Source organism: Artibeus jamaicensis, unplaced genomic scaffold (genome assembly GCF_021234435.1).
Source record: "Artibeus jamaicensis isolate MK-2021 breed Jamaican fruit bat unplaced genomic scaffold, CSHL_Jam_final contig_233, whole genome shotgun sequence".
NCBI lineage: Eukaryota > Metazoa > Chordata > Mammalia > Chiroptera > Phyllostomidae > Artibeus > Artibeus jamaicensis.
In genome coordinates, this window is record NW_026521486.1 from 38,097,976 (window position 1) to 38,242,154 (window position 144,179).

Consider the following 144,179-nt stretch of genomic DNA (forward strand, 5'->3'; position numbering starts at 1 on the left):
TCCCATAAAAGACTGTTTTGCTAACTGAGGGAATGTTCTAGATCAGCAATTCTCAGTGTGGTCTGTGGCTCCCTGGGTGTCTGTGAGGCTAGGAAGTCCACACAGTCAAAACTGTTTTCATAATCATATTAATAGATTATCTGCCTTTTTCACAGTGTTGAGATTCGTAAGGAAGGTGCAAAAGCAATGGTGGCTAAAACTGCTGAGCCCTTAGCATGAATCAAAGACATGGCAGCAAATCGTTCTAGGAGTCATATTCTTCATCACCAGGCACTCACAACTTTTTAAAATGTCAGTTTCCCCTAAGAACGTCCTTGAGGCAGCCAAAATTGTTAATTTTATGAAATTTCAGCTCTTGAGTACTCATCTTTTTAATACTGTGTGGCAGAACGGAAAGGACACCTGAAGTTCATCCCCTAACCAGAGAGCAATGGCTGACACAGAGAAAGTCCTGTACACCTGTCCGGGCTGCAGCTGAACTGGTCACTTTCTTTTCACAGGACACAATTTTAACACCACAGAACCACTGACAGACTCATGGTTTTTCAGACGTGGGTATTTGGCTGACAGTTTCTCAAAAAGTAAACAGTGAGCCCATCCATGCAAGGAAATCACTAATAGTATCTCTTGCCAATGATAAAATTCCAACTTCCAAGCCAATCAGAATTTTGGAAAAATTGTATTTATAATTGTATTCATTTGTAGTCACCATCAGTTTTCTATTGCTCAAAGACTTTTTTGGACTGGTGGTGGTGATATCAACATATGTGATTTTTTTAATATGGAATAATGAAATGCGCTAACATTGGGAAGATTTGCATAACTCCATGAATCTTATTTTGTAAATGAACAAAGCATGATATTACAAAACCATCCCCACATAAAAGCTTCATTCATGGTGCAAGATAAACCAATGGATTTTAATGTGCCAGAGCATGAAAGGTTTCAGATTCCACACGGCAGCGAACTTTTCAGAAATAGCCCTGTCAAGTGTTGGTCAGTATCAAAGGAAACGAGGAACTAACATTCACTGAGTACTCACTATCTGCCAGATGCTGTGTGAGGAAATTTACATTCTGTGCAATAACGAGTTAGATTCTTGGCAAGCCTTTGACTAGGTTTTACTTCAAAAGCAACTGGAAAAAGAAGAATGGCATTTGTTGGGGGAGGGGAGTTTCATTAGGGATTGGGAAATGCTTTAGATGCAAAGCAAATGGAAGGGTAAATGACCAAAAGATTGTTAAATTAGAAGTTTCAACTAATGCACCAAGATACAGTGAATACCAGATTCTAAGAGAGCATAAGACAGCCTGGCATAATGAATCCATTTCAAAGAGCTGAGGGTATATTGACACAGAGGGTGCTGCCAGTGAATTTCCTTGGAGAAAACAGTTGGTGCAGTGACTGTTTACCCTACTGGGGAGAGCTAGGTGCTCTTCTCTCAGCTCAAGCCTGGGGTTAAAAGCTTCAACCGGACCACTCAGAGAACCTTATATGTCCTCCTTTCAGCTATGGGGGCACCAGGGACTATGCCTGATTCACAAGAGGGACAGGGAAAGTGACCATCACAGAAAAGTAGAGGATGACCTCAGAATTTGTTAGGGCAAGTTAAGCCTGAGTGTTTCCCATGGACCGTGAGGGAGAGGGGTGGCTCTCTTCTGCTGCCTAAGAGGATAATGGGACTCCAACAGTGCAAATCTATGCATCATTGACACCACAAACACACAGACTGAGGGAGAGACTTGTAGAAATGAAAGAGGGTGAACTACCCATGTCAAGAGGGTTGTAACCAAACTAGGAAAATGCCCACAGGAATCAGCTTTGTCATCCACCAAGGCCAGAGAGTTCAAATCACCTTCTGGTAGTGCCATTCAATTCAGAATTTGTTCCCCTACTTCCTCTCCACGTTCTGGAATAAAATTACTGGGGGCCATGTAGGGGAGGGGGTTGAGGGGCGTGGCAACGGTCTTACCCTCCCAGGAGCACAGGCTACATGCTGGGAGGGAAGGAAAGGAGAGAAGTCATCTTTAAAGCAAGATTGAATATTGCTTAATATCATAGACTCAATATTCTAAATTGTGAATATTCAGGATGTACAAATCTTTTCATGATAAAAATTTCAAGGAGAAATGACCTCTTGGAGGTTCCCAAATACATGCATAACTTGCCTCCAACAGGCACAACTCGGCGAAGTTATGAAAAACTGGACTGAAAATGGGCATTGACCATGGAAGAAATCTGTAGAAAAGCAGTAAGCTCTGCCCAAGGTGGAAGAAAGGCTCGCTGGTCTGTGATTCCCTCTGGGGTTTTTCTTGTGAACCCAGGGTTTCCTGGTGGGCCCGCACATGGCCTCATTTTCAGGAATGTTGCCGTTCAGAGGTGGTTCGATCGCGTAGCCCTGATGATGCAGACACAACTCACAAACCCACTCTTTGACCACAGGTGCCATCCGAGGTGGGGCCATCCAGAAGCCTGTCCGCAGCGCATTCTAAACCAGAGCGAAACTCATCACACAACTGCCTCCTCTCTCGGGGCGCTTAAAAAGCAGAAATACAGGGAGGGCAGCCCGTGAGCAGAGTGGAAAAGATGAGGAAGAAAAAAGCACAGAGTAAAGAGATAGATAGAAGCCATGATAGTTCCTCAAAATGTTAGCCAGAATTATCATATGATCCAGCAATTCCACTTCCGGGCATATACCCAAAATAATTGAAAACAGGGCCCCATCACGTGCTTTTAGGCCACTGTTCGCAGCAGCACTATTCACAACATCCAACAGGTAGGACCAACCCGAATGTCTACTGACAGAGGATTGGAATGTGCCAAGTACATACAATGGAATATCATTAAGCCTTAAGATAGAATGGATTCTGACACAGGCCACAACGTGGAAGAACCTAGAGACAGACAGTAGTGCTGGTAGCACAACACTGTGAATGTACTGAATGCCATTGAACTGAGCACTTTAAAGAGGCCAAATAGTAAGTTTCATATCATCGATATTTCACCACAATAAAACCTGTTTTAAAAAAATTGTTGCAAGTTTTTCTCTAGTAACCTCTCCCTCAATACTGTCTCTCATTTAACAGGCCAGGCAATGTAAGTAATTTGTTTTAAGTAAAAGAAGAGGTGAAACCAGCACTTACTGATTCCTACCATGGACACGCTGGCTCTCACCTTCAGATCCTGCCTTTTGTGATGTTTTAAGACAGATGTCCAAAAACATGCACCAATAACAGCGAGGACTCTGTAAAAGGACCCCGGGCTTGCAGATGAAACAAAGCTGGCTCCAGGACAAGCCACTTCTGATGGAGGCTCTGTCGAGTCTTCCCACAGTGGCCCGCTTGGGAGCAGCAGGCTAGTGATGTGCAGCAGGCAGTGGGTCCAGGCCCCGCAGGGAGTCACCTGTGACAGGAAAACAATGCAGGTGCAAATGTGGGGCACAGGGACTCAGAAGGAGGAGGGGGCCACGGGGGCCAGGGAGTTGTCCGGATCCAGGTGCTGACTGGGTCTTACAGCATTAGTGGTGAGCGGCAGGAGCCACTAAAGACGGCCAGAAAGGGGACAGCACCACAAAGCCACAGATGCCTGCAGGGTGGGAAGATGAGGCTTCGGCTTGAGGAAGCAGGCGGCGGAAGGCTGGAGATGCTGTCTACGGGGAGCTCTAGTCTGAAGTGACATTGTGTTGGGACAAAGCATTGCTTGCTAACTGCTCAGCCACCACAAGTCTGGTCTGTGTTCCCCAGCTTCTGCCTGGGGAGGGATACCAAGTGGGAATATTTAAATTAAGACTGTGACTGTGAAAAAATTCCTCAGGGCAGATAATTATGTCAACATATTTTTCTAGTTTACATATATTGTGCAAATGTTCCCAGAGGCCTGGTGACAGATAGAGCTTTTATAAATACTGTATGTTCCAACATCCAAATCATAGAGGAGAAAAGGAAGAGCAAGAAATTGAAAACTTATTTGGAAACATAATGAAGGAGAACTTTCCTGATCTGGCAAAGGAAATAGACTTCCAGGAAGTCCAGGAAGCTCCAAAAAAAATTGGACCTAAGGAAGAACACACCAAGGGACATCATCATTATATTAGCCAAGATTAAAGATAATGAGAGAATCTTAAAAGCAACAAGAGAAAAGGACACAGTGACCTACAAAGGAGTTCCCATCGGACTGTCAGCTGATTTCTCAAGAGACCTTACAGGCAAGAAGGGACTGGAAAGAAGTATTCCAAGTCATGAAAACCAAAGACCTACAACCAAGATTACTCTATCCAGCAAAGCTTTCATTTAGAATGGAAGGGCAGATAAAGTGCTTCTCAGATAACGTCAAGTTAAAGGAGTTCATCATCACCAAGCCCTTATAAGAAGTTTTAAAGGGACTGTCTAAGAAAAAGATCAAAAGTACAAACAGTAAAATGACAAAACTCAATCAAATGTAGAAAATTGTCAGTCATTATTACTTTAAGTCTTTTCTCTGCCCCTTTTCTTTTTTCTTTCTTTTAACAACAACAACCAAACAACAAAAATGAAAACCAATTAAGCAAACAACTAGAACAGGAACAGATTCTCAGAAATAGAGATCACATGGAGGCTTATCAGCAGGGATAAGAAGTGAGGAGAATGGGGAAAAACATACAGGGAATAAGAAGCATAAATGGTAGGTACAAAATGGACAGGGGGGAGTTAAGAACAGTATGGGAATTGAAGAAGCCAAAGAACTTATATGGATGACCCATGGATATGAACTAAAGTAGGAGAATGCTGGTAGAAGGTGCAGGGTGGAAGGGAATAAAGGGGAGAAATAAATGGGACAACTGTATTAGCATAATTAATAAAATATTTTTAAAAGGAAGAGGAATTATTCAAAAAAGATACCCTTGTATTTGAATGGTGGCCGGGAGAGATGGCGATACTACTCAAAGCAAAATAGAGAAGAAGGAGCAAGTTTGCTGGAGAAAATGGTGATCTCCATTTTGGAAGTGCTGAGTTTGATGATCTTGGGAGATACCAAGTAGTAATGCAGATTCAACTGCTTAGGGAGCAACTCCAGAGCTCGGGGAAGAAGCTGGGGTGGGGACCATGAAGGTGAAGGTGGAGGGGGTCCATGAAGGTGGAGGTGGCAGCTGAACAGGAGAGGGAGAGCCAGAATCCTGTGCAAAACAATCACCAAAAGACCAAGTTCACAAGTGACAGAACTGAATGCGGCAGAGTCCACTATAAATGATACCAGCTGGGCTTTGCCATTAAAAGTCACGATGGCCTTAGTGGAAGGAGGTTCCGTGGAGTGGGGAGGGAAGGGCAGAAGTCAGATGGCCACATTCCAAAGTGAAGTGAAAATAAAATGCTACCACTTTCGACCCTCTTGGTAAGACAGACATTGCCGCACTTCTAATGAAGCTCAGTGTGGTGACCGGCAGTATTTCACAGTGGCCGAGAACTCGGATTCTGGAATGCTGCTGTCTCAGACCGGGCTCCTTGGAGTTCGATTCTGCAGTGGATGTTTGTACGCAGGTTTGTTTGGGAGCGTTTTTGAAAGCAACACCTGAAAGGAAAGGAGGAAAGCAGGGTTGGGCAGAGGTGATTAGTCAGAGGACTAATCTGACCTTGCAGGAGCACAGGAGTTGGAAAGGGACTTCAAGTTGCCCTGAATGTAGTAGGCAAAGGGGTTTTGACATGGTTTCTGCCCTCAGATTGACCAGATGTTGTATGTGCCACCCCCTGGAACAGATAGAATTATGGGTGAGGCCGCTCCCTTTGGTCAAGGGCAACGCTCAGAGAGGGACTCCGATGAGAGTCGTCAGGAGCAAGTGTCCCAGCTGCAGAGAGCAGAGTGCCTCTGTTGCGAACAGGGCCCCTGGAAGTGATGACAGCACCCAATGGCACTGCCTGTATGGGGACCAGCCTCAGCAGAGCCACTTGCTAGCGCTGAGATCTCCGTTCGTTTTTTAATTTCTCTGTGGCTCCGTTTCCTCGCCTCTAAGGTGAGAATAATAATAAACTCACAGAGTTGTTGTGAGGATTAAATGAGTTAATAAAACTGCTTTTAAAACATGCCTGCCACATAGTCTGCACTTCATAAGGATAAGCTATTATATTACTAAAAGTGGAAGAATCACCACAACCCAGGACTTCTGGTTTCCAGTCCGGGGCCATTTCTTCAGACCCGTCAGCCTCCATTCTCACCCCGTGTCCAGTCTACATAGTACAGAAGCAGTGTGTGGTACTGGTGCTACCCAGAACAACTTTGCTCCTTACAAGAGTATGCATTAATTTATTATGACCAAATCAACGAAGTGACTGCAAACCCGGACATGTCGGTGGCTTGCAGCAATAGGTTGTCCCCTCACACATCTGTGGGCTCAGCGGACATGGGCCAGGTTTAGCAGGGCCCGACTCCTGGCTGCAGGCTGGGTCCAGGTCTGCTCCCCGTCACTCATCCTTCGTGGATGAGCAGTATGGACAGCACAATCTTTCCATGGTGAAGGGCGGGAGCTTGAGAGAGCAAGCCCAAATGGACAAGCACATTTCAAGCCTTTGTTCACATCTGTTCATAAGCATTGGCTAAAGCAGTCCAGGTGGCTGAGTCCAAAGTCAAGTGCAGCAGGGGGAGGCGGGGGCACACAGTACCCATGGAGGTTGAGAGAGAAAGGGAATTAAAAATTCGCTGAACGATCATCTTCTGTATATTCTAACGAACAAATATTCTGTATTAGAAAATAATTGTGACCAGCATAATGAAGAAAAAACCTATCATTGAAAGCCTTGGCTAAATATTGCTGGTGTATCTGAGTATATCCCATCTGGCTTCTCTCTAACTCAGTCTCCTCATTTGCAAAACATAATATCCCCTTCTATTTACACACAGAAATGAGATACCATCATTCTCATCCACGTAGCATGCTCTTTGTGGAATGCTGTGGTACCGCTCTCAATGATAAATCGGCAGGTTCTGCCATCTAGCATGCTTCCGACTGTTTCCTGAGAGTTCCGACCGGCACTGATGCCCAGCACTGGCGAGCAAAGCTGGCGAATGCAGGAGTGCAGTTCTCTGGTGGTCACAGCAGCTGGAAGCCAGCACAAACAGGCTTCTCAAGAGCTGGGTGTCCATCGTATGGACTGCCACCTGTACGGACAGTGCTGGGTTTGTCGTGAGCCCTCCATAATTTCTCATTGAATTTCCTGAATTCCCTATGTTTTCAAAAATATTGAATAAAGGATGGTAAACAAACTGCTGAGACCCGAGACACATGAATAAATCAGACAGTGGCCTCTATAAAAATCCGATGCAAGCCTCCTTGCCTGTCTTTGCCACTAAATATCCAGCTCAGCATTTCCTCCTAATTCCAAAACTTTCTACTTTGACACCACCTATAAATAAGTAGCAGGTTTTTTTTAGAATGGAACAAAAGAATGGTGATTCAGCAAACTGCAGCTTCTGGTTCCCCCAAAAATTATGTTTGTAATCCAACAAATTATAGAGAGGCAGGAGAAAAAGAAAAAAAAAGTATAGTGAGACAGATGCCAAACTGTTATGGCTTCTTAGTTTAATGAAGTCAATTTACACGAAGATGAAATCATCCTTTCTCTGTTTGCCAGAAGCAAGGCAGAGCTTCCCTATCCCAATAAAAACTGTGTTGCTACACACATCGCCAGCCCTTGCGGCTGCCAAATAAATCAGGCTCCGGTTCTGCCCGCTGCTTCGTCCCTCCCTCTTCCTCTGAGCACGGTTACGCAAGATCGGGATTATTAGGAGGCAGAATTCAGAAAACAAGATGAAGATGAAAGGCTATTCTCGCAATAGTAGTGAGAGTAAAAAGGAGCCTTATTCCCTCCAAACCCAGGCGGAGGGCCCAGGGTGGGGCTGGGCGAGGTGGGTTAGGGGTGGGTGAGAGAGCACTGAGGTGGGTCAGGAAGAGTGAGGTAGAGGGTCCTTCTGTGAGGGGACAGTGACAGGCCCCAGAGATGCACGGTGCCAAAGAATAGGAAAGACGGGGTTTTAGTAGGAACTGCCTCAGAGTTCTGAGTTGGATTTGCATGTGATTTGAATTCCTATTTGTACTGTTCTTTGAACGTGGCTCCGCTTCCGAATGAACCACAAGGGTCATGATTTCTAGATGATCACATATGCGACAAGCATTTACTAAACACCCTCTGGGGATCCCACCTCCCACCTGCATCCCCAGGGGGTTAAAATATATAGACAATATTAAAGACGCCGATTAGCGGAGAGATGAAATGTAGTAACATTCGTACAGCCTTTTACAACTTTCAAAAATCTTAGTATGTTTGACAGGCTCTGATTTTATTGAACCCTCATAGGGACTCCATTGGTAAACAGGACAGGCCATATTTGTATTATCTGAGCTAAATGACCTGACAGCGGCTGATATTCGGCTCAGTGGCAAGAATCTGAACCTGGGCCCCCAGAGCTTGTCTTCTTCATTATCCCTGCAACCGCTTGCTCTCTCTGGTCTGGGAAGAAACACGAAATGCTGACAGGGGCCCTGAAGCAGGAGCCCAGCTTCTGGTGTAGTGGCTTTTCAGGATTACTAGAGACACGCCCAGTCCCGGTCAGTGATGAGGGTCTCCCACCAGGATTCAGGAGCAAGGGTCTAACAGGTCAGCTCCTGCCTCTCGGCTACTCAGTCACTCATCATCCGAACACTCAGCTACACAGCAGGCCTCAGGGTCACCAGCACAGAGCTCGGCAAACACTGACAGAAAACGCCCATTCCTGCCTGTCTCCTGGAATCCATATTGCTTATCATGAAAGCATCAAATTGATCAGTGTGTCAGTATCCCCTGTGCAGGTTGTCTCTAGAACATCGTTTTGCCTGAATCCCTGGAAAGGCATCTGGTCTCCCTCATTTTCTTCAGAAGAGGGCTGAGGTGTGGTACACAGTGGCAGGGGGGACAGGCTGTGGCTTCAAGGCCAATGACAGAGTAACCCAGCTATTGCGCTCTACTTCCTGAAATGGTAAATGTCCGGGCCTGAGTTTTTTTGGTTCGGGGCTTGTTGTTATTGTTGTTGCTCTTGTTATCGTTATTGATGTTTTGACTACCTTTCATCATCTCAGGACTTCAAGGCATTTATTTTTAATTCTCCCTACCCACACACTATTTCTCCACTACGGTCTCTCAGCTTTGCCAGGAAGGGGAGAAACACGTCCATGCTATTATTTTTTTAATGGCTCTGAGCCCAGTTCAAAAACAGCATTCATATGTAGGTGTCACTTATCATTAAGGGATGATAGGGGTTCCTGAAATATCATTTTTAAAAACCAATACAAATGATCCGTGGGTTATATTATTTACTGTATTTTAAAGTTTCATGAAAAATTATGCAACAAACTGGTCTGCAACTCAAGGTTTGAGTGTTTTCAAAATAAAAAATAAATAAATTTTAAATATAAATGCGTTTTAATGCATATTTTTAACATAGCACAGACAAATGAAGCCAGGCCTGTTGTCTTCAGAGTAACTGAGCGTCAGTCAGTTCCGTAACGTGACAGGATTCACAGCTTGGCAGCTGCACTGGCAGTACAGCAGTTGCTGTTGTTGGAATTCAAGGATCTGCAAACAACCGCACCGCATTTAACTAAATCAAAGCACACAGAGGGCAGTTGTTGCACTGACATAGGATTAAGGAAGGATTGTTAACATTACATCACTTAAACCATAGATCTTAATCCTTATAATAAAGTCAACCATTGTAATGTTTGCAAAAGAAGAGTGAGGACGTGGCTGACCGAGCTCTTTACCTAAGGGGAAAGAGCCCATCTGCAGAGGTCGCATTACAGCAGCAGGCCTTGCTGTCACTCTTGGCCTCCGGTGACTTTATCATGGTTTGTTAGGATGAGACTTAGGGACAAAGAATTTGCAGGCAGCTGAAGGAATTAGCCAGGGAACACATATGCACAACCCATAGACACAGACAATGGGGGGGGGGGGGCAGCAATGGCCAGAGGGAAGGGACTGCCCCTGGGTGGAAGTGAGCAAATGGCAGAGGTGGGGGGTGGGGAATGGGGACATCTTATAATAGTATCAACAATAAAAATAAACTTAAAAAAAGGAATAAGGAAGAAAAAATTAGTAGGCGCCCATCTACACTGTGACTTGAAGAATTATAGAAAGGATTCACCTTTTACAAATATATTTCCTCTCCCTTCTTTCAGGATATCTGAAATCCAGGTGTGGAAGGCACTTCGGACGTCTGGACACTGCTGCTGCTGAAGAGGCCGGCGGGGTCCTTCTCCAGGGCCCAGGGCCTGCAGAGCCGGCCCTGTGGTCTGGTAGACCAGGATGCGTGCGAGAGTAGTGATGCAAGGAGTTTGGAATGGCTAACTGATGCATGATGAAGTTCACAGCCAGCCAGGTACGGCTTTTTTGTTAAAATAAATACTAGTTAAATACACAGTATAATGTATAGCAAGATTGAAAAGAATTACATGATACCTATTTAACTTTGAGTTTGTCAATTGAAACTTGACTTACTCTTCTTGGGCTATAAACTTAAAATGAAATTTTTCTAAGAATATCACAAGGCTCTGAAACTATTTTATTTTTTAAAAACCCATCTATCCACTTTATGTTCTTGTTTGTCTCACCGGAGAAAGAAAATCCGTTTGTTTTTTTTTTCTCCTGGCCCTACCATTAGCCCAAAGCACCTATCTCCTCCATTTGCATCTTCTGGTCCCCTGCAAAATTCCATTGCCTTCTCTCTTTCTTTGCCTCTCTGACTTCTTTCTCCAAGACAAATAGAAAAAAATCACTGAGAAATTATAACACTCTCATATTTGATGGTGGGCCTGTTAAGGGGTTCTCCCAATCCTGCTCAAAATGCAACTCAGACACGTGACCAGCGTCCTGTAACATCACTCTGATCCCCAACCCCCCCGAAAGGTGCGCACTGAAGCAAACAACAATCGCAACATCCAACTAACACTCTGGGCCAGTTTTGTTTCTGTCTTGTCTTTTTTTTTCTTTTTAGATTTCATTTATTTACTTTTAGAGAGTGGGGAAAGGGGACAAAGAGAGGGAGAGAAACATCAATGTGTGGTTGCCTCTTGCACACCCCATACTTGGGGCCTGGCCCACAACCCGGGCATGTGCCCTGACTTGGAATCGAACTGGCAACCCTTTGGTTCACAGCCCATGCTCAGCCCACTGCGCTACACCAGCCAGAGCTATCTGTCTTGTCTTTCTTCTGAATACTGTAATGGATTTTGAAACTATGCTCAACTTCTCTTTAACATACCTGTAGAACATTTGGTATAAATACAGTGGTAGTTGCATGATGAATCTTCCTAGGACTTCTCTTAGAAACCACAGAGAGTTTTTTAAAGCCACACATTCTATTGTTCTGAAACTAGGAAACCTAAAAACTCTACACAGTCTAAATTGAATAGAAGTGTTTTAAGAAGCTGAGCTCAGCAGAATTCTTCAGGAGTCCGGGCAGAGGGCAGAAATGAGGATAACAGAGCACAGAGGGATGTGGCAGCTACAAGACTCAGAAACCGCCAGCCGAAGTGTCCTGCCGGGGGTGGGGGGAAATCACCCTGAGTGAGACGCTGTGGGCAGGACTGAGGCTGAACAGGTTTTGAGCGCTGGGGAAGAGAGAGAAAGGTGGGAGGTGCCCAGGGGTATCCAGAGTAGGCACTATCAAAAGCAGCAGCTAAAACACACCCTCTAAAAATGAAGGAATCATTTTCCCAGGTAGGTACAGCATTGGGTGAAGTAAGCAGAGGAGTGTAAAACAGACTGTAGATACCATAATGGACAAGGTGAAAGTTCAGAGGAGCATAGTCAAAAAAAAAAAAAAAGAAAAGAACCACCTCACCCCACCCACCCTCCTCCTGACAGTTGTCAGCCTGCTCTCTGGGGCTGTCTCTATTTTGCTTGTTAGTTCCCTTTGTTCATTAGATGCCAGTATGAGCGGAGTCATGTGGAACTTGCCTTTCTCTGACAGGCTTATTTCACTTAGCATAATACTTTCCAGGCCCATCCACGCTGTTGCAAAGGGTAAGATGTCCTTCTTTTTACTATCAAGTAGTATTCCATTGTGTAAATGTATCACAGTGTTTTTATCCCTCTACCTACTGATGGGCACTTGGGCTGCTTTCAAACCTTGGCAATTGTAAATAACACTGCAGTGGACATAGGAGTGCATATGTTCTTTCAAATTAGTATCTTGGGTTTCTTCAAGTAATTCCCACAAGTGGATCATAAGGCAGTTCCATTTTTAATTTTTTGAGAGGAGATCCCCACACTGCTTCCACAGTGGCTGGCCCAGTCTGCATTCCCACCAACAGTGTACAAGGTCCCCTTTCCCCCATGCTCACTGGCACTTGCTGTTTGTCCAGTTATTGATGATGGCCATTCTGACAGGTGTGAGGTGGCATCTCATTGTGGTTTTAATTTTGATTTCTCTGATGATTAGTGACAGTGAGTATCTTTTCATATGTCTCTTGGCTATCAGTGTTTCCTCCTCGGAGAAGTGTCTGTTCAGGTCCTTTGCCCATTTTTTTCATTAGATTGTTTGTCATGTTGGATGGGGAGAGGGGGCTTGAAAGGATTGAGCAAAAAAGAAACAACTCATGAACACAAACAACAGTGTGGCGGTTGCTGGGGAGGTGGAGCGAAAGGAGGCAGAGGACAGTATAGAAAGGGTAAATAGTGATGGATGGAGACTTGACTTGGGGTGGTGAACACACAATACGCTGTACATTTGATATGTTGTAGAATCGTGTGCCTGAAACCTGTATAATTTTGTTAACCAGTGTCACCCCAATAAATTCACATTTAAAATATTAAATAAATAAAAAAAGAAAGAAAAAAGAAAAGGGGCAGAGAAAAGACTTAAAGTAATAATGACTGACAACTCTCTGCATTTGATGGAAAGCATCAATCTACATAGCCAAGAAGCTCAACAAATTCTAGGTGGGATGTAGGTGCAGACAGATCCACATCTACACAGATCACATTCAACCTGCTGAAGGGAACTTTTAACAGAGCGAGAGAAAACCAATTTACCACCAGGGGAAGAGAGGGGAGCTATATTGAAGCAAAATGTATAGATACTATTGGAATGAAGTTAGTGTTCATCTAAACTACATTGCTTAATGTTAAAATGCATATTGTAATCCTCAGAGCAAGCACTAAAAAATAATCCAAAAAATATATAGTCAAAAGAATCAATAAAAGGAATGAAAATGTATCTACTTAATAGATATACCAGAATATATCTACTTAACACAAAAGGGGGTGATAAGGGAGGAACGAAAAAAGACACGAGCTACGTAAAGACAAGTCTTTCACTGCCACACCTGAGGAGGTGACCCTGGCCCTGCTCACTCACGCTTCCCTCACCCCTGCAGGTACCAGGTCAGGAAAGCACGATGCATTCAAATAGGAATTACAAAAATAAATGACAGTGTGTCAATTATTTAAATGCTATACAATAAGAAATATGTGGGGAAGCTCAGCAAATGTGTCCTGTAAATAAAGAAAATTCGCAGGCTGGGCAGAAGGGGACTTAGAGGGGGAAACTGGGGCAGCTGTAATAGCATAAATGATAAAACATTAAATAATGATAATAAATAAATACACTAGTATGAAAAAAAGGAAATCCACCAGAAAGAGTTGTCACGGAGCAGATAAGAATTACATTCAAATAAAATCATCATAATACAGGAAGATAGAAAGCAGAAATAGAAGAGACGATGGATGTAGCTGGCTTGATAGAAAACAGGAAGAAGAGGAAGAAATGGGCAGAACTCAGGAAAGAAAACCAAAAACACGTAAATAATAAATTATTTTAAAACACAAGGAAAAATAGATATTATGGAAAGCACAGTAAGAGGGGAAAATGGGGAAAGCAAGCAAAATGGAACCAAAATAGAGAAAGAGTTCAAAAGAATTAGAAACAAAAATTATAAATATAGAAGGCAGGCAAAGGATACACTACATATGCATCCAGGAAAATCAAAACAGTGGAATAGAACACACGTTTAAAAATGTAATTATAGAAAGTATTCCTGAAATATAAGATATGAGGTCTGTCCAGAAAAAGTCTAGCCATTGTTAATATAAAGAGAACGGTTTGCATGACATCTATATAACCTTACAGCCAAGGACAGTGAACTGGAATGCAAATGTGTGAACAATGACAACTTCACTGCACTAGTCAGTGGAGGTGGTGGATGCCATTAAAGTGAGCTTGTGTACTATGTGGCCATGACACTTAAAATGACTGAGTGAGTAGAGCAATGAATCTGCATCAAATTTTGTATTAAGCTTGAACATTCCTCCGGAGAAACTATTTGGGTGATTCAGAAGGCCCCCACTATGGGCAACTGGTGATTGGCAGCTTCGTCACAACACACCTGCTCATGCATCACGGCTCATGCAGAGTGTTTTGGCAAAACATCAAATCACCCAGGTAACTCAGCCCCCCTACAGCCCAGATTCAGCACCCTGCAACTTCTGGCTTCTCCCAAAACTAAAATTACATTTGAAAGGAAAGATATTTCAGACCATGGCTAAGATTCAAGAAAATACGACAGGGCAACTGATGGCTGCTGAGAACTGTGTGAGGTCCCAAGGTGCCTGTTCTGAAGGAGAGAGAGGCGCCATTGTCTTATGTACAATGTTTCTTGTATCTTGTATCTTGTTCAATAAATGTCCCTATTTTTCATATTACATGGCCGCATACCTTCTGGACAGACCATATACATGAGGGGACCCCCCAAAAATGAGAACTGTCTTCTGGAGGGTGGTCCCCTTGTAGTACAGGCTTCCCCCACTAGGTGAGTGTCCTGGGAGCCCATCTGTATCAGTGTACCAACTGGCATTGTTATGAAAGGCTGCATTTGGCTTCAGTGAGTTGTTATTGTTGTTTTTAAGACTTTATTTATTTATCTTTAGAGGGGAAGGGAAGGAGAGAGGGAGAGAAATATCAATGTATGGTTACCTCTCATGCGTTCCCTGCTGGGAACTGGCCTGCAACCCAGGCATGTGCCCTGACTGGGAATCGAACTGCAATTGTCTGGTTCGCGGGCCTGCGCTGAATCCACTGAGCTACACCAGCCAGAGCTTCAGTGAGTTTTTTCGAAGACTCAACATGTTTTCCCTTTTCATGATGGGTGATTTACAGGTGCCACTGCCCACACCATGCTGAGTTGTCAGCAGTTTTTGACCAAAACCAGCATTAACCCTGTGCCCCACTCTCCTCATGCACCCAATTTCACCCTGAGCAACTTCTTTTGTTTCCCCAAATGTAAAAAGTCCTGAAAGGGAAACATTTTGCAGGTGTGGAAGGAGTGAAACCAAAAAAAGGCAGAAGCACTAAAAGGCATCAGAATCAACAAGTTCAAAAACTATTTTGAGTAATGGAAAGAAAAGTCTCAAAAGGCATATTGCCTCAAATGGAGACTACTTTGGAGGTATCTGAAGTTTTAAAATGTAAGAATAAACACACAATGTTTTATAAGTAAATTCTGGGTTTTCCGGGTCCCCCCTCATATATCCCTATATTTTAGTTATATATTTTTATATGTAATATATAAAACATCTATTTACATATACACATGTATGTATATAATCATATAATCTCCCAATCTGTTCTGTCTCTTTGGAGAACCCAATACGAGATGATTAAGTCAACTCCATTCTCTGCCTTGAGGGCTGTCTGAATGATCTCTTATTGGTTATGTTCTATAGATACTGAGAAAAAGTGGCAGGGGATCAAGTAAGAAAATAATAAGTACTGACTACACGTGGTTGACAATAGTAAGTGCACCCGGCACAGAGCAGGCCACCGAGGCAGGCGTGGGACGGAGAGAGGAGCTTCGCCGTGGCTTTCCCCACATCAGCACCCTCACCCCTCCATCACCCCCACGACCCCATAAACCCACACACGCGCCACGTGGCTTGCTCTGCCGTCAGAGCCTTAGAACTGTGCAGGTCGGTTGAACTTCTCCCTGGAAGGCACTGACTTGGGTCCTAGCTCCCCAAATGATGGCAACATGATTTACCCATCACCCACTTCGCTTTCACATCAATGCTTCTCCCTTCATTTTTCCTTCCTTTTACTAAAAGGTCAAAATATTTAGAGTGAACCCGACTACAATTGTTCCATCTCCAATTCTAGCAGGTATTTAATGAGCTTGGCACATTTCTAACACAAACTAAATTTTCAGATAAGACTAGAGAGAAATAAGGAGAAATCTGAAGAAAAATAAGAAACTGAAGGGGAAAATAAATGAGAAAAATGAAGCATAAAAGCTTGACAAAACTGGTGCCCATGACCGTTAAAAGTCACATTGGCCCACAAATATTCTTTATAAAAGCAGGAAAGGACATTCTGAGAATTAAGAATTTTAGAAATGTATGCCCTGGCTGGTGTAGCTCAGTGGATTGAGCGCGGGACTGCGAACCAGATAATCACGGTTCAATTCCCGGTCGGGGCACATGCCCGGGTTGCAGGCAGGTTCCCTGCAGGCCAGTTCCCAGCAGGGGATGCACAAACGCAACCATACATTGATGTTTCTCTCCCTCTCTCCTTCCCTTCTCCTCTAAAGATAAATAAATAAAATCTTAAAAAAAAAAAAAAAGAATTTTAGAAATGTTTCACAGATCATCAAGAAACTCGTGGACAAAAGAGTTTTTGAAATTCTGGGGACAAGAAAAGTCACCCCCCCTTCTTCTGCCTGCTACTGATAACAAAACAAAGGCAGCTTCAAGGTGAAGGTGAACAGCCTGACAGCTGCCCTTGACTGTCCAGCACGCATGAGTACGGAGAGTAATGCAAAGGTGCATTTACGTGAAGGAGATCAGGATATGTCACCCCAGACTATGCCACTTTGTCATAAGAACTATTTTGAGAAGGCAATTGAGAACCAGCAGGTGTAACAATTGGTCTCAGCCGTCCCTTCGTCCACCTGAAAGCCAGGCATAAACTTCCCTCTGGAGGAAGTGCCCACCCCCACCAAGGGGGGAAGAGGAATTCATCACCGGAGACGAACAGCAATGCCAACATACATTTGCATGAACAGACTTTGCTAAAAGAACTTCTACCTTCCATCACTTTTCCCCATAGATTTCCTAGTCACTCTGCCACGACTTACCACCCCTTGAAGCCCAAACCCACTTTCCTCTGTTAAAATGGTATATAAAACCCCAAATCTAACCCCTTCTTTGAACCTTCACTTCTTCTCTGTGAACTCCCATGCACATGAATGTAAATAAAAATTGTGAATCTTTTCTCCTGTTAATTGTCTTTTCTTAGTTTAATTCTCAGGCACCTAGTTATTGAACCTGAGAGAGTAGAAGAAAAGGTCTCTCTCTTGCTCTGTGTCTCTCTCACACATACGTACACACACAAACACACACATTTATACAAAAGACATACACACATATACATACAGACCGTCAAGTGCTTTTAAACTTCACATTTAAACTCTGCTTTGAGAATGCTGGAAGTTAAAATTTACCCCGAGGACCACATTTACAATCTTATGGAATCATGAAGTGGAAAAATAGATCCACCATAAAGGAATGCACTTTATAGCATTTTAACATTTTTAGCTCTTTAATTAATAAGGTGTACTACTTATCACAGTTCGTACCATTGGAACGTGTTGATTTCATTCCATTACAAAACTGCACAGACGTTCTGTCCAACATGACTGCCAGCGTAATCCACGGCTCTCATTTAGGGATTCTCCTCATGGCAGAACAAAATTAACAGTATCACCAAATAACCATCACCAAGTGGCAGCTCAACAAAAGACCTAGGGAAGCGAATACCCATGTTATTATATTACATGAGCAATCTGTCTGCTGTTCAAATGCCACAGCCAACCCTGAACCCAGATGTCCCTGAAAGTCAGATTTCCAAGTTGAACATAAACATGAGAGGATAAAGTACAGCCCAAGGGCAGAGAGGCACGTCCAGGCTTGTGAATGCATTTCGGAGACAGAAATTGCTTTTGCAGCGATGTGCACTGGTCACGCACGTAAAACTGATCTGCTGAAGAACCACCTCAGTCTCAGGGTTTAGAGGAACCGACCCATGGAGTTGGTGTAACTAGATATAACGTCTGAATATGTGAAAAGTTCATTCAGCCATGGCTGCAAATGGGGTTTGTGCCCATATAAATATAGCCTATAAATTAGGTCATGGCTTTTCACTTGTAAAAAGTTTTGCATATTAAAAATCACTGACTAAAGAAAAAGGATTCATGGACATGGACAACAGTGTGGTGACTGCTGGGGGGGAGGGGGGGGTGTAAGGGGGCTAAATGGTAATGAAAAAATATACAATAAAGATTAAATTTAGCCCTGCCTGGTGTAGCTCAGTGGATTGAGTGCAGGCGGCAAACCAAAGGATCACCGGTTCAATTCCCAACCAGGACACACACCTGGGGTGCAAGCCAGGTCCCCAGCAGGGAACACGTGAGAGGCAACCACACATTGATGATTCTCTCCCTCTTTCTCCCTCCTTCCCCCTCTCTCTAAAAATAAATAAATAAACCCTTTTTAAAAAGATTAAATTTAAAAAGTAACTAAAAATAAATGATAGTCCCTGAGAACAAATGCCTAACATTTGAATATAGATGTAAACTGAATCTAAGCTACAGATTGTATCATATGCTTTTAGATAAAGGTTAGTTTGAAAGTAGACAATAAGACTAACTTAGGAAAATTCCATTATATTCCCTCTTCCACTTCAACCTCGTACGGAATCTCGGGTTGGGGAGGGATCCTGGTGGGGACGTGTTTCTGCTTTGCACCAGGCGCCAGCACGCCCTGCCCGTGAGGGTCAGTTATGAGAAACAACTGACCGCATTCCCAGCAGTTCAGGGTCTATTGTCTTTATTCACATGCCGCAGAGCGTAGGAGAGTTTTTCATGAGCAATGTGTTAGTCATCTATAGTAGCATAACAGGCTGTCCCCAAAATGAGCTAAAAACAACAGTCCTTTATCATCCCACACGGTACCCGAGAGTCAGGAATCCAGGTGGCTTAGTTGGGTGACAGGACCGAGCTCCTCGTGCGGTTTTAGTCACGCTGTCCGCCGGGCCTGCAGTCTCTGCCGACTCAGCAGAGTTGGAGCACCTGAATTCCTCACTCTCTCCTGTGCCAGCTACTCACCGGGTGGGTCTCGCCATCCGGCTCCTCAGGCCATGGCCTCCACCAGAGCAACTAACTCAGTGGAGAGAGTGAGCAAGAGTGCAGCAGAGCTCGAGTGTGCCCCAGGTGTGAGTCTCAGTTTTTTTCATAACCTAACCTTGGAAATGACATGGTAACTCCTTGTATATGCTATTGAGCTTACAGTCCGACCCGGAACTGTGTAGGCAGGAACAACCCAAGGGCAAGCAGGATCACTGGGGGGCCGTCTCGGAGGCCGGCTGCACCACAAGCAAACAGCAATCCACCTGGAGCCGCCCAACTCTCTAGATGAAAAGTGCTGTTCCCTGCGTCCATCAGCCTGCTCAGTCGTAAACAACAGCAACCAGCCCTAGCTAACTTCAGTAGAAAAGGAATTTGATGAAAAAAATCTTGTTTCTTACAGCACTGAAGGGAAAGCTTACTAAGGAGGCTCAGAAATGTCAGGAACCATGAGGTATTTGCTGAATGGATATATTAAATACAAAATACAATGTTTTATACTATTTAGATGCTGTGCTATTATAAGAGGGACATTAGCAATCACAAGCTATGGGATATGATCAAAATGCACATTTATTTTTACCTTCCACTCGCTCTTTAAGTTCTATCCACAACAGAAAGTTTGTCCTGGTTTCAGAGGAAAACGCCCAGCAGGCCCAGTAATTTCCTGATCACATTTTGGTAGCAAGAGGCCTCATTACCACTTTATACTGCAAAACATGGTCTTGATTTAGAAATTAAATATCTCAGTCTTCATAGCTGAGACTCCTGCATCTGCCCCCACTAGGGCTGCGTATTCGTGTTCTGTTGGTGCCGCAAAAAATGACCACAAACTCAAGGCTAAACGCACACAGACTTGTTACCTTACAGTCCCAGAGGTCAGAAGTCCCAGCTGGGTCTTACGTGGGCTAAAAGTCAAGGTATTGGCAGGGCTGCATTCCTCTCTGAAAGCTCCAGAAAGAGTCCATATCCTAGCCTTTGGCCAGTGACTCGAGGCCGCCCTTGGGCTCATGGCCCCATCCCCCCTCTTCAAAGCTAGCCAGGATGGTGGCGTCAGTCCTCACGTATCACTGGGACCTTCTCTTCTGCCTCCCTCTTCCACCTTTAAGAAACCCTGTGATTACACTGGGAACACCTGGTAAGCACACTGCGCTCCCTGTTTTAAGGTCAGCTGCTTATCAAACTGAATTCTATCTGCAACCTCATTCCCCTTTGCCCGGTAAGGTGACACGTTCACAAATTCTGGGGATCAGGATTTCCACATCTTCAGGGTAGGGGGAGGGTGTCATTATTCTGCTTCCTGCAGCCTGTAACCCAGCCAAAGGACAAGCCCAGGTGAGGTCGATGTAAGGTGACAGGATCATGAAAGAACAGGAAGGGAAGCAGCAGCACCTGGCAATGCAACAGGTCTAGGTTCTGCCATAGTCTTTTTTTAACCTCTTTTTTTTTATTGATTATACCATTACAGTTGTCTTATTCCCCCCTTCATTCCCCTCCACCCTACCCCCATCCCCACCATTACCCCCCCTTTAGTTTATGACCATGTGTCTCAAGTTCTTTAGATTCTACATTTCCCCTACTATTCTTGCCCCCCCATCTATTTTCTATCTACTGTCTATGCTACTTATTTTCTGTACCTTCTCCCCCCTTCTCCTCCCACTCCCCTGTTGCTAACCCTCCTTGAGATCTTCATTTCTATGTTTCCACTCCTGATCTAGCTGTCCTTTTAATTTGCTTTTGTTTTAGGTGTGGTTGTTAATAACTGTGAGTTTGCTGTCCTTTCACTGTTCATGTTTTTTTATTTCTTTTTCTTAGATAAGTCCCTTTAACATTTCATATAATAAGTGCCATAGTCTTTAAACCTGGGTTGAAAGAGGCTGAGAGCCTGTCAGCCGCAGGCACACTGGGAGAGTCAACGACCTGCTTGTTTCTGACTTCAGGGAATGTCTGGCCCTGGTGCCCAACCACAGCCCCGGGGAGGGCTGGCCAGCCATGGAGTGGCCTGGGTACCAGCTGCAAGGGGCGCTCGGACCTCACTGGACGCGCTGGAGCTGTGGCCCTGGGGAGCAACTCCTCACTTGGCTAGTGATGTGAAAACTGCTGTGTTCCCACCAAAGTAGGCCACTCCTTCGTGCAGAAATGAACACTACTTGCTGGTATCTACCAGGGTTGGAAGGTCTGTTAGATGCAAAAACGCTCCCACTCCTGAGAGCACCCAGCCGAAGGTTGTCTGACACGAGTGCTTCAGGGACTAAAAAATTATGAACTGAATGTGTAGTTTGGGTTATTGGGGATGATCGAAACTTAGTTATATGTTTGGAAAACTGTGTGATAAATGCATACATTTCTTACTTTGAAAATACAAGTTTTATTAATAAATCAATTTCTCCCTGACTCTGCCAAATAAATGTTGAACAAATGTTTAAACATCACTAGATCAAGGGGAGACGAAATTGTTGGCCTTCTTTACATGTTTGTTTGACTACAACTAGGCAAATAATTCAATTTTGAGTGGGATATTTTTTTTTGAGTGGGATATTTTAAGACCAACCGACTCCTGCAACTTAGCTATAGGAAGTCTTCCTTCGAGAGGGTTTTGGATCACACAGGCCTCCGAAAATAAAACCACCACAAGCCAAGCACTATGCTAGGTACTGGGTTTCTGTAATAAGTAGGACGTTGACTTGGTTCTCAAGAAGATTATATTGCACAATTATTTGGTTATATGTGGAATACATGATTCCAAGTTCATATAGGAATCCTAAGAGCAAAAAAGTGTCTCTAAGAAAATATTAATGTTCAAAGTTGAAAGTGAAGAGAAATGTATTGGGTAAACAGTAAAGGGGGAAAAAAATCACATCAGTGAACTTCCAGAAGAAAAGAACCAGTGAATTGGAAGGAGGCACAAAGGCAGCCGGAAGGCACTAACAAGTAGCAAAGGATGGACAGTTTAAATAGGGCCATATCAGCTCAGGGCCTGTGGGCCAGCTTCATGATTTATTTGTATCCTAAAAACCAGTGAGAGATCTTAATGTCTCAGATTAGTGATACAATCAAAATCTGCATTTTGAAAAATCATTTGGCCTCGTTGGCAAATCAGTGAGGGCAGTGAGGTAGGGCACAAGCACAGGTGTAAGATCACAGACTGGAGGACACTAGAATATTCTAGCAAGAAATGGTGGTGGCCTACAGTAAGATAAGAGAGAATCAGTATGAGGAGTGAAGAAGTGGGAGTCATCAAGGAGGACACCCAGATATCTAACAAGGTCTGGTGACTGGCACTGCCAATCAAGAACTGCTGAGAGAGGGCAGGGTTGGAGACAGAAGGTAAAAAAACACAGTTCCATCTGCACATGTGGAGTCTGAGATGCCTGCCACCCTCAAGAGGTGGCACTTGGTTCCAGAAGTCTGAATGCCGGGGCGGAGGTCAGGAGTGCTAACTAACGCCAAGACACTAGAAGAGAGCCCAGGATCAATCTCGGAAGGACTTTCTGTAAAACAAATATCTGATGAATAAATAAATAGGCTCTTAAAATTGTGTAGAGGATAATGAGCCTATAAAGGAAGGAAAGAAACTGCTGGAGTTAGGAGAAAAGGGTTTTTTGTCATGGGAATTAAAGGAAGAAGGGTCTGAAAAAGAGGGGACTCGACAGCCTGGAATGCTGCTGCACAAAAAACAACCAGTAAAAGACCCGTGCACTGGATTTAGACACGGGAAGGCCAGCAGGGGCCACAGGCGACGTCTCGCCTCCAGAGGCATACACCCACTTCACCATCCAGCTGCTGCTGCTGCAAATTTGTTTTCTCCTAAAACCAGGAACTCCCCGACTCGAACACCTTATCTGAGGCCTCAGAGATGCCTCTAAATTCCAACTTCACTGGCAGAACCTCAAATGCACATTCATTTGTTTACAGGCATTATGCTTGGCCACCAGGTCCAGGGTATGTACAGAAGACAAAACATACACGAAATACTATGTAAAGCATAGTCTCTGCCCTCAAACTTATAATCAATGAGCAAGTCAAGGTGAAACAAAAAACAAAAAGGAGCAGCTCATGCTGAGGTCAGAGTTCACCCACTTTGACAGGATTCTAACCCCTGACATGCTACGGAGGGAGGAGTCAGGCTGTCCGAAATCAGTGGGGGTGCGGGTCAAGCTGCACCAGCTCCTGGGAGAAAATGATGAGAAAGGAAGAATAAGGCGGGCACTGTCCTCACTCACTGGGTAGGAGGAAAGGTAGGTCGCACTAAACCGAGAAGAGCTCTGTGTGGGAGGGACACTGGGCCACGGCTGAAAGCTGCCCGTGAGGCCTTGCTGTGTATTCTCACCCTCCTTGGCTTTTCCCCACCCGAGGTCCTTTGGGAAGAAGGCTCCATAAGGTCACTCCCACCTGAGTTGCCCTTCACCGCCTGCAAATCGCAAACCCTCTCGGCACCCATCCACTTGTGTAATTTTCAAGTTTGGTGATATCCAAGGTGCCCGTTTTCTTGTGTGCCCACCGGAGAGCGTGGGCACTCACTCATCCACTTCTCCCATCAATGGCAGAGCCTCGAACTCCCTTTCCTCCACAACAGCCCAACTCTCCTGGGGCCGGCCACTCACCGCTGTTTCATTCACGCCTCTCTCCCCCTCAGTCGCCCTCAGGTGGTGCTTCTTCCGGAAGCAGAGTCCAACCCTCTGCTCATTGATCTCGTGGCCTTACCCACCAGTGCACTGCCCAAGTGGCCCTGGCACACTGACCTCAATGGCGAGTGTGAAACGGGCAGGAAGTTTATCGTGTAAGGAGTGCGTGTGCGCACACACACAGACTTTGGTGGTCTCTGCTCACGCAGCCAAGTTTCCTGATGAATTTATTACAGTTTTCAGTCTCAATTGCTGAACAGAAAACTGGACTGTAATTCACTATATTACTTAAGTAACATAATTTAACTGTTTTCTACCTTAGGAATTTTCCCTGATCAACAATTTATTATTCCACGTAGTCTTAACAGAAATTGTAAGTGGGGAGAGGAGCTTACTGTCATACTAGGTGAGTATTTCAGAATCCAAGGCCAGCAGTTACCATTCCACTCAGTCTTCACGGCTCCTAATTTGACGTGAAGCCCATGAGAAAATAGACCCAGTCTGAGCACCTCTCCTATTCCCTCCTGGGACTGGTGTGGAAAGGACCTTTGGTTTTTCAGAGCTTCCGTCTCACTCACACAGACGTCCTGGTTGATGAGACGGGTTCTCGTTCCCAACCATGCCCCATTTTTTTTATCCCCACAAGGATATGTTTATTTTGTTTTATTTTTTGAGAGAGAGAAAGGAAGGAAGAGGGAGAGAGAGCGACGTCAAGGCGAGAGGGAAACATCAATTTGTGGTCTCCCATACGCACCCCCAACTGGAGCTCAAACCCACAGCCTCAGTATGTGCCTTGACTGGGAATCGAACCCATAATCTTTTAATGTATGGGACGATGCTCCAACCAACTGTGCCACCCAGCCAGGGCGACGCCCCACCCTTTACCTGTTCCTTCCATCTTGCTCACCCTCCCAGACCAACGGCCACCTTGCTCCAGTTAGTCAGGGAAACACTGACAGGCTTTTAACCACCCGCCACGTTTCAACAAAACTCCACATTCCAGAAATCATTACACACAGGAAAGTTCAGCATCCTGGAATCAGTCCGCATTTTACTTTACAGTACATTCATGGAAGTTCCTGCATTTCCCAAGTAAAGAGATCACATTCAGGTTAGCACTGCTGGTAACAAAATTACACAACTACCCTGGCTTCAAAAACAAGATAGGATGATACACATTAACATTACTTCCCTTTCATACTGCAGAAGACAATACCTCACAAAATAAAAGTCACGTGCCTTTTACAGTCCAGTGTGAAGGCATACTATTTAGGTTAAAATTAAAAGGTGTGGGGCAGGGGTAGAATAAGAAGAGTTTCAAAGCTTAAGACAGCTAAACTGTCCCCCAATGCCACTGTTCTCTTCTGGCCACCAGCTGGCACATTCGCCCTCAGTGCCTTGGGAACAGAGGGACAGAGGAAATCAGAGGATCATTCAACTCTGAAACCCATAACTTCTTAGACTACTCCTGTAAAAACTACTGAAATAACCTGAAATTCTAAAGCAAGTTAGCATTAGTAAGAGATGGTACGACAGGAGCACCTGGAGAAAATTCCTCCAGTCACTGACGGGCACACAAGCTGCAGACATTTCACAAAAACGGAAAACCGTACCACACACAGTAACAGATCAAGTTCTGAAAATACACTTCCACTTTACTGAATGAAAGCACTATGATCACCATGTGCTGGTCCTGAATCAGCTCAGAAAAACAGCTGTTACTTCCATCTGCAATCCTTCGGATGGGCCACATCACATTAGTACCATCTAAGAGTGCGGCCGACTGATGGCGCCAACTCAGAAAAACATAAGGGCTATAACGTGAGCTGTAATGAAGACTAGAATGAATCAGGCAGGAGGAAATTCAGATGTATGAGAATGCACGAAGTTAGATTTGGGTCTTTTTCCTAGATAAAAACCATTGTTACAAAATATTTTGGCCCCAGGTCTAATAGAGCTGGAATGGTAAATTATTAAACATGCAAGCCCCCGCCCAGAAAGACAATGTGCTCATGTAGCACCTTTCTCCTAGAAGTTCAATGTGCTTTCATATAATGGTCAATTCATTGCATAATCAAATACATGATTCAGAAAACACTTGAGCTTATTAATTCCAGTGACTAAACAGAGCCCTGCCAAGAATTTTTGAGTCCTGAACTTACCAGGTTATGAGTGACACTGATACTCATATCTGCTGACTCCAAAAGAAATACCACCCTTTCAGGGCTGAAAAGCACGAAGGAAGAGGAAATAAGACACTACTAGGAAAGCCACAGAACAGCTCAATGAGAACCCAGAGCCAGTGCACATGTTACAGCCCCTGAAGAAAGCCCCAGCAGCCGGGTGAGCAAGGGGAGTGGTGATGTTTTTGAAACCAGAGTGACTTGTAGTTAACTGCCTAACAGTAAGTTCACATAGTAAAATGCAGAATAAGTCAAACATATCACCAAGGTTTACATTATATCTAGAAATATGTTTTATGCTTTAAAAAAAATCGCAACGCACTCCAAAAAAATGTTTTCAGATAACTCATGTACAACAGAAGGCACTGTTATCCGCACAAATCCACTGATTCTGCGTGGCAAAAACCTGAGACGTGCAATTAATCCAATCCGCTAAACCACCTTGGTCGTTCATCCTTTAAAGCATATGATGTGTCCTTTTCAGTCCAATGATTATGTTTTCCTTTAATTTCATACAGTAGCTGCTTAAAATACATATTTCGGGGTGAGGAAGGTCAGAGGTGAGAGTGGATAAAAGTACTGCCCTCTGCCAGGCAGTAACTAGCACAGCAGCGGGGCACCACCTGGCCACTCCAGCCCTCCCTCCCCTTGACGCCCGCATTCCCCTGGCCAAGAGAAATATCCCGCTGACGCTTGATCTTGGTCGGTTGATATTCCATCTTTCAGTTGTTGCTGGGCATAGTCCCAAAGTTAAACGCAGAGAGGACTCCTTTATTCTCAAAGGTGAAGCCTCCCTGTTGTTCAATTTTCTTCTTTGCCTCTAGCATTTGCCAAGAGAAAGGGGAAAAAAAGAGAAGAGTATTTCAGGTGACAAAGCTGGAAATAGCCTCAAAGGAGGCAGATTCTTTATACTTTGCACTGTGAAGGAACATCACTCGTGGTATTAATTATCCTGCCCTACAGACCACTAGCCTTTAACAGACTGTGTCAATGAGAAAGAATGTTTACCATGGTGGAAAAACCATTTGCTAACAATGAGCAAACTGAAAACAAGCCTCAAAGCTGAGTTCCACTAACTCCATGGTCTCTCCTGCTGAAAGGATGCCCAGACCTCTCCTGCCAGGAAGGGCACCTGTGCGGGACCAAGAACCTAAGTCAATGAAAAAAGCACGGGTTCTAAACTCCAGATGCCTGTTCCATGATGTCTCCCACACAAATATTCTTGTAATCACAAAATCTTTTCCACTGATTTTCTAGGAGTGACCATAATAATGTCAAATAATTATGTAGAATAATGGCTCCAGCTCAAAACCCAAAAATCAACAAGAATCACCAATATGTAAAGCCCAACAAAGAGCAATGGAGAGTCATTTCCAGGAATACAAGCTCCTTGCGAGAACTCAAGGTGCCTTTGCTCCTCTGTGCTCAAGGTGTTTGGGAGCGAGATCCAGCTGACTAAGTTCCCCTCGGCAAGACTAATCCCAACCCTTCCGTCTTACCTTTAGCTCCAAAATAAGATGAGGATGTGAACGACGCTATCACTAAAAGACATATATTGATGCACAGTGTTTTGTACAGCTAAGGTACCACAAGTGATTAAAAAGATCACACAATAGTAAGGCCTTATTATCTTGAAAGGTTGGCCTCTAACAACTGAAAAAACAGTATATAAGTGCCACCAGGCTTGTTAAGTCAGGCTGACTTTGGCACGTGGACACATGCACTCTAATCTGACCTGCCACCGTCCTCCGGTGCTCGGCCAGTGTGAACACCTCCTGCAGAGCGCGCCTCTGATCCTCGCTCAGCGGGGCCATCAGCACCTGGTACCAGGCGGCGTCCCGACTCTGCACAGCTGTGGCATTTTGGAGGGGGGAGGGCAGGTGGAGGAGGAAAAGATAAGAGAGCCCAGGGAAAATTATTTCAGAGAATAATAATGACATGATCAAATTACAATGAAATGATCACAGATAGTAAGAGACAAAAATACAGACAAATGCAAGGTGATGGAACTTATTCCAGCAATGGATCATTTCTGAGCATCCCGTCAGTAGCCAACCGTGTGGGGCTAGAAAAGGAAGCTGGATATGAAAAACCTCTGCTTTTCCTAGTTCTCTGCCTCCTTCACCTTCTCCCTAGGGTTTTACTATGAACGCTCCCTAAAATCCAGATCTTGGAAAATACCTATACCCACTTGTTACCATTTTTCTCCAGAATTCTCACTCTGCCTGCAGCTTCAGTATCGCACCTACACCAATAACTCAAAATTCAATTTGAGGCAAGATTTGTGCCTCAATGTCAGCACAACTAAAACTAAAGTTACCACTTCACCTCCCAAGCCTTCTTTATCTCCCTATTTCCATCACAGTTCTATTAGTCTCCTAGTCAACCACTGTACGTACAGCCCTAATATCCTTAACCATGTCCTCTCCACACCCAATTCTATGCTGCCTTCTCAGAATCTCAACTATGTGCTTCTTTCTATCAAATACTGATCCAAAGATGACTGCCCGGCACTCAAGCATTTTAAAATATATTCCAAGACCCCACCCAAGACCTAAAAGCTTCTGCTGATTATGAGGCACATGCATGCCTGGAGGCAAACACCCCCCCTATTCCCATCTCCACATTTACGTTCCGTTTCCCCGAGTTTGGAACGGCCGGCCTTCCCTGTACTCTCTAGTTCCTGCTAACTTTCAATGAAACATAGAGGTGGTTTTACCTTCATTAGGAGTATTTGTAGCAAGACTAAATAATGCCAATACATTATCATTGCCATGTTGGACACAATACTTTTAGACACAAAGATGTTCACTTTAACACTGCTTGTAACAGCAAAAAAACCTGGGAAACATTCATATGTGCATCAGTGGAGATAAATTATGGTACAACCACAGGAATACTATGTAACTATAAAACACAGTATCTGTATTAATAAAATTTTTCCAATTACAATTTTCTAAACATTTTCATTGATTTATTATTTATTTTTAGTTCTATATATTTTCCATTTATAGCTCCCATTTTTATACTGGGTTATTGGTCTTACTGATTTGAAGAAGGTTTCTGTTAACTGTAGATCTTAAGCCTATGATATGTAGTAATAAAGCCTATGATATGATACGATATATGATATGATACAATATATATGATATGAGGTAAATATTTTCTCGCCATCTTCTATGACTCCTTAACTGTATTCATAATGTCCTTTGCTATACAAAATTGGTGAACAGTTCATGTAGTAAAAAGATCCCAAAACTTCTAATGGGAAAAGAAGAAAGGGTTTAGAGAAAAATATGTGAAGATTTAAGGAGTAAAAACATACCTAGCAGAGCTTGGGTAAAAAACTGATATTCATCCACACTATTGTCAAGGTCAAGTGGAGTGCTGAATCCCTCAAGGGCAGTTTCTTCCAATACTTCCTCATCCCAGTCGTCATCATCTTCCTCCTCATCTTCACCTCTTCCATTATTCGACTGCATTGCTTGAGCAGTTACATTCGCCTCCTCTTCATCACTTGAAATCTCCTCTGTGAATCCACGAATCATTGCAAAGGAATCAAAACATATACGAACAAAAAATATAAATATAAAACTCCATAAATAAAACAAAAATTATAAAATGACATTCTGGAAACAGAAAAAACACTACATAATTTTATGTAAAATCATAAAAATAAACTTTATCTTTACTGTAGTTTCCTAAACTGAAAATGACTTTATCATCCTCACTAAAAACAATTTCCAACTATGCCTAAACCTGTGGTCCAGCTGAGCATTACTACTGCTTTGCTATGGCTGCCTCAGGTTTATTAACATAAAATACTATTTAACTGCAGATACCCAAATTAACTTTGTCAAAAAAGATATGAAATGATTGTGCAGTCCAGTGCATGTGTTTTATTTATTTATTTATTTATTTATTTAATGTGAAACTATTATTATATCACCAGTTGCAATGCTGCTAATGGTCTCAGTCACAACAGATTAGCACCAGTATCAAGTGATTCCACCAATAGGTACAATTACCTGACTAAAAAGTACATAAGTGTTTTAAATAGCAATGAGCCCCTACTGAGAATTCAGACTTAACAGTGAGCTAAGCTGATTATGAACTGCTAAGAAATGCTTGAGTGAAGAGATCATTTCTGCTAATAGAAACAGGAAAATACAGAAATGTAAAGAAAAAATAAAATAGTTAGCTATAGACCGGTTAAAAAGTTAAAAGATAAACTGCTTATCACCATGGACTCTGTTTCTATTTTCAGTGCTCATCTGTTCCAGTTAAACCAGTATTGTAAATAACCAACAGACAATAAATAGCTGGATTAAACTGCAAGGCAGTCTTAGAAATAAGGCAAGAAACCATTGTTTTTACCAAATACATAAGCATGCCAACACATATACACATATATACACACATACACATATACCACATGCATAAGCATATACACATACACACATATACACGTGTGTGTATCTGTATATAAATATATATATGGTAAAGGTATAATTACAAACACATCAAAAAGTACTTTTGTTAGTTAATCATTCTATACTTTAGTAAGAAACTCATCGAGAAAGTCTGGAATATTGCAGGAAAATTTCCTTCAAGTCATATTAATTATAAATCAATAAAAAGTGGTCAATACAAAAAATCAGAAAGAGAAAAATCTGCAATTGTTGGCATATACTTAGTAAAAAGCCATAAAACTTCTAGCAAAAAAAAAGAATTACTGCCAAAGACCTACATAGAATTTCATAGAATTTAGCATAAAAAATAGAATTGTATATTTTCCAGAATAATTTGTTTTTAAACCAGAGAGGAAAACCTCTCTGGAGTTTGAACAGTATTTGGAGGTGAACAGTATTACTTCCTGGGCCCTATGAAGCAGCTTCACAGTATCATTCAGTAAAATAAAGATCTGCCCTGGCTGGTGTAGCTCAGTGGATTAAGCATGGGCCTGAGAACCAAAGGATCACAGTTCGATTCCCAGTCAGGGCACATGCCTAGGCTGCAGGCCAGTTCCCAGCAGGGGATACACGAGAGGCAACCATACATTGATATTTCTGTCCCTCTCTTCTTCCCTTCCCCTCTAAAGATAAATGAATAAAATCAAAAAATAAAATAAAGATCTAACATTCTTGATGCTAACAATCTTATTCTCACTCAGTGAAGTAAATCACCTTCATTTATGTACTTTGTTCTAAATGGATAATATGGAAATCACAAATATCTCCCAATCATAATGTTTTTGATGAGCCACCTAAGAATCATTACCAAAAAAATCAGACACTCCACTAATCTGCTGTACTGACACTCCTAAGTCTAATGGTTCATTTAACTCATAACTGCTGCCTTCACTGAGACTGTTAGCACCAAAAAATAAATAACTAAGTACTGGGTTATTAACTTATTGTCAAGACCACTGAATTGTTATAAATGTATTTCCCAGGGTATAACAACATTCACTAGGCTGAATTATAAATTGTTTAAGTGTTAAAAAGTGAACAAATATAAATCTATATCAGATGATATAATAAAGTCAACCAAACCCCAAATATCTGTGAAATGTGCAACAGGCCAAAGAATGTAAATCTGTTTAATGACTTCAAATACAGTAAGATCCAAAGAAAATGCATGCTCAAATCAAAATCAATTATAGCATTCACGGAAATCAGAAGGCTTTACCATTTTCTTCTGTGTCAGTTTTCTCTGCTTTTGAGCGATCTTCCTGGTTTACCAGTTGTCTAGTAGCACAGACCTGCTTCAGTCCAAGGAAGAGGAAAAGAACGGAGGGCACGATCTGTCCCCCCACAGCATCTACCGCAGGAGGTCGGTTGTGCAATTCCAAGAGGATACTCAGTCCTATGATACACATCTTCCGGTCATGATGCCTACAAATGATGAAGGAAAAGTAAATGTGCCTGTGAGCAATGAGGTCAAATTCTGAAGAAATAAAAAAGCAATGTTTAAGGTGTACTCTAAGGTTCGTTCATTGTCATTACAAAGATATATCCCCCATTTTGTACTATATGAAATCCCATGTAAATGAAGTTTGTAAACCAATTACTGCCATCAAAGACCTATGAAAGTCTGCAATTAGTACAGTGAATCTTACTATAATATCGATTTATGGTTAATATAAATGCTGTATCAGGGCCCTGGCATAACAAATTTTATTAGAGCAGGGATACCTGCATTTGACAGCATCAAATGCCTATCCAACGGAGAAAAGGAAGCGTTCCTTAGACTCTGTCTGTATTACACTGGGCTACAAGGTTCTTCAGGACATACACTCTACACTGACCCCAGGCGCCAAAACCGCCACTTCAAAACTCACCATCTAATAAGCTGAACGTAATGTCTGTAAGTAACTCTATTCAATGTCTTCTGCCGCAAGATAAGGAAAATTTAATTATGAAGGAAAAATGACCAATATGTATGACATACATTTTTCTACTGAATGATTCTTCTAAGTTGTTTAAAACTAAAAATATTAAAAATAAAAAGACTACTCTACGGTATAACACTTAAAATTGTGGCATGAACAAAAATTCATTTGCAGTGATTCGATTTGTTTGAAATGAGAGTAATATACAATAAACTTAATAACGAATGTGTTACAAGCTTCTGTCATTCTTCATTATTTGCACTGCTTGATTCATTCAAGTGACTGCTGCCAGAGCAGCATGCCCCAACAGGGACCACGCCTGTCCTGGGGGCGTTCTCATCCACGCAGCCCTGAACTGGCAGTGCATACCAGGTGTCAAAGGCATCACAGCAGGAAAGATGACTGATTAGAAAGTGGGGCTCTGAAGAACCCAAGGAAGCACAATCCAAGTGTGCCCAACCTAGGGAACAGCTGAGACAGCGTTTCTATCTTTGGAAAAACTGCTTATAGATGGTAACAAAGAGATAAGCGAACCAACTGCTAAGTGTGAAATGACCAAATCTCTACTCCCTAAATCTTTGTCAGAAGCAACTTTAGACACTATTTCTTTTTAAAGTATGTTCATCCATTTTCAGATTAAGTATGAAATCTAAAACAGGGCCAGATTCCAGTCTCCTACAAATAGAATAATTCGAAGAAATAGAGCAGCTTATAAAACGCTGCCCTACTCCCGTTCTACCACTCTCTGCCCACCACTCAGCAGTGTTTCTCCTGCTGGAAGTCTTTCCCCACCCCAGCCAATTTTTCTAAATGGTATCTTACAAAGTTTAAAAAGAACATTCACTATTTCTAACACTTTAAACACATCAGTCAACAATCTAGCTCAAATTCTAGCATAACACAGTCACTACAACGTCCTGGCTCACTCCTGTGTGTCAGGTCACGTGAGGTAGGCATGTAACCACTTTGGAATCTCACTTTGCCTACGTCAGAAAACCAGGACAGTGTTTCACCTAAGTCCTAACTCTCCCACCAGGGCAGCACCTGGGCCACACTAACAATCCTGACCTCATGTTTGAGAAAGGGCTCCCTTGAGACCTGCAAGGTCCCTGGGACAGTACATTATACGCTACCAGAGTAGATTATACACTGGTCACTTCCTTACAAACCTGACCCCATGCATGACTCCATGAATGTCTGTACCCCTGGAAGCTCCACAGTCATGGGACCTGGACGGACACTTAGTTTTTGTTATATGCAGACAGAGCAATATGTGCAAGTCAAAAGTAAAGAAGAAGGGCTACACCTAATTTTCAGAGCCAGCGTTCCTTCCTTCTAGTACATTATACTGCTGAAACACATTCTTCATTATCTAAAAATTAAATATTTTAATGTACTAAAAATTATTCTTAAAATATGAAGATTATCTTTCTATATGCTATTACATGCACATATTAAAAATTCAACTTTCCAGAAACAGAAATGCAGTGAAAAATCAAGAAAATACATACCCAAGAAAACAATCTGTATCATTCATCCACTGATTTATGAACTGTACAGTTACAGGCCCAGGGTTGTGAGGCAACTGGATTCTCTCTAAGGTATGCAGCAGCAAATCGGGGTTATAGTACAGGGCGGCAATTGCAACCTGAAGACACATAGTACGGAGCTCGCTGGTTTTGACCCCTCGGGTTAATCTCTCCAAAACAAGCTGAACAAAGGGTGGAATGCACTAGAGGAAATAAGATGAGAGACACAGAGAAAAAAATGAACATTGGTAAAAAAATATAATCAATAAATAAGATACTCAATAGTAAAAAAAATACTTTGCTTATTTAAATCATTATCAGACATATTAAATTTATATTCCAGAAAAAAACAGAGCAACGAAATGGCCAGAGAGAGGTCCTACAGCAAGGCTGAGGGGTCTCCTTTGCTTTTCAGGGTGGATTACAGTTCGGTGGAGATTGTCCTAAAAAGTCCACACCTAAATGGAGGCAATAATCCAAGTACGGTCTCAGTCTTTCCATGTTTAAGGTGTAAACAGGAAAAATAATCAGTAAACAAACATTTTTCTTTTTACGTAGTATTTTCATTTCTGGATAAAAAAATAAAGAACCTGGGAATACTTCAATAGCACACACAGAAACAAAGTGAAAACTCAAATCTCTGGGAATCCGACTGTGCAGAATTCATACATGTATCTTCTTTATGATTTGCCTGAGGGCCCCTTAGATTATTACCTATTTTTCCGTGAATCCCTTTCTCAGCTAAAATGTAAGGTAAAATTTCCAAACTGCATGAGTATCTATCTTTCTTTGTCTCCCATTGGGCCTACTAACCAGGCCCGACCCTGCTTAGTTTTCCAAGATCATACACGACAGGGCATGTTCAGTGTGGTATGGCCATAGACTCTTTCTCTGTCATTTAAATAGGATTTTCCACCAGCAAGCAAGAACTATAGGCTATTTTTTTAAATTTTCCAACATAATATAAACACGTCCATCAGGAATGTAAATTTTAAATATACACATCAGGTAAGAGGCTTTCCGCACGTGTTACCTGATCGATTCCTCTCCCTTTGCACTGAAGAATGATGACTTCAAGAAGTTTGGCAGCATGGCATTCTGCATCTTCCCCTGCATCTCCACACAGCACCTGCCGCAATCACAATTAGCTCAGCAGTGAGTGGCACTGCATAAAATTTGACCAAGTCAAATATCAAAGCAAATACCTCATAAAAATTTAGCCATTAAATCATAGCTTTGCTTGCTTTTTAAGTTACCATGCCAACTCAAAGAGGAAAAGTCAAAACAAAGTCTATCAATCTTCTTTATTCTAATTCCTCACAGAAGGTAAAAATTCACTTAACTTTGGTATAATAAAGTAGACTATATGAGTTAATTATCTGGATACATGAGGCTTCTCTTCTTTTGATTTAATTTTACCGTATTTTTCCCATTACCATTTAGTCCCCTTACGTCCCACCTCCCCGGCAATCACCACGCTGCTGCCCATGTCCATGAGTCCTTTTTCTTTGAAAGGCACCAAAACAACAAAACAATTTTAAAATTTTTAACCCTTCCTGTTGAACAGTAAAACAAACCCTGTGTTTTCCCAGTCTTTTTGAATTGTCTACATGCACCCATTTTTTCATAATAATAATCCTAATTTGGTATTGTACACTTCTTAAGATTGCCAGAAGAAAGCAGAAGTTGCTTATGTTAGAAATGAAGAAAAATTTGAGTTATGAAGAAAATTAGAGTTCAAACACCAGACATAAAAAGAACAAACTTAACCCAAAAAATAAAGGTGAGACAGAAAATATATAGACAAAAAGAGGTAACAGAAACCAAAAACAGATCATCAAAAAAAAACTTCATAGATAACTTTTATATAAAAAAAATATTTTCAAAAAGCAAGGAAAACAAAATAGTAAAGTATCAGAAATGAAAAAGATATATTCCTGAGGCTGCAAATAAAGAAGAGATTAAAAATAAGAGAATGCTATGGGGAACACCCTATTGCTTATATATTTGAAAACGTAGAGAAACTGGATAACTTCCTAGACGAATACAATTTAAGAAAACTGAATTAAAAAGAAATTCCAGATAAAGATGACAGATTGAATGCTCCCATTTAATATTCTTCCTTCCCAAAAAGCCATTAAAAAGATAATACAAAGATTTCAGAGATATACATTCACAAAGATAGAGAAAAGGAAAAAAGAGACAGCTATAAAATTTTTAGAAGCTAGAAAGCAGATGGAACAGTGAGTTGAATAGTAAGCAGATAGCTGCTAAAGCCAAGAATCAACCCTATTTACATAAATCTAAAATTCTACCTCTAGGGCCATGTACCCAGATCTGCGAATGGGCTCTGGAACCAGAATGCCTTCCAGCTCCGCCATTCAGTAGCTGTATTTTCAGAAAAGCCACTTACCCTCTTTTCGTCTCACTGTCCCCTCTATAAGGAGGACAATCACATGCCTCCCTAATGGGGTTGCATGATACAGAAAGAAGAAAATCACTCCATTTTCCCAAAAGTGCATTTACTTGGGTTTTTGTAGGTTGGTTTTGTTTTCCCACCCCCACTCTCTCAAAAGGAAAAAAACAAAATATATTTCAGTAATTTAAAAATCAGATTAAGTCTGGCTCTGGCGCCAGACTGCCTGGGTTCAACTTTGGCTCCAACACACAGTGAGTTAGGACAATTCACTAAACTTCAGGCATACTGCAAGCAACTGGGGTTCAACCTCCTAAAGATTAAATGTTAGTATGTATCGAGTGCTTAGGAACAGTAAGCACTCGATACCTGACGCACAGTAAGGGTTCAATAACTATTAATGATCATTAAAACCAAGAAGATGAAACATTTCAGTACTTGACAAGTCCATCATTGTGAACACTACTTTTATTCTCCTGCCATAGTACAAAGCAGCTCTAAATTATAAGGGACCATGTACAACAGCTTTGGTTTCTGCTTGTTGCTTTCCCTTCCTCTTTTCCTCACCAGCAGCTGTTTCTGTAACTCAGGAAAAACTGAAGAATGCCAAGTGATTATGATTTAACAAGCTGGGCTATTAGCACTAAGGGAATCTTTAAAAACCATGATTCTGCTCCTTCAGTTTATATGTGAAGAAATTCAGTGACTTCTCCAAATCTTCCAGGGTCTTTGGAACTGAACTGGGACCTAACTCAAATATGCTGATTACCGGTTCAGCACTCCGGTCCACGTCCCTGGTGAGGAAAACAGGTTGTACACTAATATTTTGCTCCCAACTCCAAGGCCAAACTTAGCTTTGGCTATTTGAGCTTTCTAAACTCTGCTAGCTGCATGCAATACAGTTTTATATTCATATGTATTTACGTATGTACATGCTGCATACTCACCTACAGTGAAGGGAAAAACATTACTTATGTTTCCCAGTAAGGGAAACATTACTTAGTCATTAATGGTTCCCAGATATAGCTAACAGAAGGCCAAATCTAACCTGTGACAAAGATAGCTCAGTAGACAATCAAGGTTTGTGCATAAATGTTAACAGTTGCCATTATGTAGCTTATAAATTATCCTGGACTGAGTTAAATGATGCTGTTTCTCCAACAATTTCAATCTTCTGTCTTACATTATTTATGGTCAAATTACCTATATCTAGCAACTTCTAATATGTACAGTCAATTCAAAGAAAAATCAATGACTGGCCAACTGTGTGGTTATTTTCCTAGCACTTTAATTAAGTAGCAAGTCTGCACTTTTGAAAAAAGCAAACACAAAGAAAATCAGTTACCTCTGAATATTATAAAGTACACAGCTATAAAAGTGGCAAACATTCTTAAGAACAACACCATATGAAATTTTCAAATTGCAATTCCAAACTCCATTTTAAAAACACAAAATAGCAAATATATGTTGATGAAGACAATACACAAGAACTACCATATTTTGACAGGTATAACGCACACTTTTATGCCCAATTTTTGAGGGAAAAATAAGGATGCGCATTATACATGAGTATAATGATTACATGCCATGGGTATAATAATGGGGTAAAATAATCCCGTGTATAATGCACACAAAAACCATGGGAGTACCTCATTACACAGCAAAATATAGTAAATGTATAGGAAACAAACTAAAAGAGTAAAACACTCAAAACTACAACAGCTGATTAAGGCATGCTTACCTTTCTACACATTGTGAAAAGTATTTCTAAATGCTTTGGATTTGATAGTAAAGTATTTGTATCTATTGTCACATAATTATGCAGGAGAGGCATCATGTCTGAAAAAAAATTTCAAAATCCCAATGAGACTTGAGTAACAGGAGTGGAAATAAATTATTACCACTGAAACCACATTGCTGTTGCACCCAAACATTATTATCTTCCCTTGCAACTACAAAATGCTAGAAACAAAAGCGACAAATCTGCCCTACTTTCAGAGGAAGAAAACATGGATCCGAAAGAATAAAATGCTCATCACTGCCCTACTTCCAGAGGAAGAAAATATGGATCCGAAAGAATAAAAAGAAAAGATGTGGTTTTTCTCTATAGCGATCGCCATCTAACACACTACATGTTGTCTTACGTGTCCGGGCATTTCTATACATTCCCTCCTCTCCCACTAGAATGAAAACGTCGAAAGAGCAAGGGCTATTTTGTTTACTGATGCACTGCTGAGCTTAGAACAGCACTTGGAACAGAGTCAGTATTCAGAAAATATTAACTGAATCGCTCTGATTGCAAACTAACTTAAGATATAAGAGGAAACACAGGCTCCCTCTTACTGCCTGTATTCCTGAGGCTGAAAATCACTGCTAAAACGGCCCCAGCCTTTGCTCATCAGGGAAATAAGAACGATTATTTTCTGATTAGTACTAAAATCATCTATGTCTTTAGTTCAAGTATCAAATGAAATAACGTATACACACACAAAAAAGCAAAAAATGTTACATGGTCAAAACCATACCTGTAAAGTATTCAAAACAATCCTGCTGAAAAACCTCGTATAATATTCCTAGAAGCTGCCACATTTGAGGGGAAATACCGTGGCAGGTTAAACTATAAGCCAGTGAGAGAATTTCTTCATAGAATTCTAGAAAATAAGAAAATCTTTAGTTAGAATGCTAGGAAAGAGCACAAAATGAAACACGGAGACCACGCAGGAGGACCGAGACTGCACCCTCCCACACGTGCCTCTTGCGGCTGACACGAGCCCTTCTCGGCGCTCACGTCTTCAGCGACCTGTGTTCGCCACCTTCCCTTTCTTACCGAGACCCGCCCCCGGCTCAGTAAGGCAACCTTTTGTTTTTACTAAACTTACATAAAGTACTGAATATTCTGTAATATATAAAATATAACTATTTTAGATATAGTTTGCTTATAAAACTGTAATAGAAATAGATACAAGAAGCAACAGATGTTTTGTGTATTGCTCATGCACAGGGTTTTAAATTTACAAGTAATTAATATTCTTTGGAGAGTTTAATAAGCTAGGCTAAAATATCTGCCCGTCTCAAATATTTTTACAAACTCTATACTGGACAGTATTTTCTCAATTTATGTAACTTACAAAATTTATATAGTATTTTTTAATCTATCAAGACAACTATACCCACTATAAAGTTGAAGAGTCCAAAGGGGATGTTCTTGCATTTGCACATATATTTATTATTACCAAAGTCAGAAGGGAATTATGTCTAAACATACAAACAGAAAACACCAAACGCAATGTAAAAATTCCTAATTAAGTCCTTCCTTGTCACTGAGCAAAAAAGTCTAACTTCAATTTTTTTTCCTTTTATTAAAAGGAACTAATATTCACCCTGGACGCTTGAATAAAGTTTTTTTTTCTGTAACATTATTTAAAACAATATATTCAAAAACTAGCAATGCAGATATCTGCCTTAATGAAAGCAAAATACAAGGGTAAATCACAGATACTGGGAAATAATTTATGTAAGACAGTCACCTGAAAAACAACAAATTATCTGAATATAAAATTTCTGAAAGTTCTGTTCATCATTACCCTACCCTGGAAGATAACAAAAAGAGAACAAATGCCTCCTCCTAACATGTAGCTTAAAGACAAAAAAGGGGGCCCAAGGGAAATAAAGGAAAGAATAAATAAATGGGACTCCATCAAATTAAAAACCTCTGCGTGCCTACAGAAAACATCAGCAAATTGAAAAGGGAACCAACCGTATGGGAAAACACATTTGCCAATGATCTAGGGTTTGACCTCCCAAATATATAAACGACTCACATGACTCCACACCAAGACAAACAATCCATTTAAAAATGGGCAAAGGACCTAAACAGACACTTCTCCAAGAAGTACATACAGAGAGCTCAGAGACCTACGAAAAGATGCTCAGCATCCCTAGCCATCACAGAGATGCACATTAAAACCACAATGAGATACCACTTCACACAGATCAGAATGGCCATCATAAACAAATCAACAAACAAGTGCTGGCAAGGTTGTGGAGAAAAGAGAACCCTAGTACACTGTCAGTGGGAATGCAGACAGGTGCAGCCACTGTGGAGAACAGTATGGGATTTCCTCAGAAAACTAAAAATGTAACTGCCTTTTGACTTGGCAATTCCACTGCTGGGATTATACAACTGGGAATCCTGAATCTCCAATTCAAAAGAACCTGTGCAGCCCAATGTTCATAGCAGCGTTATTTACAATAGGCAAGTGCTGGAAATAGCCTAAGTGCCCATCAGTAAATGAGTGAATCAAAAAACTATGGTACATTTACACAATGGAATACTACGCAGTAGAAAGAAAAAAGGAACCCCTACCCTTCATGACTGCATGGATAGAACTGGGGAGCATTATGCTAAGCAAAACAAGCCAGGCAGTGAAAGACAAATACCACATAATCTCACTTATAAGTGGAACCTAATCAACAAAACAAGCAAGCAAAATATAACCAGAGACATGGAAATAAAGAACAAACTGACAGTAACCAGAGGGGAGTGGGAAGGGAGATAATGGGGGAAAGTAGGGGAAGGGTCATCAAGGAACGTGTATAAAGACACGTTCCTTGCCCCCCACCCATGGACAGAGACAACAGGGGTGGGGGCAAGGAACGAATATGGAAAGTGAGGTATGGGTAGGGCAGGGGAGAGTACTAGGGGGGATGGGGACACCTGGAATTGAACAATAATAAAAATAATTTTTTAATAAACTCTGCGGGGGAGAAAAGACGGGGCCCCGTATTTCCTTCCACACTGTTGAAACCACAGCGTGGGCATAGGACCTGGCCACTCAAAACCAGGACTTTGAAACTTGAGGGAGAAACTAGAAGGCACAAAACTATTACAGATGATTTTTTGTGGCTGTGCTAGAGTCCAGACTGCGATGGGCAGCAGCCTAGGACCCAGCGCTGACAAAGGCAGCTCTGGCCTTCTAAGTAGACAATTTCTATGGCAGAATCCTGCTGGCTCTACCCAACTCCAGCCTTCCCATGGATTCAGTAAGCCACCAAATATCCTCCCCCTAGATTCCATTTATGCTTAAATTGACCAGAAGTTATTGTAATCACTCTCAATCCAGAAGACTAAATGTTAGGGTAGGCTGGTTTTATGAAGTTTGACTTTGTGTACATGATAAAGCATTTAAAGCAGTAATAGCTAAGCCTGGCTTCTAGTGAATAAAATTTTATGAGTAAATCAGCAACGAAAACAGGTAGAGAAGGAAGTGCAAGTGGGATAATGGAAAGAAACTGGACCATAGACATAAACATGGTCAGACTGCTGTGGGTGGGGTCCTGGAAGAACAGATTCAACCTGTGACATCTTCCAGAACCGTACATATTTTGTTTTTATCTGAGATCCTGTGTGGTCAAATATTGGTTCAAAAGGGCCATCAGCATTAAATGCATCACAGCTAAAAATATGAGAGATTATCCATCTTCCTGGGACTTGGGAAGGGACGAGTGATTCAAACCATGGTTCTCCTCTCCGCTCTGCTCCCAAGAAATAGGTCCCTTTCCTTAACATCCTGATGCTAAAATCAAATTCTCAAATCAAATGCTGGTATAGGTGGATTATAGAAGGCTGGGATAAACTATTCCTATTTGCCTTACTTCAGAGTTTTCCTCAAGATTACTTTAAATTTAAATGGAGAATTTTCCCTTATAATCTCTTCCATAAGTAAGGATAAAAGTGAACATATTCTTTTTAAGCTTATTACCTTCCCAATTTTAACATCTCCAATGGCAATAATAATAATATCCTGAAAAGTAGAGATAAGTAATCACAAAATAATTCTTGCTGCTATCTAGAAGAAAAGCAAATATTTGTAATTCGAAAATACTTGAGCAATTAAAAGATAAAAAAACTTCTCTACCTCCCTTTGTAGATGCATTTAAAGTATAATTTTTTCTTTCATAACAGATTGTATTGGTGGTTTTGAGGCTAAGTACACAGACATTTCAATTTATACACAATTCCTAACATACATACCACACACCTAAAAAACTCAGGTAGTTGTGGTTGTTTTCTAAAGAGTCACTCCAAGTGAGTTCCCAGCTGAACATATGGAGGCTAATTTTCCTTAATAGAGTTTCAAGTACCAATAGCTTCAAATGTTGACATGCTGTTATATCAAAGTCCCGCTAATTCACAATTTAATATCATATGCTCTACATAATCAGACTTCCGATCTTTCACAGCAGATTAACAAAGTAACCAGGAAAACTGGACCATCATTCCAAAGATGTTACAGAGTGCATACAATTCTAACAGGGAAAACCCAAACCAAGGAGTGACTTTTCTGTAAGCAAACAATTCTACCAAAAACATGAGAATAGAAGCAATTTAAAATGTTCACGACATATTAAATGCACAACTGACTCCAAATTGCCACTTCGTGTGCTCTGCATTACAGGATAAAAAATCGGCTCCATCTATGGACTGTTAGCTGACACCCAAGATACTCAAAGCCTCCCATATTCAATATACCACTATTTTTCGGTTGTATCAAAAAAACAACCAATATACCACTATTTCTTGGTTGTACCAAAAAAAGCTCTCAATGCTTTTGAGAGCACTGTGGTGAATGCTCTCAAAAAAACAAAAGCATTCACACTTAAAAAATGGGATGAGGTAGAATTTCCCCCTCCTTAAAAATGATTCTAGAGATACAGAAACTGGCATTAACAGAATACTTAATAAACATACTCCTCTGGATTGCACAAGGAGGGAGACAGGGACCACGGGTAAGACACGGCACGTGACGCCCAGCAGATACACCTGCTTTCTAGGCGGCTTCAACCGAGGCCAGACTCCTGTTTTTAGTGTCTCCACTTTGTTTCCTAGTGAGCCGCTTCAGCCTGTCTTCCCCCTGCTGCCCTTTCCCCTGCTGTTTGCATTTTTTGTCTGCAGATTTATCCTTTCCTGCCACCTGTTTCTACTTTGTTTCCACCTTGCAAAAGCAGGTTTAGCTGACACCTCACTGACCTCCTCCTTCACCGCCCCCTCCTCAAAGCAGGCCTTCCTCCTGTGCATCGTGACAGCGGGAACCTTCGCACACCTGGGCTGCCTGGCCACTGCCGCTTCTTTCACATTAAGTATTAGGTATTTTTTATATCTCTTAGCTGTGTCTTAGTATAATACTCAAATAATTCCAAAACAGTTGTCCCCCCTTATCCACAGTTACCATGGTTATTCCCATGGTTTCAGTTACCTACAGTCAACTGAAGTCCAAAACTATTAAACGAAAAATTCCAAAAATAAACATGCTTAAGTTTTTAATTGCACACTGTTCTGAGTAGAATGATGAAATCTTAAACCATCCCATTCTGTCCTGCTGGGGATGAGTCATTCTTTTGTCCAGAGAATCCACAGTGCTTATACTACCTGCCCATTGTTGAGAACCGCCCTGCCTGGTTTCAGAAACTGTAACCCCCCCCATGGCTAAGGCTGAGTGAGAGACCTTGGGACCACAAGCCACTAAGGAGACAAAGCTTATCTCCCTCCCCGGCAGGGGCGCTGAATCTGCCCCCTTTTACTTCACCCTGCTTGGCGCCAGGCAGATGACTGGTCAGCCAATAAGGGGTAAGATTCCTCAAGGGAGGGATGACCTAAGACAGGCATGGTCATGAAGGGGCCCTCAGGGAAGGACTTGGGGGTCTGTAGAAAAAGGGGGTGATGGACCCTCAGCCTTCAGCTTTGACACAGCCTGAGTCCTCATTCTGTCTGTGAGAACTCTCCTAATTTCTTGGCTACCTCACCTCCCCTGCCTGACTTAAGCCTGAAACAATGCTGGTGGTGGGTGCTGCCCTGTGCTGGAAAGGGCAGGTTCTCTGTGGCAATCAGTCCTAAGAAAGAATGCACAAAATCATGTGAAACCTGCTTTGCTAAGAATGCCCTCAGTTTTCTGATAAGGGTCCAAGCATGAAATGAGTTTGTTTTCCCAAAGTTTTATAGCCCTTTAGCTATCTGACCCTGACTCAGAATGAGTCCTCAGAGTTCTTTGTATGTTATCTATTATATGATCATTACTGCCTGACAGTGACTGATGAGCTTTACCTGTATTCCTATGCACACCGAACCCAATAAAAGCCCACTGAGGAACAGGCTCCTGGCCCTTGCCCTTTGAGAGACCGACCGCCTTTCCTCCCCAAGCAGATCATGTCTTGGTAGACTTATTCTCATCTGTGGCGACCGGGGGGAACCCTGCAGGCGGAGCCCCCCCACAATCCATGACTTAGTAGCCCCCACTTACCAGATTGACTGTCACAGTCTCACTGTTCCTGCGTTCCATCATAATGATCTTGTTTTACTAAACAATGGCCTCAAAGCCATTCATATAGCTTTTATTACAGTATACTATTATAAGTGTTCTATTTTATCACTGTTGTTAATTTCCTACTGTGCCTAACTTATAAATTGAACTTTATCATAGCTATGCATGTACAGAAAAATACAGTTACGTATGGGGTTTGGGACTGCCCACAGTTTCAGGCACCCGCCGAGGGTCTTAGAACACGTCCCCTGAGGAGAAGTAATAGCCTCCCCCTTACCTGCTTTATACAAATGGATGCTTTGCTGAACAGTGAAAGCTGGCCTTGAGTGCAGTAAGAGTTTAACTGCGACTCTAATCATGTCATGAATCACTGTTTATTAGTGTAACACTTTCATTAAGAATTCCTCCTGTTTCCACAATAGCCAGGCTTACAAAATAGCAACCGAATTTCTTACAATTACTAGCGACAACTCTTTTCTGGCTGCTAGATTATGTTACCTGTTTTGCATTTGCTCTAGTAAGAAAGTAAAGAAAGGCCCTTGTGTCCAGGGATCCTATTAATAGAAAGCACCTCCAAGTTACTGTTTCATCTGCATGAGAATCACCTGGAATATTCAGTAAAAATGCAGATTCCTGGACACTGCCTCAAATTAAGAATCAGAATCTCTGGGACTTCTTCACTTTAGTGAAATCCAGGCATTTTCACTTTAACTAGCTCCTTAGTGATTCTTAGGGGCACCAAAGTTTGAAAACTACTGCTTTATAGCAGTGACTTCAAAAACAAGGAGTATATGCCCTAGGCGGTGTGCAAGATGATCCACTGAGATGGGAGAAGAGTGTACCGGAACACCTTTATTCTCATCCTTTATACTTCTATTTTTGTGTATGTAAATGTTGTAAGTAATATATGTATACTGCCTATAAATATACATTCAAATATTATCCATATATATTAGAAATACATGCTCAAGTTTGGCGACAACGGCTCCAAAGCAGTAACAGGCTTTTCTTGCATCTCTCTGTTTCTCTGTGGACTACACAGGGTGCCTCTCGCTCCAAGTCCAAATGCCTTGGGACTAGCACCTTCAACAGGCTTGAATACATGGAAAAGGAGCCCCCTCTACAAATTTCTGTAAGTTTACAAAACCCAGCACAGTTACGAATTCTACTCAGAAGTCAGGCACTAGAGCAGACAGCATAGCAATGAAGCCACACTTCTGATGAGACACACCCGTCACTGCACAATTTTCCGCCCCAGATTCAAGTGACCTCACCTGAACCCCATACCCCACCCCAGTTATTGGTTTCTAAAATTGTAAAATTTTAACTTCTCTGCCCTTTAAAACTTCTAAGACCAAAGTTTTTTATTGGATGTATCAAAGTTTCTCTCTAAATAAAAACACAGATATTAGAAAGTACATAAAAAAACTGAAGAGAATGCCATCTTCTTGAATTTAAAGGGCTAAAAATGTACTGAGAGTTCATCAGATTTTTTAAAATTCTCAATTCACATTTTTATTCAACCTTTAAACTTACCAATTACATGTTTCTGTAAAACGAGATCAATGATCCGTAGACAGATATTCTCTAACTGCTGAGTAACCTAAAGACAAGTTTTAAACAGTTTAAAATTCATCATAACCCTTAAGTTAATCTATAAAGTTATAACTATCCCAATAAAAGTACCAATAGGGCTTTTTTGAGAGAAGTTGACAAGTTACTTCTAAACTTCATGTGAAAAAAATTAAACATGTACGAATACCAGAAAATTCTAAAATGTAAACCAATTATGGAAATGAGAATTAAATCCATAATAAAATTACAAATTAAATTTCTTACCTATTTTATTCCAAAATAAATTCCTAATAGATTAAAGATTTCAACATTAAAACTTTAGACATAAAAAATTCTAGAAGATATACAAAGAATTGTGTATAATCCTAAAGAAAAAAAATTACTCAAAGCCCAGAAACCAGAAATACATATATGGAGTCACCTGGTATCAAAAATTAAAAATGTCTGCATAGAGCAGGTAGAAATCAGAGGTAAATGAAAAATTGAGGGAAACATTTTCAAATGATAACACAAAGATAAAACTTCCCACACATGAAATCATATCAACAAAAAGGCAGGCAAAAAATTACAAAAAAAATAATAAATGGACCTTAACCTTATAAACATATGTTTAATACATAATAAGAGTACAAATTCTTAGCACAGGATTAACACTTTTCACCTATCAGACTGGCGATGATCTAAAAGTAGACTTTAGTCCTGGAGGAGTGGCTCGGTTGGTTGGAGCATCGTCCCATACAACAAAGGGTTCGGGTTCAATGCCCGGTGGGGCACATGCCTGGAGAGCAGGTTTGATCCCCAGTTGGGGTGCCTGCGGGAGGCAACCAATCGATGTTTCCCTCTCACGTCAATGTTTCTCCCCTTCCCTTCCCTCTAAAATCAACACATATATCCTCGGGTGGGGATTTTCTAAAAAGTAGGGATTTACATAGATTTAGGACAACTGGACGTCCACTTAACAGGAGATGATGAAACCCATTAACAAGGGACTGGTTAAATAAACCTGATACATCATACAAAGGGATATTATGCTGCTATTAAAAATATGTGACTTTACTGACTAATATGGAAGACTCATAAAGAAACATTAAGTAAAAAATGGCAGATGAAAACCGTACGCTATCATTTTCATTACAGAAAAAGGCACATACTCTACTCACTTGTTCCCAGGATATTATAATAGAAAAATCTCTGGCAGGACACAAAAAACCTGGCAAAGGAGCCTCCTCCTCGCGAGGAGGAGCAGATACACGGCTGAGCTGAGTGAGAGGGTGAAATTTCACTGAACACCTTTTCGTACCTTGGAATTTTCAATATGTGTTTGTACGAAACAGTTTTTTAAATTAGAAAAAATGAAAACGCACTCTACGTTACATTTTCATCTAAGTGTCCTATTTCAATTTTCATAAACTATAATATTCAGCTAAAACAACTGTCTTAAAGTTCAAATAATCAAAAATTTCCCAGTTTAAAATCTGTCAATATGTTTAAAACCATTAAGCACAGCTGCATATGCTCAAGATCTGCTTTTAAACTTGTAATTGTGCCCGTCACACATTATTTACATATTAAGCACATACATGTGACATTCCCTTTCCAGAAAATATTATTTTTAAAAAGTCTGCTTTTAACAACCTGAAATTTAAAATCATGGGACAGGCAACCAGGAGACAATATTCCGGTCCTTGTTTTCCCCCTAATTATCAATGACAGCGCTTTTCAAATGATGGACCACAAGAATTTTTAAAACATGCGACACCTAACTATTCAGTCAGGGGCACTGACCCCTTTCCCTTAGACTGTCAAATAAAAAGATGACAACAGCCAACACAACAACAGCCGTGTAGTATGAATGAATCAAAATTATACCTGGTGTTTTTTTTTTGGTCACATTACCAAAAAAATTTTTTTTGGTGTGCCACAGAATTTTAGTAATTAGTTTGTGTGTGGCATGAGAGAAAAAGGTTGAAAATCACTAATCTGTGTCCTTGGAAAAGCCATTTGGCCGAAGGCTTTAAGTCTTTCCATGTGTAAGTGAGGAAGCTGGATTTGATTAGTGCTCTCAGTTTTAGCCCTCACCTCTCTTGATAATTAATCACAGTAAGTTCACATGCTCCTTTAACTTTACTTGAAATTCAAAATAAATTTAATATCAAGTAAATAAAGTAAAACAAAAATATAAAATGCTGTTTAGTTTTCAAAATAATCCTGCCGCTCCTTCTACTACTCTCCACCCTCCGCACAGACTTTGGAAAACTGGACGAGGTGATCTCTCAGGTCTCTTCCGATTTAAAATAGAAGTTCTACCTACAAGGTGAAACAATTACCCTCAAGTATACTGTTAGGATTTAATTTGGAACACCTCACTGTCCCCAAGAGGGCCATACGGTTTCAAAAGGATGCAAAACTAAAATAAAATAATGAATGTGGAAACCGAAACTCACATTAAGCCTTTTAGGTGAAAGAAGGCCTACCCAGGCAAAGAATATCAAACCGTTTCTAAGGATTTGGTAATCCTGGTTTGCTTTGTGATAAACACAGGATAAATCAACAGCCACGGAGTTTAACAATGTTATTTAAAGAACTGGCACCTGCTTCCTAAGTCCTCGCTGTATAAAACAAGAGCTGCCCTCAATGCCAAACAAGTCAACTGAGCTCACAGAAGTCAAGAACACAAATGTAATTTGAATGAAGGAAAGGCTCTGTGATACCTGTGGAGGACAGCAGCGGTTTTAGATGGGGGTAAACAAATGCATTATCAGAACGAATGGACAACAAACCCAAAACTTGGTGACCCTGAACACGTCCCTTGAGACTACCCAAACCTTGTCTTCCTCTTCTGCAGGGGACACTGCTGCTGCCTGCTCCACCTAACTCAGGATGGCAGGGGTAGGAGTCTGCCAGCCAACGGGTGGGAAAGCACTGGATGACTCTCTGCCCATCTCTTTTCCCAAACTGTTCTGGAATTTGGCTTAGGAAAAATTATGTTTTAAGCTCTTCTTCCCTTCCACCCTCACAATAATTGTTACATCAGAATTTGGTTACATTATTTAATATTTGCCACTGTGACTGAATAGCTATCACTCTCTACCAAGAAGACCAGACTATGGATTACACAGGGGAAACTCATGTCTTATTCACTTTGGTATTCCCTAAAATCTAGCCTGGCACAGAGCAGATGCGATGTACTGAACTTAGTTCAGTTCAGGACAAAAGGATACAGTACATACCTATAACCTCACGTAATATTTTCTCCCAATCATTTTAATATGTCTTTAAAATTTGAGGATAATTTTTAACATTTAGCAACATAATTCAATTTAAAGTCAGGACTTTAAAATGTGTGCCCACCAACCACATGAATTTCAGTTAATGTACTATAATGACGAAATAAATCACAAAGACATCCCACCTCTTTATGGTCTTCAACAACTGTCAAGACAGTGTCAATGGTGTGTAAAATTCCCATGGCCATCACTGTTTTGTCTTCCACTTCTTCATAGTCATCACTTTGAAGAACTTTGCCAAATATCTCTGCCTATGAAATTAACATCAACATATTCAATAATCAGTATCGTCATACCCACTCCTCGGTACCATAAGTGAGCAAAGAACAGTGTCACACACACAAATGCCGGCAAAGTTATGCACTTTGCCGAGTGATCAACGACAGAACCTGTCATGTTTTAAACATAGCCGTTTTTTCCTTATCTAGTCGCTGGAGTAGGATATACATTAGCTATCACAATCAGAGAGCTAATATTTAACTTCTGGTTGTCATTAAACAAATACATCCAAAATCTAGGAAAACTGAAATCTAGTAAAACTCAAATGAAAAATTCGACAGAAGCTTTAGAGGACAAAGGCAAGGAATCACCTAGGAAAAGAGACAAAAAGAACAGACACGGCAGACGGCAGAGAGAGGTAAGGAAACCAGAAACTCGGTCCTGGCCCAACATTCTACATCAGAGCTCCAGGACAAAAAAAAAAAGCAGGGAAAAATTCATCAAGGAGATAATATAAGAAATTGCCTAAAACTGAAAAAAAATGAGTTTCATGATTCAAAGCCCAGAAAGTGAGAATTTAGAAGGCTCAAATTAAGGTACGTCACTATGAAATCTCAGAATATTAGAGATGACAGCAGATCATCTTAAATGTTATTAGATTTAAATCAAATATAGAAATTAACTGTCAAGATTAGAACAAACATTTTTATATTAACATTGTAGTTACACATAAAACTGAACTCTAAATTTTGCAGTTTAATTTATTTAGATTATTCAAGGCTCTTATACCAAACTAACATAAAACTTTTCCCAGTCTTACCAATTGTTGGGTCATATCAACAGCAATTGAGGCTACTTCTTGACTGTATTCACATATCATCTTCTGGATAACATTAGTTACATCATCATTTTCTGTCTCTATAACAACATGCAATAGCTCCTGCATAATAGGCCTCACATGTGGCTTCATATACTCCTTAGCTAATGCAATAAAACAAACAAAATCACTAAAAAATTAGCCATTCACAAGTGATAAAAAGAATTAACTTGCTCACAAGGTAAAGTGACACAGTGTAATAGGTTCTAGATAGATTCTTGTTCTGTGGTAAGTTACAATGCTGTACCAAAATATTCTCCATCAACACATTAATATTCCCCGGAGCAACACAGGGATAATCAGTCCTTCACAGGGAAGAACTGTCCTGCCCAAAATGCCAACAGCCCCCACTGAGGAATTTAAATTAGAAATATGTTCCGTGATTAGCATGACGCAGCATAAAAAGTCATGTACGTACAACTGCGCCCAGTACCACGGTGCCCATTCCCTGCCCCACCTCACCTCTACCCAGCCTCCACCGTGCGTGTCCTTATACAATACTCAGACTTCCATTAAAACACTGGTGAACAGAGGTAAGCTGGGTTCATGTTTACTTCCAACGGTTTATTTGAACTTGGAAAGAAATATTCTTCTAAACAAATGAAATATCTATGTCATCACTTAACCAGAAATGCTAGTTGCTACTTTCAGAAGTAGCAAACCCATAGAATCTTAGGGTTGAAAGAATCTTGAAGCCATGTGGCCCAAACCCCTAAATTTAAATATATGGATATCTAAGCCTTAACAAATCATGTGCTTTGCCCAGGTTTATGTAGCAAATTAGTAGCACAATCAAAACTAAACACTGAATCTCTGAATTCCCAGTCTACCATAATGCCCAACAATTATCACCTTGTTCCCTAATCTAAATTTTTTCTGGAAACCACAGTGAAAAAGAATTCCTAAAAAGGTCAAGAATAAACTCCTATTAAATTCTGAGGGGGCAGAAGTTGAGAAGTCCAAACCCAAAATCTTAAGACTTATACAATCATCCTCAGTAGGGAAGCAATTGAAGAAAACTATCTGAGAAGACCATGTCCAAATACAAACAAACAAGCAAGCAGACCTTCTAAAAGGTACTTCTGGCTTTACCTTGAGTCTGGTTGGAAATTAATGACTGGAGAGCAAGGGCGGCCTCGACTTTGACAGGCATCTCCTTATCTTCAATCAGGCTCTTCTTTGCTAGTTCAACTGCATTTCTTAGATTGAGCTCATTATGAAACTTCAAAGAACTGAACGCATGAAGTACCCAACAGGACTATGTTATAAGAAAGTGAATAGGAAACTATTAGGCGTATGGCATTCTGTAACAATGTCACACAAAAAGTTTACTAAGTAAAATATCATTAATTCTACCAAGTCCTATTTGTTTTTTGGAGATCTGCATGTAAGCCTTAGTTGCTAACTTCTGGATTTCCCAACCACTTTATTTTTAAACAGGCAGCTTGATTACTTTTAAATTACCTATATGCAGTAGCCTTTTTCACAGGAAAAAGAAAACAGAGCCAAATTTAAGCGTCTACAAAAAAGGAAGTTCACCCTATTTCAAATATAAATCCTAGCCTAGCCCCTATGTGCAAATAAATTGTCTTCAAGTTTGTGAACCATGTGTTGAAAAACTGAATAATTCAGAGAATATGCCTAAAAAAAAGAAAAAAGCCCTGTTTATGCTTTTAATACATATATGATCCATAACTAGTTTATTATTTATATGTTAAAGCCACTACAAACCAACGTCTGACATTCACAGGCCAGCCTTTACAGCAAACAAACACCGCTATCCTTCCATCACACCCAATCTCCTTTCCGCTCACGCGAAGTATGAAGGATTTTAAACCTTGTATGGATGACCAAATTTTAAACTATTAGACCACAGAACCATATTATTACTTTTTAAAAATTCTTCTATGTGCATTAAACATAATCAACAGTAATTAATTTAAATTACTAAAGACTTCTATCAGTAGAATTACAATTTATACATATTCTCAAAGATAGCAGCTTACCTATAAAAATATGTGAGTGTGCTCGACATCTCTAATCTGCATTCGCCCAAATATTTCTCCAGTGATAATTATCTTGTTTATAAAATGCTTTAGAATGTATAAGGCATTAATAACATATGCTGTGTTTAGCAAGAACTTTTTGTATTGATGTAGTTATAAAGATAAATATGAGGCTCTTGACTTAAAGTTCTATTTCTCCATAAAATGTTGCTTCTAGAATACACACTTAGAACACAAATAAGTTTATCATGAATGGATTATTATTTTCTCCACTTTACTAAGGCATATGTACCTAATATACTAGAAATCATAATCAGGTTTTTAGCCAAACTAGAATCCCAGGCTGTTTTTTGGACATGGAAAATTAATCGGTTTATGGATTTACTCTGTACTGTTGCTGTACCGACATCCCCCTCACTGCATGTTTTGCATATGCAGGAAGTGAGGCGAGGGTGCAAAATGAAAACAACTGGAATTAAAATCCACAAATCCCTTTATTTACTAATTTGTTCTTTATTCAGTTTATGTGACATAAGAAACAATCTAACTTCATTTCACCTTAGTATGTGTCAACTTATCCAAAAACAGTCCAATAATTACCTTACAGATGAACATTTTAAGACACATACTGAAAATACAAAAAACTTACTCTAGCTCGAAGATACCCCAGGTTAGACAACAGTAACGGGAAGACGTGATTCTGCAGCAACAACTCCATTTGGTCCTTGAATAAACTCTTCTGTTAGGAAACAGAAACTAAGTTTCAACTTACCAATGTCATTTTCATATGTAGAAATCACATCCCAATAAAGTACATTTATTATGACTTACACTTAATATATTTCTATTTACAAGTTTGTAAAATTACTTCACCTACATATTGCTTATTTTAAAATAAGATAAAAGTTGTACCTTAAATACTATTTGATACTGACTGATTTTTGTAGAAACAAATAAAGCCATTTCATGTCAGTTTTTTTTTATACAGCAACAGTTTCATATAGAAACGCTGACAAAAAAGTCAAATGTTCCTTTTAACTAAAGAAACCGGTGACAGAAAGAATATTTACAGTCAACTCAGTCATGCAGAAGCAGTCACTAGCTTTAAATTATCCATAACTTTCATATTCTCTCATCCGCCTGTGCTTTACAGTTTTAAGTAAATTAAATTTTAAACAACTTAACCTTCAATAAAATATCAGCTAGGGAACCAATCACATGCAGGGCCCCATCTTTCTTCCTAGGGTCGAAGTTTGGGTCTGTTAGGATTTGGTAACAGAACGCCATCATTTTTGGCAACACCTAAAAAAACAGAAGAATACATTTTAGTGTAGATTAGCTTTTGCTGCATTACTATAATATTATATACAAAACACAAATTTTCAAAATTAAAGCCACTTTATTGTGTTTTATCAAGTAGTTATAAATAAGAAAACCAAATAACACTTTGTACTTACTAGGACAGGAAAGCATTCTTAGAGTGACAGATGATAACGCATCATACCACTGTTCAATTACCAGGGTTATACTAAGTATCGAGTCAACACAGGATTTACAGAGAGTAACTATGTACCTCTTTCCTTTTCTTCGCAGCGGTATACAAGAGCGTCTGGGCAGCTATGGTAGGAGAAGCATAATCTTCAAAAATATCTAAGATGTTAAAAGGTTAAACAGTATTAGTAAAAATATAATTACTTCCTATATATTTTAAACCTGATTAATCACTATTCCGAAACCAAGAAACACAAGAGCCCACACGCGACACCGGCGGACAGCATACAAGAGCTGAGGGGCACCCATGTTTTCATGCACAGAAGTATCAAACTCTACAGGCTGTCTTTTTAGGCAATCATATATTTAAAAGCAACCCATTTGGGGATATCTGTTTCACTGAGGACAGGAAAAGTGCTGTATCTTTAGCAAAAAACAGTAAAAATTTATTTACTGCTCACTATGTGCCAGGCACTGTTGTTCTAGGCTCTGGGGACACAAAGATCAAACAAAAAGGGTTCATAGAGTTTACAAGGTGAGAGTGAGAAATGTTATTATAACACACACGCTAACACACATAACAGGTCAGGCTATGGACAAATGTACAACTGGGCAAAGAGACACAGAGTGACAGAGTATAGGGTGCTAGTTTAAATAGGGGGTCAAAAAATTGGGGGACAGGCAAAGCCTCTGCAATGTTCCTTTAAGGTGACAGGTAAGAAGCAACTGAATGGATAAGGGGAAAGCTCTGCAGGGAAACCTAAAGATACGACTCTCCAAGGAGAGGAACCAGTGAGTGTAACGACAGTCCTGAGGGACTGCTAGGATAGCACTTGGCTCTGTCGACAGGTAGGTTCAACAGGTGTTCAAAGGGTACTTGTGTAAAACACACCACTTAACTACATGAAAACTTCAGAATAGGCAGTTTTGTATAAGAACATGAAAACCTGAGAAGTATCTGATAGATCACAGTTAAATATAAAAATAATCCCAAGTCTAAGTCTTTGCCTCAAAATATAAAACACAAATATAATAAGGCTAATAACTAACGTTTATCGAGTACTTACTCTGTGCCAGGCACCACAGCAAGATTTCTGCCAGCATGTATTCAATAGTATTCCACACTAAGCAGTTAACACAACCAGTTACGTGTATCACCCATCCCATTTAATCCATCCTGCACTGTCAGCTGCCTACTTTATAGCTGAAAACACTGCCACTCAGAGAGGTTCCGTAACCCTCCCACAGTGCCCGGGGCAGGTGACCAAGCTGGCACTCACACCCAGGCTGCCTTAGCATCAACGCCTGGGCTCTTGTACGTGTGACCGAATCTAAAAACTTTATTATTAATATCAGTCAATACATTTACATAGGAGTGTTTCATTCATATAAACAATTGTTAAGTGACAAAAATATAAAAAGAAAACTAATATAATAACTGTTCTTCCCTATGTATATTGTCCAAAAGTAAAATATAAAAGTCAAAACTAGCCACTGCATTCTATGGTTAATAACAAGAAAATGGTTAAGGAAAAGGCACTTCAGCTAGTCTTGAGTTATCCATATTCTCTATTAACCCATACAATGTAAATTCTGTCAATCAACACTCATAGCTCTTATTTTATCTCTAAAACCAGACAGTATCTTATTTCGTAAGAAGAATTGAGTGTGCCCTGGCTGGTGTGGCTCAGTGAATTGAGCACCAACCAGCCTGCAAACCAAAGGGTCACCAGTTCGATTCCCAGTCAGGGCACATGCCTGGGTTGTGGGCCAGGTCCCCAGTAGCAGGCGTGTGAGAGTCAAACACACATTAATGTTTCGCTCCCTCTCTTCCTCCCTCCCTTGCCCTCTCTCTAAAAAATTTTTAAAAATCTGTAAAGCAAAAAAACACCAACTGTTAAAAAAAATAAATGAAATAATGGTAACTTTCTGAACAGCTGAACAATTCCTCTGACATTACAAAAAAAACACAGGTATTACAGAAAAGCTAAACATTAAAAGAATGCAGTGAAAAAGATAGAAAGACATATGAAAAGATTCTCAACGTCACTAAGGATCAGAGACATGCAAATTAAAACCACAATGAGACATCACCTCACACCAGTCAGAATGGCCATCATCTATAAGTGAGGACGTGGAGAAAGGGGACCCTTCTGTACTGTTGATGGGAATGCAGACTGGTGCAGTCACTGTGGAAAGCAGTATAAAGATATCTCAAAAAACTAAAAATGAATCTGCCTTCTGACCCAGCAATCCCACTGCTGGGAACATACCCAAAGGAACCCAAAACACTAATTCAAAAGAACATTAAGCACCCGTATGACCTTTGCAGGGTTATTTACAATCGCCAAGATTTGGAAGCAGCCCAAGTGTCCATCCATGCATGAGTGGATAAAACAACTATGCGACCTTTAGACGATGGAATTCTACTTGGCCATAAAAAAAAGAAGAAGAAGAAGAAAATTTTACCTTTTGTGACAACTTAATGGACCTGGAGAGTATTGTGCTAAGTGAAATAAGCCAGCCAGAGAAAGACAAATGCCGTATAATTTCACTCATATGTGGAATCTAACAAACAAACTGAACTGAAAAGCAAAACAGAGAGACTCACAGGTAGAGAGCAGGATAACAGCTCTGGGTGTGGGGAGGTCAGGGAGTAGAGGGATTCAGAAAAAAGGGAAAAGGACTCGTGGACGTGGACAACAGTGTGGTGACTGCGGGGGGAGAAGGTACAGGGGATAAATGGTGATGGAAAAAAATACAATGAAAAGAAAAAGACAGGAGACTGGCTAACTACTCTGCTCCTAGGAAAACAAAGGCACTAAAAAGGGGAAAAATCGTACTCATGTGTAATGATTTTTCAAAAGAAAATTTAGAATGAAGGGATGAAGCAGATGGTAAATACCATTTCTCATTCATTTGTTTATCCTGTACTTTGTCTCCAAGAGAAGAGGCATTCCTGACTTACTGAATCAAATAACACAAACACCAAGCACTGGAAAAGCAATTTAGCATCTATACCAGTAGACTTAACTCAAGCAGCCAGAGACGCCTGGCCCAATAAGGGAAAGCCCTGTGTTGCCACAGCACCTTCCACATGCCCTAGGCAGTGATAGCTTTACCAATTATTTATTGCAACATTTATCAAAGACATACTAGAGCCAAACACTAGTATGCAGAGATGCAGAAGGAATGGAGAATGCAAAATACAGCAAATAAGCAAGAGAAAGCCCCGCCCTCAGGTCACTCTGAGTCATGGGAGAAACAGAGGTACAAATAACATTTTGCTATGGTAAGTGCCTGAGTAATTCCATGAAGCAAATAATTCAAACTGGGAATAAAAGGAAATGAACTCAGGCAATCTACACCATTTGACAGCTTCCAGAAAAATCGAAACTAAAAAACCCCCCACCCCAGAAACAGGGCCACACAATGGGGCCACTGTAGATAACCTCATTCCCCTGTGGAATACTTAGTCTCTGGGATAAGGAAGCAAAGTAAATATAGATGCTCCTAAAACATGCAGAAATCCGAAGGATCTCCCAGACCATGCACAACCCCATCTATCAATGGGTATCCCAAAGGACACGGGAAGGGATGGTGCCTGCAGATCAGCGTCACGACAGAAAAGGTTACAGACGGCTCCGAGGCTGCTTCAGCACCCGTAAGAGGGATGAAATAAAGTGGCCTTTTGCTTCCCGTACCCAAAGGCCTCGAGTTCACTGGTTCTACAGAACATCCAGCTCTCACAAGTTTCAAAGGTTATCATACAGTGCAGAACTTGAGAATTTAACAAAGTAATAAAATGTGCTTAAAATATAAATTCAGCTACAAAAGTTTAGGTACGCAGGAACTAATGAGGAATAAAATCGTCTCGATTACCAAATTTCATCCTTATGTACTCATACGGGTCCTCCTGCCACAGCTCTTCATCCTCGTCTTTGTAACACATCACAGAGAAAATCACATCTTCAGAGATATTCTACGACGGAAGAACAACAACAAATGGGTATACGCTACTCAGATGGGGGAACACTAATAAGGTATTTACTGACTGCCTTTATGATGTTAGTTTTCCCAACTGTTACTTTTCTGTGAAGCTTGCAGTGGCTCAGGTGAGGCAGGAAAGCCAGAGCCGAGGGTGGGGGCAGGGGGCTGAGGGCGAGGGGCAAACAGAAGACTTTTTAAACAGCAACCGATTAAAGATAGAGAGAAAGAGATGAATGTAAATGTTCTTCGTCGAAGGAATAGAAAGGATAATAGAGTTTTACTAACAAACTAGTATTAAACGTAAGAGAAATAAATATCAAGCAAGGTTATATTTATTATTGTATTTCTTTCTGTGAACTGTTTTTCATTCCCAATTTGGTCCTAAATGTCAACCTAGCAACAATATTAAAATTTTCTTTCCTTCTTCCATTTTCAAAAACCTAATTTCCTACTCTACAAATGCAGGTTTCAGGCGGAAAGAAAAAAACCACATCTGTGTGTACACTGCTTCGATTACATATTTAAAAACAGAATCATCTCTTAAATAAATTAAATATGTCTAAGAGAAAAAAATTCAGCCTAAGGTTAAGAGTTTTCTTAATCCTATATTATAGCCATGTAAAAGTAAGGCCAAAGGCATCATGTAGAAAAAAAACACTATCACAATTCACCCTGGCTTTATAGGAACACAGTAAATAAAATGAAATCAGTATCTATTAACAGCAAAGAAATGATCCCTCTTTGATCAAGGAGATTAGACAAATGTTAAGATACCCACAGAAAGCAATGCAAATGATATTGTATTTCTTAAGACCTGTAATAAGATAATACTAAACAAATTCTATCCTGGACACCAAAGGCAAAGAAAAAAATTATTTTCCTTTTTAGATACCATCTTGGAGATTACAGGAATTTAAGAATTTACAGTTTAAAAGGAAAAACAAATTCAGTTCCTAACATCGTTGAATTACTCAAAATTGTCTGTACGCAAATAAGACTTTATTTATTAATGGCCCATAATTTTTTATTCTCATCTGTTCTTTAAATAACAATGTGGAATTCTATCTTTAAGTAAACAATTAAGCAAGATCCACTGAATCCAAGTCTTCCAACTCATAAAACTTGAAGTTCTCCCTCTTCTCGAACCCTTAAATTTCCAAGTCCTTCAAATAAGTACAAGATCGCACCCATCCGTAATTATCAGTGGAAATAAAAATATATTCAATATAAAATATGAACCAGTAACACGTTCTTTGTTTAGAAAACCTAACTTAACCAGCGAATACTGGGAGAACTGCTCCCGACACTGACCTGTATGTGCGGCTTCATCTGCTTCCACGTCACTGAATGAACCACCCCTTGGTTGAGGTAGTTGAAGGCTTGCTGAAGAACACGAGGCGCTACGTACTCTTTCTGTCTGTACTGGTCTAAAATTTTTAGTAGTACCTATAGGGAAACAGGAAGAGGAAATATAAGAGGATACGTACGATTTTAAATGTAAGGGGAGGAGCACTTCAGTCATGACATAAAACCCAGAATGCATAAAGATAAAGACTAACAGGTTTATAAGGAAGGCAATATTTTGTGAGGAAACTCATGGGCAAATTTAATTATGAGATACATCCATGTTATACTGGAACAGTGTCTTACTGTAATTTCCAGGCATCTGCCCTACTTCTAACCTGTGGATCTACTCAGAATAAACCTGCACTGTACTCCACATACTAGCTCTCCTAATAAATTAAGACTGCTTGCTGTTAAAAAAACAACAGCAACAACAGACCTGACTAAATGAACACAGAAAACAACCAGACAACAAGATTCACCACAGGCATACTTTAATACTTGTCAGAGCTGCACTTCAAACAAAAAGAAATAATAAGTTATCCAAAAAAAAATAGTATTGGGACAACTGATTAGCCCTCTAAAAAAAAAAAAAAGAAGCTAACTAAACTTCATTCCAAAATAAGTTCCAGATAAGACAATATTTCAACAACAAAACAAATGAAAGCTTAAAATTCCTAGAAGAAAATATGGAAAAGTTTTATTTTAGAATCTCAGTCCACAGAAAGTCTTTATAAACACAACACAAAACTGAGAAGTTATTTTTTAGAAGAGAGATTATTTATAAGGAAAGAACGATGCCCAAAGCAGCCATGACTGTTCCAAGGACCCTGCGTCAGAGGTAACACAATGAAATCAGTTTTCTAATTCCTGGTCTCCAGATCTCTTCCATATAGCAAGCTGATAAATGAACTGGTGAATTAAATAAAAAGGGTTCTTTCAAAACATGTACAAAATTTATAAATTCAGAAGATAAACTCAGTTCAAATTATATAAAATTCAGGTTTAAAAAATTTGTCTGAAGTCCTCCCAGGACCTGTGCGGTTTTCAGCAATGCCAGCAATGCAGGCTAAAAATGGGTGCGGTTTGAACAGGGTGTTCCCAACACAGTGTGGCTCATACACAGTGAAGGTGGTGGGATGAGACATAAGAGTAAAGAAGAGAACAGTTTTTGATAAGAAAACTACTTTTAAATACTAGGAACATGCACCATAAACAACTAAGGTACGAACAGTTTAGGGCATGGCTGCAACGGCCTGACATTTAAATGTATGTGTGCCTAGACACACCCTCGTTTATGTGAGACTGAAAAAACTACTGAACACACCTTAAGAGGACATCAAGTTCAGGAAGCCTAATGGGTTTAACAGCAGTGGAGAGAGCAGAAGGCAAAGCTGGCCAGCTTCCCAAGCATGCCAGTATTCACAGTGAATTGGTGAACAGATCATTTTAATCATTATTCACTAATTTCCCCTATAGACTGTCTCAAGGGGCAATAAAATAATTTGTGAGAAAATTGCAGCCATAGCTTTCCTGAACTGTTGCAAGGTACTTTTTAGAAACAAAAGTCCATAAAATGATACCAGACAAAATGATAATCTATGAAAGGAAGTATTCCATCTCACATGAAAGGTTTGAACATTAACTTGGTATCATTTACAAGAAAGAAGCCTATATGCATAAATTTATAAAAATCTAGAAACATCCTCTGTATGATTAAAGCCTTTCACTACATATGAGCAATCATTGCTTCTTCAATATGGTCCTGACCCAGACACTGCTCAATAGTCATTAAATTTTATTTGCTGAAATATAAACAAAAATATCATGATTCAAATGGCAATGCAGAGCAACCAATCTTCATGTCCACTTGTTGTACTTTTTAAATATTATTCTCAAGAACTCCTAATTTTTACTGTATAAAATGGTACCCAAACTTTCATAAAAAATGAGTAACTTCTCAGCTGAAGTCTCTAACTTCTGAGCTCAACTTCTCTTGAAATAGAACAATTTGTATTCCATTAACTCTTATTTTAAAAAAAAAAAAACCCTTGGAACAAAGAGGTGAGCCTCAAAGGAACAGAAGGTCAGAAACTCGTAAGAGATCAGAGAGTTAACAGAAGAATCCAGCCTAATAATGGTGACTGCTATACCAGCACCAACAAACCAGAAAGGTTTGCCTGTAGCATCTGGGAGTCTGGAAGGGCACTTCACGCGGTGGCTGCCCTAGGCCACCTGGTTCTAAAACTAATTGCACTGCATTAAATTCCAGAGCTGCCAGTTCATCCCCTACAAATACACAGTATATTAACATGTTTGTAACCCAATTTTAAATGGACAGAAATAATTTAACTACTATCAGTAGTAACCATCCTTCTGTTTAAAAAGCATAAGTTGATTACCTGCTGAATTCCCACTGCATAGGTTTTCAAAAAGAATTCAGAAAATTCAAAATATTCTTTTGTGACATTTCCTGGGCTTCCATAGCTTAAAATACAAAGAGAAAATGTTTAAACAGCGTAAATTTTAAAAATGAGCATGTTCACTAGCTTAAATACAATCCCTTGTTGAAAGATATTCTATTGAGGCAGAAAACTAACACTTTCCCTACTTCTCACAAGCCCCAAAATGAAATCATGATGAACTGCACTTTGACTCTGGGTCTTACTAAAACTTCAGACAGAAACGTCTACCTACTTAGTTAACAAAGACCTCCTAAAGGGTGAATATTACAAATAAAAATATATCCAACATATATTTTTCAATAAATGCTTCCATCATTAAATAAATCTAAGTTGCCTATGGAGCTGAATGGTGAAGCACCTTCTTGTACAATTCCTGGTATTTCCAGGAATTACCAGGATATTCCAAAAATATCGGATATTTCCAATAAGCTAACCATTGTCATTTCTCCATTCTTTTTATAAAAAATAGAAAGATTCAGAGAAAGCCCAGCACCTCTTTATGATCTCAAAGTCAGTGACCACAATTAAGCGTCCTTTAAAACAGAGGGCAACTTTTTGCCCTCTATGACACTAAAGACAAATAACCATATTCTGTGGATGATCACGAGACCTATCCAATTTTATTACATCCAACACTGAAATACAGGCCACAAGATCATAAATCTGATAAACAGCATTACCGTTCAAAAAGACGGGCTACAATGTGCAGAGCCCACTTCTTACACTTCCACCAGACTAGTTCTGGTCTATCATCCTCATCGATTTGCAGGGTCTCCTATGAGGACAAAACACCCAGATTAAATGTCTGCATAATAAAAGGTTTTATGTGAATAACAGAGGCAGAATAAATCTTGCTACAGATTGAGTAATATTCATTCTGAATTTAGATTGCCATACAAATGCAAATTTCTACTTATAGATTGCTAGCTAGGAATTAAATAAGAAAAGTAAATTTCAACTAACTAGTGCTGTTGTTCACATCTATTTCCTATTTTCAAAATACCCAAAAAAGTAGAAAACAAATACAAAATACCATGTCACTGGAGGAAACTCTGGGATAACAAAAAGGTCCTATATCTTTATTTGGGTGACAGTAACACAAGTGTGTCTTTGCAAAAATGCAAAAATTCTGTGCATTAAAGTATATAAATTAAACTTACACACAGTATGTCCCAAGATATGAATAGGAGAAAAAATACTTCATATATGAAGACAAACTTAAATCTTAAAGTATTTGATATATATTTTAATTGGATTATTTCAGTAAATTTGATAATTATACCATCATTATTATTGCAGACAAAAATTAGACACTACCTTTTACCTGTCAAACTGACAAACTTAGAATTTTATGTAAAAGATATTCTCAGTTACTGTTTATTAAAGTATAAGCCAGTGCAATGATTCTGGAGAGTACTTTGCAAGATCTGTCAAAGCTTTAAACACTTCTAGAAGATCTATCCAAAGAAAATAATCATGTATGTGTATAAAAATTTAACTACATCTTTACAGTTAGAACACTAAAAAACTAAAACAATCTAAACAGCCAGCAAATGAAGCATTCAACAAAACCGACAGCATAAAAACATTTGTAACCATAAAAATACTTATAAAAGATTTGAAGTGAAAAATAAATTTCAAAACAGTAACTACATATACTATTTTTACAAGTAAAATATAGTTACATACAGAAACCAAGAAAAAAGGCTAGAGGAATAAATACCAATTTTCAAAATTTTTTAATCATTTTAGTAAGAATTAGTTATTTTATTAGTTTTGTTTACCTGAATATTCCAAAACTGACTATGTATTAGTAATTATTTTTACTACAGTAGTAACTTTTTTTCCCAAATAGTCTAGAATTATAAATCAGTCTACCACAAGTATCCCAAACCTAAGTTTTCCCCATTTTTCTTAAGAACAGAAGCTGTCTCTTACGGGAGGAACTGTCCTGTCAATAATAGTTCGAAAGATCTCCATCCACACTGTCATGGTTTGGTTAGTCACCAACTGGAGAGGCAACGCGTACTGAAACAGAAAGAGCATCACGTCAGGCGGCAGCTGCTGTGCTCCAGCAAATCAGCAATTTCGGCCATACTGGGAGGTTGACATACATGAAATGGCTAACATTTGACCTTGAAAATAATAATTTCATATGGTTCAACCTAAAATTCAATTTTAAACAGACCTATTAACATATGTATGCAAATTAAAATTTTAAAATCTAAAAATATACATGCCATGAATTACTTCTCGGAGCTACTTTAAATGAAAACAAAATATTTTTAATACAGTAAGGTCTCATTTACTCAGCATGAGATTCCAGATAAGTGATTTTTCACCGTTCACCCCTTTGTCAGACTCTGTTTTGACCACTCCTTCCCCAACTCTACTGACATATAACTGACGTACAACATTGTGAGTCTGTATTTAAGGTACGTAAGATGATGACTTGATATACGGATATACTAAGAAATGATTACCACAATAAGCTCTGGTAACACTTCTATCACCTCACTTAACACCTGTCCTGTGGTGAGAATTCATTTTAACCACTTTAATGAAAATCTTTATCTCAAGACGCATTTTCTTCAGCCACATTCCTCTACATTGAGGCATAAAACCGCAGCCGCTCTCTGACTGTGGGCCCCCCCCGTGCTGCACTGTGAGTGAAGGGAGATGAGCAGCACCGTGTCTGCGTCCACGCATCCCCAAACCTGCTACGTGCTAAGGACATGACGATAAGTAAGACACGCAGTCTCTGTCCTCACACTCTCGCTGGGGAAAACAAGGTGTACACACAAGGAATTACACAGTGGCATGATACCGTGTACGGATAAGAGCAGTGCACAAGAGGACCACTAACCCAGCCTGGTAGTATGAGGAACCACTTTCTGGAAGAAGGAAATGTGAACTGAAACATGGAAAAAGAGCACAAATCAGCCAGCGTGTAAGGGGAAAGAGTACTCCAGGTAGAAATATTTTAAAGGCTCAAAATTAAGAAAGGGCATGACACATTCACAAAGCTGAATTTCAGTATGGCTGGAGTGTAAAGCACAAAGGTAAAAATGGCAAAAGAAAACATGGAGAGATGAAGGGTTTTATAAACCATATTAAGAACTTCAGCCCTGGCGGGTGTGGCTCAGTGGACTGAGTGCCGGCCTGCAAACCAAGGGGTCACCAGTTTGATTCCCAAGCAGGACACATGCCTGGGTTGTGGGCCAGGTCCCCAGTAGGGGACACATGAGAGGCAACCACGGGCTGATGTTTCCTCCCTCTCTTTCTCTCTCCCTTACCCTCTCTAAAAAAATGAATGAATGAATGAAAGAAATTCACACTCTATTCTCAGTGCAATGGGGAGAGAGGGAACAGAGGAGGAGCAGGCTGAGGGTTGGGGAAAGTGACAGAGTTCACCTTTGGACAAACTGAGTTCTGAAGTATGTGTGAAATACCCAAATGCTGTGCACAATATTTAATAAATGCTTGAACAAAGTCTAATGAATTGTATCATACTTTTCGAAACATAAATACATTATCACTGTAATTATCTCTCTTAAAGCCTTCCAAATCCTTGCTGCCAGGATACCCAACAGGAGCATATTTCTTTACTAGCATACAATAGATTACAAAAATGGTTTAAAAAGTCAAGATTTTCATTGGTTTTTTAGGGTTTTAGCATGTGTACGTTGAGAAAATAAACGTTTTGGATTTTGCCCTCATAGCTCAAGTAGAGGCGGAGGCTTGAGGAAAATTATTTCATCAGCCTCTGTCACACTTCCTGATTCCCGGTTATACTTCTCCCAAAGGGAAAGGGAACTCTGACCTCGGAATAAATGGAGTATTACTACATCTAATGGCATCTCACTGAATGAAAAATGTTTGCCTCAGAGTAAAGTGATACTCCTGAGGAAAACTTCTGAACAGCACTTTAAAGAAAAAGCAAAGGCACCATGAATCCTCCTTTCCTATTACTTTAAAAAAGAAAAAATAGAGAATGGAGAATGTATCTTCCTAGTATCCAAGTTTCTTTGCTCTTCACAGATTTGCCTTCCTCCCCCTCCCCTCTCCCAAAAGAAGGCTGAGCTGAAAACAAAATCTGCCTCAAACTCTCTCCATTAAAAGTTTAAAAGGATTAAGAATATAAATCTTTACTGAAGTGAAATACTCTGTAACAGTATAAAAACATTTAAGTCACATACGAAGCCAAGAGCAAGCCAAACTACCTTGGCTCTCTGGCCCAACAAAACTACCGTCTTGCCATCAACTTGCCATCAAATGGAGCAGCTCAACTTCATTATAGATAATTTAATTAAAAAGCATGTAAGGGAGGTTTAATTCATTCATCAGCAAACAGTTTAGACTGATAATAATTATTCTTCCTCTACCCAAATCTAAATAATTTACCCAAGACTTTCAAGGATTGAATTTTAAATACTTTTATATTTAAAACACATCTCATCTCCATCTTCTTCTAATTATTTTTTAGATTCCCATATTGATATATTATACCCTTTAGATAAGAAAAAGGAAGTATTCTAAATGAAGGAAAATGGGGTACAAAATCTTTATTAGCTTAAACTAGGTCAAATACAAAGAAACTACCATCAATAAGATTTTCCAATAAAGAGGAAAGCTCTTCCTTTCCTTCCTCTTCTGTCGTCATAACTACTCTCCAGGCAGAACGCCGTGGACAGATGAGTGAAGGAATCAGGTTCCGGGCAGCCGGCTGCCCTGGTTCTTCAGTGGACCGGACTTCAGACACTGGAGTAAACGGCAGGCAAACCCCGAACCGCAGCTCTGCCACTCAGATGACTTTGGACTGTCAAGCTAATTTCTGTGAGCCTGTTTCCTCATAAGGAGTTTTTAAAAAGAACTATGTGTGAGAATACATCATTTTTACTAATAACTGGCACTAAGTGAGCACTTTTCATGTGTTAGGCAGAACAGCAAGGCACTGTATTCGTCTTACACAATAGAAACTGACCTGAACAAGTGCATAGAAGATTTTCAGAATCTGTTTCTGTAGTAAAACAGAGTAATGTGAGGAATCGGGAAGGAGCTGCATGATTTGCTGTTGAATGCGAGGCAGAAATATTTGCATTGCTGCTATAAGAGGTTCTCTTTCCTCTGCTTTCTTGTATCTACATGAGCAAAGACAAAAAGAAAATAGTTTCCCCCCACAAAAGAACTATAAATAATAAATATATATATTTTTTAAAGCTATCTAAAGCTAAGAAAACAAAAACATCCCAACAACTGGGTTGCATTTTATGTTTGAATTATTAGAATAAACTTGAAAGAACGTTCACTGTTTTAGGCAAAAACTAAAAATCTTTCCAGAAAGAACTGGACTAGTTTAAAAGAATCCAAGACTATTTTGCAACTTTCCTAAATAAACTTTTCTACTACTTAAGTTAATTTTCAGCATACCACAATTCTTCCTATTAAATACAAGTTGATATGTCTGTTTAAATAGACACTCCTATTATTTAACAAGTAATGTGGGTAAAAACATTTCATCTTAAACTATCCTAAACTGAGAAATAAAAATAGTTTACAAACTTATGTGCCCTTAGATACTTCAACTGCTACAAATCTAAAGTATCTTCTAAAAACCCTACAGAGTATGAACCAACTAGTCAGTAAATAGAACCAGAGGGCTGTTCGAGCACAAGCAGCTATCCTCTTAGAAAGAGGAAAGTAACGCTGTTAAATGTGACACCTGTCCCCACCACCCAAGCAACTTTTATAGAAAAGAAAGTCACTAGCAAAGAAACTTTAACATTTTCTATCTTGCATCCAAAAAGTAAATATTAATATTTGGCGTACTTAAGGTACTCATTTAAAGACAAATGCTAAGGTACCTCTATATCAGAGTTTCCAAGGACCACCTGGAATTAACAAAAAATCTTGAAAAGCACTATATCATCACATCACTGCCTCAGAGATTAGCAATGTACATTGGCAGATTAAAAGTTCTTTAAATAACTGTAGTAAATAAGCATGTTTAACTGTGCTTAACCTACCGCTTGCCAAATTAACCTGACTCCACAGAGCGCCCCCAGCAGAACCCTGTATGCCATTTAGTTCTTTCTAAACGACACAAGGCTGGTATCCTTGCCCAGCAGAAATCGACTTACTCATATGTCTTCACCAGCTGATACAGACACAATAAACTGCCAAGCCAGCTTCCGCTGCTCTGAGACTGCAGGTAATAGTCTATCTTGTCCACTACCGCTGGCCAGTGACCAGGGAAATCGTACTTAATGATGGCGCGGAGACACATTGTCAACTGGACTCTGTAAGGTGGGGGAAGAAAGTCCAAAATCTAAGTAGTTAATAAATACCAGGTGTCAAAGACCTCTACTATTTTACATAAAAGCACTCTAACTCCAATTTACCTACATTATATAGTTATATATCTGGGGTAGAAGGACAAAAAACAGTGCTATCGAGAAAAAACTCCTCAGTAGCTCAACTTCACTGTAGATAAAGAGAACAGGTCATCTCCTAAAATAAATAAGTGCCACCTTTCAAACTGTTTTATCCTAAATACAATTTTGGAGGAAAAATTGATTTAAAATTAGTTCATTATCATTTTTCAAAAAAAAAAACCATTTTTCAGAACTAAAAAACTATTTAGTTCAGCCAAATCTCCCAGCTTGTCATATTTTGTATTTTGTTACCATAGCCTAAGAGGAAAACAAACAAATAAAGTGTTGTACATTTCAAGTAGACAAACTTAGCCTAAAAATGTGAAGTGGTAAGTAAAACGGAGGCCTACAGAATGGTGGGGAGCACGTCTACGAGCTGAAACCCTGAAGCACCACGTTCGGTTCACAGCCAACGCAGCGTGCTGTACCTACCCAGGCTTCCCGAGATACCCAGTGTCGTACTTGGAGTGTAAGAAACAAGCTGGCAACCTCTGCAGAGGAAACCTAAGAGCTATTCCCAACGATATAAAGAAAAAAAGCCACAGAAAAAACATAAAAGGGAAAAAAAAGGATCACTTTCATAAAACCACAAAGCCAAACAATAAAAGATGTGCAGTCGTAACACTGAGGTCAGTCATCATTTCCTCAACAAGATCCCAACCATAATTGGTATTAAAAAGAAAATGAGGGAAAATTTTTCTCTTCTCTAAACTACCAATATGTCCTCACATGGTCATTTGCGAATGGTTAGAAAGTGAGCCTGGCTAATTAGGATTCCACAGTGAAAAATAAAAAACAAAAAAGTGTGTGCCTATCAGTTGAACAGCCAATAACTTGAATTCACTAAAATGAAACACACAAAATAATGCCTTTCCCTTATGTTACCAAATCTATTTGAAAATTTTTCTTTGCAATACTCTTAAATAAACTTTAAGAATATTTCTTCAAAAGTGATTACAGCTAAGGCTTCAAGACATGAAAGAAGCCAAGCCACAAAGAACTGTCTCATTATAAAGACAAAGGTCTCCCCTTACGTCAGCAGCAGCTGTTCCTAAACAACCAATACATCAAATCTGTATGCAATAAAATGGAAATTTTCTGGTTTTTAAAATTCCCTCATCAGGTTGACCCTCACAACACTTTTTCACTCCAGCCAAGCAAAGGATGGCTATGAACGGCCCTCCTTTCACACAATACCATGTGGAAGCACTGCAAGACTCGGAGATACCTGAAAATGTACAGATTTCGAGACATGGGTCTGTGCAAGACATGGGTCCGTGCTGACACCACAGGGGACCACTGCCCAGGGTGGCATCTGGGCAACCCGTGAGAACGGTGGTTTTCTTTCATTAATAAATCTATTTCTCCTCTCAACAGACAAAATAACTCTACAAAGAAGAGCTCAATGTTCCTTCTCCCTCCTCACTGTTCCCCTCACGCTTTCTTCCCTTTCTCCTGCTTATGCCACAGTGTGTAGTGGACACCCAAGGGGAAAAGCTGCATCTAATCTCTTGACATTAAACAATTTCATTCCCCTACCTCGGTTTCATCGATTTCCCTCCTCCATTTTCAAAAAGAAATCTAATCTAATTACTAGCTCGTGTTGCAAAGAGTTTGTTTCTCCTCTCTTAAGACTGCAAAATTTGTATGACTCTACAGCTGTGCTGTCCAATAGCTAGGGGCAGCCCCTAGCTCGCTACCTGTGCACTTCAAATTTATCAAAATTAAGTTAAAATTCAGCTCCTCAGTTACACTGGCCACATTTCAAGCACTCAATACCACACATGCCTAAATACCAGACAGTGTGGGTAAAGATTTCCATCACCACACAAAGTTCTCTTGGACATGGCCTAAGGCAAATGCAAAAAACCACAGACTATTCTTCCAGTTTCTACCTACTCTATCCTATCTGCTCTAAAGGAAAAGATACTCGGTTCACAGAAATTAATGAGAAGATAGGCTAAGTGTTAACAAAAGTGGTAGGTTAAAAACTTCCAAAAGTCAACTTCCCAAGTTAGGAAAAAGAAAAGCAGACAGGAAAAAGTCCAGAGAGCATAACTAAGGACGTAAGTTATTTACATAGTGGGACTGACACAACCATTTTAGTCAAGTACAGTTTTTGCCTTACCTCTTTTTCGTGGCAACTTAAAGCAGCTAAATCTTTCCAAAAATATTGCAAAGGATTTCAAACATAAGGACAAATAAGTGAAAGAATATTCTTTGAGTGCCTGTCTTCATTAGCTTACCAACGAAATTTGAGGCTGATGATTACATCCAACCTCCCACATACATATACGCTTCTGTGTTTTCCCCTACTAATCATACAGATATAGTACAAAGTACCTCACTAAATCCGGAGACCGAATTATTCCTTCCACAATGTTATCACGTATTTGCTGGCGATCATTTTCATGAATGTTGAATGGAAATACTGCTTCTCCCAGTGGAGGTTCTCGGTCTGGCCAGTACTGTGTCACCATATTCTTCAAGTAAATGGCAGCTACGTTAGAGAAAAAAACGCTAATGTAGCAGCAACAAAAAGATGACTTTCATTCAGCTTTACAGGGCATGAAAGGCTAATCCCTTCAATGTTAAATAGGACAGCCAGCAAAAATGGAAAATCTTACCACCATAAATCTCACAGTATGCCTTTTATTTTATATAGGCCATCTCAAATGATGCCCTATTAATGCAAATATTTTTTCGATATAAAATTAACAGCATTTAATGGCTGAATTATAAGTAAGCCCATGATTTTACCATGTGTGTATCATTGTTGTCTGAAGGTTATTTTTTATTTTCAAGACAAATTCTATAGGGATTATAATGGTTTTATGATCTTATCAGTAATCTGGCATTTTAATGCACTGTTGATAGAAAATGCAAGCAAAAGTAATTTGGTGATAAAATTCAAAGTTCTGAACGTTAACATCATTAATAGGCATTGACCTAGCATTTCCATCTCTCATAATTTATTCTATAAAAATTTTCCCACTAGTATCCAGAGATATTACGTGCAAGCATGCTGCTCATTTTAGCACTGTCTCTATAACAACAATGAAAAGGGACAATACAGGAAATGTCCATTAATATCAAATTGTTTAAATAAACTATGAGAGTCATGTACAAAGAAATGCTGAACAACTGTTGTAAAGCATATGCATATGCACTAACATAGATCAATCTCCCAAAAGTACAAGGTTGAATCAGAAAAAGGAAATTATAAAATCGGATGTGTAATGTAAACAGATCTCCGTAACTCTCTGAAGCCTGCTGGCATATCTAGAAGAAAGAAAAGAACTGTTAAACCATGCAACACAGTTGATGGCAGCTATCTTTCAGGGCAGGATTAACAGCAATCTAATCTGTAAAGTCTGTGTTTTTGTAATGTTTATATGCCATAAAGAGGAAATATTAGTTTAATAAATTGCTTTAAGATCTTTAAAAATACTACTTCTAAAAAGCTTCCAACGAAACTTCACAATGGCCCTATAAATACTTAGGTTATTAAAACAGATTTCATTTAACAAAATGTGGTTTCCGAACAGCCTATTTTATAAAACAAAGGTTAAACAAAACTGAGAGCAGTGGTTTCAAAAACAAACTTAGAGAAGTATTACAAACCTTATTAAAGTAAAAAATAATTCCAATATGAGTGTCTTTTTATAGGTTTTTCTTAATTACAAAGGGATCTCTCAGGAAATCATACAAGTTGTTATAAATATTTCCTCAAAGTATAATGATTCCTTACTTTTTTATCTGTTATTTCAAGTGAAATTAAATACTTCCATCAGCATGTCGAGTACAACCCCATTTCTGTAAAACTGCTCACCAACCCCTCTGCCCAAACAACACACACACGTCTTAATGATGGTCCTTTGAGAGATGACTGTGGAGTAATTTTTTTTATTTCTCCTTGGTATTCTCCTATATTGCCCAAATTAATCACAATGAGTATATGCCACCTACATAATTTTTAAAGAGCCTTTTTAACTATTTCTTTATTTAGTTATTATTATTTTACCCCCTTTACCTTGAAGTTACTATCTTTTTAGGCTTCACAATACTCCAAGGCTGCTTTCTCCATTTTTTGACCTTTTGGGTTCTAATGACAACCTAATTTTTTAAAAAACCACATACCATGGAACTACCGTAGGTCCCACAGACTTAAAGGTAACTTTCATGTTTAAAGTAAAAGGCTCAGGAGGCTGAGTGCCGGCCTGTGAGCCAAAGGGACGAGGATTCCATTCCCAGTCAGGGCACGTGCCTGGGTTATGGGCCAGGTCCCCAGTGAGAGGCGTGCGAGAAGCAACCACACATTAATATTTCTCTCCCTGTCTTCTCCTTCCCTTCCCCTCTGTCTAAAAATAAGTAAGTAAAACCTTCAGAAAAGCCCTGTTCCCCAGTCGCATGGTCAGGAAGACCTGCACACTGCACTGGCTCCATGATCTGATGCACAAATGGAGCTCAAATGCACAAACACGAATGCACGGCGTTAAACTGCGGGCTGGAAGGGGAGGCCACCAGAAACCATAAAAAAGAAAGGAGGAGGAGATGAAGCTATTATAATTAGGAAAAATAAGGGGGAAATGGCAAAGTTACAGAGGCAAGGAACTGGCAGTGGAGGGTGGGAAGGAAGGAAAAGGCTAGGGGAGATTGAAGAGCTCAGTATCTGCCCCTAAGTTCCCAGAGAAAAGGAAAGTTGTATTTTTTAAATAAATGTTTATTTTTTATTGTTATCCATTTTTAATCCTTGCTAGAGGATATGTTTATTGATTTTCTTTTTTTTTTTAATTACAGGTGTCTTCATTTTTCCCTCACCACTTGCCCCCACCCCAGCCAAACCCACCTCCCTCCCTTGCTTCTACCCTCCCCCTTGGCTTTGTCCATGTGTCCGTTTATTGGTTTTAGAGAGGGGATGGGGAGAGGTAGAGAGAAACATCAGTCTGCAGGAAAAACATCAATCAGCTGCCTCCCATACACACTGACCAGGATCAAACCCATAACCTCTGCGTGCACGGGGACAAAACTCCAACCAAGCCACCTGGCCAAGGCAGGAAGTGATTTTTATAAACCATTAGAAATACAAATACTTGTTGTGCATTTCCTATTTTTCCAAGAAATTACAGATATTTAGAATTAAAATAAAAGTCTATTTTTACTTTCACCATAAATAAATTAAAAAAGGGTAAAAAACCAACCCACCTGCCTGGCGAACTGGGAACTCCACATGGTCAGAGACTATAATCCGAAGCAAACTGGGGGCAAAATTGATGATCTTGTAGGACTGAAATTACAAAGAAATATTTTTTAAAATAGGGCAAGATAAATGAGTAACTATTCGCACTTGTTACTACATATACTACTGCAAATAAAACTTTTAAAGTGAGAGAAACTCTCCAAAATAAAGATTATTAAAATACTTCAAGTCAAAAAAAGTTTTACTTAGAATTGATGAATAAAAGAGTATGAATATTTTGTTTGTTTTTACATATATGGTCAAAATACTCTCCATAAAGGACGTGACAACTTACAGTACAACAGGAGCATAAGAGTGTGTCCATCTATCCAATATAGAGATATCATTCCTTCAAAAATTTTAAAACCTTACTCATATTTTAAATTGCATTTCCTCTATGTTGAATTTTTCCTGTTTGTTGACTATTTGTTTTTCTACAAACTCTTTATTCTCTTTATCCTTCTATAAATGAAATATCTGTTTTAGTCTTAATAAATTCTTAGAGCTATTTATGATTTACAATCTCAACTTTTTATATGACCTATACATTGCAAGCATTTCTTCCCAGCTTATTTGTGCTTCAATTTTGTTTATTTTTGATGAACCATAAACAGAAAAACAGAAGCTACAGAAAACAGAAGCTCCAACACAGAAAAAAGCGGACAAGATAACATTAGACAGCTGTGCGTGCACTGCACAGAGGGACTGGAACCCCGTGCCTAAAAGAGCTGCCAACAGGGGGCCCTCCGGTGCTGGAGCATCTTTCAAACTTAACAATGCCCCACTGAGCCTGTACTGGTGAAGTGCCTGCTGCCTGGGTCATTTCAGGCCACAGGCATGTTCTACTTTGACTTACTCTTGAGTTTGGGCCAGGGTGACTTTGGAAGCACAAAAAAATATAGAGCAACCCCATTCTTTCTGACAGTATTTCCACCGGATGTCTGTTACCCAGACTATATTACAACCCTGCCACATTCCCAGAGCTTGTACTTGGCCTTTCCCTCTGACATTCCCAGAAAAGACTCATAAATTCTCAGTAAGGTTAAAGCTGGACAAATGGAGACTTCCAGCCAAGATGGAGGCATAGGTAGATATACTTGGCCTCCTTGTACAACTTAAAGAAGGAAAACGACAAATTTAAAAACAAAAACAACCAAAACTGCCAAAAAACTGAACCATACAGAAGTCTGACAACCAAGAAATTAAAGAAGAAACATTCATCCAGACTGGTAGGAGGGGCAGAGACGGGCAGCTGGGGTAGAGAGGACCTACAGCAAGGTGGCAGCTGGAAGAGTGGGCAATCCCACATTTACGTGCAAATAAACCAGAAGGAACTGGGGAGCAAGACAAGCCGAACAACCCAGGCTTCCAGCAAGGGAAAAGAAAGCCTCAAAACCTCTGGCTGTAAAAACCTGTGGAGGTTGTGGCAGCAAGAGAAACTCCCAGCCTCACAGGAGAGTTCATTGGAGAAACCCACAAGGTCCTAAAACACACACAAAACCACCCACCCAGGAATCAGCACCAGAAGGGCCCAATTTGCTTGTGGGCTGAAGGGGAAGTGACTGAAAGCCAGCTGAGACCTGAGCAAGTGGCATTGTCGCCTCCCAGACCCCTCCCCCACATACAGTGCCATAATGCCATTCCAGGGCAAATAGCTAAGGTTCCACCCCTTTCAGTGTAACAGGTGTGCCCAAAGAAATATGGCCTAAGTGAAAGAACAGTTCAAAAGTCCAGAAAAACAACTAAGCAACAAGGAGAAAGCCAACCTATCTGATGCATGGTTCAAAACACTGGTAATCAGGATGCTCACAGAAATGGTTGAGTATGGTCGCAAAACAGAAGAAATGAAGGCTATGCAAAGTGAAATAAAGGAAATGTACAAAGAACCAACAGCGAAGGGAAGGAAACTGGGACTCAAATCAATAATTTTGGAACAGAAGAAAGAAATAAACATCCAACCAGACAGAATGAAGAAACAAGAATTCAAAAAAAAAAACAAGTAGATGCTTAGGAACCTCTAGGACAACTTTAAACATTCCAACATCTGAATCATAGGGGTGCCAAAGGGAGAAGAGGAAGAATAAGAAACTGAAAACTTATTTGAAAACATAATGAAGGAGAACTTCCCCAATCTAGCAAAAGAAATAAACTTCCAGGAAATCCAGGAAGGCCAGAGAGTCCCAAAGAAGTTAGACCTAAGGAAGTACATACATCAAAATTACATCACCCAAGATTAAAGATAAGGAGAGAATCTTAAAAGTGGCCAGAGAAAAGGACACAGTGACCTACAAAAAAGTTCCCGTGATAAGACTGTCAGCTGATTTCTCAAAAGAAACCTTGCAGGCAAGAAGGGACTGGAAAGAAGTATTCAAAGTCATGAAGGGCAAGGACCTACATCCAAGATTACTCCATCCAGTAAAGCTATGATTTAGAATGTAGGGCACGTAAAGTGCTTCTGAGATAAGGTCAAATTAAAGGAGTTCATCATCACCAAGCCCTTATATGAAATGTTAAAGGGACTTACTAAGAAAAAGAAGATTAAAAATATGAACAGTAAAATGACAACAAATTCACAACCATCAACAACTGAACCTAAAAAAAAAAACCCTAAGCAAACACCTAGAACAGGAACAGAATCCCACAAATGGAGATCACATTAGCCAGGAGGGGGAGGGGAAAAAGGGGGGAAAGGTACAGTAAATAAGCACAAATGGTAGGCACAAAACAGACAGCAGGAGGTTAAGAACAGTATTGGAAATGGAAAAGCCAAAAAATTTATATGTACAACCATGGACATGAACTAAGGCAGGGGAAAATACTGGTTGGGGGGGGGTGCAGGGTGGAGGAGAATAAAGGGGAGAAAAAAATGGGAAAATTGTAATAGCATGATCAATAAAATATACTTTGAAAAGAAAATAAAGCTGGACAAATGATGCAGAGTCCATTCATATTACTGTCTCCCAAGAACATATCCATTTATTTATAATAGCACTTATTAAGATAAGTATTTGACTAAAAAATTTGGAGAAAACTGGTATCTTCTAAATATTGATCATTTCCATCTAAAAATATTATGCTTTCCAAACCTTTCTGTATTCTTCAGTAAAAATTTAAATCATCTTATAATTGTTCTTTCTTTCATCCTATATAAACTTCAGAATCTTAAATCTGTTGCATAGAAAATAAATTCTGTTTTATCCGTAATTGAAACCACCAGAATTTTAAAGTAGTTTTAAAGAAAACATTTCTTTTAACAGCAATTTACAGGAGTCAAAATTAATACAGATTTAGCCCACTCTTCTATACCCCTACATTTACATTATAAAATAACTTGAGCCTATAACTTTTGAGGTACTCAAAGATCTTATAGTGAGTAAATATCTCTATAGCTTAGTTCTAATCTATATAGTTTAGTATTTATTTAAAAATCTTATTACATATAAGTACAAAATAATCTTTATACTTAGATTAATGCTACTTATTTGAAAATAGTTATTGTGGAGACTACTTTTATTTCAACATTGTTGCCATTTTACACATTTTGAAACTTTTCTTTTGCAACTGTTTGCATTTCAAAGAACTTCTGCAATTTTTGTCATTTCCTTTCAGTCTTGATTCAGTCTATGTTAACTTGGCCAGTTAAAACATTCGGTGGTAAATTAAGATGTACTCTCATACTATTTTCCTCATTTATCCAATTTCCTTTTCTACCTTTAGGCATCAAATGTCTAAGGGTGAAAAAAGACATTTTGAAGTTTTCGGAAAATAAAGAGTTTACTTGCTTAGCTAAATACTATGTTTTATGAGAACCCATTTAAAGCAAAGAACCTAGGTTTTCCCCTTCTCGGCCTCACTGCACCCACTGTGTTAACTTTCCCAGTCCTCCGACAGGCCAAGTTGAGGGCCTCTACTGAGCCTGCCCTTCCCTCTGCTCCCCTCCCAGTTCTTCACTTGCTCATTTTAACATCTAGATCTCTGCTTAATGTCATTCTTCAGAGAACGACCACACTAATTATACAACCCAACACACTCTAGGGCTTTACTCTCAGTGTAACACTTATGACCTAAAGCTATATTATTTACTTGTCAGTATCCCCCACTGGAATGCAAGTTATACAAGAGCAGAGTCTTGTACTAGTATCTTTAATATAACTCAATAAATATGTTATTCATATAAGCAAACTCCTTAAAGGGCAATAAAAATGATACCACAGATGCATGGAAAAGCAGAAATAAAAGCTTGGCAATAAAGGCACGTATTTTATTTCCTTACTTAGGCCATGTGGAGAATTATTTATTAAAAGAAAATACTTTTCTAGGTGAGTTACTGGAGCAAGACATCTACCCATTCCTACTTCTCTGTGCTGCTACTACAGGGTTTTCTGGGTCTAGAGATGGTGAAGAATATATACAGGAAGCATTCTTAATTTTCTGAGATAAAAATGGAAATGCATTTTTCGATACAAACAATATCACAAATAGCAGGCAAGGAACCAGTCACTGGTAACAGAAATACTTTGTTGGCCACAGAAAAATGTATGTCCAAATAAGAATTTATCCTGTGGAATTCAGGCTATTATATTTTGAAGCTGCTTTCCTCTTCTAAATGGCAACTGACAAACCAATCAGTACTTTATACATGATGAGCCCACTTCCTATGCAGAGCGTATTTGCTGAGGGGGCAACCCAGACTGAGCTACAATAACTGAGCTGGTCCCTAATCACTTATGGCAAATTTCCCGTTTATCCAACAGAGCAAAATGGTAAAGGATAAGTACACAAAACCCAACATTATAACCATGTTTTACTGTTTTATGTAAATTATGACATAATTTAGCCTTCTACCTATAGACAATTCAAAAAAAGTACTTAAGGCATATTACAATCCAAAGCATTATACAAAATATAAATGCTAAAACGTGACATTGTAATAAGCTTTTAGAAGTAACAGAGGAAATTGTGGTCTGTGATGACTTGGGTGAATACGGGGAAAGGCAGAGTGAGGATGGAATGAATTTGAACTGAAACATCATGAAAAAAATAGAACTGGGTTCTAAGTTTCACTTCTAGCTCTACAGGATCACCCACCTACCTTCCCAAGTTCTGTAACGTCCACTGCACCTATGTACTGATGAATCAGAAACAAAGCAAAGGTATGCTAACAGAAGCAGGGAAGTACATCATAATATCAAAGATTTGATCCCTATGGACACTATTAAAGTAACATCTGGCCTCACTGTAAGAAGAAGAAGGTCACAAAGAGGCCAAACTCTTCTGTTTACACTAGTAGACTGCAAGTCCAATTCTTGCTTTGCTCCTCCTAACCGATCCCTGGATTACTATTTTTCTAGCCAATCAATATATAGTACTTCTACTCTGCAGAGCCTGGGACAAGTACTGACTTTAACTTTCCACTATTCTCAGTGAGAGTCCTTTTCTTTTTGAGAAGAAATACTTTCCCTTTAGGCTACCTGTTCAACTCAACCTTCTCTACAGAATCAATGTTTTATTTACTCTCCCTTTTATCTGTGGAAAATCCTAGATTCACACTCACTCCAAACTCCACCCAGATTTCCCATTAAAGCAATTCATTTCAAAGATTCGCAGTGCACCTGCACTGTTAAGTCAGCTCCAGCCAGGGAAAACCTTAGCGAGCTCCTACAGAAACATTTACTTAGGACAGTCGTTCTCACGCTTTAGGAAAGCACAGAATCACCTAGCTAGCTAATTAAAACAAAATTAGGTTCCCTCCCGACTCTCTGATTCTTTAAGTCTAGAGTGAAGCCCTAACATTTGCATTTCCAACAAATTCCCAGGTGACGTTGACACTGTTCATCCTAAACAGCATTTTGAAAACCACTAATTTAGGAATATTCCTTTATATTTTAAGGACTACCGCAACCTCAAACAGTTGTCATTCTATCTTGGGAGTAGACCTTAACTCATACTTCTCAGTGAGAGGTCTGATTCATTCTTACAGGTTTAGAGGAAAACATAAGCTAGAGTTTGGGCTCACCAAAATTTCGAAAATTAGGCGGTGACACGGAAACAAGGTGCAGATGAGTTACTTAGAGGATGGAGGATAAAAGAGCCTATACATTTTAGCATTTTTTCAGAAATCCCTCCAACCACGTCTTTTGCACGTGCCTTTTGTAAGGCTACACCACCACGAAAATCGCCTCCTCTTCCTAGAGCTCTCTCCTGGCAGCACTTCCCAGCTCGCACACAAAACTCCGCCAATCAGTGTCAGAACAGTGCTGCGAACCCCACAAGCAGCGGGGCGCTGGGCAAGGTTTCCCACAGCAACACCTAAAAAGGGCTGTGTCTGGAGAAAAGCCCAACTCGGATTTGAAATTTAAGTGAATTTTCCCAGCCGCGTCCCCAAGTCAGCGCGCTTAAATCACACCCTGGAAACACCAGCAAGGGTTGCTAAAGCTTCTTTCTGCGGACCCCGCGGGCTGAACAAACTGCACGGGGAAGGAACCCAAGAAAAGATGCGAAAGTAGCCAACAGGTGCCGGGGCCGCTCGGACGCGGTCCCCAGAGCGCGGCTGCACAGCGCCCTGGGGCGGGGGCGGGCGCCCAGCCGTGGGAGCCCCGGGTGGGGGGCGGACATCGGGCGCCGGGGGGCAGAGCAGCGGAGCCGGCGGCGAGGGGCGCGGCAGGCCCGGGCCTCACCTGGTTGAGCTCGTTCTCAGCTGCGATCCGCAGCTTCGGGTCGATGGTGCCCTTCAGCGCCTGGATGATCCGGTTGAGGTCCATCTCGCCGGCGGGGGCTCCGCGGCCCCCGGACCAGTAGGCCAGACTGCAGCGCTAGTTTCCCTTCGAGCCGCTCAGCCCTTCCCTCCGCGGCCCCGGGACTACCTCACGCCCCACCCCCCGCCACCGTCGCCACCTGCAGCCACTTGCTGCGCCACTCCGACTCCGCGCCCCCTGTCCGCCCTGTCCACCCCCCACAACGCGCTCTCCATTCACCCTTTTACGACAGCCGGTGGGAGGCGGGGGGAGAGGAAGCGGCGCTTCCTTTACGGCGGCCTCTTCCCCGGGCGGAGGCGCGGGCGGGCTCCCCCCGGCGGCCGGCGTGCGGCGGTGCTCCGGGCCCGAACGCGCGGCCCGGCGGGCGGCCGCCGTGCTGCGCGGAAAGCAGCGCCCCGCCTCCCCCTGTTCCAGACCGAGGGCCCGGTGTCTTTCCCCTGCTTCCACGGTGACCGTATATGGACAGCTGGCAGTTTTCGTGAGTCCAGACTGGGCGCGCACCACAGCTGAGTGGGTTCACAGCATTGGTTGGAGCCCTGAGATCCTCTAGGCCACAGCAGGGCAGGGTCCCCACGGGGTCGGTGGGAGAGATCATTCATTCACTGAACGTTGATTCGACATATTTTTTAAAGAGTATCGAAATGTTTAGGCACCCCATTGAAAGGGCAAGACTTTGATGCGGGTTACTAGGAAGGAATTCACAACCTGATAGAAGAGACAAATGTAAAATGGTAAAATATTTACAAAGTAATTCTGGAAATAGATCAGACACACTAACTACATGCCTGAGTTTTCTGAGAAATTTCCAGTCCTCAGAAAAGTAGTGAAAGGCCCACTATGGCCATATCTGGCCCCACAACTTCGGTGGCCTAAAAATATTAAGGAGCTAGTTTTTCCTGAGGTTAACCAAAAAGGAGAGTTCTGGTTACATTTTGTGGGCAAAATATATCTGAGAAGATAGATTCGTTCAATTAACTGGGTTCTATCGAGAGAGAATATATATATATACATGGCAGGAAACCTGCCTGCCTGCCTGAAAGCTCTCCCCTCTGCAGGCTCCAAATGGGGCAGCGCCCCTCACTCGGGTGCAAGCGTGCCTGGCAATACCAGGGTGTGATTGCTTCCTTATGCCCCTCTGTAACCCATTCTCCACACTGCCTTCAGTGTCATGTATCTTCCTTAATGATTCCCATCAATTTCAATATAAAATCCAAACTGCTTAGCACTCCAGAACATAGAAAACAGTGCCTTTCATCTCCACTTCATTAACCCACTCTCTCGCACCTCACGATAATTATCTAAAACTCCCTGACTTCTGAAATTTTAATTCCAAAACACTATGCAAGTTAGGACCTATTCTTCCTCTGCGAGGGAGCGCGCTCTCGCGCTCTCTCACCTGCTTCCCAACTCAATCACTTCTGCAGTTCTCCTTGGCCTATTCATTTGACTACACATCATTCTTGGCTATTAAACTAAATCCATTTCTCAGGTCTAACCTTGAGCCACTGCACAAAATAACACGACTACAAATACGTTTTCTTCCGCTCAACAACCCCGTTCCTTGTCTGTGATCGGCACCACCTTCCACTCCTCACAGAGCCCTGAAAAGATGAGTGAAGCTATCAGGCTCAACTCAAACACAAATGAATTTCCTTGCCTCGGATCTGAACCCAGTCTTCTCCCATGTCCTCTGGGACCTTGCTCCATAAATCTCTCTCCTCACCTACATATTTTTCATTACATTTGGGTATTACTACATGCTCACTGTTGACAATTTGTAAAACTTTTTCATCCACTGATTCAACCTGTGTAAAAACTTTTCCATTAAAAAAAAATCTTTAAGTAATGCTTTGTGATTATTGTTCATTCTTTTTCACTTTTCATTCCAAAGAATTTTTCATTTATTGTCTCTGCCTCCCTATTTCCTATTCATGTTTCAATAAGCTATCCCCAGGTTTCTGCCCACTGAAACTGCCAAGCAAAAATCAACACTGATCCCCTAGATACCAAATGCAGAAACACTTTCAGCTCTCATTTTTATGCTCCCATGAAAACTTCATACGCTTCAGATTCAGTTAAGACCAGTTACTAAAAGGCGATGCATATTAGCAGCGTCTAAGACAACAGGAAAAAAAACCCGTAAGTTTGTATGGTTCTGCTCTCAGATTTCTTTGCAAGTGTTTTAAAGTTGCCTTCCCTAAACTATTTAATTTATATTTGGTCCAGTCCCCTCTTTTCTTATTTCTCTGCATACTATAAAGGGATGGCTCCACTTCTTGACACCTTGTTTAAGGTAGAATGTGAGCCAGCACAGTCTCGTACTACCATGGTTTGCACGCACCTCACATCTCTGTACCTGTTTCCTCATCTACTTCCAAGAGCTGTAGTGATGATTAAATAGCATAAACACATTGTTCATGATACAATATTAACTATTATCCCTGTATTCTATTTAAAAAGTGGTGAGACCTTATTCAACCTTTGATGAATGGGCCATAGTGAGGCATATTCTCACACTATCCCTGGCACATAATAAGCAATCAATAAGAATTGGTTGGATGAATAAATGAAAGCATGTGAGAAAAATAAGGGATCTAAAATGCACTATCCACAGCAAGAATAGACATGAGACATTTCACAAGCTGAATAAACAAATTTGTGACTGATTGGATATACAAAGTAACAAAGGGAAGTCAAGGATGGCACTAAAGTTTCAAGCTTTGATGGCCAATGGAAACAGCCCAAGAAAACAGAAAGAGTATTAGATTTCGGAGGAAAGACGAGTTTGCCTATGGACCTATTGAACTAGAAGTATTGTACTTATGGGTCACGCTGCTAAAAGTTTCCAATAACAACTGGAAATCCACATCTGGTAGTCACACTGGGAGCTATGGCAGGGGAGAAGGAATAGAGGAATAATTTGAAAACTGTTGAGTCATCTGTGTATATAGGTTAGGTGACACCATAGACGCGGCTGTCATTACCCTAGAAATAATAGCACAGAGTGAGAATAACTTGCACGGTTACAGCTCAAATTACAGAAAGTACTTTTTTACTCCAAGCCTTGCCACTGTAGCCTTTTTTGAGATTTAATGTTTTAGTCATCTAAATGGAACATCACAGCTGTCCTCCCCATCTGTTGGCAGCAGCTCATCTGCTGGTCTATGTTAGTAGGCTTTAATCTGGCCCACATGGTAAAGAGAAAATGGGAGCAAAAACCCAATGCAAAAAGTCCCTGCTTGAAAATTTAACAATATGTCCACTAAATCACGTTAAATAATCTGTAAGCAAATACTGCAAAGTTTGTGGATAAATACATCTACTCAAAAAGCATCTATATTGGCAGGGCTGTACATCACAGCACCTAAAATATATAAAAGAGTACATACATATGCCCTGGCCAAGTGGTTCAGTTGGTTGGAGCATCACCCCATACACCAAAATGTTGACGGTTCAATCCCTGGTCAGGGCATATGCCTAGGTTGTAAGTTCAGTCCCCAGTCAGGGAACCTACGGGAGGAAACCAATGTTTCTCTTTCCTCGTTCCTCTCTAAAAATCAATAAACATGTCCCCGGGTGAGGTTTTTTTTTTTTTAAGATTATGTACACATCTTATAAATGTAAGATCTCTAGTATTTTGTTAATAGAAGTCAATAATAATCTCCATTACAACACATGTAACCAAAAGCTCCAAGTAAAATTTACTGCGAGAGTATGACAGCCTGCTCAGTTTAAGAGAAACTTTTTAAAAAACAATCAAAAATGTGTAAGCTGAAGTGAAATAGGAGGTTAGGAAGTTTCCAAACAAAAGCCAGAAACTGCCTTCACCAAGAGAGGAAATGGAAGTGCTTGTGGGCAGGGGAGAAACTAGAAATACTCGCATTAACCAGAACCAAAAAAGAAATCTCAACTCAGTGTTTGTCCCCCCAAGTGTCATTTCTTCATTTCCTCAGACTTTCCACACTTCACATTAGAAAGGGGTCATCCAGCCTTGACTTCAGGGCCTGTGAGAAACTACGACAGATGCAACGGAGTCCCCTTTGTCCAGCTCACCAAGTGTTTAGTGTGCCCTATCTCCAACAGTCTCAATTTTCTTATCCTTTAAAACAGTGTGTACCTCACAAGGGCCATTCTGAGGATCAAATAAGATAACAGAGAAAAGTACTCTATAAATTATGAGGTGAAATGCAAATATTAGTAAAAGATGAAAGGTGTTTGGGGTTTTTATAGTAACACTCTTCCACGTATTTATTATCCCATACTTAATCTGAACAAACCCTCAAGCTCTATCCGAGGAAAGACAAGGCATAGTAAATACCGTAGTAACCTACCATTTTACCTTTTACTTAAATATTTTCTAAAATAAGTAATATGTACATTTCAAGTTCTACAGTAAGTTTCAGAATGAAAGACAGAAGTCTTCCTCCCTTCTACTACAACTCCCTTTCCTTACCGCCTGCACTATTGAATTTCTTATACATACTGCCGGGGAGGGGGGGGAATGAGTCAAATAATCACAGACACATGATTTTAAAAGTTTTTACACAAATGTTGCACATTCTCTTCTGTTTTGACTTACTTAACCAACTTCCTGTTGACAGGCGTCCAAGTTGTCTCCCCAAGTTTACTATAGGATTAATAATGCTATATGAAATATCTGTGTGCGTGTACTTTGCCGTAATTCCAAAACTATTTGTAAACTCCTCGCAGAACAATTTCTGGGTCATGTACTTTATGCCTTGATAGTTACTGCTAATTCACTCTCCAAAAACATACCAAATTTATTCCCATCTTCAGTATACATTCCCGTTTCTCCACATGCTTGCCAAAATATGTACTTTAAAACTTTACATATACTTCTTTTTTTGGACGAATGGTCTCTTCACATCTGTTACCCTTTTTGGGCCATCTTTTTGTTATTGATTTCCTCCCACTGCAAGTATACATTTGTCTTTTGATATTAGTTTCCCTAAACAGAGGCTTTAGGGGAATAAATTATATACGTCAAATTTGTCCATCTTTCATGACTTCTGGGCCCCGTGTCCTACTTTAGAAAGATCTTCCATACTTCACACTGGTGTTCTCCCCACAAAAGTCAACAAGTCCCACCTCCACATTGGAAGCTTTCACTCATCTTTTGGTGCCCTGTTCCTAAATATGAAGTCAGCCAGTTATCACAAGATACTGAACAAATATAACAATACAGATAAGAGACTAAAACAAACAAAAAAGTATAGGAAATAGACTATGGGGGGAGAAATTTTTTTTTAAAAACTTTACCCTTAAAATTAGAAAATACAAGCATAAAACAAGAACAATAGACATATGTAAGGAACGTTCAGATAACAGAAGTGTACTTATAAATATTAAACGTAGCAAAAATTTAAAATTGTAAGGCAGGAATATTAGGTCCAAGAAGTCTCCCAGAAAGTGAAAAATAAGAGACAAAAGAAAAAAGTGAGAGAATTAAAGAACTGGTCCATGGAGGTCTAGTTACTGAACAGTAAGCAATGCAGATACACAACAGCAATGAAAAATAAATAAAAACAAACCAGGGGTGTGATAGAAAGCTAAGAAATAACCCAAGAACAGATTTGCTCTCAGGAGGTCAAACTGATTTCTCTGATGCTTGATGTGCCTGAACATCTAAACGTCATTCATCTTTGTAGCCACAGAACTGGGCACAAATCAATTAACCCATATATTGGAAAGACTAAATTAGTCATTTAATTTATTTCAAGGTATGTGATGGTTCTTGAAATAAAACAAACTAAGGAATAATGCTTGAGAAATAGAACTAGTGAGCCTCAGGCCTCCAAGTATTGATAATGGGTAATAGTATTTTAAAACCTGGCATTCAACATCTTGTACTGGTGGCAAGTGAGCTGTACTTATCAGCTGTCAACACTTGCCCAAAAGCTGAAGCACGAATATGAAGCACGAATATAAAGTTATTGGCCTAATCACTGAAGTAGTTATTAGGAATACCTTGAGACTAACAGCAAGTACAGGACCTTACTGATGATGAACCAGTGGTATTACCTGGGTTTCTTCCTATTGTATCTTGTATTATTATGTACATATTAGGTACCTGAAGATATTAGGTAACCAAAGGATAGTGCAGATCCAACTGCAGGATAGCTTCAAGGAATAGATGTTTGGCCAATGGAAAACATGAATGACATGTACAATTATCGGAGGAAAGTATCTCCAAAAGGAACTGTTATATATAAAAAGCTTCTTATTTTCACCTCATAATGTGAGCCCATAGATAGAAACCCTTATTCAAGAGTTATCAGTGATGAATACTGAAAATTAAATATTCTATCAACTAAATGTTTAAAAAAATAAGAACACTGAAAGTGCATGTAACTTTTTTATTGAGGCACAACAAGGCATTATAACTTGCCTGGACTTGAGGCAGTCGGTTTAGTAAGCTGAACATTAATACAGTTTAGGATTAAGTGCAAACAATATACATTCACAGCTTGACTAGTGAGGCTACATCACAATTTATAAAGTGCCAGATTAGTGCTAATTGTCGTTTGGCTTGAAATTTTTCACCTTGGGGAGGAAAACAAAAATAAGGACCTCCTCCTTCCTCTAGGAATGAAAACATTTCCCTACACCAATTAGTAACAAGGTCAAGGACTACTTTTCCTTTAATCCCACCAACTACAACACCATCTTTTGTTGTCAATTCTGTACTGACTTTCAATCTTGATAAAGAAGGTAGCCTGAAAATGTAGAATATTTCCAACTACTCCCATAAATGGCTCCCCTGTGCAAACGTAACCATATCTGGTCTCCCTGGAAGAGCTGAAGAATCGCGTGATTGCTAGCAGTTTCGTGGTCTGGAGCACCGTCGTTGGCGTAGGCAGATACCAGGACCTCTTCATTCTTCATGAGGTTGACATAGAGTGGCACGTTCACCGCCAGCTTTAGCATGTGAAAAATGAAAACATAAGTGCCATTCACTGGGCAATTAAATCTACCAAGCTGAAGATCAAAAGTTTCTCCCAGGTTGTTCAGAAGAAGATCAAACACAATAGGTTGGTCTAAAGTTCCAGGGGCGAGATTAGAGGTTCTGGCTGCTGAGAAGGCAACTCGCATCTGCTGAGGCAGGGGATAGACATGAACTGGCAGTATGGTGGCTGCTGGATTTGTCACTGGAACATCCACAGGGGTCATGCTACGGGAGTCGCCTTGTCCAGAGTCACCACTGTTAAAGGTTTCGTTGTCTCTTTCTGGGCTGCTCACCTGAGAAGAATCACTCCACCCTGCTGTTTTATTAGCAACAGTGAGTTTCTCATAATGAAGCAGTTAGCTTTGAACACAACATTTAACATTAGTCGGCTACTGAAACACAAAAATACATTTTACAGTACATTCCAAAACAAAAGCAATAAACTATAGCTACAGTGTGCTTTCAAAGATTTTTCTGCCAATAGGTTTTTATGTCCCTGTTCTAAAGCCAGAAGGGACCTTGGTGGTGTTGTCTAGTAGCCACATTTTTTTTTTTAAAGATTAAAAGGTTGGACAACTTACTACCAGTTAAGGTTAGCAAAATCTAAAACCCAGGTTTGAACATTCTTTTTACTTTATCTTTCTCTCATAATTCTCACTGTTCTAATTTCTCACTAATAAACCTACTCAAAGTTTCTGATGTAGAAAAACTCAAGAAAACTGGGATTACATAAAAGAACCAACTTTTAGAACTACTAGCCCTTCAAGGATATTTGGCTATGGTACTAAGCCCCGTGATGAATGCCTATTCTTTATTTCCAAGTTAAAGTGATATCATGAAATGTTTTAGGTATTGAACAAAAGCACTGCTTAGAAGTAAAGCAAAGGCAACAGAATACTGGCTACTGTCTTTAAAAAGAGAGACTTTTCCTATGAGAAACTTAATCCTCAGTAATTCTTGATTTTCTCAGTTGCACTACATCTTTAAGTAGTGCCTTCACATATTAAAAAGTATTACAAGTTTCCTGCTTTTGTTTCACGTCTTAATTGTGCGTCTTGATTGTTGCTTATTCCTACCTATCAATGTAGTGACACGAGAGCACTTGCATGTGTCCATCATTACAAAACCATCGCCCTGAAACTTCCCACAAAAAGATGTGCGGTTGGTATTGTGGATATACAAGGTGGGACAAAGAATACAAGAAGAAATTCTATATGTCACATACTCCCAACTATAAACATACTTTTTGCACCACCCTGTACATCTAAGGTTGAATTATCCTCTGATGTCAAGAAAATTGAAACACATGCACACTTTTAATTAATTGAAAACTGATTTCCACAGCCTAAGTAGTCTAATATCTCCCTCAAGAGTTCAGTACTACAAATTAAGCAAACACAACCTCAACAAGATAAATGCTAAACACAATGTATTTAGGGAGAACTTGACAGAAAATGGTAGTTTGGGGTAAATAAACTCAGTTAATTAACCTTACCTCTTGAATTTGCCCGAGGACCACCAGATGTCCCTCCTCTCTTGTAACACTGCTGGAAATTATCCTAAAAGAAACATACAACATTTACCTTGGCAACAAAAAAGCAAGACAGTACCTAGTTAGTACCCAGAATGATTGGCTGGTAATTCTGTACCATTATAAATCTTCCTAGCCCTCTATCCAACAACCAAAAAAGGCTCAGATGTTGCCAAACACCAAGAAAAACAAATAAGGCCACAGTAGCAATTCTTGCTTAACAACAGTAGCAGCAACTTGACCAATTAGACAGGTTAACACTTGCAAAAACTACAAAGCATCTAGAAAACACTATTTAAAAGGTACAATGCTAGGTAATGGGAGACATGGGAAAATGTGGCAGGGACCTCTGTTCCTCGTCTCACCACAGAAGGAGATAATAAAGCAAGAACACAGACTACTTCAATCTTGCTCTATCTATAAACCAAACTATAAAGACAGTTACAAAGTATGTTAGGGCTCTGTTTTGTCCTGGCAGGGGAACTGATAAGAATTACATTATATTAACTGTATTAGTCCCTGGAAATATAATCTATTACCTTCACCAAAATGTGTTGAAGAAGCAACATTTCAAACTGCCTCCAAAGTCTGTTAAAAGTCTGCCTCCGTACAAACCATGAAAATAATACTTAGTTGTGTTGGTTAGTACGTGTAATAAAAAATTGAAACAATACAAGAAGGTATACAATGAATGTAATAATTAAGTCTCCCACCAAGACTCCTAGTCCTTTTTCCAACAACAAGCACTGTTACTAATACCTTGTTACCTAAGGCAGAAATTTAAAGCAGTGGGCAAAGATATTAGAATAACTGGTGTTAAGAACAGACAGGTTCATTACTGAAGTCTACGTTAATCAATGCACTCCCTTCACACACTACCTGAGAATCATGTAATAACAGCCCATGTGAGCATGTTCGACATACACCCAGCACTGTGGTATGTATTAGCTTATTTAACCTTCAAAACATCTCCTAAAGTAATTCTCACAATGAACTGGGATGAGTACGTCATTGAAACACACAAACTAGATGAACTAGAGCCCAGAAAGTTTCGGTAACATGCCTGTGGTCACATAACAGGGGAAGTGATGAAATCGGGTCGAACTCAAGACATTAGGCCACTTGGTGTGTCCTCCGCCTCCTTTCAATACTGCCTTTGCACAGACATCCATCCTCCTCGCATAACTGCAAGCTCTTCCAGCATATAGGTACTTCATGTACTTTCAACAGAACTCAGTGTGACACCAGACTAAGATTTATAAAACTGAAAATGTTGATGTAGTCTATATTTTCATATATGACCAACCACAGGGAGTTCCCAAGGTTTACTAAAGTGGGGTATCTAACATCCTATCAAAGTTCTATCATTTGTAGTAAAGAAAATCTGCTCTGCTATTCAACTCAGAATAAAATAAATTTATACAAAAAGGATTTTGCTATACTTGATATCTAGAAAAGTTAACTTTAAGGCAATACAGTAATATTAACATCATGGGCTTTGGAGTTAGGAGACTTGCATTCAAATCTCAGTCCAACTGTGTACTTGCTGAATGACCTCAAACAAGTTATTTAACTTGTTTCTGAATCCCATTTTCTCTTACAGGGTGGAGGAGTGAATAAGTTAGTACAAACGATGTGATTAATAAAGTCCTTAAGACCTTCTAAGTTGTCATTTATCCTCCATGGGTTACCAGAAATGCTTCCAGCTCAACTCTTCACAGTTTTTATAAGTAAAACTAAGAGTGCCTCATACAAAACACCAGTTTAACATAAACAACTGTACTACTATTAGACTATGGCAACTATTCTTACCCTTTGGGAATAAGGTGTCCCAGGATACTCTCTCGCCTGGAATTGTAGCTGGCTATAATTTCCATTGGAAACTGAAGGAGGTCCTCTATAAGCATCAAAACCTAATAAATAAACAACTTGCATAAGATTGTGAACAAAGTTATCCTAAACTTTTAAGTAGTCTAATTGTATACAATTTGAAAAATTAAACTGGTCCTCTATGCCAACATTAGATTTATGCCTTCTTTAAGAAAACTCTATTAACACTGCTTACCCAATAAGACACCTATTTATAAAATACTGCCGGCTTCAAATAACCCAGCTGCCAGAATTTACTGCAGCTGGACTGCAGGGAGTGGGGGAAAGGGTGCAGGGTACGTGGGGTGGGATACGGCTCTGTGTGGAGTACTTTGCTAACACCAAGCAATGACTGGAATAGTTGGAACCACATTTAAAACTAAAAAGACTATCACTACTATAATCTCAAAGTTTATGTTTTATCTGTGGCATACTCTGAAAGACAAATAACTAGAAAATAGGCATTCTCTATGACACATTTTGAGCAATCAAGTCAATTAATAAAAAGAACAAATTATTCAAATGTGTAAATAAAAATTCATTCACAGGGGGAGAAAGATGCTCAACTTTCACTTCAGTAGGTAACAGGATGAATCTGCTTTTCATGTAAAGATTTCCTCTGCTACTGAGAGTACATATATTAGAAATACTACTGTATTTTGCAGAAATAGGGACTCCTTTACTACATTATAAATGACAACTATAAAAAGAAACAGGTAAAGTAAACAGTTTTAGCAAGTAAATATACAAAATAATTCGGTAAAGTTAAATTTTATTCAGAGCATACCTTTATAACTGCCAGGGGACCGATATGTACTGGTTAGTAGTCTCCCACCACGAGTACATCCTCTAACAGATCCCCGGGCATTGCCAAATGGTGGAGAGGGTCTGGGAAATAAATTCGTCTGTGCTGGGTAAAAGGCAAGGCTACCATTGCTTACTTGAATAGTTCCATCAGGATAATTTGCTGCTTAAGGAAACAGTTTTAAAGTCCAAGGGTTAAATTGCAATAAAGATTCAATATTCTTTATACTTAAAAGTCACTTTATATCAAAAACGTTAACATCATTTTCTCCCTTAAAAAATAAACAGGTGCTATATACATATGAATAGAGAAAGGCTGCTCTACACATACAGGGTGGGGCAAAAGTACGTTCACAGTTGTTTGTATGGAAAAATAAGACAATAATAATTGATGACACAAGAATAAACTGTTTCACATACTTGCAACTATAAACTCACTTTTACCCCACCCTGTATATTTATTTTTTTAAGATTTAATTTATTTTTAGATAGGGGAAGGGAGGGAGAGAATTAAAGAAACATCAGTGTATGGCTGCCTCTTGCATGCCCCCCCCCACCAGGGACCTGACCTGTAACCCAGGCATGTGCCCTGACTGAGAATCGAACTGGCCACCCTTCGGTTCACAGCCCGCGCTCAATCCACGGAGCTACACCATCCAGGGCCCACCCTGTATATTTAAATAGAACATTATTCAGCCCCTTAAAAAAGAAATTCTGGCATGTGCTACAACATGCAGGAACTTTGCAGATGTTCCGCTCAGTGGAAGAGGCTAGTCACAAAAGGACGAGTGTTGTGCTGGCACCCGCACAGGCAGTCGGGGTCACAGAGACAGGGCGGGGTGGTGGCTGCGGCGCTTACAGGGAAGGGGTCGGGGGTCACCGGAAAATGGGGACAGGGTTTCGGCTGGAGGAGATAAAAACGTCCCAGAGACAAGTGATGGTGACGGCTGCTCAACAATCTGAATGTACTTCATGCCACAGAGCTGGATACTTAAAAAATGGTTACAGTGACAGATTTTATGTTATAGATAGATCCATATATAGAGATATATACACATCCATTCATAATTAAAGAAAAAAGCCTAAATATTCCAGATCAAAGAGTAAAAGAAAATAAATTTTCACTACTCCTGTAAATGAGGGGGTAGATGACGAAAGTATCCTTCAAGTAAATCACCTGCCCTATATTTTCACAGCACAGGTGAGAACAGAATGGGGTCGTTTGTGGCTAAGTCCAGGGGTTTACGTGTACTACCTCTTGTGATTAATCAAGTACCCAGAACGCACTATTCATTTGCTCAAATTTAAGTTTTAGAAGACTCAATGGGAGTCTAAAATACCAGCACTAAAAATCTACAAGTGGTACTTACATTAGGAAATAACTACAAAGTTGCTTTTTTTAGAAATTAACTTTTGTTAAAGATTTTATTTATTTATTTTGAGAGGGAAGGTAGGGAGAAAGAGAGGGAGAGAAACATTAGTAAGTGAGAGAAACCAATCGGTTGCCTCTCGCACGTCCCCAAGTGGGGACATAGCCCACAACCCAGGCATGTGCCCTGGCCAGGAATCAAACTGACAACCCTTTGGTTCACAGGGCAGTGCTCAGTCCACTGAGCCACACCAGCCAGGGCTTATTCATGATTTAGAGTAGCATGAAAGAAAAAAGTAATCTCTCATCTCTAAGCAAACAGTGGAATGAGCATACTAATTTATATTGTCACATTAATCAATGCTTTTACTGTTAAGGGAGAAAAATGGCCAAACAGCCATCTGTGTATGCTATAAGACTTAACAGTATGGTTTCCAAAACTTCCTAAAAGCAGCTGGACAATGTTTTATCTAACTTTATCGCTGTCTATGGCAATCAAAGCATTCGGGTTTAAAAATATGAGTCCATAAGTCAACCATCAAGGTTTCACCTCTACAAAAGTTAAAATGGTAAATTTAAAGAGAGGAAAAGGGATTACTTGTCAACACTTTAATATGTAAGGAGATAGTGCTGACTACTCAGGAAAGAACCCCTGAAGTGTCACTACAGAGTTGCTTTCCTTTCAATTGGCTGTCATCTAAGTCTTCAAAATACCATGTACAAAGATCTTACCGGTCTCTTGAGAAAGAACAGCTTGTTCTACGTGTATAGCAGGCAGCTGGCACTGGAGTGGTGTTTGTGTACTTGCTGAAGTAAAACTCTGGTTGTAGCCAGGTGAATAGGGGGGTTCTTTTCTTTCTTGTTCATTCCTTGGAGGCAGAGGTGCATTAACATTAAATACCTTCAAAGACAAGAGCATGCTGAGTCATTTGTGAAGTTTCATAGAAAATAATTAAAGGTGACATCCAGCAAAAACTCTGCAACATTCAATAACTTGTATTTAATGGGCAAAGGACTTGAATAAATGTTTCTCCAAGGAAAATAAATGGCCAATAAGCACATAAAAAGATACTCAACATCATCAGTTATTAGGGAAATAGAAATCAAAACCACACTGAGATACTACTTCATCATACCCACTGACATGTTTTTAAAAAAATAACAAGTGTTAGCAAGGTTATGGTCAAATTGGAACCCTCATGTGTGGCTGACAGAAACATAAAGTGGTGCATCCACTGCAGAAAACAGTATGGTGGTTCCTCAAAAACCTAAACATAGAATTATCTATCATATTATCCAGAAATTCCAGTTTGGGGCGTATACCCAAAAGAATGAAAAGCTGAGATTCAAGTAGATATTTGGACACCAATGTTCACAGAAGCGCTATTCGTAATAGCCAAAAGGTGGGAATAACCCATCTGTCCATCAATGTTTGAATAAACAAAATGTGGTCTATACATACAATGGAATATTATTTAGCCATAAAAAAGAAATTCTGATCCATGCTATACCATGGACGAACCTTTAATATACTACACTAAGTGAAATAAGCCAGATACAAAAGGACAAATACTGTGATTCCAGTTACATGAGGTGCCTAGAACAGGCAAATTCCTAGAGACAGAAAGTAGAACAGAGGGTTACCAGAGGCTTGGAGGTAGGAGGAAAAAGGTTATTGTTCAAAGGGTACAGAGTTTGTTTGGATGATGAAAATATTCTGGAAATGGTGATGGTTGTACAACACTGTGGATATACTTAGTGCCACTGAATTATATACTTAAAAATGGTTAAAACAGTAAGTAAATTTTATATTACGCGTATTTTACCATTGTAAAAAAAAAAAAAACTTCTATTTGATTTTTGATAGAATAAAATCCAAGCATAAAAGTTAATCTTCCTGCTATGTGCTATCATAACAATGTTTACTGAGAATGAAAGCTATATAGGAGAAAAGTACACTCTTTCAAAACTAAAGATGAATGAAAAAAACCTGCCATTTACAGAGTACCTTTCCTGTGGCAGGCAATGACCTATCCAGCCTCTGGCTGTTTCTGTAAAACAGCACTCCTATCACTCTCCAGCCTCCTGATCCTGCTCCTGATTTCTCCTCAAAACACAGCACTTAATGGTGTTATAAATGTACTTTTCTCTGTAGCCCCCACCTCCATTAAAAAACCATCAAATTTTTCAGCACAAATACTTGTTTCTTTTTCAATGATACAACCCCAGTAACTTAAGAACAGTGCCTGGCTCCATAACTACCCACTCTTTTTAATGAATGAATGAACAAACAAACAAACATACACTGATTCATACTAGATAGACTTCAAACGTGTGTAGAGGATAGACTGGCATGAGCAAAAAAAGGAATGTGACAAGAATGCACAAGGCAAGCACAGGGGACTGGTCTGACAGGTTATACTAGACTTTGGAAGTTATTAACTGTCAGGCAAAGGACTTGCAGTTTCATTCTGTAATGGACCACTATTTGCACTTAATTGTGAATAGGAAAAAGTTAGTAAAACCAATGTGGCAATACTGTGCAGGATGGACTGACAAAGAAAGAGGGAAAAGCAAAGGAACTAAGTTGTTTTACGTGGGCAAGCAGCAAGTAATGAGATTAGTGAACACCGACACCTGACTTCAGATGGAAGCCTGCCCCCTTGCGGCCCAGAGCCACTCCACAGTAACTCAAGAAGTACCAGGAGTGGCGCATGTAAGCAACACCAGGAAAGGTACTTATTGGCTAAGACTTTTTGCTTTTTTCTAAAGAACTTTTTTATACTATTTTGTGTTTAGAGAATAAGCATATGATCCTGGCTGTAATGTTACCATAAAAATTTTAAGCTGCAGTCTGTCATTTATGTAACCCAGAATAGCACACAAATCTGAACAATTCTCTAAGACCTGCATGAGGTCAAGATGGAATCAAATGAAAATTTCAACTATGATAGAACACCCAGGTATGCGTTCTCTAGGTCCGGATATTGATGCTATGGAACATCACTACTGTGACATTAGAAATGGTTAGTATTGTTAAGATGTTCATACAAAATTATGTTTCTCGTCGCACAGTTCATCTGTTTAATAGGAGTCCTCAGCTTTGCCTGCTACTAATTTTTGCAAAGGGGGAAATCCTCTAATAAAATAGCCATTCAATAGCCCTGGCTGGCGTAGCTCTACAAAAAAAAAAAAAAAAAAAAAATAGCCATTCAAAATTCTTGAGCCCTGGCTGGCGTAGCTCAGTGGATTGAGCGCGGGCCTGTGAACCAGAGTATCGCGGTTCGATTCCCAGTCAGGGCACATGCCTGGGTTGCGGGCCAGTTCCCAGCAGGGGACGCATAAGAGGCAACCATACATTGATATTTCTCTCCCACTCTTTCTCCTTCCCTTCCCCTCTCTCGAAAAATAAATAAAATATTTTTAAAAAAGAATCTGTTTTTAAAAAAAAAAATCTTGAAACACTGGCTTTAATACCACAGACAACATTTCCGTTAGACAAATGTAAATCCTACCAGCCCGAATGAGAGCAATGAAATGGAAAATTTATTCACATAACAGATGTGAATAAACAATAACAGACGTGAGAGAAACAATGGCTTTCTAACAATGAACTGCAATCATCGTTCACATTTCATACTCACCGTCTGCATGGCTTGAAAGGGTGCTGTGCTAATAGTTACTGAACTACTACTCGATGGAGGTGACTGGAAGCTCTGTTCAGGGCCCTTTGACAGGGAAGGATTTGGAGAAGCCAGTGAAGAGGGTTGCTTGCATGGAGGAGCTGCTGCCTGGGGAGGAAAAATGCAGCATCAGCCAATCACCTACCATATAGCAAGCAGTCAACATACCCTAAACCCCAGACTAGCATCAGTCAGCAAGTTCTATAGGATGACAATTGGACACAGGAATGCAAAAGAATAGCTTTTGCTTACAATTTCAAATCTCATCTGCTGAGGGTGCACACAACCATTTGCTTTACATAGCTTGCTGACTAAGTGGAAGAGTTTTACTAACAACCAGCCTAACAAACGAGGCGTTGAACTTTTTTATGAGCATCTAGTCCTTTTTCAAACCCTGAAATGGTATTTTCCACTAAGTTAAGAATCTAATAGGATTCCAAATTTATACAGTAGAATTAGGCTTTAGATACACCTTGAGTTAGGTTCCTTAGTCACTGTTAATTTTTCCCTATTTTAAAATCTTATTAATGGATTTGTCTCAGCTGCCGAAGAAAAAGAACCCAAGCTTTATCTAATTTAAATAATTCTTATCTAAAAGAATAAGATCCTGGATTAACAGACTATAAATCCAAAGGCTCAAAAAGGTACCAAAATTCAATCCAAATCAGAATGAGACAACTGTGCTTCACTTGGTAACAAATACTTCACCTTCTTAAAATGAAGAAATGAGTAATTTCCATTTACACCCCCTCAGTACCATGTCCATCTATATTTTTATATCCTATAATACATATTCTTATATAACAATTAATGAAAAGAACAATAAAACCTAGGAATTGCTTTATTAATCACCCCCCCTAAAATCATCCTATCTTCCTATTTCTAGCTCAAGGATTTGCTCAAACTTAGCAAAAACTATCACTTTAGATTTGAAAGCACAAATACTGTAACATACTTTGGACAAAATTAGCCAAAAAGAGAGTGTAAATCATTCCAATTGAGTAAGTGCTAATAGTAACACTACAAATTATTGACTCTCCACAGTTACATGAATAAGATTTTTCTTCTAAGGATTCCTTCAACATAAATATAGTGAAAAACTTTATACCTAATCCTACCTAGAACTGGTCATCTTTTTTGACATTAGCAATTTGGACATATTTATTGTATCCAATAAAGCAATACCCTGACAAGTCTACTTACATAGTAAAGTCACTATAAAGTTACCTATATAAGTTCCAGGACCACAATATGTACAGAAAGCAATACATTATTAGTACACTATAAATGTTAAATCGCTCAGCTGACCATGCCTGTAAATCATAAAATAAGCTGGTTCTGCTATTCTTTAAGGCAGAAGAGAAATTCAGACAATTGGCCTATTTACCTCAGGAGTCTCTGAGGTCAAAAACTCTGTTTCAGGTCCCAAAGAAGGCTGATCAGTAGCCAAGCAAGCATTCGAGCTACAAGTAACTGGAGAAGCAGCAGCCTGGACACAGGAAGATATAAAACATTGTAAAAAGCACATTTTGCCCTGGTGGGTGTGGCTCAGTGGATTGAGTGTCACCCTGTAAACTGAAATGTTGCTGGTTAGATTGAAAGGTCAGGGCACATGCCTGGGTTGCAGGCCAGATCCTGGGTTGGGGGCAAACAAGAGGCAAGTGGTGATTAGCGTATCTCTCCCACATTGATATCTCTCTCCCTATCTTACTCCCTCCTTTTCCCTTTCTCTAAAAATAAAATCTTTTAAAAAAAGAAGCAGCACCACATTTGGTTCACTTTGTGTTTCTTGGGCCTTGAGATTCCTAATGTTACTCTCACTGAGCACTCACTAGAGCACAGGTGGCAAACACAAGGCCCACAGGCTGAATCCAGCCTCCACCTTGTTTTATCCGGCCTGGCGCCTTGTTTCTACCAGGCAACAGAGCCAAACTCTCACTTAACTGTTAAAGAGTAGTTACATTTATACGGTCCTAAAGTTACATTCAGCCCTTTGAAAGCAACCACGAGGCTGATGTGGCCCCAGCGAAAATGAGTTTGACACCCTTGCACTAAAGCAAACACTATGCTAAATACTTTACACATACTAACACATTTAATACAACAATAAGCCTGTGGGGTAGGTACAGGTACTACTATCCCCATTATACTGGCAATCAGGCAGTGGCAAAGAGAAAGAATAAGTAATTAATCACACTAAGTTAAGTGGCAGAGCTGAGATTCAAACCCAAGCAGTCAGCTACACTGCCTTTCCAGGCCTGGTCAACAAAACTACACACCTAATCCCATCTTCACTTATCAAGATTCTTGGCTCTGGAAACCTGGGGCTAGATTTTCAATCTGGCACTCCGTGGCAGTTCACGGGAAGATGAGCTCAGGGCACACTGAACACTCTAGGCACACAGCTCTGCCAGGGATCACAGTAACTGCTTTCACGCTGAGCAGTCTCAGTGTCTTGAAGAGCAGAAAAAAATTAAAGCTAACGCTACTAATCTTTATAAAATAAAAACTGGGAAAAACAGTAAGAACTAAAACTGTGACAACTGTGACCAACACAAAACTAAGAATGGGGCAGGTGGGGGGGCGGGGGTGCCTAAGAGAGAGACTAGGAATTCTATGGTACAACCAGAATTAGATATAAAAGAATGACCCATAAAAATCTAGCAACCATAAAGTCTGAAGTATCAGTGTATCCACTCCTTTTATCTAAATACTTTGATGTGGTTCTCAGAAGCCCAGGTAATGAGTGAACTGGAAACTAATTAATAGTAACCAATACCAAACCAGTCCCGTTTCAGTGAAGGGTCATCCTTCCAGAAGGGTCATCAGAGTAACACTTCTTGGGAAGGAGATGAGGGGCAAGTGTTAAAAAGGTCTTGTGGAGGTAAAATCTTCATATCCTTCAGAACATTTTATGTAACTAAATAAATAGGTACAATTTACCGCAGATCTAACCAAAACATTAGAACTATTATGAGACTGAGTGTTCCTCAAACGTGGCCCTTCTCCTATCCCTCCCACAGACAACTGCCCTAAATAAGTGGGACTGGCTATTGTGAGGACATAACAAATCTCTAGGTGCTGCAGATGCTAAGTTAAGGCAATTCAGGCCACTGGATAGTTAAGTTTTAAAAGACTCGAACTTCTCCCTCGGCTGGCTCCACTTCCTTCTTATTCCCTGCTAATAAACCCTGAAAAAGTAAAATTAAAATAATAAATTTTAAAAATTAAAGACTTGAATTTTAGTTAAAAGGTTCACTTAACAAAAAAGATAAAGATTAGTATTTATTAAATATTTAGAAATTATGGCAGTTCCTGACTCCAAATTATTGCTCTTTGCACCAGCTGAAGGTCAGTTTAAGTACTGATGAATAAACATAATGTTACAGACCAGAACTATTAACCTACACCAGTGGCTTTTCAAAAAAAATTAATTTTTCAATTAAAGGCTTCATGTGGAACCCTAATAGCTAGAACAGATAAAAATGAAGCTCTTTAGTTTCAGCAATGCCCAGGCTGAGAGAATGTGTTCAACAACCACATTTTTGAAAATTGAGCCCCACCTTATCAAACTAAATATAAACCACTGAAAACAAATGGTGTTTCCTCAAAAGTTTTTGGAAGGGAAGACAACTACTGACACACCTGTCAAAATATTTAACCTATTGTCAAAGCAGCTACAATTTAAAAAAAAAAAGCCAATAATGCTTTCAGAGGAATCCAGAAAATTTTTTTAAAAAGATAATGATCAGAAAACTAATGAACCATGCATGAACTTACTACTGATTTCAATGCAATGCGGCACACACAAATCCCAATGATCTGGTCCCTTTATATCTCTAAGTGTGTTCTGTGAAAATTAGTTCCTCAGAATGTTAACCCTGTGTGTGTGTGTGTGTGTGTGTGTGTGTGTGTGTGTGTGTGGTGGGTGAGCAGGGGAATGACTGGCTAACCATGACCTTAAAAAAATTAGTTTCTTTCTTCAGACCCTTTAGCATTAAGGTCAGTTAGGTAGCTCAGTAGCAAAGTTAAGATTCCCAGACAAGGTTCCTCTGAATTCTTCAGGTTTGATCTTTCCTTACTAAATCAACTAGCTTTCTCTATTATAACCAATGTCTTTCCCATGGTCATTAGGGAATCTTCTGAGGACTGACTGTACTTAATCTAAAAAATGAGACACGTATATTAGAATCCCTAAGTCTGATCATTCTTGCCAAAGCAAGAGTTTCTTCCCTGAGTAGCTAAGAAGAGTAAATGAAAGATTAATTTGGAGAAGTTACCTGTAATGGCTCTTGAAGAAAATCACTCTGACTGGATAGATTTTGTTCCATAGATGCTGCAAAGAATGAAATCAATAGTAAACTACTGAGAGACGAGAAAGGTTTATGTTTATCAACTGGGTGGAAACTAAAGTTTATACTTCACTGGGGAAAAAAGCAGTAGCTGAAAAAAACTAGTCTCAAGTCCATCATGAATTTTCTATTAGAGCTCTACAAAGAATCTGAGAGGATTATAGAATAGGACACTAATTACATCTGTAACACATGACATTTGAATGTTAAATGGGCAAAAGCAGCATTTCAAGCCTTCCAAAAGAACAGAAATATGACTTTAAAAATAAAAGGTAACAGTAATCTGAAAATAAAATTTGACCTTTCATGATCATATTAATTGATACATGTAAGTTTCAAAGTAAACCTTAGCTGGGTCATCTGTCTCTGAAGGGTTTTTTTCCTCTTTGATTATGTCTATTAATCTACTTTTCAGTTACACAGTTTCAGTTTGGCTTCGTCTTATTAATACCCATCACTTTTGTTAATTACTCTATTCCCTACCTCACCCAGGAATTACTGTATAATCTAGTTGGTGTATACTTCTTAGTACAGCTGGACCATATCTTTGATTACATCACCCTTTCCGAGGTACACTAGTGTAGAGCAAAAGATATTAAGTTGGAAGCATCAGACCAGATTCAAGTCTAGGCTCCATCATTATTTAGTATGGTACTCAGTACACTAAATATCACAAGGTAGTTTCACTTATAATCAGACTCTAAAAGCCTCAACACTAGATTTATAAAGTCAAATGGACTCAAAGCAAATTCCAAGCAGAATTCACTACAAGAAGATTAAAAAAATTGCAAAAACACCTATTCTGCATTTCCGTTCATCCATCTGGAGGCTTTCTCTAAAATGCAAACAGGTCAGTTAAGTATGGTAATATCCTAATGAGAATTCACCCATACATAACTGATAACATAGGGATGTACTTCGAATAAATGAATACAGACACCATTTAACCCTTATGACGTCTAGAGTAAAATTATTTGTTAAAGAAATGATAGTTACACCTGTAGCTATTTGTTCCAAGTCTTAAGGAGGATTACATACCTGCTGGGCTACCTGAAGTAGCGGAAGGCGGCTGTGTCGATGGAATTGCACTTGAAGGTTTGTCAAAATCCAGAATAGACTCCTAAAGGCAAATTTTTAATAATGAATAGAAGCAAAGTTTATTAATTTTAAAACTACTACCATTAAGTTATTCATGTGGTCCATACCTTACTACCTATAGGAATCTAGCTAATTACTATCACAAAAGGTTAATAACTTAAATCTTTACAGAAGCAGAAATTAAGAGTTAAAATTTAAAACTAATGTAACTGTCAAACTTTGAGATTGTGTCAAGTTTTAAAACCATAATAGTAATTATAAGGCCTAGCTTGGAAAAGAAAACTTTTTTCCTGACCTAAGACAAAGGCATTAATCCTAGTATAAACCAAGCCCTCATTTTGATTATACCCCAAACAATGAGGTTCTAATTATTTTATCTCAACCACAAACTAGCTCATGCTATTAAATACTTTCATGATGAGAAGCTATTGTCTTCTGTCACCTGCCTATCTTGGTTCTCCCAGAAATGTTTCTAACATTTTGAGTTCTTAAGTTACACACTTGTTGTAACCATTTTACTTTTTATTTATCTTCAGAAAATCTGAAGGGATAAGCAATTCCTTCATTTTACAAATAAGGAGAGGGTTAGAAGCTAAATTCTTGCCATAAATTCTACAGCTGGTAAATTGGAAGAAGTGAGACTTAACCATGCATCTAATTCCAAAGCTCAAGATCTTTTTGCCACACAAGAAAATCTTATTTGTCTATTCATCCCTCAGTAATATCACAGTATTCTGGAATTCTGTGAGAGTCTGCATAACACAATCTGACATTTAATTACTGACTTAACACAAGTTCACAATCTTATACAATTGGAATATAAACTCCTTAAAGGTGATAACATGTTATGACTTTATCAGCACAATGGCACCCACCAGCACACCAAGCATAGAGCAGGTTCTCACAATCTCAGTGGAAAATACTGGTGATAACAGCAGTACTAGTATTTGTGCACTTTAAGCTTTTTACATGTTTAATTATTTTTATTACAACAAACAGGAATAGAAACTATTATCCTCATGTTTAAAAGAAACTGAGGCAGAGAGTTAAGTACTTTGCAGACACTCTCGGAGTTGGGAAGTGGCCGAGCCAGGATTCGTACTCATTCTGGACCAGACCTATGTTCTGAACAACTTCCTCATAAAGCACGGATCAGAAATGAGTAGCCCCAGGAATTGCACTGAAGATTTGTTTAATAATGACTCATACCTGAATAAAGTTACAGGTTCCTTGAATCTGGGTCATCAGATCCTGCAGTTTTTCCTTCCTCAATACTGGATCCTTTGGAAGGGTTGAGGAAGAACCTACAGGTAGATGGATAGGCTTAGGCACCTACGAGACAAATCAATAATATATTAAGAGTAAAATTCAAATTCAACAACCTAATTCAGGAAACTTAGTCTATTGTTTCATCTAAGTGAAATCAAAACACATAGCAATGCTCATTTATTAGATTTATCTCAGGTAAAATATTTCCACATAAATGCATTTTCTAAATAATCTAATAAAACTTTAAACATTTTTCCCCCTTCAGAACAAAAATCTTTCTACAATACCCTCTTTTTTAAGACCTAAAATAACAGGCCTTCCCTGATAGGAAGTTCTTTCATTATGAACATCAGTTTCCTTTGTCTTCTAGGATAAGATGAAACTAACTATAAGATGGACCAATGATTTATTTTTCCTAGGGAAATAATTATTACTGCATTAAAAATACATTCTATTTCTAAGATGTAGTATCTGACTGCAGAAACATTAAGATGTAAAACTGTAGACCCTGGCTGGTGTAGCTCAGTGGATTGAGCACAGGCCTGCAAACCAGAGTATCATGGTTCGATTCCCAGTCAGGGCACATGCCTGGGTTGTAGGCCAGTTCCCAGCAGGGGACTCTCTCCCTCTCTCCCTCCCTTCCCCTCTAAAGATGAATGAATAAAATCTTATTTTAAAAAAAAAGAAAGAAAGAAAGAAAAAGATATAAAACTGTAGCCCTGGCTGGTGTGGCTCAGCAGACTGAGTGCCAGCCTGTGAACCAAAGGGTCACCGCTTCAATTCCAAGTCTAGGGCACATGGCTTTTTTTAAAGAAGATATCAGAATGTATACGTATACATCCTGGAATTGAGGAAATACACTGCCATACTCTGTTATAGATAAGCATACTTTGAGGGGCCACTGGTATTTATAAGGTGGTTAGCCCTCACGCTTACCACCTTATAGAGGTTGCTGCACGTTCGGATCGCTGCACTCTGAATTAGGCCTAAGGTCTACTTCTGACAGCCATCAGCACGCTTCTCCCTGTCAGCACCTCTTCTCCAACGTCTAATTGATTCAGAAGTCGCACAGTTAACTTGTCAAAGTACCTCATAAAATAAGAGTTAACAGACCCTAAGTGTACAAATGAAAAGCTCTTGTAGGAGAAAAGTATGAGCGTTAATGTTTAACTTCATGTTATCTAGTCTTTTGTCTTTGAACTCTATGTTACCCTTGACTGTCCTTACTCATGTTCTAGACAGCTGCAACTGCCAGACAGATACGGAGACAAATACTGTATTATACACAGAAGTGTCCTCTCAGTTGCTGGAAGACCTTGCAACTTCAGTACAATGCTGTATGTGCCATAAAAGCATATTACATGAGTTCTGACCTTTCCAGCTAAACATCCCTGATTTCATTCAGCAAATAGCATGGTATCAATATTCTGATATGGTAAAGGCTCAGCATTGTTATGCTCAGTTGGTTTGTAAACAGCTTTATTGAGGTATAAAACTAGGTTTTTAAATATAACTTTCTCAAAATGGTTGACACAATTACTGTATGTGATATGTGGTTAATGAAATAAAGCTATCAATCTCTTGTAGGGTGAGGAAGAAGATAAAATTAATAATAGCACTTGAAGAAAAAAGGAAGAAAAAAAAGCAAAAGGAAACAAGTAACTCTAAAATTCTCTTCCCAGGCAGAATAGAGGTAGGGGTAACTTATTTATAAATTTTGATCCTTCAATTTTCCCAAGCAAAATGTTTTTCACACCATCAAAGAACCAAAGGTTTATCAGATAACTTTTGGCTAAAAGGGCACAGAAGTGCAAGGAACACTACTAGAGATGAAGAACACTGGGAGTATAAAAAGTTCACATTTCCCAGCAAACAAGGTGGTACCAAGTTTGCATTTAAATAGTGGTATATAAAGTATAATTTAATAAAAAGGTAACACTAACTAGCATTATATCCGAGGATTATTCATTATAAGCCTGCTAATCTTCCTGAAATAGGTTATCATTTACAGATGAGGCTTTATATTTGAAATCTTAAAACCTAATTCCAGAATATTTATTTAAGGTTTTTTAAAGATTTTAATTTATTTTTAGAGAGAGAGAGAAAGGAAGGGAGAGAGGGAGAAAAACATCAGTGTGCAAGAGATACACTGACCATCAGTTACCTCTCACATACCTGCAACCGGGGACCTAGCCTGCAACCCAGGCATGTGCCCTGACCAAGAATAGAATCATCAACCCTTTGATTCGCAGGCCAGTGCTCAATCCACTGAGCCACACCAGCCAGGGCTAATTCCAGAATATTTAATGCATACAGTTTCCATCTCCTGAAAATTCTTATTTTGAAACAGAAATGGAAAACTAATTCAGATTGTTCCCCAACTACTGGATTATCTGGAACCACCCTGTACCTTCTTCAAAGAGTACAGGCTAATTGAGTGACTACAAATGAGTGAAAAAGAAGCAGGAGAATACAAAAAAGTGTAACTTGTCTGAAAAAGTCACCCATGTGCCAGGTGGAAAAGAACAAATGAAATATAGTATAACAAGTCTCCCACCCTGTGACACGCATTTACATTTCTCACTTGTTCACACTATGGGCTTGTCTCAGCTACCCATTATTCTGATATTATATTACATCATTAAATTTTTGGCATTAAAACAGCATCTTCTCATTGTGGAAATTTCATCTCAGGCTAGGTTCAACAGATGGACATGGTCTACTTCCAGTTTTTAAGGGAAAAAATAATTTACACATTAAAGAATTAAGTGAAGTACTTACTGTGTACATTAATTTAACATGGGTTTTGTTGATTTTAAAGAAAACTAAAATGTTATCATTACTACAGGTCATTTATGTCTATATTGCCAGACGCAAACTGATACAGATCAACTCACATCTTTAGGTTCTGCGTTAAACTTCCCGGGCAGGAGCTGGCCATTTGGTATGAGGCTTCCCGAAGCGGCCCCCCAGGACTGCGGGGAAATCTGTGGTGGTGGTGGTGGTGGTGTTATAGGGTGTTTTGGATTCTCAGAATCATTTTCCCAGGATTTAGCAGGCACTGGCTGTCTCGAATCCTGCTCTGCACACATGGGAGTGGTCCATGACTTGCTGATGTCATGTTCGCTCTGCACAGAAGGTGTCCAAGACTTTGCAGTTTGCTTCTTTGCATCCTGTTCTTTCTGTAGTTGAACTGGCCAAGGCTTTGGTGTCTCCTGCTTCTTCTGTTCCTCTTGAGCATTTCCTGCTTTGGATTTAGGAGTTTCTTGCTTCCACTGGCTAGGAGTTAGCTTGGGTTTAGAGACATCCTGCTTCTTCGGTTCTTCCTGCAAAGTGGACCTGAGATTTGCAAACTCTTGTTTCCTCTGTTCTAAGGAAACTGAAGGCTTTGCTGGCTCCTGGTGCTTAACGGAAGACTCCCAGGACTTAAAACGTTCCTGTTTCTTCTCCTCACCATCTGGTTCAGTAAGCACATCCCAACATTTGGGGAGATTTGGTTTTCTAGCATAACCTGCTTCCCAAGACTGCTCTTCATCCTGCTTGCTTGAATAATCTACTTCTGTTACGTAGCGTCTGTTAAGAAACTAGGCCAGAGGGGAAAATGTGCTGAGTCACAGAATTTATAGCAGACCTTGAGGGGAACAGTGAACTCCCTCTCAGTATTCCTGTATCCACTGGTCTGTACCACTGTGCTAACAGGAAATGTCTGTCCTTATTCCACCTGAAAAGACTGTCCTACTTTTTTGTCCATTCCTTTTCCCTCAATTAACAGAAATACAAACTTTGATATTTGATAAACAGCAATCTGTATCTGACTGGCAGCGCCAGAATAACCTTGGTAAAAGAGCCTGAATCAAGTAAACGTGGCACCACGATGGGCAGTTCTTAGTGGTTGTGAGTGGGTCGAATACAGATCGCTACTTTCAAAACATCAAAGTTTGTCCTTCTGACTGCCCACCTGCCGCCCTTAAAATTAAGGCTGAGAGCAATCCAACTGCACAAAGTTACACTGCTTAACCGTAAGCCTTACGTTTCCTGAATTACCAGGTTTTCTTTTATTTCCATTATATATCAATCAATACTATGATTCTGCCTCTTTCATTCCTTTCAGCTTCTATGAATTTCAATGTCACTTGGGGACAAATAAATACCCTCTTCTGTTACTCATCTGAGTAAATTTTGGGGAGAGCAAAAGTCTACCTATTTTTAAATGCTAACACAAGGGCCCAAAACAACAATTACAGCTTCTAAGTGATTTAGAAGTCTAGCTGACTCCTTTAATCTTCTCAGTAACCACATGAGGCAGGCATTACTATTACCCCCACCTTATGCATGAGGATAACAAACACAGGCATCTTGCCCAAAGTCACTGAGCTAGTAAGCGGCAGAGCCAGGATTCAAGCTCCTCGGCATTAACCCCCAACCACAACACAACACAAATGCTCAATAACCAAACTCAGCAAATTACCTTTCGGTACCTTACCTCTTGTGGTTGTATCTCTGGATGTGTAAGTTCCACAAGAGACTCTGGGAAGATAAAAGAAACAATGAATAAATACTAGGTAAACTAAGTTCTCAAACTGATTATAACTAATTCATTCTAGCAACATATTTCAGAAAGTTATAGAAAAAGGATAGTAAAATTCATAGAAAGAATAATTCTCACTATTGCTTGTTGGTCAAAAGCTTATGGTCCAAAGGCTAGTTGAAGCTAACAGCTCTCCTCATACAAGATACTCTCCAAAGTCAAGTTATAGTTAAAAACTCAATCCTGATTGAAAATAAGACTGTCTCCTCTTACCCACAAACACAGCTTCTTTCAAGTTGGAATTACAGCTCTGGTTCCATGGGGTAAAAATTAGTTATCTCAGCTTGAAAAATAGCCTTAAAGGCCCCCTACAAGCCAGGTGAAGGTTGGGAGGAGAGTAAGGGAGTGCAGATACTGAAGCACTGGATTTAGTATTAACAACTAAGACAAAGTGTACATGAGAAATTACTTGAATCTTGCTACTGGCTTCGTGATGCACTCAAGGACTACCACCTTAGAAATAATATTTCTTAAATAAATCCAGCTTCAACAAACAAAAGGAAACATGCCACTTATTCAACATATTTTTTCCCCAAGAAAAGTGGAATTTTGAAGACATCCGTTTCCTTTACTGGAAATATTATATTTATTTTGGCAGTTTTTTTCAGAAATCAATGTTAACATTATTTAGACTCTTATACTATACTATTTGATTCCACTATAACTTACATTTTAAACAATTTCAAATGGAATTATCCTACTAACAATCTGACATAGAGATTCGAACTCAATAAATGTCTCATTTTAACAGTGTACAGTACTCTCGTAACAAAGTGTAACCTAATGTGTCTATTAAGGTTCACTCTTAATAGAAGGTAAATCATGGTAATAACGTCTAGAGATGTTTTCCAAACGGAGGCTCGTCCTACAGCAAGTACAGATGGCCACACAAGCAGACATGGACAAATTAAAGCAAAGCAGTCCTTTCCCAATGACCTGACTCAGTCTGAGTGTTAAAAATGCAACCACTAGGCAGAATTTCAGCGATCATAACAAACCCGACTCTCTGACAGATTCAGTCTTCGACAATTGTTCTTCCTTCTCCGACTTCATTAGCTTTTCCTCCTCCAACGACACTCCTTTTTCCTGAGTGTGTTTTGGAACTGGGATACTTTCAAAATAGCCTGAGTTCAGCAATTCAGAGAGCAGATCTTTCATATGTTTGTCTAAGAAAGAGTGATTAAGACATAGTTATCATACAACCTAAAAGGTCAGGGAAATTACTTGCAATCGAAATCTTACTAATAATCTTATCCTAACTATAGTGCCATCATATCATTCTACCTTAGAGGGGATTCGAAGAACTGGTCAGTCCCATGAAAAGTAAACACATGCAGTCCATCTTTATGTCAGGCTAAACCAGTATAAATTTTAAAGATCAGAATCCCAAAGTTTAGCAAGTCACTTAAGTTTCTCTGGGCCTCCATTTCCACTATTTGAAAAATGACTAAAAATCAGAGATCCTTATCGAAGACTCAAAAATGTCACAGAAGTACACATTATTCCCTGAGCTTAAGAAAAAGTCATTTCGCTCATCTGCTCCCATGACATCACAACTAACAATTATTCTATCTTCCCCAAGTAAGTAAGGCTTTAGAGAAGTAAAAGCTCCTCAAACATAACCATCAGAAAACCCTATCGTGGGCAATCTCTAAAGGTTTTTAACAATTCCATGATTAAGGCCTGGCTGGTGTAGCTCAGTGGATTATTGAGTGCAGGCCTGTGAACCAAAGGATCGTGGTTCGATTCCCAGTCAGGGCATATGGCTGGGTTGTAGGCCAGTTCCCAGCAGGGGATGCACAAGAGGCAACCATACACTGATATTTCTCTCTCTTTCTCTTTCCCTTCCCCTCTCAAGATAAATAAATAAAATCTTTTTTTAAAAAATTCCATGATTAAGAGTTTCCCCTTGAGTTATGCTTTATGTCACTCCTAGTACATCACCCTTTGGTGCTCCACAAAAATCTTAAAATGATGTTAAAGTCACTGTAACCATAAATAGATCTAAAGTCTATTTTATTCTTAATATCCACTAAAATTGCAATTTCCAAGTTAAGCAGAATTCCCATACTTGATTTGGGTCTATTTTTCCTTTGATAGGAGCACTATGACATAGATTTTTTCGTTTGTTTTTTTTTTTTAAAGAAAATCAACTTTAAGATATAATTTAAAACAACAAAATTCACCCATTTTAAGTGCACAGGACAGTCGTGTTAACTTCCACCAGAACGACATAGAACACTTTCATCAATTCAAAAAGTTCCTTCATGTCCCTTTTGTAATCGATCCCCTCACTCCCTAGCAATCACTGAACTGCTGTCACTCTGCTTGTGTCTTTTCTAGAATTTCCTATAACTGGAACCATACAATATGCACTCATCTTTTGTCTGGTGTCTTTTCACTCAGCATAATCATTCTGAAGTTACTCCATGTTGTTACATACATGAATACTTCATTCCTTTTTTATTGCTGAGTAGATCCCACTATACGGATATACTACATTTGGTTTACCAAGTATCAGTTGATGTACATCTGGGCTGTGTTCTGTTTGGGACTTTTATGAATAAAGTTGGTACGAACATTCATGTACAAATACTTATATGAACATATGTTTTCTGTTCTCTTGGGTACTATAATTGCTTGGTAAGTGTACCCTTAATTTTATAAAAACTGCCAACCTATTTCCAAAGTATTTGCATCATTTTGTACTCTAACCTAGAAATAAATTTCTGTGGTTGTAATTTGAAAGGACTTAGAAATTTTGTTACAGTCACACATCGAGTATTTTTTAAAAAGAAGCAATCACTATTAACAAAATTGTTCACTATCTTTGAATGAATTTTCATTATGTTAAGCTGGCACATAAAACTCTGTACTTGTCTAGCCATTTGAACTTGGTCATTGGGCCAAAATCTATTTAGGAAGTCAAAAGAACTCTTTCTCTCCAGCTCATTTCCAGATCAACAGACAACAGTGCTTCAATAGACTATGTAGCCAAACCATTCCTGTTTTCTTAGTCAGATCTGGTAGGTAAGTCTTGACATTAACAACGTGTAAATTTAAGATTCTTAAATAGAACAGGTACAACTCTGCAGAATAAAGAACTTAACTCCAAAATGGTTACACTAATGTGAAAGCCAGCACCAGACCTTAGCTCTTTTTCCCAAATCACAGTGACTTTCCACTTCAAAACTCTCCCTAGTTTCCATTTTAATCAGTGCAATTACACAACAGCTGCTTTTAACAGAACTAAACAAAGAGATCTTTTCCTCCAATGAATACAGTATAGCCAGACATGTAGTTATGATGGACTGACATAGTTTCAACCCTCAATATCATTCTAAACTTCTAGACATAAAGGTTAGGCTTTACTTCATATGTCCAAAGTGGAGAAACTCACATGTCGTTCCTGCCACTGCTTTCTCACTTCCTTCCAAAAGGTCCCAAAAGTACAAGGATGACTGCTCCATCTGGTCTTCAACACTGATAAGGAAAAGCAGAAGCAGAACAAAGTGGCTTTAGAAGTATATACATGTTGGGCTGGGATGGGAGTAAAAGACAGAAAACTGTACTCAAACAACAATTAAATAATAAATAAATTTTTTAAAAAAGAAGTACATACATCTGTGGGGGCAGTACTTTTTATATAAATAACCCATAAATAAATAAATAAATAAATATATATATGGCTATGTACAGATAAACATTTTATTAGGTGTCTTCCTGATACAGGGCTGATTTCTAATAACAATTGGAATCTCTGCTTTAGCATGGCTCAACAGACACAACATTGAAATAACATTTATCTAACAAAGCAAGAGCACAGACATCTGTTCCTCAGCTCATTTATTTCATCAAACCAAGAATAGAAAATGGATAACTGGCCCTGACTGGTGTAGCTCAGTGGATTGAGCACGGGCTGTGAACCAAGGGGTCACCAGTTCAATTCCCAGTCAGGGCACATGCCTGGGTTGTGCGCCAAGTCTCCAGTAGGGAGCACACGAGAGGCAACCATACATTGATAGTTCTCTCCCTCTCTTCTTCTCTTCCCCTCTCTCTTAAAAAAAAATAGTTAAAAAATAAAGATAACTGGAAGGGGGAAATGATGGGTAACCTCAATTTGCTGGTTTTATATTTTAAATCATCAGGTTTGTTTCTCCATATTTATTCATAGCACAAGAACACCAAATAATTCTCACTTTAATACTTTAATGATACTGGCCAGGTTACATTTTATTTACCTCCACTTAAGTACAGCAATAAAAAAGGCAAAGACTCTTAGGTAAATACAACAGTCTAAGATAATTACAAAAATAAATTTTAAGAATATACATAATTAGTGTTATGGCTAATACTTGCATAAGTTTAAAATGTGGTGATCAGACATTTAAACCAGTTCACAATAAAGAAGTATTTTAATGCAGTCATTCAAATCCACTTTCTTCCCAGTCTACCAACCCTGTCAGAGTCTAGGAAGATCCATGTTTCCCATGTAAAATCAAATTAATGTTTTCTTAATTACTATACACACACACGCGCACATATATTTATATAGCTGAAGTGTTATGTGTTCTATTTTAGAGATTTTCATTATCTTACCTCAGACTTTCATTTCTTTCAGGGCAGGTCAGTTTTGAAAATTTAATGAGGTAGTCAAGTTCTTTTAAAGGCAAATACACTGCACCATTCAAGCCCTCTTTCAAGTCTTTTTGTACATGTTCCTGCATCAAGTTCTGTAATACATACTGAACTTGAAGTATGGTGCAAAGTTTTTTCTTCTCAGCCTCAAGTTTCAACATGTGCTCCCTTCTCTGGGCCTTCTTCTGAGCTTTAAGTAGCTGTTAAAACAAATGCTAATTAAGGTTAGTACTCTCCACCACCCTGTATTACCAACTGGTAATCCCAGAGTTGGGATTAGATGATAAATCTCATATACTGGGTGGGCAAAGTAGGTTGACAGTTGTGAGTACCCAAAATGCAGAGTTTGTTCTTGTATTATTAATATTCTTGTTTATTCATTATTGTATTATTTATTTGTATTACAAGTTTAAGCCTATTTTTGCTTACTCCTGTATATAACACTAACCATGAAATTGATATTCATTTGAACCTGATTCCTTTTTCTGCTTAAGAAGTCACTGAATGACTTCCTAAATTTGTGCCTCAGGTAATCAGAGCCAAGGGAATCCAAATATCTGACTCCCAACTCCAGGATGTATCTAGTACCTCTAACATCACCATGATGAGAAGCAAAGTAGCTACTACTGATGTCCATATTAATCCAAAGGTTTTACTTCTCCATATTTATGTATATCAAGTCTTTTATACCAAACATTTTATGAAAATGCTTCACTTTGAGTTTTTTAAAAATCTCGTTTTCCACCCTGGCTGGGGGATCCAGTGGATTGAGTGCCAGCCTATGAACCAAAAGGTTGGTGGTTTGATTCCCAGTTAGGGCACATGCCTGGGTTGTAGGCCAGGTCCCCAGGAGGGGGGTGCATGAAAGGCAACCACATACTGAAGTTTCTCTCCCTCTTTTTCCCTCTCTTCCCTTCTCTTAAAAAAAATAAATAAATGAAATCTTTTTTTTTAAAAAAGATATCACTTTAAAAAATCTGATATTCCAAGAAAAGAATATTCAAACTATATTGGTCCGTTTTCAACCAACCAAAGACGAGTGGCTAACACATAAGGAATTGAAAACCAAACAGAAATAAAATGTCTTACAAACATAATGCCAAAAAAAGCCACAGCAAACAGGTTTAAGAGTAAAATTAAAAGATATTTTCATAATTGCCTGTCAGTCTAGATGGAGCTGTATCTTCAAATATTTAGCTGATAGAACACACAGAAAATCAGTGTCTGCTCTAAGGCACAGAACTATAATAGCTTAAGTCTGGCATTACATATACATTGGTCCCAGAAGTGGCTTCCCATTTAAAAAATAAAAAGTACTATTTCCACTAAGAAACCTAAAGGTTATTTTCTTCCAATAGGTTGTTTTTTTGCCTTTAATATTTCCTTCATACTGGGTATTTTCTAAGGTATAAAGAGTAAAAGAACAAAAGAAAAGTCTAAAAGATTTTTCCTATACTTGGATTAAATTACTTAGATATAACGTCAGCATTTAAAACTCTACAAAAGGGGTTTGTATGTTCATGAATTGTAACAGATCAAGATTGGAGGGGGAAAAAGCTCAGGAAAAACTCATTATGGTACTATAAACTCATTCTAGAGGATATGAAAAATTAATACATCTGACTTATGCTACTATCAGGGACAAGAGACAAGGGATGAATATAAAATTTTGAGAATGAAAAACAGGCTGGCTGGAAGTTATGTGGGCAAGAATATTGTCTTCAGGATGGTAAAGGCTCAGAAAAGCTTTTCCAAGACTTCAATATGGACTTACAGCAATAATTATTAACTAAAACTACTACAGGATCCTCAATTTCTGCTTGAGAAGAGGAAAAAGTATAGAGATGACAAGTCCGGCTATCCAAGACAGTGGGATTCTCTTGGATACAGTCTCCTGCTGGTACAGGGAAAGGGAAGGGATGCTGAGAATGTCTTCAGAACTGTATCACATGATTACCTTAGATCTCTCATTAGCCATCTCCTAAGGTTGGATTAGGTGTTCTTTTGGGCTCCTGGCACCCTGAACCTCCCCTATCAAAGTATCCATAACATTAAATGGGTATCCTGTTATTTATCTACACCCTGCCACCTTGGGCTTCAGTTCCATAATGACAAGGACCACATATATCTGCTGTTCACCAGTATAGCACTAGTGCCCAGCACAGGCCTTGCCAAGTGACATGACTTCTTATTACATTTGCTGACTCAAGTATCAACTGAGAAACCATGCTTCCTTACTAGTCTCCTTACAATGTTTCCTACATTATATTCAGATGTTCATGTCACAAAAATCACTGACAATAGCCTATTTCTCCAAATTTACCTAGAAACTAAAAAGTCAGATTATATTTTCTCCTCGTCTTCCAGTTGAGAACATGTTTGGAAAGAAGATAGTAAGTTTAAACTGCTATCAACCAATACTACTAAATAATAAAATTTATTTTCTGAACCATGAAATAGAATGATAAGTCTCCACCCAGGTACAGAGCTCACATCAGGAAAACAAAGAGAGATATAGCTGGGCTGAACAAAAGGCTTTCACCTTTCGTTTGAAGAGAAGGAAGAAAACATTACACAAACTGTGAAACTGGCTATCCCAGAAGAGGTTCGACAAAAGAAACATTTTAGTAAAAGGAGAGACCAAAAAGTAGTAAGCTGGAAGGTACTGACAAGCATTTCTAGGGTCTTGACTCATGACCACACACTCCAAAGTACTTAGACATCTCACCTAAAGTGAAAGTAAATCAATCGTATAAACAAGGAAAAATAATCTCATACATAACAACAAAATTTGGTGGGTTGGAACTTACCCCTAGACTACAGCAGTGGAAAAACACGTAATAGATAGGTACCATATCCATGGTATAAAGTAGAGAACACTATTTCTAAGAATAAAAACTGTTATAGCCCTTCCTTCACTCTACCACTAGTAAGTGGCCATGTGACTTTAAAGAAGTTCCTTTTGTTCTGAGCTGCAGACTCCTTACCTGAGAAATGGGGCTATTTACATCTACTTTCTAGGTTGCTATAAAAATCAAGTGGACTTTCATAGGTGCCTAGCACATGAAAAGTATGTTTTTAAAAGATTTATGCCTTTTTAAAAAACCACCATATATTAAACAATAAACACCTAAATGGAAAACTAAAATTTGAACGGGTACTTTGCATAAAGAGTGTCAATGGGGAATTTTTAAGTATTATAACCAGACACTTCTGACCATCCAATAGAAGGATATGAATAATATTCTTATAGTAAAATGGATCAAAACTTAATAAACTTAACATCTCTGGACGTGGAGAATCAATCAAACAAGAAAAAAATTTTGACTTAAAAGTACTATATCTAGCCCTGGCTCGTGTAGCTCAGTGGATTGAGCATGCGCCTGCGAACCAAAGTGTCACCAGTTCAATTCCCAGTCAGGGCACATGCCTGGGTTGCAGGCCAGATCCCCAGTGGGGGCCACGTGAGAGGCAACCACACATTGATGTTTCTCTCCTTCTCTTTCTCCTTCCCTTCCCCTCGCTCTAAAAAAAATAAAATCTTTTTTAAAAAAAGTACTGTAAAAGACTATAAATATTAAATAACTCTGAAACTAACAGTATTTAAGTTGATTTATGAGTGAACATGAGTTAAAATATGATATGGTTGACAAAGAGCTAATATCTTAAATTTACATTAACACAAGTATCAAGAAAACAGAAGGTAGTGGCTCTATACTAGGTTTTAAATTACATACTACCTTTATGAGTTAATTAAGGCAGACAACCAGAAGAGAGCAATTCAGGACTACATTACAAGGGTTAAGATGGTAGATAACTTCAGCCTAGAAATTATGCTTTGTTGTTTTTTTTTAGTAGGGTGATTTTGGTTGGGGGGGGGGGGACTGACTTTTCTTCAGGATCTGTTGGGAACTGCCCTGCCTGGTTTGAGCTGTAATGCCCCATGGCTTAAGGCTGTCAGTGACCCTCAGACCATAAGCCACTAAGGAGACAAAGCTTATCTCCCTAACAGGGGCACTGCCTCTGCTCCTTTTACTTCACCTTGCCTGGCCCCCAATGCTTGATCAGTTAGCCAGTGACTGGTAAGATTCCTCAAGGGAGGGATGACCTAAGATAGACACGATCACAGGGGCCCCCAGGAAAGCACTTGGGGGGCTACAGAAAAGAGAGGTGATGGACCCTCATCCCTGGGCTTTGACATAGCTTGAGTCCTCATTCTGTCTGAAAGAAGTCTCCTAATCTCTTGACTGCCTTACTTCCCCTGCAGGACTTAAGCCTGAAACAATGCCTTAAGCCTGAAACAATGCTGGAGGTGGGTGTGGCCCTGTGCTGGAAAGGGTGGGTTCCCTAGGGCAACAGGCCTAAAGAAAGAATTCATAAAATCCTATGAAACCTACTTTGCTAATAACCTCAATTTGAATAACCAGGGACCAATCAGAAAGTGAGTTTGTTCCTCCAAGTTTTATGGCCCTTTAGCTATCTGACCCTGACTCAAAATAGGCCCTGGGAGTTCCTTTGAATGTTATCTATTGTTTAATCATTTCTGCCTGACAATGACTGATGAGCTTTATGTATACACCCAGTATTCCTATGCAAATTGAATGCAATAAAAGCCTGTCCAGGCAAGGATGGGGGCTCTCTCCTCTGGAGAGAGAAGCCACACCTGTCCCTTTTCCTCCACAGGACTCCGTGGTGTCTATGAATTTCTTGTGCCTCATCCACAATGTGGCAGACCCCACAAGCCAGGGTCCCAGGGTCCGTATCAAGGACCAGTGGTTGAACTGGTTTTAGAAAAAGCAAAGAAAGCATACTCACATCCTGGCTCAGTCCTGAAAAGGTTTTCTGAAGCTCCTTGGCAAATTCTAAGTTATGTAGCACTTCTTCATATTTCTCTACTGCTTCCTACCAAATAAGAGAAGAAAACACCAGTTCTGTTAACTTCTAAGTACAAATATGTCAAAGTAAGTGTTTCTTAAAAACATAAGGGATGACCAGAGGGGAGAAGGGAGGGAAGTTAAAGGGGAAAAGGGGGAGGGATTTGGAGGAACAAATAGGAAGGACACAGGGACGAGAACTAAGGGGGGTGGAAGTGGGAGGGAGGTGGGGAGCAAGGGGCGGGGGAGGCTGGGATGGGAAAAATAGACAAAAAACTGTACTTGAAAAATAACTAAATAAAATTTAAAAAAAAAAAACATAAGGGATTTAAGACTACAAATTAGCCATTTCCTACATATAATATAAAAAAGTATCCCTGGCTGGTGTGGCTCAGAATGAGCACTGGCCTGCAAAACAAAAAGGTTGCCTGTTTAATTCCCCATCAGGGTACATGCCTGGGTTGCAGGCCAGGTTCCCCAACTGGGGGCCTGCAAGAGACAACCAATCAATGTATCTTTTGCACATTGATGTTTCTCTCCCTCTTTTCTCCCTGCCTTCCCCTTGCTCTTAAAAGTAAATTTTTTTAAAGTAGAGTGTTTAGAAGTTAAAGTTAAATTTTAAAATTTAATTTTATACTATAAATCTGAGCCATAACAATAATAATAATAATAATAATAAAGCTGAGTCCCTATCGATAAAGCTGAGTCTGAGTTTTAAGATCACTGATCCGACAGGATTTCTGTCAATATTCATTTACTACTCAAATGTATTACACAAGTAACAAAATGAGGATCACAGATATGAATAAGCAACTTCAAGAAACTTATACTTTGGGGAAGTTCCAGCCAAGATGGAGGCAGAGGCAGATATGCTTCTCTTTCTCACACAACCAAAAGAAGGATAACAACCAGTTTAAAAACAAAAAACAACCAGGACTGCCAGGAAATCTAACAGTATTCTAACAGGAATCTAACAGGAAGTCCAACAACCAAGGAGTTAAAGAACAAATGTTCATCCAGATGGGGCTGGATGGGCGGAGATGGGACAGCCAGGGCAGAGAAGACATGCAGCAAAGCAGCAGCAGACAGGCTGTGCAGGCAAGGCTGTGGCTGGCAGACCAGGTGGTCCCACATTCCATATGGATAAACCAGAAGGAGCAACTGGGGAGCAAGACAAACTGAGTAATCCGGGGTTCCAGCATGAAAACCTCTGACTATAAAAACCTGTGGGGGTTGCTGTGATGAAAAAAACTTCCAATCTCACAAGAGAGTACATTGGAGGGCCTATGGAGTCCTAAAACATACACAAGCCCACCTACCCAAGAAATCAGCACCAGGGCAGCACCTGAAAGGGCACAATTTGCCTGTAGAAAGCAGGGGAAGTGACTGAAAGCCAGCAGAAAGCTGAGCAAGCAGCACTGTTCCCTATACAGGACCACAGCACAGTGAAGTGGCTTGTCCCGTTCTGGCGAGTAACTAAGGCTCTGCCCCTTACAACATCTGCCCCTAACAACATAACAGGTACACCAAGACAAAGAAATATAGCCCAAATGAAAGAACAGATTGAAACTCCAGAAAAAGAACTAAGCAATGAGTAGATATACCACCTATCAGATGCACAGTTCAAAACACTGGTAATCATGATGCTCACAGAAATGGTTGAGTAGAGTCACAAAATAAAGGAAGAAGTAAAGGCTATACAAAGTGAAATAAAGAAAAATAGACAGGGAACCAACAGTAAAAGGAAGAAAAATGGGACTCAAATCAATCGCTTGGACCAGAATGAAGAAATAAACATCCATCCAGGACAGAATGAAGAAACAAGAATTCAAAAAAATGAGGAGAGGCTAAGGGACAACTTTAAACATTCCAACATCCGAATTACAGGAGTACCAAAAGGGGAAGAGGAAGAACAACAAGTTCAAAACTTATTTGAAAATATAATGAAAGACAACTTCCCCAATCTGGAAAAGGAAATAAACTTCCAGGATATCCAGAAAGCTCAGAGAGTCCCAAAGAACTTGGACCCAAGGAAGCACACATCAAGGCACATCATAATTACATTACCCAGGATTAAAGATAAGGAGAAAATCTTAAAGCAGCAAGAGAAAAGGACAGTTACCCAGAAAGGAGTTCCCATAACCCTGTCAGCTTATTTCTCAAAAGAAACCTTGCAGGCAAGAAGGGGCTGGAAAGAAGTATTCCAAGTCCTGAAAGGTAAGGACCTACACCCAAGATTACTCTATCTAACAAAGCTATCATTTAGAATGAAAGGGAAAACAAAGCACTTCCCAGATAAGGTCAAGTTAAGGAGTTCATCAACACCAAGCCCTTAATATGTGAAGGCACTTATTTAAGAAAAAGATAAAAATATGAACAGTAAAATGACAATAAATTCACAACCATCTATAACCAAACCGAAAAAAAGGCATGAAAAGAAACTAAACAAACAACTAGAACAGGAACAGAATCATGGAAATAGAGATCCCACGAAGGGTTATCGGCAGGGAAGGGGAGAATGCAGGAAAAAGTACAGGGAATAAGAAGCATAATTGGTAGGTACAAAATAGAGAGGGGAAGTTAAGAATAGTCTAAGAAATAGAGAAGCCAAAGAATTTATATGTACGACCTATGGGCATGAACTAAGCAGGGGAAAATGCTGGAAGAAATGGGAGTTCCAGGCAGCAAGGGATAAGAGGAAAAAAATGGGAGAACTATAATAGCATAATCAATAAAATATACTTAAAAAAAGAAATTTATACTATGGTAGAAGAGACTTGTAAACATTCTACCTATAACGGACAAGATTAAATGAGTCTATAACAGAAATATTAAAATCTTCAGTGGCAAATTTATATAGCAGCATTATTCATTATAGCCCGAAACAGAAATAACCCCAAAATCCAGCAACTGGTAAGTGGGTAAACAAAATGTGGTATAACCATATAAAAAATACTCATCAACAATAAAAGAGGAGAATTCCGCCAAGATAGAGGCGTAGGTAGAAACACTTTGCTTCCTTGCACAACCAAATCTAAAAACAACAAAGTTTTAACAACAATAAACGCAACCAAACCACAGAAAATTGAACAATACGGAGTCCGAAAACAACAAAATGCTCAGCTAATCCTGTAAGAGGGGCAGAGCCAACAGCAGAGCGGGGTCGGGCAGGAAAGATCCACCAGACCGACCCGGCATGCGACCCAGGTGCGCCAGCAGCCGTGGGCGGATCCCAGGAGTGGAGAAGCAGGCAGACCCACTGAGGGAACAAGGCGGCGGACCCACTGAGGGAACAAGGCAGCGGACCCACTGAGGGCTGACCATGGTCACACATTCGAGCGCACATAAACCAGTGAAGGAGCTAGCAGTGAGACGGACCACCCAGGCCCCAGCAGCAGGAAGCAGCAGAGGGAACCGCCATTTGTCCCTCTCTGACCCCGCACCCACATACAGCATCACAAACCAGCGACCTGGGTGGCCCCACCCTGATGAGCACCTAAGGCTCCACTCATACCTAACAGGCACAAACAGATAAAAACATGGTTCAAGAACAACTCAGAGCCCCAGAGCCGATAAATCTAAAGGATGAAGAAACAGCCAAACTTTCAGATGCACAGTTCAAAACACTGGTGATCAGGATGCTCACAGAACTGGTTGATTTTAGTCACAAATTAGAAGAATATATGAAGGCTAAACTAATTGAAATGAATGGAAATGCACAGGAAACCAATAGTAATGGAAGGAAACTGGAACTCAAATCAAGAGTGGACCAGAAGGAGGAAAAAAATGACCAAACAGAAAAGGATGAAGAAACAAGAATTCAAAAAAATGAGGAATGGCTAAGGAACCTCCAGGACATCTTTAAACACTCCAACATCCGAATTATAGGGGTACCAGAAGGGGAAGAGGAACACCCATGAGTGGAAACCTTATTTGAACAAATAATAAAAGAGAACTTCCCCAATCTGGCAAAGGAAATAGATTTCCAGGAAATCCAGGAAGCTCAGAGAGTCCCAAAGAAGTTGGACCCAAGAAGAAACATACCAAGGCACATCATCATTACATTAGCCAAGATTAAAATGAAGGAGAGAATCCTAGAAGCAGCAAGAGATAAGGGGACAGTCCCCTACAAAGGAGTTCCCATCAGACTGTCAGCTGATTTCTCAAAAGAGACCTTACAGGCAAGAAGGGTCTGGAAAGGAAGTATTCCAAGTCATGAAAGGCAAGGACCTACAACCAAGATTGCTCTATCCAGCAAAGCTTTCATTTAGAATGGAAGGGCAGATAAAGTGCTTCTCAGATAAGATCAAATTCAAGGAGTTCATCATCACCAAGCCTTTATTATATGAAATGTTAAAGGGGCTTATCTAAGAAAAAGAAGATAAAAAAGATGAACAGTGAAAGAACAGCAAACTCACAGTTATTAACAACCACACCTAAAACAAAAGCAAATTAAGAGGACAGCTAGATCAGGAGTGAACCATAGAAATTAAGATCATGTGGAGGATTAGCAACAGGGGAGTGGGAGAAGGAGAAGGGAGAAGAAGGTACAGAAAATAAGTAGCATAGATAGTAGATAGAAAATAGATAAGGGAGAAGGTAAGAATAGTAGGGTAAATATAGAATCTAAAGAACTTGAGACATGTGTTCATGAACTAAAGGGGGGGAATGGTGGGGGAGGGGTGTGCAGGGTGGAGGGGAATGAAGGGGGGAATAGAACTGTAATGGCATAACCAATAAAATATATTTTAAAAATTTAAACAATAAAAAGAAATGAATTATTCAATATGTTCTAACACAGATGAACCTCAAAAGACATAACATTAAGTCAAAAAAGCCAGATGTGAAAGAAGTACCCAGAAAAAAATCAAGTGTATAGAAACAGAAAGCAAATAGGGCACAAAAATAACTCAGAAGGGTATAAAAATGTTCTAAAACTGAATTGCTGTGATAGCTGCATAACTACAAATTTACTATAATTCACTGAATTCTACAGTGACATTGTGTTAATTTTTGATATGTATAGGACACCTCAATAAAGCTGTTTTTTTAAAGTCTGATAAGTCTTTCCAAATTTATAAAGCAATGGGAACTCCTATTTACTAACAGTATTAGACTACATTGGTACAATAATTTTGGAAAACAGTTTGCTTGGTATTTTTACCTAGGAAGTTCACTATAAGTATGTACTCAGAAAACATCTTGTATCTTATGTCTCAATAACACATGTAAGATTGATTGCTCAAAGTAGAATACCAAAACATGATAGCAAACAATTTAAATATCCATCTATTTTTTTAAACATTTTATTTATTTTCAGAGAGGGGAAGAGAGGGAGAAAAAGAGGGAGAGAAACATCGATCAATACAGGCCCAGACTGGGATGGGAGCCTGCAACCCAGGCATGTGAAATGACTGGGAATTGAACTGATAACCTTTTGCTTTGCAGGATGACGTCCAACCAACTGAACCGCACTGTTCAGGGCTCAAACATTCAACTATTTACAGACTACCACCGAGAAGAGAAAAGCAAATGATATATAGCTGCTTGCATCAATTAAAAAAAAATCCTGACCATGAGTAAAAGGCAAAGTGAAGAATATATAGTATGATGGTATTTATGATAAGGTACAAAAAAGCAACTCTAACAATTTAAGGGCAACAACACACAAGTGCTGTTAAAAGCAAAGTAAGAAGGGGGAAAAAGTTCAGGTTCAAATTACAGGAAAGAGTACTAGTAAGGAACTTCAATGGTTTTAGAATAATGTACTGGGAAAAATCACAGCCTTAATTAAATATGAATCAGTTGGGGGAGAAGGAAATGAATTAATCACTCAACTCAGAAAATGAAGCAAATAAACCAAATAAATCAGAAAGATAAAAGGAAAAGAAAAAAAATAAAATAAGTCTAAAATCTGGCTTAGTTTTTTTAAAAAACTACTACCTAACTTAAATAAGAGTCAACTGAGGAAATACAACCATACAAAAATTAGAAACAGAAATACAAACACAATTTTATTAAAAAATTACTGTCCCCAATATATGCCAATAAATTTTTGAAACTGAATGAAATAAGTAAATTTCAAGGAAAAGTTTTAAAAAGTTTACTCCCCCCCAAAATTTAACCTATCAGTTTTCAAAGAAAAAAAATAGGCCCTGGCTGGTATAGCTCAGTGGACTGAGCCTGTGAACCAAAGGATTGCGATTCAGTTCCCAGTCAGGGCACATGCCTCGGTTGCGGACCAGTTCCCAGCAGGGGACGCACAAGTGGCAACCATACGTTGATATTTCTCTCCCTCTCTCCTTCCCTTCCCATCGCAAGATAAATCTTAAAAAAAAAAAAAAAAAAATAGAGACTATTATATTACCCCAAAACTCACACCTCCTCAAAAGAAAAACATGTTCAGACAGTTTCATAGAAGAATTCAACCAAATTTTAAAGACCATGCACTATGGAAGCACTGATTTGATAGTAAAAGAAAGGGGTGGATAAATAGGTAGAGGACAAAGGATTTTTAGAGCAGTGACAGTATTTTGTACAATACTGTAATCGTGGATACATGCCTTCATGCATCTCTCCAAACCCATAGACTATACAACACCAAGAATAAACCCTCAATGTAAACTGTGGTCCTGAAGTGATGAGGATGTGTAAACACAGATTTAACTGCAGCACGTACATCCCTCTGGTAAGGAGTGTTGGTAGTGAAGGAGGCTGTACAAAGACTGGGGTTGGGGCATACAAAATTTTCTATATTTTCTGCTCAATTTGACTGTGAACCCATAACTGCTCAAAAAATAAAGTCTGTTTTTGTTTTTTAAAAAAGGAAAAAGCAAAAGTAAAGGCCCAAAAAGTATATATATTAAGCCAAGTTTTATAGAAAATGGAAAAAAGCAGGAAAAATATTTGTTTATATAGGCTTACCAAAACTGAACAGATATATACAAATCTATTAGAAACCATTATTTTGTAAGATCAGAACTGAAGGAATGAAAAAACTTTTTAAATATTTTCTAATTTCTAAACTATGTGAATTATTAGAAATTTTTAAACCTAAACTTAGAGCTCCTTAATTAAATACTACACTCCTGAGAGCTATTATTATCTGAAAGGTCAAATTATAGAATTTTTCTGCTTCTGACTCATCTGCATTTTCTAAATTTCCACCTTAAAGATTTAATGCTTGTATGAGATGTTATTTCTCAAAAGTATACAAACCATATGCTTAATAACATCTAGAAACCTAACATTCAGTCAGTTTATACCTCAGTAAATCTGTATGTATTAATCCACATGCCTGTTATATACTACACACTATCCTAAGTACTAGAAGAACAACAGTGAACAGACAAAACTTTCTAATGGAACCCTGTAAGGGAAGGAGAGATAAACAAAACTTTATAGTTTACAGCAAGAAGGCATGTAACTAGGAGAGAGAAGTGTAGGAAAGGCAATAAAGATGTGAAAGGAAGTGGGGAACATTTTACAGGGCTTTGGAGGCCATAGTAAGGACCCTCTGTCACCCTGATGGGAACCAATGGGGACTTCTGAGCAGAGCAATGACCATCTGACTTGCATATGAACAGGATTACTGAGGCTACAGTAATCCTGTTCACATATTGAGAATAGACTTGAAGAGAGAGGGCAAAAAAGAAAAATCTGTGAAGAAGCCATTACAGTAATGCAGATGAAAGATGACGTGGCTTGAACCCAGGTAACAGAAACAGAAATTTCTAAAAAATGCTCAGTTTCTAAATTTATTTTTAAGGTTGAACTGTTCAAACTTGCCAATGGGCTAGATGTAAAGTATAAAGTGAATAATGAGAAATTCTCCCAGGTTTCTTGGCAACTCCATGCTAAACTGCTGGGAACTGCCCTACCTGGTTTCAGGAGCTGTAATGCCCCATGGCTAAGGCTGTCTGTGACCCTCAGACCATAAGCCACTAAGGAAACAAAGCTTATCTCCCTAGCAGGGGCACTGCCTCTGCTCCTTTTAGTTCACCCTGCCTGGCCCCCAATGCTTGATCAGTTAGCCAATGACTGGTAAGACTCCTCAAGGGATGACCTAAGACAGGTATGATCACAGGGCCCCCAGGGAAGGACTTGGGGGCTACAGAAAAGCCAAGGGGTGAGGTGGACCCTCACCCCTTGGCTTTGACACAGCCCGAGTCCTCATTCTGTGTGCAAGAAGTTGACTGCCTTACTTCCCCTGCATGACTTAAGCCTGAAACAATGCCAGTGGTAGGTGTAGCCCTGTGCTGGAAAGGGCGGGTTCCCCAGGGTAATCAGGCCTAAGAGATCAGGCCTGAGAAAGAATATGTAAAATCCTGTGAAACCTGCTTTGTTTAGAACCCTCTCAATTAGATGATAAGGGTCCAAGCAGGAAGTGAGTTTGCCCCCAAAGTTTTATGGCACTTTAATTATCTGACCCTGACTCAAAATAGGCCCTCAGAGTTCTTTGTATGTTATCTATTGTTTGATCCTTATTTCCTGATAATGATTAATGAGCTTTACCTGTAGGCACCGGAACCCAATAAAAGCCCATTGAGGAAAAGGCTCTTGGCCCTTCTCCTTTGAGAGATTGACCACCTTTCCTCCCCAAGCAGATCATGTCTTGGTAGACTTACTCTCATCTGTGGTGGTGGGGGGGTGGGGCCGGGGCGGCAGTTGGGCAAGGCGCTCTGTGGGAAGAGCCCCCCCCATGTCAAACCATCAAGCCATTAACTGAGATAAGCTAAGATTAAAGGGAACACAAGTTTGGGGAAACAGGGTGAAATCTGATGTCAAATACACAACTGGACATAGGAATCTGGAGTTCAAAACACTAATCTGTTGGCAATACAAAGCTGACAGTTGGCAGCATATTTCTCAAAAACAGAAATCAAAGCTAATACTACGGAACAACCAGTAGTTGTTAAGACAGAAAAAAAATATTGAGACTAAAGTTTGCCTGTCTAGAGCTCTGAAATATAGCATATCCTTGACATTTCTTAGAGAGCTAGCATGAGAATCACGAACTTCCCTACCCTCATCTCCCATAATCCCCCAGGTCAACAATACTGCCATAATAGAACATGTGCTTCAAGGATATTTACACAGAGAAGAGTTGTATCACTTCAAAAATTATTGAACATATCACGACTACTTGAAAACAAAGCCATGTTAAAATGCTGAATGTCCAGCTAAGTCCTCTCACCAGATATGTGAGCACATCATTCTCAGAGTTCGCACAATTCAAATCTGTGCCTTAGCAAATTATAATTTACTGCATCACAATAATTCAAGGCCAGTGAAGAGTCAAGGTGGCAAGGGATAAGTCCTTGATTTTCAGTGTCTATGATACGCAACCAAAATTCTTTCTTGAAAAAGAGAGCAGACAATAGAGGTACAAGCTAGGGCAAGTAACTTTTAGATAAATTTGTCCCTTCTCAGGCAGGAGATGTGATCAAGCCAAAATGGCAACCATCAATGAAACCTTTGTTTATATTCCGTATTGCAAAAGTTCTCCACCAAACTAGATATAATTTGCAATTACCAAGTATTGCATGAACAAGTTAAATAACATTTTTCAAAGTTATAGTCTAATAGTTATAGTAAGGTTTTTAAAAAGGCCAGACATCACTGTTCTTTTTTGGCCTCTCCATTTTTGGTCTCAAAGTCTAGCTGCAGTTTTATTAAGAAAAAGAAACCAGCAAGCCTAACCAAAAATTATAAAATCACTTACCAATTGGTCTGGATTAAGTTGCTCTCCATTTTTCAGGCGATCCTTGTAATCTTCCAATTTGAGCTACAAAAGAGAAACTTGTATCTATTAATAGACTGATATATGCCCTTAACTGAGTGGTGCTCAGTTGGAGGGCACCTTTGTCCCCAGGGAGATTGGGCAATGTCTAGAGATACTTTTGGTTGTCACAACTTGGGGGATGGCAGAAAGATACAGAGTGTTACTGGCATCTTGTGGGTAGAGATCAGGGATGTTGCTGAACATCCTAAAACACACAGGACAGCCACACACAACAAAGAATTATCCAGCAAAAAATGTCCACAGTTCTGAGACTGAGAAACCCTGCTTTAACCTCATGCTTAAACCATTAGTTACCTGTTGATTTATGCGGCATTAGTTGGGTAGGAAACCCCCTAATGAAAGTACAGAAATGTAAAAGATTTCTTTTCTAGCATTATAGTAGCCTCAAAATAAAGCTATTTTTATATTAAATTTGATATTTAGTAAACACAAACAATTGTCCCCACAAAAATGACATAAGCCACAATGTTTAGGCTCCTCTCATTTGACTTTACAGTTTTAAAATACTTTCCTAGAAGCCTGAAACAAAAGCTTTGGCACTATCAGGCAGGTATTCAAGGAGGCAGTATAATCAAGCCTGAGAGTGTAAGTACACGTGTACACATAGTTCCTCCACCTGGGAGAAGATGTTAATGAGTCTCCATCAATAGATCCTGCGCTGACTAGTTTCCCATTAGTGGCAGGGAATTTGTGCTGACCCAGGCACCCTCACCTATCACACTGTGATCAACTGTATGCATTCCAAAGATAGCTGGCAACAGCTAGGGCTACAGAGAAGCTACCAGTAACTGGCCCTTCTGCACTACCTCCCTGTGTATTTTTTTTTTAATTTTTTTAAAGAAACAGTCTTAATCAAACTCTTTAAAAAATCACTTCAAGTTCCTCCATTAAAAGCAACTTTCCTCATATTTAACTAGATCCTGGCATAAAAATATTTAGGAGTTCCTAGATCAGAGAGATAATGACTCACCTTATTATCACAAGCACAGAAAACCGTGACCCAACAAAGCAACATGCAGTACTGTTTCACAGGCCACATGACTCAGGAAATGATGATTTGGATCTTTACTGTAATGTGAGGCTGATTATAACCCCTGAGTCCCTCTACGAGGCTCTCTACAATGCTTTCACCTACCAATCTTAAAACAACACTAGCAACACAAAAATTGCTGCTAAAACATTTTCTGGCTCTACCATCATTAAAGCTTCCAATGACTGCAGTGTCTATACTGCAATATCAACTGCTGCAGACAGTCACAGGAAAATGAGCTAAAAAATCAGGCAATCTATGAAAAGACACATTAATACTACAGTCAAGGAATTAATATGACTTTAAGTAGCTGGCTTTTCAAGTATTTCAATAGTAGCATGCATAATTTTACTATATTTTTATTCACTTATGCTGACAAATCACACAGAAAATGCTTAATATATCCAATATTTGGCCTGCTTGTATGTTTTCAGCCAGCTAAGTCCCAAACTTAGTTAATTCTTTAGGAAGTAATCTATGAGCCCTTACTGAATGACAAAATGTCAGTTCCTTAACCCGTATTTAAAATGGTACATATACCTGGCTGGGAGGGGGAGGGGTGGGGGAAAATTACCTTCTTTTTCTCAATGTTTCTAATTTTGTGTTTAAGGCATATGAGTCCATTATCAATATAGGTCTCATATGCTTGAGAAGGACAGGAAACCGAACTGAGAGGAGACTGCAGGGGGTTCACGGCCTGCTGGCTTTCCCCATGCTGATTGTGGTTCACTTGGGGCTTGGCTGACTTCATATTCCCCTCTCTTTCCTCCTCTGAATGGCCTGAAGGTGACTGGCAACCAAAAGGAGAAGGCAGCTGCACCATCGAAACCGTGGATCCTGAAGGAGGAAAGGGAAAAAGTTAAGTATCAAAGTAAACTAAGACTAGAAGAGCGCATCCAGGCTTTAATTTCCCTGAAAAATCTAGACCAACTCCCTCAAAATTTCCAAAGAAGGGAGCTAAACGGTGCTTTAGACAGCCGGCTTCCACCTCACTGCCTGTAATACAATCAGTGCCAAGGACCAGCGCCTTTATGTAGGCAAAATCTACAACACAGACAACGTCTCCAGAAATTCAATTTTCCACATACGGAAAAAGAACTGCTGCTAATCAAGCAATGGCTTCTGAGCTCCTCTTCTCCTAACAGTAGTCTGCAGTCCGAATAATTTCTATGGTCAGGTGATGGCACAAAAAAAATCCCTACTGGGACCTTAAGGAAGCCATTTCAACCTCTTTACATTATCCCTCACCACCAGGCTCAACTCTAATTATTAACGTATTTTAAAATCCGAAACACAACTTTTTTAGAGCTCTCACCCACTACTGTTCAAGAAAAGTAGCTTCTTGAACAAGAATGCTAACTTCCCTTTGCTTGCTCTGGGGTCTACAAGGCAAGTCTGTCCCTACTGGACATTTGCAGCGAGCTACTCTCAAGCTGCTAGCGCCCCAAGCTAGTTTTCTGTTCTCTTTTAAACTAACCCATAATCACTCAGAGTCACCCAGCTCTGGGGGTCATCCTGGCGAGCCTGGCAGGCCCTGGTCAGTGGCCCTTGTACACCCTTCCTCCCCGCGCATCGGAGGTACCCATCCCATTCCTCTTAGGAGCATCCCCAAAGTAAGAGCACAACGGGCCCCATGCACATCAGCGCTAATCCCAAATCCCCGCAGGGGCCCGCGCGAGAAGCGCCTCCACCGAGCACCCCGCGTCCTCCCTCAGCCCTTCGGACGCCGAGGTATTGGCCGGGGCCACGTCTGCAGGTACCTCCACAGGGGAGGCGTACCTGGAAAACAGCACGGGCCACCTGCCTTGAGGAACCCGCCCCAAGGATGCCGAGCCTCCACCTCACCGCAGCGGCGACCGCCCAGCCCTGCCCACCCTCGCCAGGCCAGCCGCCTCCAAGAGCCGCCGCAGCCCGGCTTCACCTCCGAAGGCCGCCGAGGCCGCTGCGGCTGCGGCTGCCGCAGCCCGGGCCCTCCTTCGAACCCGGGAAGGAGCCAGGAGAGCCGCGGAGGTGGACGGGCGCCACCCCGCCCTTGTGTCCCCGCCCCGCCGGCGGCGCTTACAGCGCCCCGCGCGCTCCGCCGACTCAGCGCTCTCGCCTAGGCCAGCTCCTCACGCCGCGCATGGCTTATATAGGCGCGCTCCCCGCACGCGCACGCGCGCAGCCCCGCGCGGCCCGGCACCGCCCCTTTCCGGTGCTCCAGTCTTCGCCGCAGCCGCCCTCGGCCCGGGGGGCGTTTGTTCCAGGTCAAGCTGCGGCGGGATGTCGGTCGCGAAAGGGCGCGTTCTCCCCGCGGTTGCGCAGAGCGAGGGGCACCTGGCGGGGCCGGCGTGACGCAGAGAGTCGACCCGCCAAAGACCCCGAGACCCCGCAGGTCCTTACTGATTACAAACAGTAATAGTTCCCCGTGCGGCTTCGAACAGGTGATTTCGATCACTGAACAGGGCCGCGTGCCCTTTGTGGAATTGCCAGTTAAACCGAGCCTGAGCCTGTGGCGGTTTAGATGGGCATTCTTGAAATTCAGGGGTGCTTTTGCCCCCACCTTCTCACTCACCCCCAGTTATTCCATCCTTCACATTACCATGGGGAAAATCCAAATAAAGTCCAAAGAAAGGACTCAGCCTGTGAGAGCAGAATGCCCCAACATTGCCATAAAAATGGAGTGGGTGACTCCCGTTGGGGAGTAATGACTGCGTTTATTTAAGGCTGTTTTATTTGCTGCTTTGAAACAGGAATTCGTTGGCGTGCACAGAAGGAAAAAAACGGATTTTTAAAAAATCCTGGTAAAGGTGCATACAAGTAAAAAAAAAAAAACCCTGGAAATACGTATTTCAAAGGGAAGAGATGGTATTCCTCATACCAAACGAATAAGAGGGGGGGAAACAAAAAAAAAACAAAAACCCTCACCACCCAGCAATACTTCAACCTCAATGTGTCCAGCTGTTACACAAAACTATTTTAGGTTCTCAGAGGTTCTAAGACTAATAAAAATTACTTAGACTAGAAAGAGAACAGAGAAAACCCAGAAGTGTAATCAAGGAAACAAAGGTGTCCAACTTAAAAAGTGTTGGCTGAGCCCACACAAAAATCATCATGATTTTAACCGTTTTTGATACAGTATTTTTCAATTATTGTGTTCTTTTCAGTCCCTAGTAATATAATACACTTTAATGTTGCATTTTGGCTTTGCATCTCTGAATCCTATATGTGTTCTTGAGGGCCAGGCAAATATGAAACTGTTGATTTGTTTCACCGTTTATAAACCAAGAAAGAAGATACTGAAAATGAGTGGAGGAAGGCTATACCTTCATCCTTGGCAAAAAAAAAAAAAACAGAACAATGGACATAGCTAAAAAAAAAGTGAAGGACACTCTTTTGTGTCAATGAGTAGGTACGAAGTTACAGCACAGGTTATGCCTATTGAAGCCAGATTTAATACTGAATCTAAAGATGGTAGTTTAATCCTTTTAATTGCCTTCTGATTGACCAAGAAAAAAACTATCCCTCCAGTCACATAGATCTCGTCATAGGTCCTAAATATTCCACTAAATAGAGTAAGTCTGTATAAATATATACAGATTTATTTCCCAACATGCATTCAGAAAATGAATCAAAAAGAATGCAAAAGCAAAAAGTAAATTTCCAACACAATAAGATAGTCTGTATAAGCATAGTATAACATTTGTAAAAGATTGTACATCAGTAGATAATGTTGCAGCAATGTCTTCTGAAAAAAAAATTTTTAAGTGATTCAGAAAAAAAAAAAAGCATTCCTGCTAGAAAAGATCTTCGAAACCAATGAATCTGGCTCACTTTGAAAGCAAATTCACCCCCACCCCCACCCCCATTTTTATTTGTCAAGGGTTTTGTTTATTTTCTTTACCCAGCTCCCTGCTTTCTACAGCACTTTGATTTGTCCTGCCAACTGCGAGGCAGTACTTGTGGGTGGAAAGCCTCCAAGCTTTGCAAGGAATTACTATATTTAAAATGATGAAAGGTGTTTCAGGTCAATGTAGGAAGAATAAGGTCGCTCATTCAACAGATAGATATTTACTATTATGTATCAGTTACCTCTCAATAAAGCTGGGTGAGAAAATATTCATAGGGCACCAGCTATGTCTTGGGTGATAGGGATACAATGGTGAGTGAGACAAACAATTACCCTGTCTTCATGGAGCTGAGTAGGAATTCAGTAAAAGCTACAGGAATAAATAGCAAAAACAACCAGCTCAATAAAGTAGAAAAAATAAAAATACTAACAATTATAATGGGTGGCTTTATTTCTGTAAAAACAGAAAACTATACATCCCTTAGAAATGAGAGGGTTTTTAATATGCATTGTCTGGCAAACGTATGTTCCTGCAAAGATGGCTATGCTGTCATCACTTAAAATTGATGTAACTCCATGTTGCTGAAACTGGAAAGATTAATTCACCAAAAGACGTTGCAGCTAGTAGCAGCATATGAGTGGAGATATGAGGAATTATCTTAGATATTTTGTTACGAGAGGCAGAAATCTGCTTCGCAGTGGCTCTACAAGAATTTGTGGAGTGTTGCCACTCACAAAAAAAAAGAGAGAGAGAAAGAGAGAAGGGACCAAGAAAACTAACAAAAAAGCTGTGAAGGATAGAGATCCCCCAGGGAACAGTTAACAGAATAAAATTGTGTTAAAATACTGCACTTTCTTATAGTTTCAGATTCATGGGGTGTGTCTGTACATATTGAGGAGAGAAACTTACGAAAGTACAGGATCAAGCAATACAGACTTCAGATAGGAAAAAAGTTGCCATAATAGTTTAAAGCATTTTTAAGAGAATTCCTATAGTTTCAAGATTATTATTTTTGTGGGTTTGAATTTTTCATAAAATTATAGCCCTTATCACCAGTGGGTTTGTTTATACTGTTTTTCTCATATTGGAGTTAATGTATTAATAGTGCTTCACCATTAAGTCCCTTTGAAATACAAGTTCTTAGGAGAGAAATGATCAGTATAGAATATGTAAGTGTGACTGTGGTTAATAATATCAAGCCCATAAAAATACTGTTTCTGTCCAACATTGTGAAGTCTCAAGAGCTCAGGCTTCAGATCCACATACCACTGGGTTTGATTCTTACTTCTGCCCCTTACTAGTTGAGTGATTTAGGGCCAGTTACCTAAATTCTCTGGCCTTCAGCTTCTTCACCTATAAGACAGAGGCAGCAATACCTGCTTAACAATGTTGTTAAGGACTGCATTGCATTTGTTAAAAAACATGTCTCTGGATAATGGACCATGAAAACATGTCTTCCACAGATAGCCTGAGGAGAACTAAAGAATTTCAGTGCTGTGAAATCCCCTCATTCATTTTAAAAATAAGGAAAGTAAAGTTTCTGGACATTTAGGAGTTTTCTCAAGTGGTGTGCATTCCCAGCTAGTTCAGCCCTTTTCATTGCTGCTTCCATAGAGAGTAAAGTCCAGAAACCGGCAGTGATACTGGCAGAATTGAATCCAAAAACAATACACAATTCGGTGTTACTGCATCTTCAAAGGAATTCATCCAATGAGACATCTTAAAATAGTCATATCTTTTGGTCCCATAGTGCTTGTATTAGGAATCTTCTCTATGGAAATAAGATATTCGGACAATTTATTTATAAAAATGCTAAACACGATTTTTGTTAAGTGGTGAAAAGTTGTAAACAACAAGACATAGCTAAATAAGGTAACTAATCCACAATTATAAGTCAGCTAGCACAAATAATCTTTTTAAAGAATATTCAGTGGCATGATAGTATATGAAGTAAAAAAAAAAAGGTAGGATAACAGCATGATATAATGCATTATCTAGGATAATTGTGATTTTGTAAAAATTTAATCTTAATTATGTACAGAAAAGTCTAGAAGTTATTTCCCTCCTTATTTTTATAATCTATTTTTATTTTAGATATCAAATGAAACATGAAAGCTACTCTCTCCAGAGATAGCCACCCTTAATTTTTTGCTTGCATCCCTCCAGAATTATTTCCAAGCAAATATCTACATAATTGTTTATAAAAATGGGAATGTACTAAACATTTTGTAATTCTTCTATTTTTACTTAAACTATAGTAAGGGTCTTTCTATTAAAACAAATTTTAACTCTGAATTAGCTTTGGGAGGTGGAATTTTATACCAGTTTAATTATCTTCTTTTTTTTTTAATCTTATTTATTGATTTTTAGAGAGAGGGGAAGGGAGGGAGGCAGAGAGGGAGAGAAACATCAAGGTGGGAGAGAAACATTGATCAGTCACCTCTTGCATGCGCCCAAACCTGGGACCAGTTCCACAACCCAGGCATATGCCCTGACTGGGAATCGAACTGGCAACATTTTGCTTTGTGGGACGATATCCAACCAACTGAGCTACACTGGTCAGTGCTTAATTATCTTCTTTTTACTTACCTGTGAACAAGTTAGGAATTATACAAATAATAAATCATGATTTTAAGTGATACCTCATTATTAAACAGAAATGTTAATTGTCCAAAAGGAAACCACAACAATAATATATAACAGTAAAAATGTAAATAAATCCTAGCCTGCATAATTTTTTTCTCCCATGTAAGGACAAGGATCCTAAGTAAAAACATTTTTTAAATTACCTTTAAAGGAAAGCCTCAAATAGTACATTATCTTGTCATTTGAGAAAACATAATACTTTTTATCCACCATCGCTTTGTTACCCCCAATTTCTCACATTAATTATTCATTTACTTCTAACAAGCAATACATCTTAAAAGAGTTCTATTTATTACCTGTGACATCAAGAGCATAGTCACAAAAGAAGAAAATAGATAAGTTGGACTTCAAAATTGAAAACTTTTGGCGTTTCAAAGGATACCATCAATACAGAGAGGTACTAGGTTCACTGGAATGGTCACTTGGTAAGTCAAGTAATGTCCAATCACTGGGATTCACACCTGAAACCAATGTAACATTGTATATCAACTGCAATTGAAAAATAGAAATTATTCTTAAATAAAATAAAATGATACTATAAAATGAAAAGGCAATTGACAAAATTAGAAGAAAATATTTACAAATCTCAGTCTGATAATGTACTTTTATCATCAATAATGTATATTACAATAGTGTTATATACAGTATGTTATGAAACTTTATATTGAATATATAAAGAACTCTTACAACTAACTAATAAAAGACAAACCAATTTAAAAATGGATGTAGAATTTGATTAGACATTTCTCCAAAGAGAATATGCAAATAGCTAATAAGTACATGAAAAAGTGTTCAACATCGCTAGTCATCAGGGGAATACAAATCAAAACACAGTGAGATAGCATCCCATCCCTACTGAGATGGCCACAATAGAAAAGACAGATAATAACGAATGTTGATGAGGATGTTGATAAATCGGTTGGGGCTCTCATACACTGCCAGCATGAATGGAAAATGATGTAGCCACTTTGGAAAACAGTCTGGCAGTTCCCCAAACAGTTAACATACAGTTTCCATATGACCCAGCAATTCCAATTATATACAGTTAGGTATATACTCAGGAAAAATGGAAACCCGAACACAAATTTTCATAGCAGCATTATTCAATTAACCAAAAAAAGAGAGACAATCCAAACATCCATCAACCATTGAATTAATAACATAAAATATGTTGCATAACCATAAAGAGGAATGAAGTACTGATAAAATCATGGATGAAATTTGAAAACATTATAATACATTAAAGACAGCCAGATACAAAAGGCCATACACATACTGTATTATCCCATTTGTATGAAATGTCCAGAATAGGCAAATCTATAGAGGCAGAAAGTAGACCAGTCGTTGGGGAAAGTTTTAAGGAGAAACTCAGAGAGGCTGCTAATGTGCACAGGGTTCCTTCATGGGGTGATGCAGAGACTCTAAAACTGACAGTGGCGGGAGTTGCATGATTCTGTGAATATACTAAAAAAACATTGAATTGTACACTTTACATGGGCAGATTGTATGGTGTTAGGGGATTATTTGTATCTACCAAAAACATATGTTGGAATCCTAACTCCTAGTACCTGTCGATGTAACCTTATTTGAAAATATAGCCTCTGCAGATTAAACTGTGGTTCTCCTGGGTGGGGGTGAACCCTGAATCCAATGGCTGGTGTTCTCATAAGAAGACAGATCTGAAGCTAGAGAAGAAATGGGAAACAAGGCCATGTGAATACAGAGAGATTGAAACCACGGGGCTACAAACGAAGAACACCGAGGATTATTGACAGCCACTGGAAATTAGGAAGAAGCAAGAAGTGTTCTTCCTCAGAGTTTGGAGGGAGCATGGCTCCTCTAACACCTATTTCAGATTTCGAGTTTCCAGAACTGCAAGAAAATAAATTGTTGTTTAAGTCATCTAGTTTGTGTTAATGTTATGGCAGCCCTGAGAAACTAGAACATATGGTATGTATTATATTAGAATATATTGTATTTATATTATATTGTATTAGAATTATATTCTAATGAAGCTGTGACTGCACAGATTTCTCCTTGGGGAACGTCAATTTGTATTTTCTGCACATGTAACTGTCTTAGCTGCTGATGCAGACACCAGCCCACAGTGTCCGTGGCATTGTGGATGAAATGAGACAGATTCACACGGACTACTGAGTCTTGTAGAGACAAAAGGACAGCATAGCCACTCTCTCCAGGGGAGAGTGGCCCAACCCTTGCCGTGACGAGCTTTTATTGGGTTCAATTTGCACAGGAATACAGGGTGTATGTAAAGCTCATCAATCATTGTTAGGCAGTAAGGATCAAATAATAAAAAACATTCAAAGAACTCTGAGGGCTTATTCTGAGTCAGGGTCAGATAGCTAAAGGGCCATAAAGCTTTGGGGAAACAAACTCATTTCTTGCTGGGACCCTTATCAGAAAACTGAGGACATTCTTAGCAAAGCACGTTTCACAGGATTTTGTGCATTTTTTCGTAGGCCTGATCGCCCCTGGGAACCCGCCCTTTCCAGCACAGGGCCTCACCCACCTCCAGCATTGTTTCAGGCTTATGGCAGGCAGGGGAAGTAAGGCAGCCAAGAGATTAGGAGAGTTCTCACAGACAGAATGAGGACTCAGGCTGTCAAAGCTGAGGGGTGAGTGTCCATCACCCCCTTTTTCTATAGCTCCCCAAGTCCTTCCCTGAGGGCTTCTTCTCTACCGTGCCTGTCCCTCCTTTGAGGACTCTTACCTGTCACTGGCTAACCAGTCATCTGCCCGAGGCCAAACAGGGTGAGGTGAAAGAAGGCAGAGTCACAGGAAAGATAAGCTTTGTCTCCTTAGTGGCTTATGGTCCCAAGGTCTTTCTACACAGCCTTAGCCACAGGGGGTTACAGTTCCTGAAACCAGGCAGGGCGGTTCCCAACAAGACGGCAGGCAGTATTATTCAGTGGTTTCTGCATCTTTTATTCTTTTATCTTAGAAATGCTTCTCCCACCTGTGTCTAATTATGTATCCTGGCCACAGAAGCAATCTCCTTCTCTGTACTTCTTACTGCATCTATTTTTTTTTTTTAAAGATTTAATTTTCAGAGGCGGCGGAAGGGAGGGAGACAGAAAGGGAGAGAAACATCAATGTCAGAGAGAAACAAACATCAGTTGGCTGCTTTTAGCCTGCTCCCACCCAGGGACCTGGCCCACAGCCCGGGCATGTGCCCTGACTGGGAATCAAACCAGCGACCTTTTGGTTCGCAGGCCAGCACTCAGTCCACCAAGCCACAAGAGCCAAGGCTTACTTCACTTACTTTCTCACTTATTATGTACTTGGATTTTCTGGGAAAACAGACTAATATACCTTGCATTCTTCTACACACAGAAATTTCCCTCAAGTAATGTTTATTATTCAAAATTAGATACTGTTTCATTTGTACCCACAAGATTTTAATTATAAAGGTGACTGACATCAAGAAGAGGGCAATGCCATTGAAGGAAAATTTTTTATTACAAGTCCAAGAAGAGGGAGGAGACAAAAGCAGGAGCTAGGGGAAGGCATAGGCCAGAGCCTTAATTGCAGTTTCTGCAGGAAAGGCAAGACAGGATAAAGTAAACAGTTTAGAATTGGCTAGTTTGAATCATTTCTGTGGGCTTGGGACTCTGGGGGTGGTCTCTAGTTGCTGTGAGGTGATTTAAGGCAGTGGAAATACTGGCTTGGTGTTTGAGAGTTAGATAAGAAAGTGTGTGAGTTACAGACAAGCTGATGTGCGAGACAGAAGTAAACCTTTTGACATGATTAATGAATACCAACTAGACATACGGAATCTAAGAGAACTCAGAGCAGACAGCCTGTTAGTTTTTACCTTCAGACTGAGCACTCTGTCACTCAGGTACATTGGCTGGAAGGTTAATGGCTAAATAATATTTCCTGATTGTTTGAAGCCTCAGCCCTAAGAACTAATTTTTTTTCCTACTTTATCCAGCCATTCTCTCACCCTTTTTAGACTCTGAAACCCTGCATTCCAGCGGCCAGTCTAGGCCAACAGATCTGATCACGTCACCCCTCTACCATCAAGGCAAGACCAAAGCAAAATTTTGGTACCTTCCTACTGCCCTCAAGGTGACCTACACTAGGAATCTTACTGTCATTCTTAACTCCCTCACCTTTCCCTCTCCTTACACAGGCATCTGGTGGCTTCTGAGTTTTCACTCAACTTTTCTCTCCAATTAGCCTCCACATCTCGTGGGTCTTCATCAGTATTAGGCTTAGGTTCAGCTTTCTTGACACAGCTGCTTCATAGGCAGGGCCATGCTCTTCCATTAGGAGACACATGTTGTCTGGTTCTCTCAGTCCGATGCCAGAGCTAGTGAAGATGAACGCCACAGCCTTTATGCCAAGGTCATTTTAGTCATTTTGATTATGTAAGGCTAATTTTCTAGTATATTCCTCAGGAAAAGTTCATGAAAACAATGTTCTCTGAGTTTCCCAGTATTCATAATGTTTTGTCTATAGCCTTTATAATTGAAAGCCCATTTGGCAGAATATAAATCCCTGGCTCACACTTTCTTTGCTTAGCACATGATGAGCTTCCAGACCTCTGTGTTTTGCACAAAACTCCAGTCTTGGTGTGGACACGGACACCCTATGGCTACATCTGGGAGGCTCAGTTGGCTGCTCTCCCAAAATGCCCCATTCTGAGCATTCCAGGGTCTGAGCTAGCAATCAAAGCAAAAAGGCATCATTTACCATTAGTGGGCTAGTCCCCACTGGTTTCTGAGGGCTTATACTTTTCTCTGCTTGGAATGTCCTTTCCTCTTGTCACCTGGTTTTCAATTACTATGAAGCTACCTGCTCCTAAAAAAATGAAGTTCTACTTTTAATAGTATTCTCATGCAACTTTACACATTTCTCTGTTATATCACTTAACATATTATACATAGCTTGGACTTATTAAGTAGGAATAAGAGAAGTGAACTATTAGAAATCAAAAGTTACTCCAGCCCCACATGTGATTGATACAGTCCCTACTCTATAATTTCAAGGTGATAATATTCTTTCTCTCAGAATTATGAGGACATTGTTCTATTGTCTTCCAATTTCCAGTGCTGTTGTTGAGTAGCCCACACAATTATGATCCTGAATCCTTTATATTTTACTTTTTTCCAGCCTGGAAGCATTTACCATCCTCTTTTTATCTCCGAGGTTCTGAAATTTCAAGATAAGGTGCCTTGGTGTACTCAGTGGGCCCTATCACTCAGAAACTCATTTCTAAGAAATTGTTTTAAAAGTATGTCTCTCACCCTGGCTGGTGTGGCTCAGTGGATTGAGTCCTGACTTATGAACCAAAGGGTCACTGGTTTGATTCTCCATCAGGGCACATGCCTGGATTTCGGCCAGGTCCCCAGTAGGGGGCATATGAGAGGCCACTGATGGATGTTTCTCTCACACATCAATGTTTCTCTTCCTCTTTTTCTTCCTTTCTTCCCCCTCTCCAAAAATAAATAAATAAATAAATAATTTCTTTCTAAAAGTATGTCTCTCATAATTTTCTCCCCTCTACTTGTTTACTTCTCTTTCATTCTGGTTTTTCATTTTCTTCCCCCTGCTCTCCATCTCTGGAACACCTATTGTTTAGATGTTGTATCACCTGAGCTGATTTTTTAATTTTCTTATATACTTTTTTCTATTTTCCACTTCCTTGTCTTTTACTTCTACTTTCTAAGAGATTTACTCATCTGTAATTTATAATTCTACTCTTTAAAAAGTTTTTCAGGCAAGCGTTTTTATATTTCCTAAAGTACAATCATGAAAACACCAAACAGCAGCACCTCATATAGTACCTGACACCTGAGAATAGGCGCTGAGCAGATAGTTTTTGAAATGAATGGATTTCAACCCCCGACCTGCCACTCTGAGTCTACGGACAAAAACAGCTGACAACAGGCTTCATGGATTTCCCTTTGTCTTCTTTTCTTTGAAATAATTACTACCATTTTAGTTTTAAAATACTTTTGAATTATATAGCATGCTTTCCAATGTTTTTTATATTGACTAATTTTTTTCTAAGCAAAAAAAAATTTTAAATGGCAATTATTCAAATCAGCTTATTCACATTCTAAAATTAAACAACAAACTAATATCTGCTGTGCTGTAATATGGTAAAATAGCCAGTGGGAAAGTGATGTAGCATAACTGTGCACTCATGTGAATGTACCAAATCATTTAATGCTCATGAAAACCTTGTGAGTCAGTCACTATTGTCATCCCTAGTTCATAGAAAAGGAAATTAAGGTCAGATAACATCTTTATAGTCATACAATTATTATGTGATACCTATTAATTTTTTTAATTTTCTATCTATTAATTTTTTAAAAGACTTTATTTATCTATCTTCAGAGAGACAGGAAGGGAGGGAGCTAGAGAAGAGCAACATCGATGTGAGAGAGAAACAGGTCAGCTGCCCCTCGTACACACCCTGACCGGGACTGGACCTCCAACCCAGGCATGTGCCCTGGCCGGGAATCACACCAGCCACCTTCTGCTTTGCAGGAGGATCCCCAACCAACTGAGCCACACTGGCCAGGGTTCTACCTATTGATTTTTTATTTCTATCATAATTTTTGTTTTCAAGAGATCTTTTTTGTCCCATAAACATAGCTTTTAAAAAGCATTCTTTTTCATGCATGCAATGACTTTTTTTCTGTCACTGTGAGACCACTACGTATTGGTCTGATTCCTCTATTATCTCACTTTCTTTCAAATTCTTTTTATCTCTACTTTTTTTATGCTGGAGACTTTTCTCAACTGCATGGCAGCTCTTACTTATTCACCTATATATTATATTTAAGAGTGAGACACTAACACCTGGTCAGAAGCTCTGTGGGGAGTTGGCACAGACTGAGCTGAAGACTTGAGAGCAGGGGCGCAGGCATTCCTGAGGAGATGCCTCCTCACACAGTGCCAGCATCTCTAGGTCTGTCTTCCCAGGGTGGTCATTTTCCCCAGGGAGAAATTCTGCCTCCTGTTCCATGGCTTGGGGGATGGCAACTTGGTTGCCAGCATTCTGGGAGCCACGTTAGGAAAAGAGGCTTCAGAACCTCACTTTGCAAAGTACAGATTTCTACTTAGTCCCCTCCTTTCTGCAGAGTTCCCTGCCTTTCCACTACATCTGCCTGAACTTGGAGTCCCTCAACTCAACACCCTTCCATTTTCCTCTGGAATGGGTTGCTTTGTTGCCTGTTATACAGAAAGGGATAGAGGGTCTAACTGCTTCATTTACAGAATTTCAACCTATCTCTCTATTTACAGCCTTGCCTCTCAGTCCTGCCTTTAGAGAAAACTGGCACCACAATTCCTGAGAGTCTGCAGGGCTCCGAAGTAGGGTTTTACTTCTTGGCTTCCCTCTCTGCAAGCAGGATGGTTTCCGCTTTGTCTGGTCTGCTCGATCAGTCAGCAACTGTCCATCTGCTGTTTGGCTTCCAAAGCCTGGTTGACATCTCTCAACTGCTGTTCAACTCCATGCTGTTGTCTCCCCTCATGTTCTCTTCTTCCTTGGAGCTTTATGTCTCATTTAGTCACTTAATTATCATCTGGGTGGAAATTCAAGATGCAGCAGAGGCAAATGCAAGTATCTAATCTTCCAGGTTGAGCAGGAAGCCTGTGCTTTGACCTCTCTGTTATGCTGCTTCTTTCTGTGTATCAGCCTGCGCATCTGTCCTCCACATAGATTATGATTTTATTCCAGTTCCCACACTCCTAGGAAAAAAATTAAATGTTCTATAGTTAGGGCAACAAGTAACCACCAGAACCAGTTCTAAACTGGTTTAATGGATGAAAGACAGCTTGCCTCAGTTTAGTGAATCAATGGCAACTTGCCTAAGTGAACACACTTCTAACAGTCAGCCAGAAACAGCCCTGTGCTTTCGAAAGTCAGCCAGTCCACACCATTCTGATCTCAACAACCAGGATTCCACACTGGCATCAATGCACTTCTGCCTCCAAGAGTCCACCAACCACTGCCTCAACTCCATAACGCCCAAACCCTGATGATATCAGCTCCTTGCTTTCCTGGAAGAGACTGTGCTTCAGTAAGTATTCGATTCACTTTTTGCTTAAATACTGAGTGGTAGTCTTTTCCTTTGACAGACCTCAGCAACTGCCTGGCACATGGGAGAGACCCTGTGGACAGATCTGGGAAGGTGCCAGGACAACAGTGTCTGAAATAAAAGGGCCTGAGCTGTTTGCCCCAATGAGCCCTGTGGCAAGGTATAAAGTAGGTTCATTCAACATTCACTCATCAATCCAAATTTATAGGTGCCTGAGATGTGAGGGATATAAGCATCTACATCAGAAACAAGTATGTTTCCATGCCACTTTTGATCCATGATAGTTAACTACATGTAACCTAAGCAATGAGTAGGTTTTGTTTATTTTGTTTTGTTTTACTACACTGTATTTTCAAATATGTTTTCTTTATCTTAGATTAAAGAAGGGAGACTATTCCCTCAACAGAGATTACATTTGCAGTAGCAAAACTGATTCTAACAGATATTATGCAAAGAATACCCTATAGGGAACTGAATTTATTGCAGGCAGAAACAACGCAGATGTCCACAAGGAACACATGCTTAAACATATTGCGGTATATACAGATAATGGAATATAATTTAGTCATATAAAGTAAAGGAGCACTGGTGCATGCTACAGGTTGGATGAAACTTGGAAACATGATGTTACATCTGATAAGGGGTTAATATCCAAAATTTATAAAGAACTTACAAAACTCAACCAAAAACACAAACAATTTAATTTTAAAAAATGGGCAAAGGACCTGAAAAGCCAATTCTCCAAAGAGGACATACAGATGGCCAATAGACATATGAAAAGATGCTCAGTGCCACTAATCATTAGAGAAATGCAAATTAAAAACACAGTGAGATATCATCTCACACCTGTCAGAATGGCTGTCATCAATAAGTAAACAAACAAATGCTGGTGAGGATGTGGAGAAAAGGGAACCCTAGTGCACTGTTGGTGGGAATGCGGACTGGGGCAGCCACTGTGGAAAGCACAGTGGAGTTACCTCAAAAAGTTAAAATGAAACTGCCTTGGAACCAGTGATTCCACTTCTGAGAATTTATACGAAGAAGTCCAAAACACTTATCAGAAAGACAATAAGCAGCCCTGGTTGGTGTAGCTCAGTGGATTGAGTGTGGGCCTGGGAATCAAGCAACCACGGTCCGATTCCCAGTCAGGGCACATGCCTAGGTTGCAGGCCAGTTCCCAGCAGGGGACACACAAGAGGCAACCATACATTGATATTTCTCTCTCTCCGTCTCTTCCCCTCTAAAGATAAATAAATAAAATCTTTAAAAAAATAAAAAAATAATAAAAAAAAAGAAAGACAATAAGCATCTCTATGTTCATTGCAGCATTATTTACCATTGCCAAGATTTGGAAGCAGCCAAGTGCCCATCGGTAGATGAGTGAATAAAAAGCTGTGGTGCATTTACACAGTGGAACACTACTCTGC

The 144,179-nt window shown here is 39.7% G+C and overlaps 2 protein-coding genes across 9 annotated transcripts; both read right to left on the reverse strand.

Annotated features, from left to right (window-relative positions):
- Positions 1-24,823: 24,823 nt before the first annotated feature.
- IPO8 (importin 8) lies at positions 24,824-80,474 on the reverse strand. The gene is made up of 25 exons (XM_037139772.2): positions 80,244-80,474; positions 73,533-73,614; positions 70,671-70,827; positions 68,034-68,192; positions 66,878-67,034; positions 63,832-63,921; positions 62,574-62,668; positions 61,831-61,915; positions 59,396-59,530; positions 57,977-58,076; positions 54,177-54,253; positions 53,789-53,905; positions 53,253-53,342; positions 51,690-51,855; positions 50,541-50,701; positions 49,627-49,752; positions 46,176-46,242; positions 38,847-38,972; positions 38,063-38,160; positions 34,939-35,034; positions 33,888-34,108; positions 31,674-31,879; positions 29,308-29,511; positions 27,718-27,834; positions 24,824-26,802 (listed from the first exon to the last, which is right to left on the reverse strand). Exons 1-25 carry the CDS (start codon positions 80,325-80,327, stop codon positions 26,705-26,707), a joined length of 3,114 nt encoding a protein of 1,037 aa, XP_036995667.2. The 5' UTR covers positions 80,328-80,474; the 3' UTR covers positions 24,824-26,704.
- Positions 80,475-86,684: 6,210 nt separating this feature from the next.
- On the reverse strand, positions 86,685-130,317 carry CAPRIN2 (caprin family member 2). 8 transcript variants are annotated; one of them, XM_037139762.2, is made up of 19 exons: positions 130,261-130,317; positions 128,773-129,035; positions 127,088-127,150; positions 117,305-117,391; positions 112,451-112,689; positions 111,252-111,334; positions 108,850-109,017; positions 107,747-107,790; positions 106,161-106,847; positions 103,204-103,326; positions 101,935-102,016; positions 100,825-100,880; positions 97,932-98,033; positions 96,506-96,652; positions 93,594-93,762; positions 91,476-91,658; positions 90,632-90,732; positions 88,784-88,847; positions 86,685-87,604 (listed from the first exon to the last, which is right to left on the reverse strand). In XM_037139762.2, the coding sequence occupies exons 2-19, from the start codon at positions 129,019-129,021 to the stop codon at positions 87,036-87,038; spliced, it is 3,216 nt and encodes a 1,071-aa protein (XP_036995657.2). In that variant the 5' UTR covers positions 129,022-129,035; positions 130,261-130,317; the 3' UTR covers positions 86,685-87,035. The 8 variants fall into 8 exon arrangements, with proteins under 8 accessions (XP_036995657.2, XP_036995661.2, XP_036995660.2 ...); XM_037139766.2 differs by having other exon boundaries at positions 91,476-91,655; positions 130,120-130,299; XM_037139765.2 differs by having other exon boundaries at positions 130,120-130,299.
- Positions 130,318-144,179: the final 13,862 nt, after the last annotated feature.

Coding starts and splice junctions, on each gene's coding strand:
- IPO8 (XM_037139772.2), bottom strand. CDS start 80,327: ATGGACCTCAACCGGATCATCCAGGCGCTGAAGGGCACCATCGACCCG. Junction 68,193..70,670: donor CGGTCTCCGGATTTAGTGAG/GTACTTTGTACT, acceptor CCCACCTTACAG/AGTCCAGTTGACAATGTGTC. Junction 58,077..59,395: donor AGATGAAGCCGCACATACAG/GTCAGTGTCGGG, acceptor CTTCCGTCGTAG/AATATCTCTGAAGATGTGAT.
- CAPRIN2 (XM_037139762.2), bottom strand. CDS start 129,021: ATGGTGCAGCTGCCTTCTCCTTTTGGTTGCCAGTCACCTTCAGGCCAT. Junction 112,690..117,304: donor TTTCAGGACTGAGCCAGGAT/GTGAGTATGCTT, acceptor TTGTTTTAACAG/CTACTTAAAGCTCAGAAGAA. Junction 107,791..108,849: donor TGAATCTGTCAGAGAGTCGG/GTTTGTTATGAT, acceptor TTATCTTCCCAG/AGTCTCTTGTGGAACTTACA.